This window comes from Cetorhinus maximus, chromosome 10 (assembly GCF_964194155.1).
Source record: "Cetorhinus maximus chromosome 10, sCetMax3.hap1.1, whole genome shotgun sequence".
Lineage (NCBI taxonomy): Eukaryota > Metazoa > Chordata > Chondrichthyes > Lamniformes > Cetorhinidae > Cetorhinus > Cetorhinus maximus.
The window spans coordinates 52,676,655-52,820,833 of NC_135888.1; the positions used below are offsets into that span (position 1 = coordinate 52,676,655).

At 46.0% G+C, this 144,179-nt stretch overlaps 1 protein-coding gene across 1 annotated transcript; it reads left to right on the forward strand.

Moving 5' to 3' along the window:
• The first annotated feature begins 57,638 nt into the window (after positions 1-57,638).
• Positions 57,639-120,401, forward strand: ssbp1 (single-stranded DNA binding protein 1). The gene is made up of 7 exons (XM_078550491.1): positions 57,639-57,783; positions 76,212-76,256; positions 97,165-97,225; positions 103,498-103,638; positions 114,639-114,726; positions 115,916-116,004; positions 120,158-120,401. The coding sequence occupies exons 2-7, from the start codon at positions 76,233-76,235 to the stop codon at positions 120,199-120,201; spliced, it is 447 nt and encodes a 148-aa protein (XP_078406617.1). The 5' UTR covers positions 57,639-57,783; positions 76,212-76,232; the 3' UTR covers positions 120,202-120,401.
• The last annotated feature ends 23,778 nt before the right edge of the window (positions 120,402-144,179 follow it).

Here is a 144,179-nt window from a genome sequence, read left to right on the forward strand (position 1 = left end):
ATATAAATGTCTCTATTTCTAACACTCTTCTCATTTCCAGCTATTCATCATGGATGTGAACCTACAATTTCTAGATTTCTCCTTGATCAGCAAAACGAGACCTCCCTATCGATCAAATTCACAGTTCCCAACAAGTTTTTAGACTCAGCACATTTGCAGATTCTCCACGTTAACCGCAACTTCAAATTCCCCATATCATTCAATTTCAGTAAACCTAACTCTTTCTATCTATCAAACTCTCAATTTCTAGCAAATGGTCAGTTTCTGGCATTTTTGCCATGTGCAGATATTTCTCATTTCCGATATTTGGAAGAACTCCCATTTCTATTCAATTCGCGCTTGTAGCATCCGCTCTTCGCTGAATGTACCAATTTCTCAATTTCCATCAGTTTCCCTATCTCTACTAATTTCTACTCTTCGTTTGCATTAATCTCACTATTTCTCATCATATCCACATTTCCAATGACTCCTCATTCATCTCAACCTGAAATACCTCTAGTTCTGTCATTATCAGCAAACTTAGTTCTCTGTAGCTGTCAAATTCTCAATTTTCCGCAGCATGCCATATTCAGCACATTTCCATATTCTCCGCATTCAACGCAACTTCAATTTCTCCATATCCATCAAATCCTGCAACGGTGGCTCTCCGTGCCTCGTGAAATGTCAATTTCAAGCAATTGATCAACTTCTTCCATTTTCTCAATCTGCAGATAATTCTCAATCCCCATATATATATGATCTTCCAATTGCATGAAATTCGCTGCTTGTAGCATCTGCGCCATTCTCTGAATGTACAAGTTTCTCCATTTCCATCAGTCTCACTATCTCCACTAATTTCCACTGCCTATCGACATAAATGTCTCAATTTCTAACACACTCCTCATTTCGAGCAATTCGTCATTGACCTCAACCTACAATTTCTAACTTTCCCCTTTATCAGCAAAAGAGTTGTCTCTTTCTATCCAATTCTCAATTCCCAGCAATTTCTTAGGTTGAGCACATTTGCACATTCTCTTCATTAACCGCAATTTCAATTTCTCTAAATCATACAATTTGAGCAAACCGAGCTCGCTTTACCTATCAAGCTGCCAATTTCTGGCAATTGATCAAATTCCAGCATTTTCGCTATCTTCACAAACTTCTCATTTACAATATTTGGAAAAACTATCGTTTCCATGAAATTCGCAGCTTGTAGCATCTGCTTCTTCTCCGAATGTACAAATTTCTCAATTACCATCAGTTTCCCTACCTCTACTGATTTCTACTGACCCTTTGCATTAATCTCTCTATTTCTAATAATATCCACATTTCCTCTTTCATCTCAAACTGAAATTCCTCAAGTTTGCTCTTTATCACCAAACATAGTTCTCTGCATCTGTCAAATACGGAATTTCCAGCAGTATGTCATTATCAGCACATTTCCAGCTTCTCCACATTCAATGCACCTTCAACTTTTCCATACGCTCCACGTTCGGCAAAGCTGGCGCTCTGTGTCACTCGAAAGGTCAATTTCAATCAATTGATCAAGTTCTTGGATTTTCTCTATCAGCAGAGATTTCCCATTCCCCATGATGGCAAAATCTTCCATTTTCACGAAATTGGCTTTTAGCATCATCTGCTCATTCAGGAATTGCACAAGTTTCTCCATTTTAATCAATTTCTCCACCTGCAATAATTTCTGCTGCCGACCTGCGTTAGTGCCTCTAGTCCTAACAATCCACACATTTTCAAATGTTCATTCTTTGACTAAGTCTTCAGTTACGTCTTATCTATAATTTTCAAGAAATCAGTTTCTCTATATCCATCAAGTATTCAGTTTCTTGCAATTAATCGAATTCTGCACATTTGGAGCTTCTCTGCATTAACCACACCTTCAATTTCTCCATAACTTTGAATTGAAGCAAACCTGGCTCTCTGTATCTAGCAAAATATCAGTTTCTACTAATTGATCAGATTCTAGCATTTTCTCTATCTGCAGATATTTGTCAATCCCCAAATTTGTATATTTTCCCATTTGCATGACATTCGCTGCTTATACCTTCTGCTATATAAGGTTTTCCATTTCCTTTAATGTCGCAATCTCCACTAATGTCTGCTGCCTATCTATATAAATGTCTCTATTTCTAACACTCTTCTCATTTCCAGCTATTCATCATGGATGTGAACCTACAATTTCTCGATTTCCCCTTGATCAGCATAACTAGACCTCCCTATCGATTAAATTCTCAGTTCCCAACAAGTTCTTAGACTGAGCACATTTGCAGATTCTCCACATTAACTGCAACTTCAAACTCCCCATATCATTCAATTTCAGTAAACCTAACTCTTTCTATCTATCAAACTCTCAATTTCTAGCAATTGGTCAGTTTCTGGCATTTTTGCCATGTGCAGATATTTCTCGTTTCCGATATTTGGAAGAACTCCCATTTCGATTAAATTCGCGCTGGTAGCATCCGCTCTTCCCTGAATGTACCAATTACTCAATTTCCATCAGTTTCTCTATCTCTACTAATTTCTACTCTTCGTTTGCATTAATCTCTCTATTTCTCATCATATCCACATTTCCAATGACTCCTCATTCATCTCAACCTGAAATTCCTCTAGTTCTGTCATTATCAGCAAACTTAGTTCTCTGTATCTGTCAAATTCTCAATTTTCCGCAGCATGCCATATTCAGCACATTTCCATATTCTCCGCATTCAACGCAACTTCAATTTCTCCATATCCATCAAATCCTGCAACGGTGGCTCTCCGTGCCTCGTGAAATGTCAATTTCAATCAATTGATCAACGTCTTCCATTTTCTCAATCTGCAGATAATTCTCAATCCCCATATATATATGATCTTCCAATTGCATGAAATTCGCTGCTTGTAGCATCTGCGCCATTCTCTGAATGTACAAGTTTCTCCATTTCCATCAGTCTCACTATCTCCACTAATTTCCACTGCCTATCGACATAAATGTCTCAATTTCTAACACACTCCTCATTTCGAGCAATTCGTCATTGACCTCAACCTACAATTTCTAACTTTCCCCTTTATCAGCAAAAGAGTTGTCTCTTTCTATCCAATTCTCAATTCCCAGCAATTTCTTAGGTTGAGCACATTTGCACATTCTCTTCATTAACCGCAATTTCAATTTCTCTAAAACATACAATTTGAGCAAACCGAGCTCGCTTTACCTATCAAACTGCCAATTTCTGGCAATTGATCAAATTCCAGCATTTTCGCTATCTGCACAAACTTCTCATTTACAATATTTGGAAAAACTATCGTTTCCATGAAATTCACAGCTTGTAGCAACTGCTTCTTCTCCGAATGTACAAATTTCTCAATTACCATCAGTTTCCCTACCTCTACTTATTTCTACTGACCCTTTGCATTAATCTCCCTATTTCAAATAATATCCACATTTCCTCTTTCATCTCAAACTGAAATTCCTCAAGTTCGCTCTTTATCAGCAAACATAGTTCTCTGCATCTGTCAAATACGGAATTTCCAGCAGTATGTCATTTTCAGCACATTTCCAGCTTCTCCACATTCAATGCACCTTCAACTTTTCCATACGCTCCACGTTCGGCAAAGCTGGCGCTCTGTGTCACTCGAAAGGTCAATTTCAATCAATTGATCAAGTTCTTGGATTTTCTCTATCAGCAGAGATTTCCCATTCCCCATGATGGCAAAATCTTCCATTTTCACGAAATTGGCTTTTAGCATCATCTGCTCATTCAGGAATTGCACAAGTTTCTCCATTTTAATCAATTTCTCCACCTGCAATAATTTCTGCTGCCGACCTGCGTTAGTGCCTCTAGTCCTAACAATCCACACATTTTCAAATGTTCATTCTTTGACTAAGTCTTCAGTTACGTCTTATCTATAATTTTCAAGAAATCAGTTTCTCTATATCCATCAAGTATTCAGTTTCTTGCAATTAATCGAATTCTGCACATTTGGAGCTTCTCTGCATTAACCACACCTTCAATTTCTCCATAACTTTGAATTGAAGCAAACCTGGCTCTCTGTATCTAGCAAAATATCAGTTTCTACTAATTGATCAGATTCTAGCATTTTCTCTATCTGCAGATATTTGTCAATCCCCAAATTTGTATATTTTCCCATTTGCATGACATTCGCTGCTTATACCTTCTGCTATATAAGGTTTTCCATTTCCTTTAATGTCGCAATCTCCACTAATGTCTGCTGCCTATCTATATAAATGTCTCTATTTCTAACACTCTTCTCATTTCCAGCTATTCATCATGGATGTGAACCTACAATTTCTCGATTTCCCCTTGATCAGCATAACTAGACCTCCCTATCGATTAAATTCTCAGTTCCCAACAAGTTCTTAGACTGAGCACATTTGCAGATTCTCCACATTAACTGCAACTTCAAACTCCCCATATCATTCAATTTCAGTAAACCTAACTCTTTCTATCTATCAAACTCTCAATTTCTAGCAATTGGTCAGTTTCTGGCATTTTTGCCATGTGCAGATATTTCTCGTTTCCGATATTTGGAAGAACTCCCATTTCGATTAAATTCGCGCTGGTAGCATCCGCTCTTCCCTGAATGTACCAATTACTCAATTTCCATCAGTTTCTCTATCTCTACTAATTTCTACTCTTCGTTTGCATTAATCTCTCTATTTCTCATCATATCCACATTTCCAATGACTCCTCATTCATCTCAACCTGAAATTCCTCTAGTTCTGTCATTATCAGCAAACTTAGTTCTCTGTATCTGTCAAATTCTCAATTTTCCGCAGCATGCCATATTCAGCACATTTCCATATTCTCCGCATTCAACGCAACTTCAATTTCTCCATATCCATCAAATCCTGCAACGGTGGCTCTCCGTGCCTCGTGAAATGTCAATTTCAATCAATTGATCAACGTCTTCCATTTTCTCAATCTGCAGATAATTCTCAATCCCCATATATATATGATCTTCCAATTGCATGAAATTCGCTGCTTGTAGCATCTGCGCCATTCTCTGAATGTACAAGTTTCTCCATTTCCATCAGTCTCACTATCTCCACTAATTTCCACTGCCTATCGACATAAATGTCTCAATTTCTAACACACTCCTCATTTCGAGCAATTCGTCATTGACCTCAACCTACAATTTCTAACTTTCCCCTTTATCAGCAAAAGAGTTGTCTCTTTCTATCCAATTCTCAATTCCCAGCAATTTCTTAGGTTGAGCACATTTGCACATTCTCTTCATTAACCGCAATTTCAATTTCTCTAAAACATACAATTTGAGCAAACCGAGCTCGCTTTACCTATCAAACTGCCAATTTCTGGCAATTGATCAAATTCCAGCATTTTCGCTATCTGCACAAACTTCTCATTTACAATATTTGGAAAAACTATCGTTTCCATGAAATTCACAGCTTGTAGCAACTGCTTCTTCTCCGAATGTACAAATTTCTCAATTACCATCAGTTTCCCTACCTCTACTTATTTCTACTGACCCTTTGCATTAATCTCCCTATTTCAAATAATATCCACATTTCCTCTTTCATCTCAAACTGAAATTCCTCAAGTTCGCTCTTTATCAGCAAACATAGTTCTCTGCATCTGTCAAATACGGAATTTCCAGCAGTATGTCATTTTCAGCACATTTCCAGCTTCTCCACATTCAATGCAACTTCAACTTTTCCATACGCTCCACGTTCGGCAAAGCTGGCGCTCTGTGTCACTCGAAAGGTCAATTTCAATCAATTGATCAAGTTCTTGGATTTTCTCTATCAGCAGAGATTTCCCATTCCCCATGATGGCAAAATCTTCCATTTTCACGAAATTGGCTTTTGGCATCATCTGCTCATTCAGGAATTGCACAAGTTTCTCCATTTTAATCAATTTCTCCATCTGCAATAATTTCTGCTGTCGACCTGCGTTAGTGCCTCTAGTTCTAACAATCCACACATTTTCAAATGTTCATTCTTTGACTAAGTCTTCAGTTACGTCTTATCTATAATTTTCAAGAAATCAGTTTCTCTATATCCATCAAGTATTCAGTATCTTGCAATTAATCAAATTCCGCACATTTGGAGCTTCTCTGCATTAACCACACCTTCAATTTCTCCATAACTTTGAATTGAAGTAAACCTGGCTCTCTGTATCGAGCAAAATATCAGGTTCTACTAATTGATCAGATTCTAGCATTTTCTCTATCTGCAGATATTTGTCAATCCCCAAATTTGTATATTTTCCCATTTGCATGACATTCGCTGCTTATACCTTCTGCTGTATAAGGTTTTCCATTTCCGTTAATGTCGCAATCTCCACTAATGTCTGCTGCCTATCTATATAAATGTCTCTATTTCTAACACTCTTCTCATTTCCAGCTATTCATCATGGATGTGAACCTACAATTTCTAGATTTCTCCTTGATCAGCAAAACGAGACCTCCCTATCGATCAAATTCACAGTTCCCAACAAGTTTTTAGACTCAGCACATTTGCAGATTCTCCACGTTAACCGCAACTTCAAATTCCCCATATCATTCAATTTCAGTAAACCTAACTCTTTCTATCTATCAAACTCTCAATTTCTAGCAAATGGTCAGTTTCTGGCATTTTTGCCATGTGCAGATATTTCTCATTTCCGATATTTGGAAGAACTCCCATTTCTATTCAATTCGCGCTTGTAGCATCCGCTCTTCGCTGAATGTACCAATTTCTCAATTTCCATCAGTTTCCCTATCTCTACTAATTTCTACTCTTCGTTTGCATTAATCTCACTATTTCTCATCATATCCACATTTCCAATGACTCCTCATTCATCTCAACCTGAAATACCTCTAGTTCTGTCATTATCAGCAAACTTAGTTCTCTGTAGCTGTCAAATTCTCAATTTTCCGCAGCATGCCATATTCAGCACATTTCCATATTCTCCGCATTCAACGCAACTTCAATTTCTCCATATCCATCAAATCCTGCAACGGTGGCTCTCCGTGCCTTGTGAAATGTCAATTTCAAGCAATTGATCAACTTCTTCCATTTTCTCAATCTGCAGATAATTCTCAATCCCCATATATATATGATCTTCCAATTGCATGAAATTCGCTGCTTGTAGCATCTGCGCCATTCTCTGAATGTACAAGTTTCTCCATTTCCATCAGTCTCACTATCTCCACTAATTTCCACTGCCTATCGACATAAATGTCTCAATTTCGAACACACTCCTCATTTCGAGCAATTCGTCATTGACCTCAACCTACAATTTCTAACTTTCCCCTTTATCAGCAAAAGAGTTGTCTCTTTCTATCCAATTCTCAATTCCCAGCAATTTCTTAGGTTGAGCACATTTGCACATTCTCTTCATTAACCGCAATTTCAATTTCTCTAAATCATACAATTTGAGCAAACCGAGCTCGCTTTACCTATCAAGCTGCCAATTTCTGGCAATTGATCAAATTCCAGCATTTTCGCTATCTTCACAAACTTCTCATTTACAATATTTGGAAAAACTATCGTTTCCATGAAATTCGCAGCTTGTAGCATCTGCTTCTTCTCCGAATGTACAAATTTCTCAATTACCATCAGTTTCCCTACCTCTACTGATTTCTACTGACCCTTTGCATTAATCTCTCTATTTCTAATAATATCCACATTTCCTCTTTCATCTCAAACTGAAATTCCTCAAGTTTGCTCTTTATCACCAAACATAGTTCTCTGCATCTGTCAAATACGGAATTTCCAGCAGTATGTCATTATCAGCACATTTCCAGCTTCTCCACATTCAATGCACCTTCAACTTTTCCATACGCTCCACGTTCGGCAAAGCTGGCGCTCTGTGTCACTCGAAAGGTCAATTTCAATCAATTGATCAAGTTCTTGGATTTTCTCTATCAGCAGAGATTTCCCATTCCCCATGATGGCAAAATCTTCCATTTTCACGAAATTGGCTTTTGGCATCATCTGCTCATTCAGGAATTGCACAAGTTTCTCCATTTTAATCAATTTCTCCACCTGCAATAATTTCTGCTGCCGACCTGCGTTAGTGCCTCTAGTCCTAACAATCCACACATTTTCAAATGTTCATTCTTTGACTAAGTCTTCAGTTACGTCTTATCTATAATTTTCAAGAAATCAGTTTCTCTATATCCATCAAGTATTCAGTTTCTTGCAATTAATCGAATTCTGCACATTTGGAGCTTCTCTGCATTAACCACACCTTCAATTTCTCCTTAACTTTGAATTGAAGCAAACCTGGCTCTCTGTATCTAGCAAAATATCAGTTTCTACTAATTGATCAGATTCTAGCATTTTCTCTATCTGCAGATATTTGTCAATCCCCAAATTTGTATATTTTCCCATTTGCATGACATTCGCTGCTTATACCTTCTGCTATATAAGGTTTTCCATTTCCTTTAATGTCGCAATCTCCACTAATGTCTGCTGCCTATCTATATAAATGTCTCTATTTCTAACACTCTTCTCATTTCCAGCTATTCATCATGGATGTGAACCTACAATTTCTCGATTTCCCCTTGATCAGCATAACTAGACCTCCCTATCGATTAAATTCTCAGTTCCCAACAAGTTCTTAGACTGAGCACATTTGCAGATTCTCCACATTAACTGCAACTTCAAACTCCCCATATCATTCAATTTCAGTAAACCTAACTCTTTCTATCTATCAAACTCTCAATTTCTAGCAATTGGTCAGTTTCTGGCATTTTTGCCATGTGCAGATATTTCTCATTTCCGATATTTGGAAGAACTCCCATTTCGATTAAATTCGCGCTGGTAGCATCCGCTCTTCCCTGAATGTACCAATTACTCAATTTCCATCAGTTTCTCTATCTCTACTAATTTCTACTCTTCGTTTGCATTAATCTCTCTATTTCTCATCATATCCACATTTCCAATGACTCCTCATTCATCTCAACCTGAAATTCCTCTAGTTCTGTCATTATCAGCAAACTTAGTTCTCTGTATCTGTCAAATTCTCAATTTTCCGCAGCATGCCATATTCAGCACATTTCCATATTCTCCGCATTCAACGCAACTTCAATTTCTCCATATCCATCAAATTCTGCAACGGTGGCTCTCCGTGCCTCGTGAAATGTCAATTTCAATCAATTGATCAACGTCTTCCATTTTCTCAATCTGCAGATAATTCTCAATCCCCATATATATATGATCTTCCAATTGCATGAAATTCGCTGCTTGTAGCGTCTGCGCCATTCTCTGAATGTACAAGTTTCTCCATTTCCATCAGTCTCACTATCTCCACTAATTTCCACTGCCTATCGACATAAATGTCTCAATTTCTAACACACTCCTCATTTCGAGCAATTCGTCATTGACCTCAACCTACAATTTCTAACTTTCCCCTTTATCAGCAAAAGAGTTGTCTCTTTCTATCCAATTCTCAATTCCCAGCAATTTCTTAGGTTGAGCACATTTGCACATTCTCTTCATTAACCGCAATTTCAATTTCTCTAAAACATACAATTTGAGCAAACCGAGCTCGCTTTACCTATCAAACTGCCAATTTCTGGCAATTGATCAAATTCCAGCATTTTCGCTATCTGCACAAACTTCTCATTTACAATATTTGGAAAAACTATCGTTTCCATGAAATTCACAGCTTGTAGCAACTGCTTCTTCTCCGAATGTACAAATTTCTCAATTACCATCAGTTTCCCTACCTCTACTTATTTCTACTGACCCTTTGCATTAATCTCCCTATTTCTAATATTATCCACATTTCCTCTTTCATCTCAAACTGAAATTCCTCAAGTTCGCTCTTTATCAGCAAACATAGTTCTCTGCATCTGTCAAATACGGAATTTCCAGCAGTATGTCATTTTCAGCACATTTCCAGCTTCTCCACATTCAATGCAACTTCAACTTTTCCATACGCTCCACGTTCGGCAAAGCTGGCGCTCTGTGTCACTCGAAAGGTCAATTTCAATCAATTGATCAAGTTCTTGGATTTTCTCTATCAGCAGAGATTTCCCATTCCCCATGATGGCAAAATCTTCCATTTTCACGAAATTGGCTTTTGGCATCATCTGCTCATTCAGGAATTGCACAAGTTTCTCCATTTTAATCAATTTCTCCATCTGCAATAATTTCTGCTGTCGACCTGCGTTAGTGCCTCTAGTTCTAACAATCCACACATTTTCAAATGTTCATTCTTTGACTAAGTCTTCAGTTACGTCTTATCTATAATTTTCAAGAAATCAGTTTCTCTATATCCATCAAGTATTCAGTATCTTGCAATTAATCAAATTCTGCACATTTGGAGCTTCTCTGCATTAACCACACCTTCAATTTCTCCATAACTTTGAATTGAAGTAAACCTGGCTCTCTGTATCGAGCAAAATATCAGGTTCTACTAATTGATCAGATTCTAGCATTTTCTCTATCTGCAGATATTTGTCAATCCCCAAATTTGTATATTTTCCCATTTGCATGACATTCGCTGCTTATACCTTCTGCTGTATAAGGTTTTCCATTTCCGTTAATGTCGCAATCTCCACTAATGTCTGCTGCCTATCTATATAAATGTCTCTATTTCTAACACTCTTCTCATTTCCAGCTATTCATCATGGATGTGAACCTACAATTTCTAGATTTCTCCTTGATCAGCAAAACGAGACCTCCCTATCGATTAAATTCACAGTTCCCAACAAGTTTTTAGACTCAGCACATTTGCAGACTCTCCACGTTAACCGCAACTTCAAATTCCCCATATCATTCAATTTCAGTAAACTTAACTCTTTCTATCTATCAAACTCTCAATTTCTAGCAATTGGTCAGTTTCTGGCATTTTTGCCATGTGCAGATATTTCTCATTTCCGATATTTGGAAGAACTCCCATTTCTATTAAATTCGCGCTTGTAGCATCCGCTCTTCGCTGAATGTACCAATTTCTCAATTTCCATCAGTTTCCCTATCTCTACTAATTTCTACTCTTCGTTTGCATTAATCTCGCTATTTCTCATCATATCCACATTTCCAATGACTCCTCATTCATCTCAACCTGAAATACCTCTAGTTCTGTCATTATCAGCAAACTTAGTTCTCTGTAGCTGTCAAATTCTCAATTTTCCGCAGCATGCCATATTCAGCACATTTCCATATTCTCCGCATTCAACGCAACTTCAATTTCTCCATATCCATCAAATCCTGCAACGGTGGCTCTCCGTGCCTCGTGAAATGTCAATTTCAAGCAATTGATCAACTTCTTCCATTTTCTCAATCTGCAGATAATTCTCAATCCCCATATATGTATGATCTTCCAATTGCATGAAATTCGCTGCTTGTAGCGTCTGCGCCATTCTCTGAATGTACAAGTTTCTCCATTTCCATCAGTCTCACTATCTCCACTAATTTCCACTGCCTATCGACATAAATGTCTCAATTTCTAACACACTCCTCATTTCGAGCAATTCGTCATTGACCTCAACCTACAATTTCTAACTTTCCCCTTTATCAGCAAAAGAGTTGTCTCTTTCTATCCAATTCTCAATTTCCAGCAATTTCTTAGGTTGAGCACATTTGCACATTCTCTTCATTAACCGCAATTTCAATTTCTCTAAATCATACAATTTGAGCAAACCGAGCTCGCTTTACCTGTCAAGCTGCCAATTTCTGGCAATTGATCAAATTCCAGCATTTTCGCTATCTTCACAAACTTCTCATTTACAATATTTGGAAAAACTATCGTTTCCATGAAATTCGCAGCTTGTAGCATCTGCTTCTTCTCCGAATGTACAAATTTCTCAATTACCATCAGTTTCCCTACCTCTACTGATTTCTACTGACCCTTTGCATTAATCTCTCTATTTCTAATAATATCCACATTTCCTCTTTCATCTCAAACTGAAATTCCTCAAGTTCGCTCTTTATCACCAAACATAGTTCTCTGCATCTGTCAAATACGGAATTTCCAGCAGTATGTCATTATCAGCACATTTCCACCTTCTCCACATTCAATGCACCTTCAACTTTTCCATACGCTCCACGTTCGGCAAAGCTGGCGCTCTGTGTCACTCGAAAGGTCAATTTCAATCAATTGATCAAGTTCTTGGATTTTCTCTATCAGCAGAGATTTCCCATTCCCCATGATGGCAAAATCTTCCATTTTCACGAAATTGGCTTTTGGCATCATCTGCTCATTCAGGAATTGCACAAGTTTCTCCATTTTAATCAATTTCTCCACCTGCAATAATTTCTGCTGCCGACCTGCGTTAGTGCCTCTAGTCCTAACAATCCACACATTTTCAAATGTTCATTCTTTGACTAAGTCTTCAGTTACGTCTTATCTATAATTTTCAAGAAATCAGTTTCTCTATATCCATCAAGTATTCAGTTTCTTGCAATTAATCGAATTCTGCACATTTGGAGCTTCTCTGCATTAACCACACCTTCAATTTCTCCATAACTTTGAATTGAAGCAAACCTGGCTCTCTGTATCTAGCAAAATATCAGTTTCTACTAATTGATCAGATTCTAGCATTTTCTCTATCTGCAGATATTTGTCAATCCCCAAATTTGTATATTTTCCCATTTGCATGACATTCGCTGCTTATACCTTCTGCTATATAAGGTTTTCCATTTCCTTTAATGTCGCAATCTCCACTAATGTCTGCTGCCTATCTATATAAATGTCTCTATTTCTAACACTCTTCTCATTTCCAGCTATTCATCATGGATGTGAACCTACAATTTCTCGATTTCCCCTTGATCAGCATAACTAGACCTCCCTATCGATTAAATTCTCAGTTCCCAACAAGTTCTTAGACTGAGCACATTTGCAGATTCTCCACATTAACTGCAACTTCAAACTCCCCATATCATTCAATTTCAGTAAACCTAACTCTTTCTATCTATCAAACTCTCAATTTCTAGCAATTGGTCAGTTTCTGGCATTTTTGCCATGTGCAGATATTTCTCATTTCCGATATTTGGAAGAACTCCCATTTCGATTAAATTCGCGCTGGTAGCATCCGCTCTTCCCTGAATGTACCAATTACTCAATTTCCATCAGTTTCTCTATCTCTACTAATTTCTACTCTTCGTTTGCATTAATCTCTCTATTTCTCATCATATCCACATTTCCAATGACTCCTCATTCATCTCAACCTGAAATTCCTCTAGTTCTGTCATTATCAGCAAACTTAGTTCTCTGTATCTGTCAAATTCTCAATTTTCCGCAGCATGCCATATTCAGCACATTTCCATATTCTCCGCATTCAACGCAACTTCAATTTCTCCATATCCATCAAATTCTGCAACGGTGGCTCTCCGTGCCTCGTGAAATGTCAATTTCAATCAATTGATCAACGTCTTCCATTTTCTCAATCTGCAGATAATTCTCAATCCCCATATATATATGATCTTCCAATTGCATGAAATTCGCTGCTTGTAGCGTCTGCGCCATTCTCTGAATGTACAAGTTTCTCCATTTCCATCAGTCTCACTATCTCCACTAATTTCCACTGCCTATCGACATAAATGTCTCAATTTCTAACACACTCCTCATTTCGAGCAATTCGTCATTGACCTCAACCTACAATTTCTAACTTTCCCCTTTATCAGCAAAAGAGTTGTCTCTTTCTATCCAATTCTCAATTCCCAGAAATTTCTTAGATTGAGCTCATTTGCACATTCTCTTCATTAACCGCAATTTCAATTTCTCTAAATCATACAATTTGAGCAAACCGAGCTCGCTTTACCTATCAAACTGTCAATTTCTGGCAATTGATCAAATTCCAGCATTTTCGCTAACTGCAGAAACTTCTCATTTACAGTATTTGGAAAAACTATCGTTTCCATGAAATTCGCTGCTTGTAGCATCTGCTTCTTCTCCGAATGTACAAATTTCTCAATTACCATCAGTTTCCCTACCTCTAATGATTTCTGCTGACCCTTTGCATTAATCTCTCTATTTCTAATAATATCCACATTTCCTCTTTCATCTCAAACTGAAATTCCTCAAGTTCGCTCTTTTTCAGCAAACATAGTTCTCTGCATCTGTCAAATACGGAATTTCCAGCAGTATGTCATTATCAGCACATTTCCAGCTTCTCCGCATTCAATGCACCTTCAACTTTTCCATACCCTCCACGTTCGGCAAAGCTGGCGCTCTGTGCCACCCGAAAGGTCAATTTCAATCAATTGATCAAGTTCTTGGATTTTCTCTATCAGCAGAGATTTCCCATTCCCCATGATGGCAAAATCTTCCATTTTCACGAAATTGGCTTTTGGCATCATCTGCTCATTCAGGAATTGCACAAGTTTCTCCATTTTAATCAATTTCTCCATCTGCAATAATTTCTGCTGTCGACCTGCGTTAGTTCCTCTAGTTCTCGCAATCCACACATTTTCAAATGTTCATTCTTCGACTAAGTCTTCAGTTACGTCATTTCTATAATTTTCAAGAAATCAGTTTCTCTATATCCATCAAGTATTCAGTTTCTTGTAATTAATCGAATTCTGCACATTTGGAGCTTCTCTGCATTAACCACACCTTCAATTTCTCCATAACTTTGAATTGAAGCAAACCTGGCTCTCTGTATCTAGCAAAATATCAGTTTCTACTAATTGATCAGATTCTAGCATTTTCTCTATCTGCAGATATTTGTCAATCCCCAAATTTGTATATTTTCCCATTTGCATGACATTCGCTGCTTATGCCTTCTGCTTTACAAGGTTTTCCATTTCCGTTAATGTCGCAACCTCCATTAATTTCTGCTGCCTATCTATATAAATGTCTCTATATCTTACACTCTTCTCATTTCCAGCTATTCATCATGGATGTGAACCTACAATTTCTCAATTACCCCTTGATCAGCAAAACTAGTCCTCCCTATCGATTAAATTCTCAATTCCCAACAATTTCTTAGGCTCAGCACATTTGCAGATTCTCCACGTTAACCGCAACTTCAAATTCCCCATATCATTCAATTTCAGTAAACCTAACTCTTTCTATCTATCAAACTCTCAATTTCTAGCAATTGGTCAATTTCTGGCATTTTTGCCATATGCAGATATTTCTCATTTCCGATATTTGGAAGAACTCCCATTTCTATGAAATTCGCTGCTTGTAGCACCCGCTCATCCCTGAATGTACCAATTTCTCAATTTCCATCAGTTTCTCTATCTCTACTAATTTCTACTGTTCCTTTGCATTAATCTCTCTATTTCTCATCATATCCACATTTCCAATGACTCCTCATTCATCTCAACCTGAAATTCCTCAAGTTCTCTCATTATTAGCAAACTTAGTTCTCCGTACCTGTCAAATTCTCAATTTTCAGCACATTTCCAGATTCTCCGCATTCAACGCAACTTCAATTTCTCCATATCCATCAAATTCTGCAATGGTTGGTCCCCGTGCCTCGTGAAATTGCAATTTCAAGCAATTGATCAACTTCTTCCATTTTCTCAAACTGCAGATACTTCTCAATCCCCAGATATGTATGATCTGCCATTTGCATGAAATTCGCTGCTTGTAGCTTCTGCGCCATTCTCTGAATGTACAAGTTTCACCATTTCCATCAGTCTCAATATCTCCACTAATTTCCACTGCCTATCGACATAAATGTCTCTATTGCTAACACTCTCCTCATTTCGAGCTATTCGTCATTGACCTCAACCTACAATTTCTCAATTTCCCCTTTATCAGCAAAAGTAATTGTCTCTTTCTATCAAATTCTCAATTCCCAGCAATTTCTTACATTGAGCACATTTGCACATTCTCCTCACTAACCGCAATTTCAATTTCTCCAAATCATACAATTTCAGCAAACCGAGCTCGCTTTACCTATCAAACTGTCAATTTCTGGCAATTGATCAAATTCCAGCATTTTCGCTATCTGCAGATACTTCTCATTTCCAATATTTGGAAAAACTATCGTTTCCATGAAATTCGCTGCTTTTAGCACCTGCTCCTTCACCGAATGTACAAATATTTCAATTACCATCAGTTTCCCTACCTCTACTAATATCTACTGTCCCTTTGCACTAATCTCTCGATTTCTAATAATATCCACATTTCCTCTTTCATCTCAAACTGAAATTCCTCAAATTCGCTCTTTATCAGCAAACGTAGTTCTCTGCATCTGTCAAATACGGAATTTCCAGCAGTATGTCATTATCAGCACATTTCCAGCTTCTCCGCATTCAATGCAACTTCACTTTCTCCATACCCTCCAAGTTCGGCAAAGCTGGCTCTCTGTGCTACCCGAAAGGGCAATTTCAATCAATTGATCATGTTCTTGGATTTTCTCTATCAGCAGAGATTTCCCATTCCCCATGATGGCAAAATCTTCCATTTTCACGAAATTGGCTTTTGGCATCATCTGCTCATTCAGGAATTGCACAAGTTTCTCCATTTTAATCAATTTCTCCATCTGCAATAATTTCTGCTGTCGACCTGTGTTAGTGCCTCTAGTTCTAACAATCCACACATTTTCAAATGTTCATTCTTTGACTAAGTCTTCAGTTACGTCTTATCTATAATTTTCAAGAAATCAGTTTCTCTATATCCATCAAGTATTCAGTTTCTTGCAATTAATCGAATTCTGCACATTTGAAGCTTCTCTGCATTAACCACACCTTCAATTTCTCCATAACTTTGAATTGAGGCAAACCTGGCTCTCTGTATCTAGCAAAATATCAGTTTCTTCTAATTGATCAGATTCTAGCATTTTCTCTATCTGCAGATATTTGTCAACCCCCAAATTTGTATAATTTCCCATTTGCATGAAATTTGCTGCTTATAGCTTCTGCTCCTTCCCTGACTATACAACATTCTCAATTTCCGTGAATGTCGCAATCTCCATTAATTTCTGCTGCCTATCTACATAAATGTCTCTATTTCTAACACTCTTCTCATTTGCAACTATTCATCATGGATGTGAACCCACAATTTCTCAATTTCCCCTTTATCAGCAAAACTAGTCCTCTCTATCAATCAAATTCTCAATTTCCAACAAGTTCTTAGACTGAGTACATTTGCAGATTCTCCACGTTAACCGCAACCTCAAATTCCCCATATCATTCAATTTCAGCAAACCTAACTCTTTCTATCTATCAAACTATCAATTTCTAGCAATTGGTCCATTTTTGGCATTTTCGTTTTGTGCAGATATTTCTCATTTCCAATATTTGGAAGAACTCCCACTTGTATGAAATTCGCTGCTTGTAGTATCTACTCTTTACCTGAATGTACCAATTTCTCAATTTCCATCAGTTTCTCGATCTCTACTAATTTCTACTGGCCCTTTGCATTAATCTCTCTATTTCTCATCATACCCACATTTCCAACGACTCCTCATTCATCTCAACCTGAAATTCCTCAAGTTCTCTCATTATCAGCAAACATAGTTCTCTGTATCTGTCAAATTGTTAATTTTAGGCAGTATGTCATATTCAAAGCATTTCCAGATTCTCCGCATTCAACGCATCTTCAATTTCTCCATATCCATCAAATTCTGCAACGCTGGCTCTCCGTGCCTCGTGAAATGTCAATTTGAAGCAATTGATCAACGACTTGCAATTTCTCAATCTGCAGATACTTCTCATTTCCAATATTTGTGAAAACTATCGTTTCCATGAAATTCTCTGCTTGCAGCATCTGCTCCTGCTCCGAATGTACAAATTTCTCAATTTCCATCAATTTCCCTACATCTACTAATTTCTACTGTCCCTTTGCATTACTCTCTCTATTTCTAATAATATCCATATTTCCTCTTTCATCTGAAACTGAAATTCCTCAAGTTCTCTCATTATCAGCAAACATAGTTCTCTGTCTCTTTCAAATTCTCAATTTTCAGCAGTATGTCATATTCAGCACATTTCCACATTCTCCGCATTCAATGCAACTTCAATTTCTCCATATCCATCAAATTCTGCAACGCTGGATCTCCGTGCCTCGTGAAATGTCCATTACAAGCAATTGATCAACTTCTTGCATTTTCTCAATCTGCAGATACTTCTCAATCCCCATAGATGTATGATCTGCCCTTTGCATGAAATTCGCTGCTTGTAGCTTCTGCGCCTTTCTCAGAATGTACAAGTTTCTCCATTTCCATCAATCTCACTATCTCCACTAATTTCCACTGCCTATCGACATAAATGTCTCTATTTCTAACACTCTCCTCATTTCCATCGATTCTTCCTTGACCTCAACCTACAATTTCTCAATTTCCCCTTTATCAGCAAAAGTAGTTGTCTCTTTCTATCAAATTCTCAATTCCTAGCAATTTCTTAGATTGAACACTTTTGCACATTCTCCTCATTAACCAGAACTTCAATTTCTGCAAATCATTGAATTATAGCAAACCGAGCTCTCTTTACCTATCAAACTGTCAATTTCTGGCAATTGATCAAATTCCAGTATTTTCGCTATCTTCAGATATTTCTTATTTCCGATATTTGGAAGAACTCCCATTTCTATTAAACTCGCGCTTGTAGCATCCGCTCTTCCATGAATGTACCAATTTCTCAATTTCCATCAGTTTCTCTATTTCTACAAATTTCTACTGTTCCTTTGCATTAATCTCTCTATTTCTAATAATATCAACAGACCCTCTTTCATCTCAAACTGAAATTCCTCAAGTTCTCTCATTATCAGCAAAGATAGTTCTCTGCACCTTTCAAATACTGAATTTTCAGCAGCATGTCATATTCAGCACATTTCCAGCTTCTCCGCATTCAATGCAACTTCAATTTCTCCTTATCCTCCAAATTCTGCAAAGCCGTGCGCCACGCAAAATGTCACTTTCAAACAATTGATCAAGTTGTTACATTTCCTCTCTCAGCAGACATTTCCCATTCCCCATGTTTGCAAAATCTCCCATTTTCAATAGATTCGCTGAATTTAAGTAAACCCGGCGCTCTGAATCTAGCAACATATCAATTTCAAGCAATTGATCAAATTATGGCATTTTCTCTATCTGCAGATATTTCTCATTCCCCATATTTGCAAAATCTCCCATTTTCATAAAATTTGCTGCTTGAAGTTTCTGCTCCTTCCAGGAATGTTAAACATTCTCAATTTCCATCAGCATCACTATCTCCATTAATTTCTAATGCCTATCTGCATAAATGACCCTATTTCTAACAATCTCCTCATTCCCAGCTACTCCTCATTAACCTGAACCTACAATTTCTCAGTTTCCCCTTTATCAGCACAACTATTTTTCTCTATCTATCAAATTCTCAATTTCCAGCAATTTCTCAGATGGAGCACATTTGCAGATTCTCTTCATTAACCGCAAATTCAAATTTCCCATATCATTGAATATCAGCAAACCTAGCTCTCTGTATCTATCAAACTGTCAGTCTCTGGCAATTGATCAAATTGCAGCATTTTCGCTATCTGCAGATATTTCTCATTTCCAATATTTGGAAAAACTCGCGTTTGCATGAAATTCGCTGCTTATATCATCTGCTCCTTCTCCGAATGTACAAATGTCTGAATTTCCATCAGTTTCTCTATCTCTACAATTTTCTATGGTTCCTTTGCATTAATCTCTCTAATTCTAATAATATCCACATTTCCTCTTTCATCTCAAACTGAAATTCCTCAAGTTCTCTCTTGATCAGCAAAGATAGTTCTCTGCACCTGTCAAATACTGAATTTTCAGCAGCATGTCATATTCAGCACATTTCCAGCTTCTCCACGTTCAATGCAACTTCAATTTCTCCATATCCTCCAAATTCTGCAAAGCTGTGTGCCATGCAAAATGTCAATTTCAAACCATTGATCAACTTCTTGCATTTTCTCTATCAGTGGATATTTCCCATTCCCCATGTTTGCAAAATCTTCCATTTTCACAAAATTCTCTGTTAGCATCATCCGCTCATTCACAGACTGCACAAGTTTCTCCATTTTAATCAATTACTCCATTCCAATAATTTCTACTGTCGGCCTGCATTAATGCCTCTATTTCCAACAATCTACATGTTTTCAAATGTTCATTGGTCGACTAAGCCTTCAATTACTTCATTTCTATATTTATCAAGAAATCAGTTTCTCTATATCCATCAAGTATTCAGTTTCTTGCAATTAATCGAATGCTGCACATTACCAGCTTCTCTGCATTAACCACACCTTCAATTTCTCCATAACTTTGAATTTAAGCAAACCTGGCTCTTTGAATCTAGCAAAATATCAGTTTCTACTAATTGATCAGATTCTAGCATTTTCTCCATCTGGAGATATTTCGCAATCCCGATATTTGTATAAACTCCCATTTGCATGAAATTCGTTGCTCACAGTTTCTGCGCCTTCTCTGAATGTACAAATGTCTGAATTTGCATCAGTTTCTCTATCTCTCCAAATTTCTACTGTACCTTTGCATTCAGCTCTCTATCTCTCATCATATCCACATTTCCAAGGACTCCTCATTCATCGCAACCTTAAATTCCTCAAGTTCTCTCATTATCGGCAAACTTAGTTCTCTGTATCTCTCACAATCAGAATTTTCAGCAGTATGTCATATTCAGCACATTTCCAGATTCTCCGCATTCAACAGAACTTCAATTTCTCCATATCCATCAAATTCTGCAATGCAGGCTCTCCGTGCCTCGTGAAATGTCAATTCAAACAATTGATCAACTTCCTGAATTTTCTCAATCTGCAGATACTTCTCAATCCCCATATATGCATGATCTGCCATTTGCATGAAATTTGCTGCTTGTAGCTTCTGCGCCTTCTCTGAATGTACAAGTTTCTCCATGTCCATCAATCTCACTATCTCCACTGATTTCCACTGCCTATCGACATAAATGTCTCTATTTCTAACACACTCCTCATTTCCAGCTATTTGTCATTGACCTCAACCTACAATTTCTCAATTTCCCCATTATCAGCAAAAGTAGTTCTCTTTATCTATCAAATTCTCAATTCCTAGCAATTTCTCAGATTGAGCGCATTTGCAGATTCTCCTCATTAACCACAACTTCAATTTCTCCAAATCATTCAATTTGAGCAAACCTAGCTCTCTGAATCTATCAAACTGTCAATTTCTGGCAATTGATCAAATTGAGGCATTTTCACTATCTTCAGATATTTCTCATTTCCAATATTTTGAAAAACTCCCGTTTCCATGAAATTCGCTGCTGTAGCATCTGCTCCTTCTCCGAATGTACAAATGTCTGAATTTCCATCAGTTTCTCTATCTCTCCAAATTTCTACTGTTCCTTTGCATTCATTTCTCTATTTCTCATCATATCCATAATTCCAACGACTCCTCATTCATCTCAAACTGAAATTCCTCAAGTTCTCTCATTATCTGCAAACTTCGTTCTCTGTATCTGTCAGAATCTCAGTTTTCAGCAGTGTGTCATATTCTGCACATTTCCAGCTTCTCCGCATTCAATGCAACTTCAATTTCTCCAAACCCTTCAGATTCTGCAAAACTGGCACTCCATGCCTCGCAAAATGTCAATTTTTAACAATTGATTGAGTTGTTACATTTCCTCTCTCAGCAGACATTTCCCATTCCCCATGTTTGCAAAATCTCTCATTTTGAGTAGATTCGCTGAATTTAAGTAAACCTGCATCTAGCAAAATATCAATTTCTAGCAATTGATCAAATTATGGCATTTTCTCTATCTGCAGATATTTCTCATTCCCCATATTTGCAAAATCTCGCATTTGCATGAAATTCGCTGCTTTGAGCTTTTGCTCCTTCGAGGAATGTTAAACATTCTCAATTTCCATCAGCCTCGCTATCTCCATTAATTTCTAATGCCTATCTGCATAAATGTCTCTATTTCTAACAATCTCCTCATTCCCAGCTACGCCTCATTAACCTGAACCTTCAGTTTCTCAGTTTCCCCTTTATCAGCATAACTAGTTCTTTATATCCATCAAATTCTCAATTCCCAGCAATTTCTCAGATGGAGCACATTTACAGATTCTCCGCATTAAGCGCAAATTCAAATTTTCCATATCATTGAATTTCAGCAAACCTGGCTCTTTCTATCTATCAAACTATCAATTTCTTGCAATTGATCAAATTCTGGCATTTTTTGTATCTACAGATATTTCTCATTTCCAATATTTGGAAAAACTCCCATTTCTATGAAATTCGCTGCTTGTAGCATCTGCTCATTCTCCGAATGTACAAATTTCTCAATTTCCAACCGTTTCCCTACCTCGACTAATTCTATGGTCCCTTTGCATAAATTTAGTCTATTTCTAATAATATCCACATTACCTCATTCATCTCAAACTGAAATTCTTCAAATCCTCTCTTTATCAGAAAACATAGTTCTCTGCATCTGTCAAATTCTCCATTTCCAGCAATATGTCATATTCAGCATATTTCCAAATTCTCCGCATTCAATGCAACTTCAATTTCTCCATACCTTCCAAATTCTGCAAAGCTGGCTCTCTGTGCCACGCGAAATGTCAATTTCAAACAATTGATCCACTTCTTGCATTTTCTCTCTCAGCAGATATTTCCCAATCCCCATCTTTGCAAAATCTCCCATTTTCACGAAATGCGCTGTTAGCATCATCTGCTCATTCACGGCCTGCACAAGTTTCTCCACTTTAATCAATTTCTCCATCTCTAATAATTTCTACTGTCGACCTGCATTAATGCCTCTATTTCTAACAATCTGCACATTTTCAAATGTTCATTGTTCGACTAAGCCTTCAATTACTTCATTTTTATATTTGACAAGAAATCAATTTCTCTATATCCATCCAGTATTCAGTTTCTTGCAATTAATCTCTATCTGCAGATATTTCTCAATCCCCATATTTGTATAATCTCCCATTTGCATGAAATTCGCTGCTTACAGCTTCTGCTTCTTCTCTGACTATACAAGGTTCTCCATATCCGTCAATTTTGCAATCTCCATTAATTTCTACTGCCTATCTCCATAAATGTATCTATTTCTAACACTCTCCTCATTTCCAGCTATTCGTCATGGATCTGAAGCTACAATTTCTCAATTTCCCCTTTATCAGCAAAACTAGTCCTTTCTTTCGATCAAATTCTCAATACCCAACAATTTCTTCGACTGCGCACATTTGCAGATTCTCCATGTTAACGGCAACTTCAAATTCCCCATATCATTCAATTTCAGCAAACCTAACTCTTTCTGTCTATCAAGCTAACAATTTCTAGTAATTGATCAGTTTCTGGCATTTTCGCTATGTGCAGATATTTCTCATTTCCGATATTTGGAAGAACTCCCATTTCTATGAAATTCGCTGCTTGTAGCATCTGCTCCTTCCCGAATGTACAAATTTCTCAATTTCCATCAGTTTCTCTATCTCCACTAATTTCTACTGTCCCTTTGCTTTAATCTCTCTATCTCTCATCATATCCACATTTCCAAGGACTCCTCATTCATCTCAACCTTAAATTCCAGAAGTTCTCTCATTATCAGCTAACTTAGTTTTCTGTATCTGTCACATTCTCAATTTTCAGCAGTATATCATATTCAGCACATGTCCAGCTTCCCTGCATGCAGCGCAACTTCAATTTCTCCATATACTTCAAAAACTGTCAATTTCTGACAATTGATCAAATTGCGGCAGTTTTGGTACCTGCAGGAATTTCTCATTTCCAATATTTGGAAAAACTCCCGTTTTCATGAAATTCGTTGCTTGTAGCATCTGCTCCTTCTCCGAATGTACAAATGTCTGAATTTCCATCAGTTTCTCTATCTATACAAATTTCTACTGTTCCTTTGCATTAATCTCTCTATTTCTCATCATATCTACATTTCCAACGAATCCTCATTCATCTCAAACTGAAATTCCTCTAGTTCTCTCATTATCAGCAAACTTTGTTCTCTGTATCTGTCAGAGTCTCAATTTTCAGCAGTGTGTCATATTCAGCACATTTCCAGCTTCTCCGCATTCAACGCAACTTCAATTTCTCCATATCCTTCAAACTCTGCAAAATTGGCTCTCCATTCCTCGTGAAATGTCAATTTCAAACAATTGATCAAGTTGTTGCATTTCCTCTCCCAGCAGACATTTCCCATTCCCCATGTTTGCAAAATCTCCCATTTTCACTGGATTCGCTGAATTTAAGCAAACCTGGCTCTCTGTATCTAGCAAAATATCAATTTCTAGCAATTGATCAAATTATGGCATTTTCTCTATCTGAAGATATTTCTCATTCCCCATATTTTCAAAATCTCCCATTTGCATGAAATTCGATGCTTGGAGCTTTGGCTCCTTCTAGACCCTCACTCAATCGGACTCTCATTCACTGAGACATTCCCTCACTCAGACCCTCACTCAGACCCTCAGTCACTCGGACCTCCACTGACTCGGACCCTCACTCACTCAGACCCTCACTCACTTGGAACCTCACTCACTCGGGCCCTCACTCACTCGGGCCCTCACTCACTCAGAGACCCACACTCACTCAGTCCCTCATTTACTCAGACCCTCACTCACCCAGACCCTCACGCAGAGATTCTCAGTCACTCAGGGACCCTCACACACCCTCAATCACTCAGACCCTCACACACTCAGAGACACTCACTCACTCAGCGCCTCAGTCACTCAGAGACCATCACTCAGACCCTCACAAACTCAGAGATGCTGACCCAGACTCTTGGCAAACTCTGATACTTAGATCCTCACACACTCAGACCCACGCTCACTCTGATACGCTCAATCAGACCCCCACTCAGTCAGACCTTCACTCACTCAGAGACACCCACTCAGACCCTCACTCAGTTAGACCCTCACTCACTCAGACACTCACTCACTGAGACACTCACTCACTGAGACACTCACTCACACAGAGAGCGTTAGTCGGACCCTCACTCAGACACTCACTCACTGAGACACTCACTCACTGAGACCGTCACTCACTCAGACCCTCACTCAGATCCTAATTCACTCAGAGACCGTCACTCACTCAGGCACCCACATTCAGAACCAAAATCAGACCCACACTCACTCAGAGATACTCACACAGACCCTCACTCACTCAGAGACCCTCACTCAGACCCTCACTCCATCAGAAACCGTCACTCACTCAGACACTCACTCACTCAGAGACCCTCACTCACTCAGACCCTCACACACTCAGACCCGCACTCACTCTGATACGCTCAATTAAACCCTCACTCACTCAGACCCTCACTCATTCAGAGACCCGCAATCAGACCCACGCTCACTCAGACCCTCACTCACTCAGACACTCACTCACTGAGACCCTCACTCACTTGGACCCTCCCTCAATCGGACCCTCACTCACTGAGACCCTCACTCACTCGGACTCTCACTCACTTGCAACCCCACTCACTCAGACCCACACTAACTTGTCCCTCACACAGATCTTCACTCACTCAGACCATCAGTCACTCAGAGACCATCACACACTAAGACCCTCACTCACTCAGAGATCCTTACTCACTTATACCCTCACTCACTCAGACCTTCATTTACCCAGACCCTCACTCACTCAGAGATCCTCACTCATATCGTAACTCACTCAGACCCTCACTCGCACAGACACTAACACAGAGACCCTCACCCTCACTCACACAGACCCTCACTCACTCAGAGACACTCACTCTCTCAGAGACCAACAAACATAGACACTCACTCACTCAGAGAGCCTCACTCAGACCCTCACTAACTCAGAGACACTCACCCAGACCCTCACAAACTCTGATACTTATTCAGACCCTCACGCACTCAGACCCTCACACACTCAGACCCACACTCACTCTGATACACTCAATTAGAACCTCACTCAGTCAGACCCTCACGCACTCAGAGACCCTCACTCAGACCCATAATCATGCAGGCCCTCACTCACTCAGACACTCACTCACTGAGACACTCACTCATTGTGACCCTCATTCACAGAGACCCTCACTCACTCAGACCCTCACTCACTCAGACCCTCACTCACTCAGAGAACCTTACTCACTCAAATCCTCACTCACTCAGACATTCATTTACCCAGACCCTCAGTCACTCAGAGACCCTCACTCAGATCATCACTCACTCAGACCCTCACACAGAGACCCTCACCCTCACTTACACAGCCCCTCACTCAGTCAGAGACCCTCACTCTCTGAGACCCTCACAGACAGACACTCACTCACTTAGAGAGCCTCACTCAGACCCTCACTACCTCTGATACTTACACAGACCCTCACACACTCTGACCCTCACTCACTCAGAGACCCTCACTCAGACCCTCACTAACTCAGAGACACTCTCCCAGATGCTCGCAGACTTTGATACTTACTCAGACCCTCACACTCTCAGACCCACACTCACTCATCCCTCAAACAGGCCCTCACTCACTCAGACACACTCACTCATCCCTCACACAGACCTTCACTCACTCAGACCATCAGTCACTCAGAGACCATCACACAAAAAGACCCTCACTCGCTCAGAGACCCTTACTCACTCATACCCTTACTCAATCAGACCTTCATTTACCCAGACCCTCACTCACTCAAAGACCCTCACTAGTTTTGTAACTCACTCAGACCCTCACTCACTCAGGCACTCACACAGACACCCTCACCCTCACTCACTCAGACCCTCACTAACTCAGACCCTCACTCACTCAGAGAACCTTACTCACTCAAATCCTCACTCACTCAGACATTCATTTACCCAGACCCTCAGTCACTCAGAGACCCTCACTCAGATCATCACTCACTCAGACCCTCACACAGAGAACCTCACCCTCACTTACACAGCCCCTCACTCAGTCAGAGACCCTCACTCTCTCAGAGACCCTCACAGACAGACAATCACTCACTCAGGGAGCCTCAATCATGTGCTCACTAACTCAGAGACACTCACCCAGACCCTCACCAACTCTGATACTTATTCAGACCCTCACGCACTTAGACCCACACTCACTCTGATATGCTCAATTACACCCTCACTCACTCAGACCCTCACTCACTCAGAGACCCTCACTCAGACCCACACTCACTCAGACCCTCACTCACTCAGACACTCACTCACTCAGACACTCACCAACTCAGAGACACACACCCAGACCCTCGCAAGCTATGATACTTACTCAGACCCTCACGCACTTAGACCCACACTCACTCTGATACGCTCAATTACACCCTCACTCACTCAGACCCTCACTCACTCATAGACCCTCACTCAGACCCACACTCGCTCAGACCCTCACTCACTCAGACACTCACCCACTGAGACACTCACTCACTGAGACCATCATTCACACAGACCCTCACTCACTCAGACCCGCAGTTCTGAGGCCGTCACTCATTCAGACCCTCACTCACTCAGACCCTCACTCACTCAGACCCTCACTAACTCAGAGACACTTACCCAGACCCTCGCAAATTATGATACTTACTCAGACCCTCACACACTCAGAATCACACTCACTCTGATATGCTCAATTAGACCCTCACTCACTCAGACACTCACTCAATCAGATACCCTCACTCAGAACCACACTCACTCAGACCCTCACTCACTCAGACCCTCACTCACTCAGACACTCACACAGAGACCCTCACCCTCACTCACACAGCCCCTCACTCACTCTGAGACCCTCAGTCTCTCAGAGACCCACACACATAGACACTCACTCACTCAGAGACCCTCACTCAGACCCTCACTAACTCAGAGATACTCACACAGACCCTCGCAAACTATGATACTTACACAGACCCTCACACACTCAGACCCACACTCACCCTGATATGCTCAATTAGACCCTCACTCACTCAGATCCTCACTCATGTAGAGACCCTCACTCAGACCCACTCTCACTCAGACTATCACTCACTCAGACACTCACTTACTGAGACAATCACTCACTGAGACCCTCATTCACACAGACCTTCATTCACTCAGGTCATCACTCACTCAGACCCTCACTCACTCAGACCATCAGTCACTCAGAGACCAAAACATACAAAGAACCTCACTCAGAGACCCTTACTCACTGATACCCTCACTCACTCAGACCTTCATTTACCCAGACCCTCACTCACTCAGAGACCCTCACTCAGATCATCACTCACTGAGTCCCTCACTCACTCAGACACTCACACAGAGTCCCTCACCCTCACTCACACAGCCCCTCACTCACTCAGAGACCCTCACTCACTCAGAGACCCTCATTCAGACCCACACTCACTCAGACCCTCACTCACTCAGACACTCACTCACTGAGACAATCACTCACTGAGACCATCGTTCACACAGATCCTCACTCACTCAGACCCACAGTTCTGAGGCCGTCACTAATTCAGACCCTCACTCACTCAGACCCCCACTCACTCAGACCCTCACTAACTCAGAGACACTTACCCAGACCCTCGCAAACAAATGATACTTACTCAGACCCTCACACACTCAGACTCACACTCACTCTGATATGCTCAATTAGACCCTCACTCACTCTGACACTCACTCACTGAGACCTTCTTTCACACAGACCCTCACTCACTCAGACCCTCACTCACTGAGGCCATCACTCATTCAGTCCCTCACTCACACAGACCTTCACTCACTCAGACCCTCACTCACTCAGACCCTCACTCACTCAGACACTCACACAGAGAACCTCACCCTCACTCACACAGAGACCCTCACACTCACTCACACATCCCCTCACTCACTCGGAGACCCTCACACATAGACACTCACTCACTCAGAGAGCCTCACTCAGACCCTCAGTCACTCAGACCCTTACTAACTCAGAGATACTCACCCAGACCCTCGCAAACTATGATACTTACACAGACACTCACACACTCAGACCTACACCCATCCTGATATGCTCAATTAGACCCTCACTCACTCAGATCCTCACTCACATAGAGACCCTCACTCAGACCCACTCTCACTCAGACACTCACTTACTGAGACACTCACTCACTGAGACCCTCAGTCACACAGACCTTCCCTCACTCAGACCCTCACTCACTCAGACCTTCATTTACCCAGACCCTCACTCACTCAGAGACCCTCACTCAGACCATCAGTCACTCAGAGACCATCACATACTAAGAACCTCACTCACTCAGAGACCCTCACTCACTGATACCCTCACTCACTCCGACCGTCATTTACCCAGACCCTCACTCACTCAGAGACCCTCACTCAGATCGTCACTCACTGAGTCCCTCACTCACTCAGACACTCACACAGAGTCCCTCACTCTGACTCAGACAGCCCCTCATTCACTCAGAGACCCTCACTCTCTCAGAGACACTCACACATAGGCACTCACTCATTCAGAGAGCCTCACTCAGGCCCTCACTAACTCAGAGATACTCACCCAGACCCTCGCAAACTATGATACTTACACAGACCCTCACACACTCAGACCCACACTCACTTAGAGAACCTCACTCAAACCCACTCTCACTCAGACCCTCACTCACTCAGACACTCACTTACTGAGACACTCACTCACTGAGACCCTCATTCACACAGACCCTCACTCTCTCAGACCCACACTCACTCACACCCGCACTCAGAGGCCATCACTCATTCAGACCCACACTCACCCAGACTCTTACTCACTCAGACCCTCACTAACTCAGAGACATTCACCCAGACCCTCGCAAGCTATGATACTTACTCAGACCCTCACACACTCAGACCCACACTCAATCTGGTACGCTCAATTAGACCCTCACTCACTCAGAGGCCCTCACTCAGACCCACACTCACTCAGACCATCACTCACTGAGGCCATCACTCATTTATTCCCTCACTCACTCAGACCCTCACTCACTCAGACCCTCACTCACTCAGACACTCACACAGAGACCCTCACCCTCACTCACACAGCCCCTCACTCACTCAGAGACCCTCACTCTCTCAGAGACCCTCACACATAGACACTCACTCACTCAGAGACCCTCACTCAGACCCTCAATAACTCAGAGATACTCACACAGACTGAGACACTCACTCACTGAGACCCTCATTCACACAGACCCTCAATCTCTCAGACCCGCTCTCAGAGGCCATCACTCATTCAGACCCACACTCACTCAGACTCTCACTCACTCGGACCCTCACTAACTCAGAGACACTCACCCCGACCCTCACAAACAAATGATACTTACTCAGACCCTCACACACTCGGAACCACACTCACTCTGATACGCTCAATTAGACCCTCACTTACTCAGACGCTCACTCACTCAGAGACACTCACTCAGTCCCACACTCACTCAGACCCTCACTCACTCAGACACTCACTCACTGAGACCCTCTTTCATACAGACCCTCACTCAGACCCTCACTCACTGAGGCAATCACTCATTCAGTCCCTCAGTCACTCAGACCCTCACTCACTGAGGCCCTCACTCACTTGGACCCTCACTCCACCAGACGCTCACTCAATCAGACCCTCATTCACTGAGACATTCACTCACTCGGACACTCACTCACAGACCCTCACTCACTCAGACCTCCACTGACTCGAACTCTCACTCACTCAGACCCTCTCTCACTCAGACACTCACTCACTCAGAGACCCTCACTCAGACCCTCACTCACTAAGACCCTCACACACGCAGAAAGCCTCACTCAGACCCTCACTCACTCAGAGACCCTCATTCACTCAGACCCTCACACACTGAGTGACCCTCGCAAACTATGATACTTACTCAGACCCTCACGCACTCAGACTCACACTCACTCTGATATGCTCAATTAGACCCTCAATCACTCAGATACTTACTCAATCAGAGACCCTCACTCAGACCCACACTCACTCAGACCCTCACTCACCCAGTCCCTCACTCACTGAGACCCTCTTTCACACAGACCCTCACTCACTCAGACCTCACTCACTCAGACCCTCACTCACTGAGGCCATCACTAATTTAGTCCCTCACTCACTCAGACCCTCACTCACTCAGACCCTCATTCACTCAGACCCTCACTCACTCTGACACTCCCACAGAGACCCTCACCCTCACTCACACATCCCCTCACTCACTCAGAGATCCTCACTCTCTCAGAGACCCTCACACATAGACACTCACTCACTCAGAGAGCCTCACTCAGACCCTCACTCACTCAGACCCTCACTAACTCAGAGATACTCACCCAGACCCTCGCAAACTATGATACTTACACAGACCCTCACACACTCAGACCCACACTCACCCTGATACGCTCAATTAGACCCTCACTCACTCAGATTCTCACTCACTGAGACCCTCATTCACACAGACCCTCACTCATTCAGACCCACACTCACTCAGACTCTCACTCACTCAGACCCTCTCTCAGACCCTCACTCACTAAGACCCTCACACACGCAGAAAGCCTCACTCAGACCCTCACTCACTCAGAGACCCTCACTCACTGAGAGATCCTCACTCAGACTCTCACAGACTCAGAGACACTCACTCAGACCCTCACTCACTCAGAGACCCTCATTCACTCAGACCCTCACACACTGAGTGACCCTCACTCAGACCCTCACTCCTCAGGCACTCCCTTGCAACCTCTGATACTTACTCAGACCCTCACACACTCAGACCCACACTCAATCTGGTACGCTCAATTAGACCCTCACTCACTCAGAGACCCTCACTCAGACCCACACTCACTCAGACCATTACTCACTGAGGCCGTCACTCATTTAGTCCCTCACTCAGACCCTCAGTCACTCAGACCCTCACTCACTCAGACCCTCACTCAGTCAGACACTCACACAGAGACCCTCACCCTCACTCACACAGCCCCTCACTCACTCAGAGACCCTCACTCTCTCAGAGACCCTCACACATAGACACTCACTCACTCAGAGAGCCTCACTCAGACCCTCACTCACTCAGACCCTCACTAACTCAGAGATACACACCCAGACCCTCACAAACTATGACACTTACACAGACCCTCACACACTCAGACCCACACTCACCCTGATACGCTCAATTAGACCCTCACTCATGCAGATTCTCACTCATTTAGAGACCCTCACTCAGACCGTCACTCACTCAGACAGTCACTTACTGAGACACTCACTCACTGAGACCCTCATTCACACAGACCCTCACTCTCTCAGACCCTCACTCACTCAGACCCGCTCTCAGAGGCCGTCACTCATTCAGACCCACACTCACTCAGACTCTCACTCACTCAGACCCTCACTAACTCAGAGACACTCACCCCGACCCTCACAAACAAATGATACTTACTCAGACCCTCACTCACTCAGACCTCCACTGACTCAAACCCTCACTCACTTAGACCCTCTCTCACTCAGACACTCACTCACTCAGAGACCCTCACTCAGACCCTCACTCACTAAGACCCTCACACACGCAGAAAGCCTCACTCAGACCCTCACTCACTCAGAGACCCTCACTCACTGAGAGATCCTCACTCAGACCCTCACAAACTCAGAGACACTCACTCAGACCCTCACTCACTCAGAGACACTCATTCACTCAGACCCTCACACACTGAGTGACCCTCACTCAGACCCTCACTCCTCAGGCACTCCCTTGCAAACTCTGATACTTACTCAGACCCTCACACACTCAGACCCACGCTCACTCTCATAAGCTCAATCAGACCCTCACTCACTCAGACCTTCACTCACTCAGACCCTCACTCACTCAGACCTTCACTCACTCAGACCCTCACTCACTCAGACACTCACTCACTGAGACACTCACTCACTGAGACTCTCACTCACACAGACCCCCACTCAGATCCTCACTCACTCAGACCCTCACTCACTGAGGCCATCACTCATTCAGTCCCTCACTCACTCAGACCCTCACTAACTCAGACCCTCACTCACTCAGACATTCACAAAGAGACCCTCACCCTCACTCACACAGAGACCCTCACCCTCAATCACACAGAGACCCTCTCCCTCACTCACACAGCCCCTCACTCACTTAGAGACCCTCACTCTCTCAGAGACCCTCACACATAGACACTCACTCACTCACTCAGAGAGCCTCTCTCAGACCCTCACTCACTCAGACCCTCACTAACTCAGAGATACACACCCAGACCCTCACAAACTATGATACTTACACAGACCCTCACACACTCAGACCCACACTCACCCTGATACGCTCAATTAGACCCTCCCTCACTCAGATCCTCGTTCACTTAGAGACCCTCACTCAGACCCACTCTCACTCAGACTATCGCTCACTCAGACACTGACTTACTGAGACACTCATTCACTGAGACCCTCATTCACACAGACCCTCACTCTCTCAGACCCTCACTCACTCAGACCCGCACTCAGAGGCCATCACTCATTCAGACCCACACTCACTCAGACTCTCACTCACTCAGACCGTCACTAACTCAGAGACACTCACCCAGACCCTCGCAAACTATGATACTTACTCAGACCCTCACGCACTCAGACTCACACTCACTCTGATATGCTCAATTAGACCCTCAATCATTCAGATACTTACTCAATCAGAGACCCTCACTCAGACCCACACTCACTCAGACCCTCACTCACCCAGTCCCTCACTCACTGAGACCCTCTTTCACACAGACCCTCACTCACTCAGACCTCACTCACTCAGACCCACACTCACTGAGGCCATCACTCATTTAGTCCCTCACTCACTCAGACCCTCACTCACTCAGTCCCTCATTCACTCAGACCCTCACTCACTCTGACACTCCCACAGAGACCCTCACCCTCACTCACACATCCCCTCACTCACTCAGAGACCCTCACTCTCTCAGAGACCCTCACACATAGACACTCACTCACTCAGAGAGCCTCACTCAGACCCTCACTCACTCAGACCCTCACTAACTCAGAGATACTCACCCAGACCCTCGCAAACTATGATACTTACACAGACCCTCACACATTCAGACCCACACTCACCCTGATACGCTCAATTAGACCCTCACTCACTCAGATTCTCACTCACTTAGAGACCCTCACTCAGACCCACACTCACTCAGACACTCACTTACTGAGACACTCACTCACTGAGACCCTCATTCACACAGACCCTCACTCATTCAGACCCACACTCACTCAGACTCTCACTCACTCAGACCCTCACTAACTCAGAGACACTCACCCCGACCCTCACAAACAAATGATACTTACTCAGACCCTCACACACTCAGAACCACACTCACTCTGATACGCTCAGTTAGAAGCTCACTCAGACCCTCACTAACTCAGAGATACTCACCCAGACCCTCGCAAACTATGATACTTACACAGACCCTCACACACTCAGACCCACACACACCCTGATACGCTCAATTAGACCCTCACTCACTCAGATTCTCACTCACTTAGAGACCCTCACTCAGACCCACACTCAGACACTCACTTACTCAGACACTCACTCACTGAGACCCTCATTCACACAGACCCTCACTCATTCAGACCTACATTCACTCAGACTCTCACTCACTCAGACCCTCACTAACTCAGAGACACTCACCCCGACCCTCACAAACAAATGATATTTACTCAGACCCACACTCACTCAGACCCTCACTCACTCAGACACTCACTCACTGAGACCCTCTTTCGTACAGACCCTCACTCAGACCCTCACTAACTCAGACCTTCACTCACTGAGGCAATCACTCATTCAGTCCCTCACTCACTCAGGCCCTCACTCACTCAGGCCCTAACTCACTTGGACCCTCAGTCCACCAGATGCTCACTCAATTGGACCCTCATTCACTGAGACATTCACTCACTCAGACATTCACTCACTCAGACCCTCACTCACTCAGACCCTCACTCACTCAGACCTCCACTGACTCGAACCCTCACTCACTCAGACCCAAACTCACTAAGACCCTCACTCACGCAGAAAACCTTACTCAGACCCTCACTCACTCAGAGAGCCTCACTCAGACCCTCATAAACTCAGAGACACTCACTCAGATCCTCACTCACTCAGAGACCCTCATTCACTCAGACCCTCATATACTGAGTGACCCTCACTCAGACCCTCACTCCTCAGGCACTCCCTTGCAAACTCTGATACTTACTCAGACCCTCATACACTCAGACCTTCACTCACTCAGAGACACTCAATCAGACCCTCACTCATTCAGACCCTCACTCACTCAGACACTCACTCACTGAGACACTAACTCACTGAGACCCTCATTCACACAGACCCTCACTCATTCAGACCCACAGTTCTGCGGACATCACTCATTGAGACCCTCACTCACTCAGACCCTCACTCAGACCCTCACTAACTCAGAGACACTTACCCAGACCCTCGCAAACTATACTTACTCAGACCTTCTCACACTCAGACCCACACTCACTCTGATATGCTCAATTAGGCCCTCACTCACTCAGACACTCACTCACTCAGAGACCCTCACTCAGACCCACACTCACTCAGACCCTCACTCACTCAGACACTCAATCACTGAGACCCTCTTTCACACAGACCCTCACTCACTCAGACCCTCATTCACTGAGGCAATTACTCATTCAGTCCCTTTCTCACACAGACCCTCACTCACGCAGACCCTCACTCACTCGGACCCTCACTCACTCTGACCTTTACTCACTCAGACCCTCTCTCACTCAGACCCTCTCTCACTCAGACCCTCTCTCACTCAGACCCTCACTCACTCAGTCCCACACTCAGTCAGACCTTCACTCACTCAGAGTCCCACACTCACTCAGTCCCTCACTCACTCAGACCCTCAATCACCCAGACCCTCATGGAGAGACACTCAGTCACTCAGGGACCCTCACTCACACCCTCACTCAATCAGACCCTCACTCACTCAGAGACCCTCAGTCACTCAGACCCTCACTCACTCAGAGACCCTCACTCAGACCCTTTCAAACTCAGAGATACTCACTCAGACCCTCACTCACTCAGAGACCCTCATTCACTCAGACCCTCACTCAGACCCTCACTCACTCAGATTCTCACACACTGAGTGACCCTTACTCAGACCCTCACTCCTCAGACACTCCCTTGCAAACTGATACTTACTCAGGCCCTCACACACTCAGACCCATGCTCACTCTCATACGCTCAATCAGACCCTCACTCACTCAGACCATCACTCACTCAGAGACACTCAATCAGACCCTCACTCATTCAGACCCTCACTCACTCAGACACTCACTCACTGAGACCCTCACTCACTGAGACCCTCACTCACACAGACCCTCACTCACACAGACCCTCACTCAGAGACCATCAGTCGGACCCTCACTCAGACACTCACTTACTGAGTCCGTCACTCACTCAGACCCTCAATCAGATCCTCACTCACTCAGAGGCCCTCACTCAGACCCTCACTCAGAGACCCTCACTTACTTAGGCACCCACACTCAGAACCACAATCAGACCCACACTCACTCAGAGATACTCACTCAGACCCTTACTCACTCAGAGACCTTCACTCAGACCCTCACACCATCAAAAACATTCACTCACTCGGATCCTCACCCTCAGAGACCCTCATTCTCTCAGAGACCCTCACTCAGACCCTCACTCACTCAGACCCTCACTCACTCAGACACTCACTCACTGGGACACTCACTCACTGAGACCCACACTCACACAGACGCTCACTCACTCAGACCCTCACTCACTCAGACCCTCACTCATTGGGGCCGTCACTCATTCCGACCCTCACTCACTGAGACCCTCACTTACTGAGACCCTCACTCACTCATACCCTCACTCACTTGGAATCCCACTCACTCGGACCCTCACTCAAACCCTGACACTCAGACCCTCACACAGACTTTCAGTCAGAGACCAGCACTCACTCAGAGATGCTCAATCAGACACTCCACTCAGAGACCCTCACTCTCTCAGAGACCCTCTCTCATAGACACTCACTCTCTCAGAGAGCCTCACTCAGACCCTCACTCACTCAGACCTTCATTTACCCAGACCCTAACTCATTCAGAGACCCTCACTCAGATCGTCACTCACTCAGACCCTCTCTCACTCAGACCCCCTCACTCAGATCCTCACTCATTAATTCCCTCACTTACTGGGACCCTCACTCAGACCCTCACTAAGTCAGAGACACTCACACAGACCCTCACAAACTCTGATACTCTCACTCAGATCCTCACTCACTCAGACCCACACTCACTCTGATACGCTCAATCAGACCCTCACTCACTCAGAGACCGTCACTCAGACTCTCACTCACTCAAAGCCTTACTCATCCAAACACTCAGTCAATGAGACACTCACTCACTGAGACCCTCACTCAAACAGAACCTCACTCACTCAGACCCTCTCTCACTCAGACACTCACTCACTCAGACACTCACTCACTGAGACCCTCACCCATTCACACCCTCACTCCCTTGGACCCTCCCTCAATCGGACCCTCACTCACTTAGACCCTCACTCACTCAGACCTTCAGTCACTCAGACCCTCACTCACTTGGAACCCCACTCATTCGGACCCTCACTCACTCGTCCCTAACACAGACCCTCACTAACTCAGAACATCAGTTACTCAGAGACCCTCACACACTAAGACCCTCACTCACTCAGACCCTCACTCACTCAGAGAATCTCACTCAGACCCGCACTCAGAGACCCTCTCTAACTCAGAGACCCTCACGCATAGACACTCACTCACAGACCCTCACTAACCCAGAGACCCTCTCTATCTCTGACCGTCACTCACTCCAATACTCACTCAGTCACTCTGATACTCTCACTCAGACCCTCACTCACTCAGGCCCTCACTCACTCAGAGACCCTCACTCAGACCCTCACTCACTCAGACCCTCACTCAGACACTCACTCAGTGAGACACTCACTCAGTGAGACATTCACTCACTGAGACCCTCACTAACACAGACCCTCACTCACTCAGACACTCATCTCACTGAGACCATCACTCATTCAAATCCTCACTCAGAGACCTTCCCTCACTTGGACCCTCACTCCACCGGACCCTCACTCAATCGGACCCTAATTCACTGAGACATTCACTCAATTGGACCCTCACTCATTCAGAACCTCCCTCACTCAGACCATCACTCACTCAGACTCTCACTCAATCAGACCTTCACTAACTCAGAGACCCTCACTCACTCAGTCCCTCACTCACCCAGACCCTCACGCAGAGACACTCATTCACTCAGGGACCCTCACTCACACCCTCATGGACTCAGACACTCACTCACTCAGAGACTCTCACTCAGAGACCCGCACTCACTCAGAGATCCTCAATCAGACCCCCATTCAGAGACCCTCACTCTCTCAGAGAGATTCACTCATACACACTCTCTCACTCAGAGAGCCTCACTCAGACCCTCACTCACTCAGAGACCTTCACTCACTCAGAGATACCCACCCAGACCCTCACAAACTCTGATACTCACTCAGGCCCTCACACACTCAGACCCCCACACTCAGACCCTCACTCACTCAGACCCTCACTCACTCAGACACTCACTCACTCAGACATTCGGCCACTGAGACCCACACTCACCCAGACGCTCACTCACTCAGACCCTCACTACTCAGAACGTCACTCATTGGGGCTGTCACTCATTCAGACCCTCAATCACTGAGACTATCGCTCAATCGGACACTCACTCACTGATACCCTCACTCACTCGGACCCTCATGCACTCATCCCCTCACTCAAATAGAATCCCACTCACTCGGACCCTCACTCATACAGACACTCACTCACTGAGTCACTCACTCACCGAGACACTCACTCATTGAGACCCTCACTCACACAGACCCTCACTCACACAGACCTTCACTCTCTCAGACCCTCACTCACTCAGACACTCATCTCACTGAGACCATCATTCATTCAGGCCCTCACTCACTGAGACCTTCACTCACTTGGACCCTCACTCCACCGGACCCTCACTCAATCAGACCCTCATTCACTGAGACATTCACTCAATCAGACAACCACTCACTCACACCCTGACTCACTCAGACCCTCACACAGATCTTCAGTCAGAGACCCGCACTTACTCAAAGATCCTCAATCAGACACCCAGTGAGAGACCCTCACTCTCTCAGAAACCCTCACTCATAGACACTCACTCACTCAGAGATCCTCACGCACTCAGACCCTCACTCACTCAGAGAACCTATTCAGACCCTCACTATCTCTGATCCTCGCAAACTCTGAAACTTACTCAGACCCTCACACACTCAGGCCCACACTCACTCTATGCTCAATCAGACCCTCAATCACTCAGACCCTCACTCACTTAGAGACACTCACTCAGACCCTCAATCACTCAGACACTCACTCACTGAGACACTCACTCATGGAAACCCTCACACACAGATCCTCACCCTCTCAGACCCTCACTCTCTCAGACCTTCACTCACTGAGGCCGTCACTCATTCAGACCCTCACTCACTCTGACAACCTCACTCAGACCCTCACTTACTCAGAGACCCACACCCAGATCCTCACTCATGCAGACCCTCACACAGACCTTCACTCACTCAGACCATCAGTCACTCAGAGACCATCACACACTAAGACCCTCACTTACTCAGAGACCCTCATGCAGATCGTCACTTACTCAGACCCTCACTCACTCAGACACTCACACAGAGACCCCCACCCTCACTCACACAGCCCCTCACTCACTCAGAGACCCTCACTCTCTCAGAGACCCTCACACATAGACACTCTGTCACTCAGAGAGCCTCACTCAGACCCTCACTAACTCAGAGGCTCTCACCCAGACCCTCGCAAACTCTGATACTTACTCAGACCCTCACACACTCAGAACCACACTCACTCTGATATGCTCAATTAGACCCTAACTCACTCAGACACACACTCACTCAGAGACCCTCACTCAGATCCACTATCACTCAGACCCTCACTCACTCAGACACTCACTCAGAGACACTCACTCACTGAGACCCTCATTCACACAGACCCTCACTCACTCAGACCCTCACTCACTCAGACCCACACTCACTGAGGCTGGCACTCATTCAGACCCTCACTCACTGAGACCCTTACGCATCTGGACCCTCCCTCAATCGGACCCTCACTCACTGAGACCCTCACTCACTGAGACCCTCACTCACTCAGACCCTCACTCACTCAGACCCTCACTCACTTGGACCATCACTCACTCATCCCTCACACAGACCCTCACTCACAGAGACTATCAATCACTCAGAGACCATCACACACTTGGAACCACACTCACTTGGAACATCACTCACTCATCCCTTACACAGACCCTCACTCACAAAGACTATTAATCACTCAGAGACCATCATACACTAAGACCCTCCCTCACTCAGACCCTCACACATCCAGAACCTCACTCAGAGACCCTCACTCAGAGATCCGCACTCACTCAGAGATCCTCAATCAGACCCTCACTCAGAGACCCTCACTCACTCAGAGACCCTCACCCATAGACACACACTCACTCAGAGAGCCTCACTCGGACCCTCACTCACTCAGACCCTCACTCACTCAGATACCTTCACTCAGACCCTCACTCACTCAGACCCACACTCACTTTTATATGTTCAATCAGAACCTCACTGACTCAGACCCTCACTCACTCAGACACGCACTCACTGAGACCCTCACTCACTCAGACCTTCACTCACTCAGACCCTCACTCACTCAGACCCTCACTCACTTGGAACCCCACTCATTCAGACCCTCATTCACTCGTACTCTCACTAACTCATCCCTCACACAGACACTCACTAACTCAGACCATCTTTCACTCAGAGACTTTCACACACTAAGAACCTCACTCATTCAGACCCTCACTCACTCATCCCTCACACAGACCCTCACTTACTCAGACCATCAGTCACTGAGGCCGTCACTTATTCAGACCCTCACTTACTGAGACCCTTACCCATCTGGACCCTCCCTCAATCGGACCCTCACTCAATGAGACCCTCACTCACTCAGACCCTCACTCACTTGGAACCCCACTCACTTGGACCATCACTCACTCATCCCTCACTCACAGAGACTATCAGTCACTCAGAAACCATCACACACTAAGACCCTCCCTCACTCAGACCCTCACTCAGCCAGAAGCTCACTCAGAGACCCTCACTCAGAGAGTCACACTCACTCAGAGATCCTCAATCAGACCCCCACTCAGAGACCCTCACTCACAGAGACCCTGACTCATAGAAACACATTCAGTCAGAGAGCCTCACTCAGACCCTCACTCACTCAGACACTCACTCACTCAGAAACACTCACTCAGACCCTCACAAACTGTGATACTTACTCAGACCCTCACGCACTCAGACCCACACTCAATTTCATATGCTCAATCAGACCCTCACTGACTCAGACCCTCACTCAATCACTGAGACCCTCACTCACTCAGACCCTCACTCACTTGGAACCCCACTCATTCGGACCCTCACTCACTCGTACCCTCACTCACTCATCCCTCACACAGACACTCACTAACTCAGACCATCTTTCACTCAGAGACACACACACTAAGAACCTCACTCACTCAGACCCTCACTCAATCGAACCTCACACAGACCCTCACTAACTCAGACCATCAGTCACTCATAGACCCTCACACACTAAGACCCTCAGTCACTCAGGGACCCTCACTCATACACTCACTCACTCAGACCCTCACTCACTCAGAGACTCTCACTCAGACCCTCACTCAGAGACCCTCACTAACTCAGAGACCCTCACTCCTAGACACTCACTCACAGACCCTCACTAACCCAGAGACCCTCACTTTCTCTGACCGTCACTCACTCCAGTACTCACTCAGTCCCTCACTCACTCAGACACTCACTCACTGAGACCATCACTCACTGAGGCCGTCACTCATTCAGACTCTCACTCACACTGACAACCTCACTCAGACCCTCACTTACTCAGAAACCCACACCCAGACCCTCACTCACGCAGAAGCTCACACAGACCTTCACTCACTCAGACCATCAGTCACTCAGAGACCATCAGACACTAAGACCCTCACTTAATCAGAGACCCTCACACAGATCGTCACTTACTCAGACCCTCAATCATTTAGACACTCACCCAGAGACCCCCACCCTCACTCACGCAGCCCCTCACTCACTCAGAGACCCTCACTCTCTCAGAGACCCTCACACATAAGCACTCACTCACCCAGAGAGCCTCACTCAGACCCTCACACACTCAGACCCTCACTCACTCAGACCCTCACTCACACAGACCCTCACTCACTGAGGCCGTCACTTATTCAGACCCTCACTCTCTGAGACCCTTACTCATCTGGACCCTCCCTCAATCGGACCCTCAGTCACTGAGACACTCACTCAACCAGACACTCATTCACTTAGAACCCCACTCACTCAGACCATCACTCACTCATCCCTCACACAGACCCTCACTCACAGAGACCATCAGTCACTCAGAGACCATCACACACTAAGACCCTCACTCACTCAGACCCTCACTCACCCAGAACCTCAGTCAGAGACCCTCACTAAGAGACCCTCACTCAGAGATCCTCAATCAGTCCCCCACTCAGAGACCCTCACTCAGGGACCCTCACTCATAGACACACACTCACTCAGAGACCTTCACTCAGACCCTCACTAACTCAAAGACACTCATCCAGACCCTCACAAACTCTGATAATTACTCAGACCCACACTCACTCAGACCCACACTCACTTTCATATGATCAATCAGACCCTCAGTGGCTCAGACCCTCACTGGCTCAGACCCTCACCCACTGAGACACTCACTCACTGAGACCCTCACTCACACAGACCCTCACTCACACAGGCCCTCACTCACACAGACCCTCACTCACTCAGTCACTCACTCACTGAGGCCATCAATCATTTACACCCTCAATCACTGAGACCCTCACTCACTGAGACCCGCACTCACTCAGACCCGCACTCACTCAGACCCGCACTCACTCAGACCCACACTCACTCAGACCTGCACTCACTCAGACCCGCACTCACTGAGGCTGGCACTCATTCAGACCCTCACTCACTCATCCCTCACACAGACCCTCACTCACTCAGACCATCAGTCACTCAGAGACCCTCACACATATATTCACTCTCTCATTCACTCTGAGACCCTCACTCAGTGACCCGTACTCACTCGGCACTCACTTACTGAGACACTCACTCACACAGATCCTCACTCACGCAGACCCTCACTCACACAGACCCTCACTCACGCAGACCCTCACTCACTCAGACCCTCACTCACTGAGGCCGTCACTTATTCAGACCCTCACTCACTGAGACCCTTACTCATCTGGACCCTCCCTCAATCTGACCCTCACTCACTGAGACACTCACTCACTCAGACCCTCACTCACTTGGAACCCCACTCACTCATACCATTACTCACTCATCCCTCACACAGACCCTCACACTCAGAGACCATCAGTCACTCGGAGATCATCACACACTAAGACCCTTCCTCACTCAGACCCTCACTCACCCAGAACCTCACTCAGAGACACTCAGAGACCCTCACTCAGAGATCCTCAATCAGTCCCCTACTCAGAGACCCTCACTCACACAGTGATCCTCAGTCATAGACAAACTCACTCAGAGAGCCTCACTTAGACCCTCACTCACTCAGAACCTCACTCACTCAGAGACCTTCACTCAGACCCTCACTAACTCAGAGACACTCACCCAGACCCTCACAAACTCTGATACTTACTCAGAACCACACTCACTTTCATATGCTCAATCAGACCCTCACTGGCTCAGACCCTCACTGACTCAGACCGTCACTCACTGAGACACTCACTCACTGAGAGCCTCACTCACACAGACCCTCACTCACACAGATCCTCACTCACACAGTCCCTCACTCACACAGACCCTTACTCACTCAGACACTCACTCACTGAGGCCATCAATCATTTACACCCTCACTCACTGAGACCCTCACTCACTGAGACCCTCACTCACTCAGACCCGCACTCACTCAGACCCGCACTCTTTCAGACCCTCACTCACTCATCCCTCACACAGACCCTCAGTCACTCAGACCATCAGTCACTCAGAGACCCTAACACATATATTCACTCTCTCACTCACTCAGAGACCCTCACTCAGAGACCTGCACTCACTCGGACACTCACTTACTGAGACACTCACTCACTGGGACCCTCACTTACACAGACCCTCACTCACGCAGACCCTCACTCATGCAGACCCTCACTCACTCAGACCCTTACTCACTGAGGCCGTCACTTATTCAGAACCTCACTTACTGAGACTCTTACTCATCTGGACCCTTCCTCAATCGGACCCTCACTCACTGAGACACTCACCCACTCAGACCCTCACTCACTTGGAACCCCACTCACTCAGACCATCATTCACTCATCCCTCACACAGACCCTCACTCACAGAGACCATCAGTCACTCAGAGACCATCACACACTAAGACCCTCCCTCACTCAGATACTCACTCACCCAGAAACTCAGTCAGAGACCCTCACTGAGAGCCACACTCACTCTGAGATACTCATTCAGACCACCACTCAGAGACCCTCACTCACTCAGAGACCCTCACTCATAGACACACGCTCACTCAGAGAACCTCACTCAGTCCCTCACTCACTCAGAGACCTTCACTCAGACAATCACTAATCAGAGACCTTCACTCAGACCCTCACTAACTCAGAGACACTCACCCAGACCCTCACAAACTCTGATACTTACTCAGATCCACACTCACTCAGACCCACACTCACTTTCATATGCTCAATCAGACCCTCACTGGCTCAGACCCTCACTGACTCAGACCCTCACTCACTGAGACACTCACTCACTGAGACACTCACTCACACAGATCCTCACTCACACAGACCCTCACTCACTCAGACATTCACTAACTGAGGCCATCAATCATTTACACCCTCAATCACTAAGACCCTCATTCACTGAGACCCACAATCAATGAGACCCGCACTCACTCAGACCTGCACTCATTCAGACCCGCTCTCACTCAGACCCGCACTCACTCAGACCCGCACTCACTCAGACCCGCACTCACTGAGGCTGGCACTCATTCAGACCCTCACTCACTCGTCCCTCACACAGACCCTCACTCACTCAGACCATCAGTCACTCAGAGACCCTCACACATATATTCACTCTCTCACTCACACTGAGACCCTCACTTAGAGACCCACACTCACTCGGACACTCACTTACTGAGACACTAACTCACACAGACTCTCACTCACGCAGACCCTCACTCACGCAGACCCTCACTCACGCAGACCCTCACTCACTGAGGCCGTCACTTATTCAGACCCTCACTCACTGAGACCCTTACTCATCTGGACCCTCACTCACACAGACCCTCCCCACACAGACCCTCACTCACTCAGACACTCACTCACTGAGACCATCAATCATTTACATCCTCACTCACTCAGACCCTCACTCACTCAGACCCGTACTCACTCAGACCCACACTCACTCAGACCTGCACTCACTGAGGCTGGCACTCATTCAGCACCTCGCTCACTCGTCCTTCACACAGAGCCTCACTCACTCAGACCATCAGTCACTCAGAGACCCTCACACATATATTCACTCTCTCACTCACTCAGAGATCCTCACTCAGAGACCTGCACTCACTCGGACACTCACTTACAGAGACACTCACACACTGGGACCCTCACTCACTCAGCCCATCACTCACTGAGGCCGTTACTTATTCAGACCCTCACTCACTGAGACCCTTACTCATCTGGACCCTCCCTCAATTGGACCCTCACTCACTGAGACACTCACTCAGTCAGACACTCACTCACTTGGAACCCCACTCACTTATCTCTCACACAGACCCTCACTCATAGAGACCATCAGTCACTCAGAGACCATCACATACTAAGACCCTCCCTCACTCAGACCCTCACTCACCCCGAACGTCACTCAGAGACCCTCACTCAGAGATCCTCAATCAGTCCCCCACTCAGAGACCCTCACTCACTCAGAGAACCTCACTCATAGACACACGTTCACTCAGAGAGCCTCACTCAGTCCCTCACTCACTCAGAGACCTTCACTCAGACAATCACTAATCAGGGACCTTCACTCAGACCCTCACTAACTCAGAGACACTCACCCAGACCCTCACAAACTCTGATACTTACTCAGACCCACACTCATTCAGACCCACACTCACTTTCACATGCTCAATCAGACCCTCACTGGCTCAGACCCTCACTCACACAGACCCTCACTCACACAGACCCTCACACACAGACCCTTACTCACTCAGACACTCACTCACTGAGGCCATCAATCATTTACATCCTCAATCACTGAGACACTCACTCACTCAGACCCTCACTCAATGAGACCTGCACTCACTCAGACCCGCACTCACTCAGACCCGCACTCACTCAGACCCGCACTTACTCAGACCCACACTCACTGAGGCTGGCATTCATTCAGACCCTCACTCACTCATCCCTCACACAGACCCTCACTCACTCAGACCATCAGTCACTCAGAGACCCTCACACATATATTCACTCTCTCACTCACTCTGAGACCCTCACTCAGAGACCCGCACTCACTCGGACACTCACTTACCGAGACACTAACTCACACAGACCCTAACTCACGCAGACCCTCACTCACGTAGACCCTCACTCATGCAGACCCTCACTCACGCAGACCCTCACTCACTGAGGCTGTCACTTATTCAGACCCTCACTCACTGAGACCCTTACTCATCTGGACCCTACCTCAATCAGACCCTCAGTCACTGAGACACTCACTCACTCAGACCCTCACTCACTTGGAACCCCACAAACTCAGATCATCACTCACACATCCCTCACACAGACCCTCACTCACAGAGACCATCAGTCACTCAGAGACCATCACACACTAAGACCCTCACTCACTCAGACCCTCACTCACCCAGAACCTTACTCAGAGACCCTCACTCAGAGACCCTCAATCAATCCCCTACTCAGAGACCCTCACTCACTTAGAGACCCTCACTCATAGACACACACTCACTCAGGGTCTCACTCAGACCCTCACTCACTCAGACCCTCACTCACTCAGACACCTTCACTCAGACCCTCACTAACTCAGAGACACTCACCCAGACCCTCACAAACTCTGATATTTACTCAGACCCACACTCACTCAGACCTACATTCATTTTCATATGCTCAATCAGACCCTCACTGGCTCAGACCCTCACTGACTCAGACCCTCACTCACTGAGACCCTCACTCACACAGACCCTCACTCACTCAGACACTCACTCACTGAGGCCATCAATCATTTACACCCTCACTCACTGAGACCCTCACTCACTCAGACCCGCACTCACTCAGACACGCGCTCACTCAGACACGCGCTCACTCAGTACCGCACTCACTCACACCCGCACTCACTGAGGCTGGCACTCATTCAGCCCCTCACTCATTCGTCCCTCACACAGACCCTCACTCACAGAGACCATCAGTCACTCAGAGACCATCACACACTAAGACCCTACCTCACTCAGATGCTCACTCACCCAGAACCTCACTCAGAGAGCCTCGCTCACTCAGAGACCCTCACTCATAGACACGCACTCACTCAGAGAGCGTCACTCAGATCCTCAATCACTCAGACCCTCACTCACTCAGAGACCTTCACTCAGACCCTCACTAACTCAGAGACACTCATCCAGACCCTCACAAACTCTGATACTTACTCAGACCCACACTCACTCAGACCCACACTCACTTTCATATGCTCAATCAGATCCTCACTGGCTCAGACCCTCACTGGCTCAGACCCTCACTCACTGAGACACTCACTCACTGAGACCCTCACTCACACAGACCCTCACTCACACAGACTCTCACTCACTCAGACACTCACTCACTGAGGCCATCAATCATTTACACCCTCACTCACTCAGACTCTCACTCACTTGGAACCCCACTCACTCTGACCCTCACTCACTCCTCCCTCACACAGACCCTCACTCACTCAGACCATCAGTCACCCAGAGAGCATCATACACTAAGACCCTCACTCACTCAAAGACCCTCAGACATTCAGGGACCCTCACTCATACACTCACTCACTCACTCTGAGACCCTCACTCCGAGGCCCGCACTCACTCTGAGATCCTCAATCAGACCCACACTCAGAGACCATCACTCACTCAGAGACCTTCATTCACAGACATTCACTCACTCAGAGAACCTCATTCAGAGACCCTCACTCCCTCAGAGACTCTCACTCAGAGAACTTCACTAACTCAGACACCCTCACTCATAGACCCTCACTGACACACAGACCCTCACTCAGCCCCTCACTCTCTCAGAGACACACACACTCAGACACTAACTCACTCAAAGACCCACACTAAGACCCTAAATTCCTCAGAGACCCACACCTAGACCCTCACTCTCTCAGACCCACAATCACTTGGACCCCACTCACTCGGACCCTCACTCACTCTGACCCTCACTCACTCGGATCCTCATTCAGACCCTCGCTCACTCAGACCCTCAGTCAAGCAGAGACTCACTCACTAAGACCCTCACTCATTCACTCAGGCCCCTTCACTCAGACCCTGACTCACTCATAACCTCACTCACTCAGACCCTCACTCAGACGCTCACTGTTCCAGCAACCATCACTCACTCAGACCCTCACTCACTCTGATACTCACCCAGATCTTCACTCACTCAGACCCACACTCACTCTGATACTCTCACTCAGACCCTCACTCACTAAGACCCTCACTCACTCAGAGACCCTTACTCAGACCCTCACTGAATCTGGCCCTCACTCACTCAGACACTCACTCACTGAAACACTCACTCATGCACAACCTCAGTCACTCAGACACACACTCACTAAGACTGACACTCATTCAGACCCTCACACACTGAGACCCTCGCTCACTTGGACCTTCCCTCAATCGGACCCTCACTCACTCGGACCTTCACTCAAGCGGACCCTCACTCAGTCCTTCACTCACTCAGGCCCTCACTCACTCAGAGACCCTAACTCAGAGTCCCTCATTCGCTCAGAGTCCATCACTCACTCAGACCCTCACTCACTCTGACAACCTCACTCAGATCCTCACTTACTCAGAGACCCACACCCAGACGCTCAATCACTCTGACCCTCACTCACTCAGAGGCCCTCAGTCAGACCTTCATTCAGACATTCATTCGCTGATACCCTCACTCACTCAGACCCTCACACACTCAGACCCTCACTCACTCTGACAACCTCACTCAGACCCTCACTCACTCAGAGGCCCTCATCCAGATCCTCACTCACTCAGAGACCCTCTGCCAGATTCTCACTCACTTAGACCCTCACTCAATCAGACACTCACTCAGTGAGACATTCACTCACTGAGACCCTCACTAACACAGACCCTCACTCACTCTGATGCTCTCACTCAGACCCTCACTCACTCAGACCCTCACTCACTCAGAAACCCTCACTCAGACCCTCACTCACTCAGACCCTCACTCACTCAGATGCTCACTCACTGAGACACTCACTCACTGAGGCCCTCACTCACACAGCCTATCACTCACTCAGACCCTCACTCACTCAGACCCTCATTCACTCAGACCCTCATTCACTCAGACACTCATCTCACTGAGACCCTTGCTCACTTGGACCCTCACTCAATCGGACCCTCATTCACTGAGACATTCACTCACTCGGACTCTCACTCACTCAGACCTTCACTCACTTGCACCTCCACTGAACCAGACCCTCACTCACTCAGACCCTCACTCAATCAGACCCTCACTCAGAGACACTCAATCACTTAGGGACCCTCACTCACATCCTCACTCACTCAGAGACCCACACTCAATCAGACCTTCACTCACACAGAGACCATCACACACTAAGACCCTCACTCACTCAGACCCTCACTCACACAAAACCTCACTCAGAGACCCTCAGTCACTCAGGGACCCTCAGTCATACACTGACTCACTCAAAGAACCTCACTCAGAGACACACACTCACTCAGAGACCCTCACCCATAGTCACTCACTCACTCAGAGAGCTTTACTCAGACCCTCACTCACTCAGAGACCCTCACTCACTCAGACCCTCACTAACTCAGAGACACTCACCCAGACCCTCACAAACTCTGATACTTACTCTGACCCTCACTCACTCAGACGCTCACTCACTCAGACAATCACTCCCTCAGACACTCACTCACTGAGACCCTCACTCACTTGGACCCTCCCTCAATTGGACCCTTACTCACTGAGACCTTCACTCACTCCGTCCCTCTCTCCCTCAGACACTCACTCACTTAGAACCCCACTCACTCAGATCCTCGCTCACTCATCCCTTACACAGACCCTCAATCACTCAGACCATCAGTCACCCAAAGACCATCACACATTAAGACCCTCACTCACTCAGACACTCACTCACCCAGAACCGCACTCAGAGACCCTCACTAACTCAGAGACCCTCACTCATAGACCCACACTGACTCACAGAACTTCACTCAGCCCGTCACTCTCTCAGAGACACTCACACACTTAGACACTCACTCACTCAGAGAACCTCACTAAGACCTTAAATTAGTCAGAGACCCACACCTAGACCCTCACTCTCTCAGACCCACACTCACTCAGACGCCACTCACTCAGACCCTCACTCAGACACTCACTCACTCAGACCCTCAGTCAAGCAGAGACTCACTCACTAAGTCCCTCATTCACTCAGAGCCTGACTCACTCATAACCTCACTCACACAGACCCTCACTCTTCCAGCGACCATCACTCACTCTGACCCTCACTCTGATACTCTCTCAGATCCTCACTCACTCAGACCCACACTCACTCTGATACTCTCACTCAGACCCTCACTCAATCAGGCCCTCAATCACTCAGACACTCACTCACTGAGACCATCACTCATTCAGACCATCACTCACTGAGACCCTCACTCACTTGGACCTTCCCTCAATCGGACCCTCACTCACTCAGACCTTCACTCAATCGGACCCTTACTCAGAACTTCACTCACTCAGACCCTCAGTAACTCAGAGACCCTCACTCACTAAGACCCTCACTCACTCAGAGACCCTCACTTGCTCAGAGTCCGTCACTCACTCAGACCCTCACTCACTCTGACAACCTCACTCAGACCCTCACTTACTCAGAGACCCACACCCAGACCCTCACTCCCTCAGACCCTCACTCACTCAGAGGCACTCACTTAGACCTTCATTCAGACATTCACTCACTGACACCCTCACTCACTCATATCCTCACTCACTCAGAGACTGTCACTCACTCAGGCCCTCACTCACTCTGACAACCTCACTCAGACCCTCACCCAGGTCCTCACTCACTCAGAGACCTTCACTCAGCCCCTCACTCAGACACTCACTCACTGAGACCATTGCTCATTCAGAGCCTCATACAGACCCTCACTCACTCAGAGGCCCTCAAAAGACCCTCACTCAGAGACCCTCACTCACTCAGACCTTCACTCAATTGGACCCTTACTCAGAACTTCACTCACTCAGACCCTCAGTAACTCAGAGACCCTCACTCACTAAGACCCTCACTCACTCAGAGACCCTCACTCAGAGACACTCACTTGCTCAGAGTCCGTCACTCACTCAGACCCTCACTCACTCTGACAACCTCACTCAGACCCTCACTTACTCAGAGACCCACACCCAGACCCTCACTCCCTCAGACCCTCACTCACTCAGAGGCCCTCAAAAGACCCTCACTCAGAGACCCTCACTCACTCAGGCACCCACACTCAGAACCACAACCAGACCCTCACTCACTCAGAGACCCTCACTCAGACCCTCAGTCACTCAGAGACCCTCACTCAGACACACACTCAGTGAGACATTCACCAACTGAGACCCTCACTAACACAGACCCTCAATCACTCAGACCCTCACTCACTCAGACCCTCACTCATTCTGATACTTTCACTCAGACTCTCACTCACTCAGACCCTCACTCACTCAGAGCCCCTCACTCAGACCATCACTCACTCAGACACTCACTCACTCAGACACTCACTCACTCAGACACTCACTCACTCAGACACTCACTCAGTGAGACATTCACTCACTGAGACCCTCACTCCCTGAGACCCTCACTCACTCAGACCCTCACTCACTGAGACTCTCACTCACTTGGACCCTCACTCCACCAGAACCTCACTCACCCACACCCTCACTCACTCAGACACTTACTCACTGAGGCCATCACTTATTGAGGCCCTCACTCACTGAGACCCTCACTCGCTTGGACCCTCCCTCAATTGCACCATCACTCACTCAGACCCTCACTCACTCAGACCCTCAATCACTCAGACCCTCACTCACTCATCTCTCACACAGACCCTCACTCCCTCAGACCATCAGTCACCCAGAGACCATCACACACTAAGACACTCGCTCACTCAGACCCTCACTCACCCAGAAACTCACTCAGAGACCCTCAGTCACTCAGGGACCCTCACTCATACACACACTCACTCACTCAGAGACCCTCACTCAGAGACCCGCTCACTCAGAGATCCTCAATCAGACCCCCACTTAGAGACCCTCACTCACTCAGACACCCTCACTCATACACCCTCACTCACTCAGAGACCCTCACAAACTCTGATACTTACTCAGACCCTCACTCACTCAGACAATCACTCACTAAGACACTCACTCACTGAGACCCTCACTCACTTGGACCCTCACTCTCTTGGACCCTTACTCACTGAGACCTTCACACACTCTTTCCCTCTCTCACTCACACCCTCACTCACTTGGAACCCCACTCACTCGGTTCCTCACTGACTCATCCCTCACACAGACCCTCACTCACTCAGACCATCAGTCACCCAGAGACCATCACACACTAAGACCCTCACTCATTCAGACCCTCACTCACCCAGAACCTCACTCAGAGACCCTCAGTCACTCAGGGACCCTCACTCATACACTCACTCAGACCCTCACTCACTCAAAGACTCTCATTCAGAGACGCTCACTAACTCAGAGACCCTCACTCATAGACTCTCACTGACTCACAGACCCTCACTCAGCCCCTCACTCTCTCAGAGACACACACACTCAGACACTCACTCATTCAGAGATCCTCACTAAGACCTTAAATTACTCAGAGACCCACACCCAGACCCTCACTATCTCAGACACACACTCACTCGGACCCACACTCACTCGGACCCTCACTCATACACTCACTCAGACCATCAGTCAAGCATAGACTCACTCACTAATTCCCTCACTCACTCAGGCCCCCTCACTCAGACCCTGACTCACTCATAACCTCAATCAGTCAAACCCTCACTCTTCCAGCGACCATCACTCACTCAGACCCTCACTCTGATATTCTCTCAGATCCTCACTCACTCAGACCCACACTCACTCTGATACTCTCACTCAGACCCTCATTCAATCAGGCCCTCAATCACTCAGACACTCACTGAATGAGACCTTCATTCACGCAGAACCTCACTCACTCAGACCCTCACTCACTTGGAACCCAGTCACACGGGACCCTCACTCACTCGGACCCTCACTCACTCATCCCTCACACAGTCCCTCACTAATTCAGCGCATCAGTCACTCAGAGACCCTCACATACTAAGACCCTCACTCATTCAGACCCTCACTCAACCAGAACCTCACTCAGAGACCCTCAGTCACTCAGGGACCCTCACACATACACTCACTGACTCAGACCCTCACCCACTCAGAGACCCTCACTCACTCAGACTCTCACACACTGAGTGACCCTCACTCCTCAGACACTCACTGACTGAGACCCTCACTCATTCAGAGACCCCACTCACTCATACCCTCACTCACTCAGACCTTCATTTATTCAGACTCTCACTCACTCAGAGACCCTCACTCAGACCATCACTCACTCAGACCCTCACTCACTCTGACACTCACGCAGAGACGCTCACAATCACTCACACCGCCCCTCACTCACTCAGACCCCCTCACTCAGACCCTCACTGACTAATATCCTCACTCACTCAGACCCTCACTAACTCAGAGACACTCACCCAGACCTCACAAACTCTAATACTCTCACTCAGACCCTCACTCACTCAGACCCTCACTCACTCGGACCCACGCTCACTTGGACCCTCCCTCACTTGGACCCTCCCTCACTTGGACGCTCCCTCACTCGGACCCTCACTCACTTGGAACCCCACTTACTCAGGACCCTCAGTCACTGTGACCCTCACTCACTCATTGCTCACACAGACCCTGACTAACTCAGATCATCAGTCACTCAGAGAGCCTCACACACTAAGACCCTCACTCACTCAGATCCTCACTCACCCAGAACCTCACTCAGAGACCCTCAGTCACTCAGGGACCCTCACCCATACATTCACTCACTCAGACACTCACTCACTCAGAGACCCTCACTCAGATCCTCACACACTGAGTGACCCTCACTCCTCAGACACTCACTGACTGAGACCCTCACTCACTCAGAGGCACTTACTCACTCATACTCTCACTCACTCAGACCTTCATTTACTCAGACACTCGCTCAGAGACCCTCACTCAGACCATCACTCACTCAGACCCTCACTCACTCAGACACTCACAAAGAGACCCTCACCCTCACTCACACAGCCCCTCACTCAGACCCTCACTAACTCAGAGACACTCACCCAGACCCTCACAAACACTCAGACCCTCACTCACTCAGACAGTGACCCACACCCTCACTCACACAACACCTCACTCACTCAGACCCCCTCACTCAGGCCCTCACTCGCTTGGACCCTCACTCAGACCCTCACTAACTCAGAGGCACTCACCCAGACCCTCAAAAACTCTGATACTCTCACTCAGACCCTCACTAACTAGGAACCCCACTCACTAGGAAACTCACTCACACAGACCCTCACTCACTCGGACCCTCACACACTCGTCCCTCACACAGACCCTCACTAACTCAGACCATCAGTCACTCAGAGACCCTCACACACTAAGACCCTCAATCACTCAGACCCTCACTCACCCAGAACCTCACTCAGAGACCCTCACTCACAGAAAGACCCTCACTCACTCAGAGACCCTTACTCACTCAGACCTTCATTTACTCAGACCCTCACTCACTCAGAAACCCTCACACAGACCGTCACTCAGTCAGACACTCACACAGAGATGCTCACCATCACTCACAGCCCCTCACTCACTCAGAGACCCTCATTCAGAGACCCTCGCTCACTCAGAGATCCTCAATCAGGCCCCCACTCAGAGACCCTCACACACGCAGAGACCCTCACACATAGACACTCACTCACTCAGAGAGCCTCAGTCAGCCCCTCACTCAGAGTGAGTGAGGGTCTGAGTGAGGGTCTGAGTGAGAGTATCAGAGTGCATGAGGGTCTGAGTGAGGGTCTGCGTGAGTGAGGTCTGAGTGAGTGAGGGACTGAGTGAGGGTGTCTGAGTGAGTGAGGGTCTGAGTGAGTGGGGGTCTGAGTGAGTGAGGGTCTTAGTGAAGGTCTCAGAGTGAGGGAGGGTGTGAGTCAGTGAGGGTCTCTGAATGAGTTAGGGTCTGAGTGAGTGAGGGTCTCAGTGAGTGAGTGAGGTTCTGAGTGAGGGTCTCTGTGTGAGGGTCTGAGTGAGGTTCTCTGAGTGAGTGAGTTTTTTTGAGTGAGGGTCTCTGAGTGAGTGAGGGTCTAAGTGAGGGTCTCTGTGTGAGGGTCTGAGTGAGGTTCTCTGAGTGAGTGAGTTTTTTTGAGTGAGGGTCTCTGAGTGAGTGAGGGTCTAAGTGAGGGTCTCTGAGTGAGGGTCTAGGTGAGTCTGGGTATGATTGAATCAGGGTCTGAGTGAGTGTCACTGAGCGAGTGAGGGTCTGAGTGAGAATGTCAGAGTGCGTGAGGGTCTGAGTGAGTGAGGGCCTCTGTGTGAGTGACGGTCTGAGTGAGTGAGGGTCTCTGGGTGAGTGAGGGTCTGAGTGAGTGAGGGTCTGCGTGAGTGAGGTCTGAGTGAGTGAGGAGGTCTGAGTGAGTGAGGAGGTCTGAGTGAGTGAGTTTTTTGAGTGAGGGTCTCTGAGTGAGTGAGGGTCTAAGTGAGGATCTCTGAGTGAGGGTATGATTGAATCAGGGTCTGAGTGTCACTGAGCGAGTGAGGGTCTGAGTGAGTGAGGGTCTGAGTGAGTGGGGGTCCGACTGAGTGAGGGTCCGAGTGAGTGAGGGTCCGAGTGAGTGAGGTTCCGAGTGAGGGCCCGATTGAGTGAGGGCCCGATTTAGTGAGGGTCCAAGTGAGTGAGGGTCTGAATGAGTGAGGGTCTCAGTGAGTGAGGGTCTGAGTGAGTGAGCGTCTGAGTGAGTGAGTTTCTGAGTGAGTGAGGGTCTGAGTGAGAGTATCAGGGTGAGTGAGGGTCTGAGTGAGTGAGGGTCTGAGTGAGAGTATCAGAGTGATGATCTCTGGGTGTGTGAGTGTCTGAGTGAGGTGGTCTGAATTAGTGAGGGGCTGAGTGAGTGTGGGTGAGGGTCACTGAGTGAGTGTCTGAGTGAGTGAGGTCTGAGTAAGTGAGGTCTGAGTGAGTGTGGGTGAGGGTCACTGAGTGAGTGTCTGAGTGAGTGAGGTCTGAGTAAGTGAGGTTTGAGTGAAGGTCCGAGTGAGTGAGAATCTCAGTGAGTGGGGGTCCTGAGTGAGTGAGGGTCAGAGTGAAGGTCTCTGAGTGACGGAGGGTGTGAGCGAGTGAGGGTCTCTGAGTGAGTGAGGGTCTGAATGAGTGAGGGTCTGAGTTAGTGAGGATCTTCTGATCCGCTGGGGGCGAATAGGCTCCAACAATCTGATAGCCAGCAAGGACCCTCTCCCAGCCCCGTCCTCCTCCGGCCCTCTCCAGGCCCCGCCCTCCTCCGACCCAATTCAGGCCCCGCCCTCCTAGGGCCACCACCAGCCCCCGCCCTCCTCCGGCCCTCACCCGGCCCCATCTTCCTCTGGCCCACTCCAGGCCTCGCCCTCTTCCGTCCCACTCCCGGCCCCGCCCTCCTCCGTCCCACTCCCGGCCCCGCCCTCCTCCGTCCCACTCCCGGCCCCGCCCTCCTCCGTCCCACTCCCGGCCCCGCCCTCCTCCGTCCCACTCCCGGCCCCGCCCTCCTCCGTCCCACTCCCGGCCCTGACCTCCTACGTCCCACTCCCGGCCCCGCCCTCCTCCAGTCCACTCCAGGCCCCGCCCTCCTCCGGCCCACTCCAGGCCCCGCCCTCCTCCGGCCCACTCCAGGCCCCGCCCTCCTCCGGCCCACTCCAGGCCCCGCCCTCCTCCGGCACACTCCAGGCCCCGCCCTCCTTCGGCCCACACCAGGCCCCGCCCTCCTCCGGCCCTCACTCTGCCGCGCCCTCCACCGGTCCACTCCAGGCCCCGCCCTCCTCCGGCCCACTCCAGACCCCGCCCTCCTCCGGCCCACTCCAGATCCAGCCCTCCTCCGTCACACTCCAGGTCCCGCCCTCCTTCGTCCCACTCCAGGTCCCGCCCTCTTCCGTCCCACTCCCTGCCCCGCCCTCCTCCGTCCCTCTCCCGACCCCGCCCTCCTCCGTCCCACACTCTGCCGCGCCCTATCTTGGTCCTCCCCCGGCCCTCTCTCAGTATCTAGACACACGTATACACATATAGACTTGGAGAGGTTTCTTTAGATTCATGTTAATATATTTACCGATAACCGGAAATACATCCAAATCTCGGAGCTGAAAAAAAGGAAGTCACGCTCTTTCACATCCGTTTCCGGTTCAGGGAGGAAAGGCGCTAAAAGGGAGCGGGTGAGAGACTGAGAATTAATAATAATTATGGATATAGATATAAATAAACTGCAACTGAATGAGTGTGAGAGGCTGATGTACTGTAACTGTAACACGCTGACAGTGAGTGTGAGAGGCTGATGTACTGTAACTGTAACACACTGACAGTGAGTGTGAGAGACTGGTGTACTGTAACTGTAACACTGACAGTGAGTGTGAGAGACTGATGTACTGTAACTGTAACACACTGACAGTGAGTGTGCGAGACTGATGTACTGTAAGTGTAACACACTGACAGTGAGTGTGCGACACTGATGTACTGTAACTGTAACACACTGACAGTGAGTGTGCGAGACTGATGTACTGTAACTGTAACACTGACAGTGAGTGTGAGAGACTGGTGTACTGTAACTGTAACACACTGACAGTGAGTGTGCGAGACTGATGTACTGTAACTGTAACACACTGACAGTGAGTGTGAGAGACTGATGTACTGTAACTGTAACACACTGACAGTGAGTGTGAGAGACTGATGTACTGTAACTAACACACTGACAGTGAGTGTGCGAGACTGATGTACTGTAACTGTAACACACTGACAGTGAGTGTGTGAGACTGATGTACTGTAAGTGTAACACACTGACAGTGAGTGTGAGAGGCTGATGTACTGTAACTGTAACACTGACAGTGAGTGTGAGAGGCTGATGTACTGTAAGTGTAACACACTGACAGTGAGTGTGAGAGGCTGATGTACTGTAACTGTAACACTGACAGTGAGTGTGAGAGGCTGATGTACTGTAAGTGTAACACACTGACAGTGAGTGTGAGAGGCTGATGTACTGTAACTGTAACACACTGACAGTGAGTGTGCGAGACTGATGTACTGTAACTGTAACACACTGACAGTGAGTGTGAGAGGCTGATGTACTGTAACTGTAACACACTGACAGTGAGTGTGAGAGGCTGATGTACTGTAACTAACACACTGACAGTGAGTGTGCGAGACTGATGTACTGTAACTGTAACACACTGACAGTGAGTGTGAGAGACTGATGTACTGTAACTGTAACACACTGACAGTGAGTGTGAGAGGCTGATGTACTGTAACTGTAACACACTGACAGTGAGTGTGAGAGGCTGATGTACTGTAACTGTAACACACTGACAGTGAGTGTGAGAGGCTGATGTACTGTAACTGTAACACTGACAGTGAGTGTGCGAGACTGATGTACTGTAACTGTAACACACTGACAGTGAGTGTGAGAGACTGATGTACTGTAACTGTAACACTGACAGTGAGTGTGAGAGACTGATGTACTGTAACTGTAACACACTGACAGTGAGTGTGAGAGACTGATGTACTGTAACTGTAACACACTGACAGTGAGTGTGAGAGACTGATGTACTGTAACTGTAACACTGACAGTGAGTGTGAGAGACTGATGTACTGTAACTGTAACACACTGACAGTGAGTGTGAGAGACTGATGTACTGTAACTGTAACACTGACAGTGAGTGTGAGAGACTGATGTACTGTAACTGTAACACACTGACAGTGAGTGTGAGAGACTGATGTACTGTAACTGTAACACTGACAGTGAATGTGAGAGGCTGATGTACTGTAACACTGACAGTGAGTGTGAGAGACTGATATACTGTAACTGTAACACACTGACAGTGAGTGTGCGAGACTGATGTACTGTAACTGTAACACTGACAGTGAGTGTGAGAGGCTGATGTACTGTAACTGTAACACTGACAGTGAGTGTGCAAGACTGATGTACTGTAACTGTAACACACTGACAGTGAGTGTGAGAGACTGATGTACTGTAACTGTAACACACTGACAGTGAGTGTGAGAGACTGATGTACTGTAACTGTAACACTGACAGTGAGTGTGAGAGGCTGATGTACTGTAACTGTAACACTGACAGTGAGTGTGCGAGACTGATGTGCTGTAACTGTAACACTGACAGTGAGTGTGCGAGACTGATGTACTGTAACTGTAACACTGACAGTGAGTGTGAGAGACTGATGTACTGTAACTGTAACACACTGACAGTGAGTGTGCGAGACTGATGTACTGTAACTGTAACACACTGAGTGAGTGTGAGAGGCTGATGTACTGTAACTGTAACACACTGACAGTGAGTGTGCGACACTGATGTACTGTAACTGTAACACACTGACAGTGAGTGTGAGAGACTGATGTACTGTAAGTGTAACACACTGACAGTGAGTGTGAGAGGCTGATGTACTGTAACTGTAACACACTGACAGTGAGTGTGAGAGGCTGATGTACTGTAACTGTAACACACTGACAGTGAGTGAGAGGCTGATGTACTGTAACTGTAACACACTGACAGTGAGTGTGAGAGACTGGTGTACTGTAACTGTAACACTGACAGTGAGTGTGAGAGGCTGATGTACTGTAACTGTAACACGCTGACAGTGAGTGTGAGAGACTGATGTACTGTAACTGTAACACACTGACAGTGAGTGTGAGAGGCTGATGTACTGTAAGTGTAACACACTGACAGTGAGTGTGAGAGGCTGATGTACTGTAACTGTGACACACTGACAGTGTGTGTGAGAGGCTGATGTACTGTAACTGTAACACACTGACAGTGAGTGTGAGAGACTGGTGTACTGTAACTGTAACACTGACAGTGAGTGTGAGAGACTGATGTACTGTAACTGTAACACACTGACAGTGAGTGTGAGAGACTGGTGTACTGTAACTGTAACACTGACAGTGAGTGTGAGAGGCTGATGTACTGTAACTGTAACACACTGACAGTGAGTGTGAGAGACTGGTGTACTGTAACTGTAACACTGACAGTGAGTGTGAGAGACTGATGTACTGTAACTGTAACACACTGACAGTGAGTGTGAGAGACTGATGTACTGTAACTAACACACTGACAGTGAGTGTGAGACTGATGTACTGTAACTGTAACACACTGACAGTGAGTGTGAGACTGATGTACTGTAACTGTAACACACTGACAGTGAGTGTGAGAGACTGATGTACTGTAACTGTAACACACTGACAGTGAGTGTGAGAGGCTGATGTACTGTAACTGTAACACACTGACAGTGAGTGTGAGAGACTGATGTACTGTAACTGTAACACTGACAGTGAGTGTGAGAGACTGATGTACTGTAACTGTAACACACTGACAGTGAGTGTGAGAGACTGATGTACTGTAACTGTAACACACTGACAGTGAGTGTGCGAGACTGATGTACTGTAACTGTAACACTGACAGTGAGTGTGAGAGGCTGATGTACTGTAACACTGACAGTGAGTGTGAGAGACTGATATACTGTAACTGTAACACACTGACAGTGAGTGTGCGAGACTGATGTACTGTAACTGTAACACTGACAGTGAGTGTGAGAGGCTGATGTACTGTAACTGTAACACTGACAGTGAGTGTGCGAGACTGATGTACTGTAACTGTAACACACTGACAGTGAGTGTCAGAGACTGATGTACTGTAACTGTAACACACTGACAGTGAGTGTGAGAGACTGATGTACTGTAACTGTAACACTGACAGTGAGTGTGAGGGGCTGATGTACTGTAACTGTAACACTGACAGTGAGTGTGCGAGACTGATGTACTGTAACTGTAACACTGACAGTGAGTGTGCGAGACTGATGTATTGTAACTGTAACACTGACAGTGAGTGTGAGAGACTGATGTACTGTAACTGTAACACACTGACAGTGAGTGTGCGAGACTGATGTACTGTAACTGTAACACTGACAGTGAGTGTGAGAGGCTGATGTACTGTAACTGTAACACACTGACAGTGAGTGTGCGACACTGATGTACTGTAACTGTAACACACTGACAGTGAGTGTGAGAGACTGATGTACTGTAAGTGTAACACACTGACAGTGAGTGTGAGAGGCTGATGTACTGTTACTGTAACACACTGACAGTGAGTGTGAGAGGCTGATGTACTGTAACTGTAACACACTGACAGTGAGTGTGAGAGGCTGATGTACTGTAACTGTAACACACTGACAGTGAGTGTGCGACACTGATGTACTGTAACTGTAACACACTGACAGTGAGTGTGAGAGACTGATGTACTGTAAGTGTAACACACTGACAGTGAGTGTGAGAGGCTGATGTACTGTTACTGTAACACACTGACAGTGAGTGTGAGAGGCTGATGTACTGTAACTGTAACACACTGACAGTGAGTGTGAGAGGCTGATGTACTGTAACTGTAACACACTGACATTGAGTGTGAGAGACTGGTGTACTGTAACTGTAACACTGACAGTGAGTGTGAGAGGCTGATGTACTGTAAGTGTAACACGCTGACAGTGAGTGTGAGAGACTGATGTACTGTAACTGTAACACACTGACAGTGAGTGTGAGAGGCTGATGTACTGTAAGTGTAACACACTGACAGTGAGTGTGAGAGGCTGATGTACTGTAACTGTAACACACTGACAGTGAGTGTGAGAGGCTGATGTACTGTAACTGTAACACACTGACAGTGAGTGTGAGAGGCTGATGTACTGTAACTGTAACACACTGACAGTGAGTGTGAGAGGCTGATGTACTGTAACTGTAACACACTGACAGTGAGTGTGAGAGACTGGTGTACTGTAACTGTAACACTGACAGTGAGTGTGAGAGGCTGATGTACTGTAACTGTAACACGCTGACAGTGAGTGTGAGAGACTGATGTACTGTAACTGTAACACACTGACAGTGAGTGTGAGAGGCTGATGTACTGTAAGTGTAACACACTGACAGTGAGTGTGAGAGGCTGATGTACTGTAACTGTGACACACTGACAGTGTGTGTGAGAGGCTGATGTACTGTAACTGTAACACACTGACAGTGAGTGTGAGAGACTGGTGTACTGTAACTGTAACACTGACAGTGAGTGTGAGAGACTGATGTACTGTAACTGTAACACACTGACAGTGAGTGTGAGAGACTGGTGTACTGTAACTGTAACACTGACAGTGAGTGTGAGAGGCTGATGTACTGTAACTGTAACACACTGACAGTGAGTGTGAGAGACTGGTGTACTGTAACTGTAACACTGACAGTGAGTGTGAGAGACTGATGTACTGTAACTGTAACACACTGACAGTGAGTGTGAGAGACTGATGTACTGTAACTAACACACTGACAGTGAGTGTGAGACTGATGTACTGTAACTGTAACACACTGACAGTGAGTGTGAGACTGATGTACTGTAACTGTAACACACTGACAGTGAGTGTGAGAGACTGATGTACTGTAACTGTAACACACTGACAGTGAGTGTGAGAGGCTGATGTACTGTAACTGTAACACACTGACAGTGAGTGTGAGAGACTGATGTACTGTAACTGTAACACTGACAGTGAGTGTGAGAGACTGATGTACTGTAACTGTAACACACTGACAGTGAGTGTGAGAGACTGATGTACTGTAACTGTAACACACTGACAGTGAGTGTGCGAGACTGATGTACTGTAACTGTAACACTGACAGTGAGTGTGAGAGGCTGATGTACTGTAACACTGACAGTGAGTGTGAGAGACTGATATACTGTAACTGTAACACACTGACAGTGAGTGTGCGAGACTGATGTACTGTAACTGTAACACTGACAGTGAGTGTGAGAGGCTGATGTACTGTAACTGTAACACTGACAGTGAGTGTGCGAGACTGATGTACTGTAACTGTAACACACTGACAGTGAGTGTCAGAGACTGATGTACTGTAACTGTAACACACTGACTGAGTGTGAGAGACTGATGTACTGTAACTGTAACACTGACAGTGAGTGTGAGGGGCTGATGTACTGTAACTGTAACACTGACAGTGAGTGTGCGAGACTGATGTACTGTAACTGTAACACTGACAGTGAGTGTGCGAGACTGATGTATTGTAACTGTAACACTGACAGTGAGTGTGAGAGACTGATGTACTGTAACTGTAACACACTGACAGTGAGTGTGCGAGACTGATGTACTGTAACTGTAACACACTGACAGTGAGTGTGAGAGGCTGATGTACTGTAACTGTAACACACTGACAGTGAGTGTGCGACACTGATGTACTGTAACTGTAACACACTGACAGTGAGTGTGAGAGACTGATGTACTGTAAGTGTAACACACTGACAGTGAGTGTGAGAGGCTGATGTACTGTTACTGTAACACACTGACAGTGAGTGTGAGAGGCTGATGTACTGTAACTGTAACACACTGACAGTGAGTGTGAGAGGCTGATGTACTGTAACTGTAACACACTGACAGTGAGTGTGCGACACTGATGTACTGTAACTGTAACACACTGACAGTGAGTGTGAGAGACTGATGTACTGTAAGTGTAACACACTGACAGTGAGTGTGAGAGGCTGATGTACTGTTACTGTAACACACTGACAGTGAGTGTGAGAGGCTGATGTACTGTAACTGTAACACACTGACAGTGAGTGTGAGAGGCTGATGTACTGTAACTGTAACACACTGACATTGAGTGTGAGAGACTGGTGTACTGTAACTGTAACACTGACAGTGAGTGTGAGAGGCTGATGTACTGTAAGTGTAACACGCTGACAGTGAGTGTGAGAGACTGATGTACTGTAACTGTAACACACTGACAGTGAGTGTGAGAGGCTGATGTACTGTAAGTGTAACACACTGACAGTGAGTGTGAGAGGCTGATGTACTGTAACTGTAACACACTGACAGTGAGTGTGAGAGACTGGTGTACTGTAACTGTAACACTGACAGTGAGTGTGAGAGGCTGATGTACTGTAACTGTAACACACTGACAGTGAGTGTGAGAGACTGGTGTACTGTAACTGTAACACTGACAGTGAGTGTGAGAGGCTGATGTACTGTAACTGTAACACACTGACAGTGAGTGTGAGAGACTGGTGTACTGTAACTGTAACACTGACAGTGAGTGTGAGAGACTGATGTACTGTAACTGTAACACACTGACAGTGAGTGTGAGAGACTGATGTACTGTAACTAACACACTGACAGTGAGTGTGAGACTGATGTACTGTAACTGTAACACACTGACAGTGAGTGTGAGACTGATGCACTGTAACTGTAACACACTGACAGTGAGTGTGAGAGACTGATGTACTGTAACTGTAACACACTGACAGTGAGTGTGAGAGGCTGATGTACTGTAACTGTAACACACTGACAGAGAGTGTGAGAGACTGATGTACTGTAACTGTAACACTGACAGTGAGTGTGAGAGACTGATGTACTGTAACTGTAACACACTGACAGTGAGTGTGAGAGACTGATGTACTGTAACTGTAACACACTGACAGTGAGTGTGAGAGACTGATGTACTGTAACAGTAACACACTGACAGTGAGTGTGAGAGACTGATGTACTGTAACGGTAACACTGACAGTGAGTGTGAGAGACTGATGTACTGTAACTGTAACACTGACAGTGAGTGTGAGAGACTGATGTACTGTAACTGTAACACTGACAGTGAGTGTGAGAGGCTGATGTACTGTAAGTGTAACACTGACAGTGAGTGTGAGAGACTGATGTACTGTAACTGTAACACTGACAGTGAGTGTGAGAGGCTGATGTACTGTAACTGTAACACTGACAGTGAGTGTTAGAGGATGATGTACTGTAACTGTAACACACTGACAGTGAGTGTGAGAGACTGATGTACTGTAACTGTAACACACTGACAGTGAGTGTGAGACTGGTGTACTGTAACTGTAACACACTGACAGTGAGTGTGAGAGACTGATGTACTGTAACTGTAACACTGACAGTGAGTGTGAGAGACTGATGTACTGTAACTGTAACACACTGACAGTGAGTGTGCGACACTGATGTACTGTAACTGTAACACACTGACAGTGAGTGTGAGAGACTGATGTACTGTAAGTGTAACACACTGACAGTGAGTGTGAGAGGCTGATGTACTGTTACTGTAACACACTGACAGTGAGTGTGAGAGGCTGATGTACTGTAACTGTAACACACTGACAGTGAGTGTGAGAGGCTGATGTACTGTAACTGTAACACACTGACAGTGAGTGTGCGACACTGATGTACTGTAACTGTAACACACTGACAGTGAGTGTGAGAGACTGATGTACTGTAAGTGTAACACACTGACAGTGAGTGTGAGAGGCTGATGTACTGTTACTGTAACACACTGACAGTGAGTGTGAGAGGCTGATGTACTGTAACTGTAACACACTGACAGTGAGTGTGAGAGGCTGATGTACTGTAACTGTAACACACTGACATTGAGTGTGAGAGACTGGTGTACTGTAACTGTAACACTGACAGTGAGTGTGAGAGGCTGATGTACTGTAAGTGTAACACGCTGACAGTGAGTGTGAGAGACTGATGTACTGTAACTGTAACACACTGACAGTGAGTGTGAGAGGCTGATGTACTGTAAGTGTAACACACTGACAGTGAGTGTGAGAGGCTGATGTACTGTAACTGTAACACACTGACAGTGAGTGTGAGAGACTGGTGTACTGTAACTGTAACACTGACAGTGAGTGTGAGAGGCTGATGTACTGTAACTGTAACACACTGACAGTGAGTGTGAGAGACTGGTGTACTGTAACTGTAACACTGACAGTGAGTGTGAGAGGCTGATGTACTGTAACTGTAACACACTGACAGTGAGTGTGAGAGACTGGTGTACTGTAACTGTAACACTGACAGTGAGTGTGAGAGACTGATGTACTGTAACTGTAACACACTGACAGTGAGTGTGAGAGACTGATGTACTGTAACTAACACACTGACAGTGAGTGTGAGACTGATGTACTGTAACTGTAACACACTGACAGTGAGTGTGAGACTGATGCACTGTAACTGTAACACACTGACAGTGAGTGTGAGAGACTGATGTACTGTAACTGTAACACACTGACAGTGAGTGTGAGAGGCTGATGTACTGTAACTGTAACACACTGACAGTGAGTGTGAGAGACTGATGTACTGTAACTGTAACACTGACAGTGAGTGTGAGAGACTGATGTACTGTAACTGTAACACTGACAGTGAGTGTGAGAGGCTGATGTACTGTAACTGTAACACTGACAGTGAGTGTTAGAGGATGATGTACTGTAACTGTAACACACTGACAGTGAGTGTGAGAGACTGATGTACTGTAACTGTAACACACTGACAGTGAGTGTGAGACTGGTGTACTGTAACTGTAACACACTGACAGTGAGTGTGAGAGACTGATGTACTGTAACTGTAACACTGACAGTGAGTGTGAGAGACTGATGTACTGTAACTGTAACACACTGACAGTGAGTGTGAGAGACTGATGTACTGTAACTGTAACACACTGACAGTGAGTGTGAGAGACTGATGTACTGTAACTGTAACAGTGACAGTGAGTGTGAGAGGCTGATGTACTGTAACTGTAACACTGACAGTGAGTGTGAGAGACTGATGTACTGTAACTGTAACACTGACAGTGAGTGTGTGAGACTGATGTACTGTAACTGTAACACTGACAGTGAGTGTGAGAGGCTGATGTACTGTAACTGTAACACTGACAGTGAGTGTGAGAGACTGATGTACTGTAACTGTAACACTGACAGTGAGTGTGTGAGACTGATGTACTGTAACTGTAACACTGACAGTGAGTGTGAGAGACTGATGTACTGTAACTGTAACACACACACTGAGTGTGAGACTGATGTATTGTAACTGTAACACACTGACAGTGTGTGCGAGACTGATGTACTGTAACTGTAACACAGACAGTGAGTGTGAGAGACTGATGTACTGTAACTGTAACACTGACAGTGAGTGTGAGAGACTGATGTACTGTAACTGTAACACTGACAGTGAATGTGTGAGACTGATGTACTGTAACTGTAACACTGACAGTGAGTGTGAGAGGCTGATGTACTGTAACTGTAACACACTGACAGTGAGTGTGAGACTGGTGTACTGTAACTGTAACACACTGACAGTGAGTGTGAGAGACTGATGTACTGTAACTGTAACACTGACAGTGAGTGTGAGAGACTGATGTACTGTAATTGTAACACACTGACAGTGAGTGTGAGAGACTGATGTACTGTAACTGTAACACACTGACAGTGAGTGTGAGAGACTGATGTACTGTAACTGTAACACACTGACAGTGCGTGTGAGAGACTGATGTACTGTAACTGTAACACTGACAGTGAGTGTGAGAGACTGATGTACTGTAACTGTAACACACTGACAGTGAGTGTGAGACTGGTGTACTGTAACTGTAACACTGACAGTGAGTGTGAGAGACTGATGTACTGTAACTGTAACACACTGACAGTGAGTGTGAGAGACTGATGTACTGTAACTGTAACACACTGACAGTGAGTGTGAGAGGCTGATGTACTGTAACTGTAACACACTGACAGTGAGTGTGAGAGACTGATGTACTGTAACTGTAACACACTGACAGTGAGTGTGAGAGACTGATGTACTGTAACTGTAACACTGACAGTGAGTGTGAGAGGCTGATGTACTGTAACTGTAACACACTGACAGTGAGTGTGAGACTGGTGTACTGTAACTGTAACACACTGACAGTGAGTGTGAGAGACTGATGTACTGTAACTGTAACACTGACAGTGAGTGTGAGAGACTGATGTACTGTAACTGTAACACACTGACAGTGAGTGTGAGAGGCTGATGTACTGTAACTGTAACACACTGACAGTGAGTGTGAGACACTGATGTACTGTAACTGTAACACACTGACAGTGAGTGTGAGAGGCTAATATACTGTAACTGTAACACTGACAGTGAGTGTGAGAGACTGATGTACTGTAACTGTAACACTGACAGTGAGTGTGAGAGACTGATGTACTGTAACTGTAACACTGACAGTGAGTGTGAGAGACTGATGTACTGTAACTGTAACACACTGACAGTGAGTGTGCGAGACTGATGTACTGTAACTGTAACACACCGACAGTGAGTGTGAGAGACTGATGTACTGTAACTGTAACACTGACAGTGAGTGTGAGAGACTGATGTACTGTAACTGTAACACACTGACAGTGAGTGTGAGACTGATGTACTGTAACTGTAACACTGACAGTGCGTGTGAGACTGATGTACTGTAACTGTAACACACTGACAGTGAGTGTGAGAGGCTGATGTACTGTAAGTGTAACACTGACAGTGAGTGTGAGAGACTGATGTACTGTAACTAACACACTGACAGTGAGTGTGAGAGGCTGATGTACTGTAACTGTAACACACTGACAGTGAGTGTGAGAGACTGATGTACTGTAACTGTAACACACTGACAGTGAGTGTGAGAGGCTGATGTACTGTTACTGTAATACACTGACAGTGAGTTTGAGAGACTGATGTACTGTAACTGTAACACTGACAGTGAGTGTGAGAGACTGATGTAGTGTATCTGTAACACACTGACAGTGAGTGTGAGAGACTGATGTACTGTAACTGTAACACTGACAGTGAGTGTGAGAGACTGATGTACTGTAACTGTAACACACTGACAGTGAGTGTGAGAGGCCGATGTACTGTAACTGTAACACACTGACAGTGAGTGTGAGAGCCTGATGTACTGTAACTGGAACACTGACTGTGAGTGTGAGAGACTGATGTACTGTAACTGTAACACACTGACAGTGAGTGTGAGAGGCTTATGTACTGTAACTGTAACACACTGACAGCGAGTGTGAGACACTGATGTACTGTAACTGGTACACTGACAGTGAGTGTGAGTGACTGATGTACTGTAACTAACACTGACAGTGAGTGTGAGAGACAGATGTACTGTAACTAACACTGACAGTGAGTGTGAGACTGATGTACTGTAACTGTAACACTGACAGTGAGTGTGAGAGACTGATGTACTGTAACTGTAACACTGACAGTGAGTGTGAGAGACAGATGTACTATAACTGTAACACTGACAGTGAGTGTGAGAGACTGGTGTACTGTAACTGTAACACACAGACAGTGAGTGTGAGAGACTGATGTACTGTAACTGTAACACACTGACACTGAGTGTGAGACTGATGTACTGTAACTGTAACACACTGACACTGAGTGTGAGACTGGTGTACTGTAACTGTAACACACTGACAGTGAGTGTGAGAGACTGTTGTACTGTAACTGTAACACTGAGGTTGAGTGTGAGAGACTGATGTACTGTAACTGTAACACACTGACAGTGAGTGTGAGAGACTGATGTACTGTAACTGTAACACACTGACAGTGAGTGTGAGACTGATGTACTGTAACTGTAACACACTGACAGTGAGTGTGAGAGACTGATGTACTGTAACTGTAACACACTGACAGTGAGTGTGAGACTAATGCACTGTTACTGTAACACACTGACAGTGAGTGTGAGAGACTGATGTATTGTAACTGTAACACACTGACTGTGAGTGTGAGACTGATGTGCTGTAACTGTAACACACTGACAGTGAGTGTGAGAAACTGATGTACTGTAACTGTAACACTGACGGTGAGTGTGAGAGACTGGTGTACTGTAACTGTAACACACTGACAGTGAGTGTGAGAGACAGATGTACTGGAACTGTAACACACTGACAGTGAGTGTGAGACTGATGTACTGTAACTGTAACACACTGACAGTGAGTGTGAGAGACTGATGTATTGTAACTGTAACACACTGACAGTGAGTGTGAGAGACTGATGTACTGTTACTGTAACACTGACAGTAAGTGTGAGAGACAGATGTACTGTAACTGTAACACACTGAAAGTGAGTGTGAGAGACTGATGTACTGTAACTGTAACACACTGACAGTGTGACAGACTGATGTACTGTAACTGTAACACACTGACAGTGTGTGAGACTGATGTACTGTAACTGTAACACACTGACAGTGAGTGTGAGACTGATGTACTGTAACTGTTAAACTGACAGTGAGTGTGAGAGACTGATGTACTGTAACTCGCTGACAGTGAGTGTGAGAGACAGATGTACTGTAACTGTAACACACTGACAGTGAGTGTGAGAGACGGATGTACTGTAACTAACACGCTGACAGTGAGTGAGAGAGACTGATGTACTGTAACGGTAACACATTGAAAGTGAGTGTGAGAGACAGATGTACTGTAACTGTAACACTGACAATGAGTGTGAGAGACTGATGTACTGTAGCTGTAACACTGACAGAGTGTGAGAGACTGATGGCAGTTACTGTAACACAGTGACAGTGAGTGTGTCAGACTTATTTACTGTAAATGTAACACACTGACAGTGAGTGTGTGAGACTGATGTAGTGTAACTGTAACACACTAACTGTGAGGGTGAGAGCCTGATGTACTGTAACTGTAACTCACTGTCAGTAAGCTTGTCAGACTGACGTGCGTTAACTGTAACACACTGATAGTGAGTTTGAGAGACTGATGTACTGTAACTGTAACACTGACAGTAAGTGTGCGAGAATGATGTACTGTTACTGTAACACTGACTGTGAGGGTGAGAGCCTGATGTACTGTAACTGGAACACACTGACAGTGAGTGTGTCAGACTCATGTACTGTAACTGTAAGAGACTGACAGTGAATGAGGGAGACTGATCTACTGTAACTGTTTCCCCTTGTCAGTCAGTATGAGAGGCAGATGAACTGTAACTATAACACACTGACAGTGAGTGTGAGAGACTGGTGTGCTGTAACTAACACGCTGACAGTGAGTGTGAGAGACTGATGTACTGTAACTGTAACACACTGACAGTGAGTGTGAGACTGATGTACTGTAACTGTAACACACTGACACTGAGTGTGAGACTGGTGTACTGTAACTGTAACACACTGACAGTGAGTGTGAGAAACTGATGTACTGTAACTGTAACACTGACAGTGAGTGTGAGAGACTGGTGTACTGTAACTGTAACACACTGACAGTGAGTGTGAGAGACTGATGTATTGTAACTGTAACACACTGACAGTGAGTGTGAGACTGATGTACTGTAACTGTAACACACTGACAGTGAGTGTGAGAGACTGATGTACTGTAACTGTAACACACTGACAGTGAGTGTGAGACTGATGTACTGTAACTGTAACACACTGACAGTGAGTGTGAGAGACTGATGTATTGTAACTGTAACACACTGACTGTGAGTGTGAGACTGATCTACTGTAACTGTAACACACTGACAGTGAGTGTGAGACTGATGTACTGTAACTGTTACACTGACAGTGAGTGTGAGAGACTGATGTACTGTAACTGTAACACTGACAGTGAGTGTGAGAGACTGATGTACTGTAACTGTAACACACTGACAGTGAGTGTGAGAGACTGATGTACTGTAACTGTAACACACTGACAGTGAGTGTGAGACTGATGTACTGTAACTGTCACACACTGACAGTGAGTGTGAGACTGATGTACTGTAACTGTAACACTGACAGTGAGTGTGAGAGACTGATGTACTGTAACTCGCTGACAGTGAGTGTGAGAGACAGATGTACTGTAACTGTAACACACTGACAGTGAGTGTGAGAGACGGATGTACTGTTACTAACACGCTGACAGTGAGTGTGAATGCCTGATTTACTGTTACTGTAACACTGACAGTGTGTGAGAGGCTGATGTACTGTAACTGTAACACTGACAGTGAGTGAGAGAGATTGATGTACTGTAACGGTAACACATTGAAAGTGAGTGTGAGAGACAGATGTACTGTAACTGTAACACTGACAATGAGTGTGAGAGACTGATGTACTGTAGCTGTAACACTGACAGTGAGTGTGATAGACTGATGGCAGTTACTGTAACACAGTGACAGTGAGTGTGTCAGACTTATTTACTGTAAATGTAACACACTGACAGTGAGTGTGTGAGACTGATGTAGTGTAACTGTAACACACTGACAGGGAGTGTGAGAGACTGGTGTACTGTAACTGTAACTCACTGTCAGTAAGCTTGTCAGACTGACGTGCGTTAACTGTAACACACTGATAGTGAGTTTGAGAGACTGATGTACTGTAACTGTAACACTGACAGTAAGTGTGCGAGAATGATGTACTGTTACTGTAACACACTGACTGTGAGGGTGAGAGCCTGATGTACTGTAACTGGAACACACTGACAGTGAGTGTGTCAGACTCATGTACTGTAACTGTAAGAGACTGACAGTGAATGAGGGAGACTGATCTACTGTAACTGTTTCCCCTTGTCAGTCAGTATGAGAGGCAGATGAACTGTAACTATAACACACTGACAGTGAGTTGGAGAGACTGGCGTACTGTAACTGTAACACTCTGGCAGTGAGTGTGAGAGACTGGTGTACTGTAACTGTAACACTCTGGCAGTAAGTGTGAGAGACTGGTGTACTGTAACTGTAACACTCTGGCAGTGAGTGTGAGAGACTGGTGTACTGTAACTGTAATACAATCACAGTGAGCGTGAGAGACTGATGTACAGCAACTGTAACACACTGACAGGGAGTGTCAGAGACTGGTGTACTGTAACTGTAACACACTGACAGTGAGTTGGAGAGACTGGTGTACTGTAACTGTAACACTCTGGCAGTGAGTGTGAGAGACTGATGTACTGTAACTGTAATACAAACACAGTGAGCGTGAGAGACTGATGTACAGCAACTGTAACACACTGACAGGGAGTGTGATAGACTGGTGTACTGTAACTGTAACTCACTGACAGTGAGCGTGTCAGACTGATATGCGTTAACTGTAACATACTGACAGTGAGTTTGAGAGACTGATGTACTGTAACTGTAACACACTGACAGTGAGTGTGAGAGACTGATGTACTGTAACTGGAACACACTGACAATGAGTGTGTCAGACTGATGTACTGTAACTGTAAGAGACTGACAGTGAATGAGGGAGACTGAGCTACTGTAACTGTTTCACCTTGTCAGTCAGTTTGAGAGAAAGATGAATTGTAAATATAACACACTGACAGTGATTTGGAGAGGCTGGTGTACTGTAACTGTAATTCTCTGACAATGAGTGTGAGAGACTGGTGTACTGTAACTGTAATACAATCAGAGTGAGCGTGAGACTGATGTACAGCAACTGTAACACACTGACAGTGAGCGTGTCAGACTGATGTGCGTTAACTGTAACGCACTGACAGTGAGTTTGAGAGACTGATGTACTGTAACTGTAACACTGACAGTGAGTGTGAGAGACTGATGTACTGTAACTGTAACACACTGACGGTGAGTGAGAGACTTTACTGTAACTAAGACACTAACAGTGAGTGTGAGAGACTGATGTACTGCAACTGTAACACTGACAGTAAGTGTGAGAGACTGATGGACTGTTACTGTAGCACAGTGACTGTGAGTATGTCAGGCTTATTTACTGTAAATGTAACACACTGACAGTGAGTGTGCGAGAATGATGTACTGTTACTGTAACACCCTGACTGAGGGTGAGAGCCTGATGTACTGTAACTGTAACACACTGACAGTGAGCATGAGAGACTGATGTACTATTACTGTATCACACTGACAGTGAGTGTGAGAGACTGATATACTGTAACTGTAACACACTGACTGAGTGTGAGACTGATGTACTGTATCTGTAACACATTGACAGTGAGTGTGCGAGACTGATGTACTGTAACTGTAACACTGACAGTGAGTGTGAGAGACAGATGTACTGTAACTGTAACACTGACAGAGTGTGAGACTGATGTACTGTAACTGTAACACTGACTGAGTGTGAGAGAGTGATGTACTGTAACTGTAACACTGACTGAGTGTGAGAGACTGATGTACTGTAACTGTAACACACTGAAAGAGAGTGTGAGAGACTGATGTACTGGAACTGTAACATGCTGGTGGTGAGTGTGAGAGACTGATATACTGTAACTAACACACTGACAGTGATTGTGAGAGACTGATGTACTGTAACTGTAACACATTGACAGTGAGTGTGCGAGACTGATGTACTGTAACTGTAACACTAACCGTGAGTGTGAGAGACTGATGTACTGTAACTCACTGACAGTGAGTGTGAGAGACTGATGCACTGTAACTAACACACTGACAATGAATGTCAGAAACTGATGTACTGTAACTGTTAAAAACTAACAGTTAGTGTGTCAGCCTGATGTACTGTAACTGTATGAGCCTGACAGTGAGTGAGGGAGACTGATCTACTGTAACTGTTTCACCCTGTCAGTCAGTTTGAGAGACAGATGAACTGTAACTAAAACACACTGACAGTGAGTGTTAGAGACTGATGTACTGTAACTGTAAGACACTGACAGTATGTATGAGAGACTGATGTATTGTAACTGTAACATGCTGTCAGTGAGTGTGAGAGACTGATGTACTACAACTGTAACACACTGACAGGGAGTGTGAGACACTGATGTACTGTAACTGTAACACACTGATAGCGTGAGAGACTGATGTACTTTAATTGTAATACACTGACAGTGAGTGAGGGTCTGATGTGCTGTAACTGTAACACACTGTCAGTGAGCGTGTCAGACTGATGGACTGTAACTGTAGCACACTGACAGTGAGCGTGTCAGACTGATGGACTGTAACTGTAACACACTGACAGTGAGTGTGTCAGACTGATGTTCTGTAAATATAATACACTGACAGTGAGTATGAGAGACTGATGTACTGTAACAGACTGACAGTGATTGTGAGAGACTGATGTACTGTAACTGTAACACACTGATAGTGAGTATGAGAGGCTGATGTAGTGTAACTAACACACTGTCAGTGAGGATGGGAGACTGATGTACTGTAATTGTAATACACTGACAGTGATTGTGACAGACTGATATACTGTAACAGAAAATACTGACAGAGTGTGAGAGACTGATGTACTGTAACAGTAACACACTGACAGTGAGTGTGAGACTGATGCACTATAGCGGTAACACATCAACTCTGTTTGATTGATTGTACTGTAACACACTGATAGTGTTTGTGTCAGACTGACATACTGTTACCGTAACACCTGTAACACTGACAGTGTGTGTCAGACCGATGTACTGTAACTGTATCACACTGACATTGAGTGTTTCAGAATGATGTGATGTAACTTTAACTCACTGACAATGTGTGTCAGAATGATGTATTGTAGCTGGAACACACAATGTGTGTGAGGGACTGAGATACTGTAACACACTGAAATTGTGTCAGCCTGTCCCTTAACTGTAACACTGTTGCAGGGAATATGTTGTACTAATGTGATGTAACAGTAACTGCGTGTCACTTTGATGCCCTATAACTGTAACACACTGACAATGAGTGTCAAGCTGTTATTCCGTAACTGTAAAAGACTGACAGTGAGTCCGTCTGTGTCTGTGTGCCCGTGTGTGTGTTTGAGTGTCTGGTGCGTGTGCGTTTGTGTGAGACTTCTCCACTGTAACCATCTGTGACACACTGCAGCATGTTAACAGTGTGCTTTTCCTTAAATCCCTTTTCAGGAACGAATTGTGCACCAAACGATGTTGCGAGGGCCGATCTTCCAAGTGAGTTTGCTGTTTAAATAATTTGTTCCTGCTGACACTATTTTGTTCTGGACCTTTGACTCTTCTTGCTTGTTTGTGTCTCAACCACTTTGTCAGATGATGTGACAGAGATGGTTGATGAGGGGAATGCATTTGATGTGCTGAATGTTGATTTTCAAAATGTGCTTGTTGAAGTGCAGCATAATTGGCTTGCCAAAAAAAGTTGAAGCTCTTGAACAAGTAGGACAGTGGCTGCATGGATCCAAAGCTGGCTGAGTGACAGGAAAAAGATACAGTGAACAGTCCTTATCTGGACTGAAGGAAGTATATTGCGGGGTTCCCCAGGGGTCAGTGTTAGGATCCACTGATTTTCTTGATTCTGTAGGAATGACCTAGATTTGTATGTACAGGACACGATTTCAAAAGCTGGAAGTCTTGTGAATTGTGAGGCGATTGAGAAAAACATCCCAGCTGTGGCATATGGGAAACCATTTTTATGCAGAGAGAGGTTCAGATCTGAAATGTACTGAAAATGTGGTGGAAGCAGATTCATTTGTGGCTTTCAAAAAGGAATTGGAACAGCACTTAAAGAGAAAGCAATTTGCAGGGACAACAGGGAAAGGTCAGGCGAGTGCAACTAGCTGAGTTGCTCTTGCAGAGAACCAGCATGAACATGATTGGAAGAATGGCCTCCTTTTACAGAAATACAGAACTACAGAATCATCATTCTCTCATATCTGTATGCTTGGGTCACGTCCTGCCAGTGAAACCTCCTGGACCTGGACATAGGGACAGGAGTGAACCATGAAGTCCATTGAGCCTATTCCACCATTCAATGAGATCAGAGCAGAGCTGAGAGCTAATTCCATCCACCCACCTTTGCCCATATCTCTTAATACCTTTGGTTAACAAAATCAATCTCCATTTGAAAATCAGCAATTGATTGAGCATCAATTACCATTGATGAATAGAAACTGTGTGTGGAGATGTGATTCCTAATTTCACTGCCAAAAGATATTTTGCAAATTTTGATCAAAACGTAACCCTCTAAATTCCAGGAAATGCTACCTTAGTTTGTTTCATTTCTCCTTTTAATCTAACCCTCAGAGTCCAGATCTCTTCGTGTCTGTACCTGTCTGACAGGCCTGCATCTGTTACTTTGACTAATTGGGTCTGAATCTGTTCGGTCCGGACCCAAACAAACGGGTGAATATCAGTCAGACTGTGTCTCGACGGGCCAGTTGGACTGACTGTTTGACTGTGGCCTGGTTAGTTGTGTTCTTGCTACGTTGATTGTGTTGTTAAGGTTAAGGATAAACAGGTGAAGGGTATTGGCCCCAGGTCCCGAAACCTTTCGCTTGGAGCACCACCCATCTCCTTTACTTGGGGGGGCCTATCTTAGTCCTGGCCAGTGATCTGGCAAGAGTTGAAGGCCAAAGTCAGCACTCATCTCGGGAGCTGGAGAGAATTGCTCCAAGTGCAGCCCTGCAGGGGGCGAGTGTTGGTCATAAGCCAACTGCAGTGTTGTGGTGCCGGCTGGTCACTTTGACCCCTCCCCTGGACTTTGTCATAAAAATACAGAAGAGGCTCAGTGACTTCTTCTGGGACAAAAGGACGCACTGGATCGCTGCTGATGTTCTGTATCTCCCGCTTAGGGAGGGCAGGGAGTCACTGGGTGCCTTCACACCCAAGTGGCAACTTTCCGCCTCCAGACCCTGCAGCGATACCTTTATGTTGAGCCCCTCCCTCCCCGATGGTGTGCCCTGGTGACGTATTTCTTCACCTATGACCTGCAGCTCCAAAGGCTGAGGGGTCTCAGTGCCTCCCTTAAGGAGTTGCCTGTCTTTTACCAGGACCTGAAAAAAGTCTGGAACCTGGTTGCCTCATGCCGGAGCTCTTCCCCATTAGGAGTAGCAGCTATCATCCAGGAGCTGCTGCTCAGGAATCTGCACGTCCACCAATACGGATTCCAATGGCTGGTGGAAGAGAAGAGAACTCTGGGGTGACCAGAGTTGGGGACGTGCTGGATGATGCCCCAAGAACATGTGGGTCACACGTCTGTTGATATCCAGCTCACAGCCAATGCCACCCACAGTCTTAAAACCGTGGTGCTGGGTCCCCACTACACTCAAGGCGTCATGGCTGCTCAAGCGTATGATGAACTCCTGTCTGAGCTGACTCCATTTGTACAGAATTTCACATTGTCCCCATGTCCCGAAACCTCCCTCTGGAACCTCAGCCCCACAATTTGAGCCGTCTTGCGGAAAATCCCTCTGTGCCTCTTCATTCTGCACAGACGTGTTTCCTGTGCAGGCTGCTGCTGTACACCATTCACTTCCTCGCCCTCATTAACCATCCGGACACACCATGGCGTTCCGTCCTGCCATCCAGAAGTGGCAGGGGCCCCTAGTGGAGGGCTGTATTTGTGGGAATCCTCCTTTCCCCATTAGGAATTTGGCATGGCGGGTGTTGCATGCAGCAGTCCCATTCTGTGAATGATGAGGTGGTTCATGGACTCCCGGCTGCCTATTTTGTGCAGCCTTGAGGAGTACATGTGTATATAGACTCTTTGAGGTTGCAGCCCCTTTTTCATTATTTGAGGGGGATGCTCCTCACATTTTGGCTGCATTTCTGTCCCACACTTCTAATCTTTGGCCACCCAGTGCAGTGGGAGGCAGACAGGCTGAAAGGCCGTCTTGTTCGCCTGTTCCTGGGTCTGGCCGTGGTGGCCATGAACAGGTCCAGGCAGTGGGTCTTGGAGGGGGTCACAAAAGCACAAGAAATTAGGGGCAGGTGTTGACCATACAGCCCATCGAGTCTGCTCCACCATTCAGTGCGACCATGGCTGATCTCAGGCTTCAACTCCATTTCTCTCTCTCATTCCCCATGTCCCTCAATTCCATGAGAGATCAAAAATTTGTCTATTCCAGCCTCATATATTCAGCGAAAGAGCATCCACAGCCTTCTAGGGGAGAGAATTCCAACAATTCACAACCCTTTGAGAGGGGTCATTCGGCCCCTCTTCCACAGCTACGTTTACGCCTGTGTGTCCCTGGAGGAGTATGAGGTGTCTGCTTGAGTGCTTCCACAGCCAGTGGGTAGCTCAGGGGCTGGAGGGCATCATCAGCCCCCGAAACATTAAATTAAACTTATTGAAGCAAGTTAAAATAAAGTTTTGTCTTTTTGTTACAGTGCCCCTTTAAGGGGCTATTAACTTGTTTATATGGTTTGCTCAGAAGAGTATGAAAAGAATTGTTGGCACATTTGGTTGGTTGGTAGTTAGGAGGCAGAACCTGTGCTGCTGCATTCTGTGGATAACCCTGCTTTCAAGAATAGCATTTGTGTCTAGATTCATACTTCACCATCTGGCTTGGGATGCGTTTTTTAAAAGTCTGACTGTTTGGGCCTGGAGTGGTCAGTCTGACTGTTTGGGCCTGGAGTGGTCAGTCTGACTGTTTGGGCCTGGAGCGGTCAGTCTGACTGTTTGGGCCTGGAGCGGTCAGTCTGACTGTTTGGGCCTGGAGCGGTCAGTCTGACTGTTTGTTTGTGTCTGGACCGGTCAGCCTGACTCTTTGTGTCCTGACTGGTCAGTCTGACTGTGTCTGAACCGAAACAAAAACAGAAAATACTGGAAAAAACTCAGCAGGTCTAGCAGCATCAATGGAGAGAGAAACAGAGTTAATGTTTCGAGTCCGTATGACTCTGTCAGAGCTAAAGAGAAGTAGAAATGTGATGAATTTTATACTGCTTAAGGTGGGGGGGGCGGTGAAGCAAGAAAGAAAGAGGGCAAAGGAGAGCTTGACAGATGCCATGGACGCAAGACAAAGGGAGTGTTAATGTTAGTTTTAAAGATTAAAGAAGGTGCTAATCGTGGCATAAAGGTAAGAGCAGAATGTGCTAATAGCAGAACAAGGGTCAATACTCTGTGAAAGCACAACATAGAAACAAGAGCCAGATGGTCCTGTGGTGGTGGGGCAGGGGGTGGGTGGTGATAAAGGATAAAAAAAAGTAAATGAAAAGCAAAAATTGATAATGGGTTAAAAAAAAGGGGAAAAGACAGAGGAGAGAATTCATGATCTGAAGTTGTTGAACTCAATATTCAGTCCGGAAGGCTGTAAAGTACCTAGTCGGAAGATGAAATGCTGTTCCTCCAGTTTACGTTGAGCTTCACTGGAACATTGCAGCAGGCCAAGGACGGACATGTAGGCATGAGAACAGGGTGGTGTGTTGAAATGGCAAGCGACAGGGAGGCCTGGGTCATGCTTGCGGACAGACCGAAAGTGTTCCGCAAAGCAGTCACCAGTCTGTGCTTCGTCTCCCCAATGTCAGTCTGACTGTTTGTGTCTGGAGTGGTCAGTCTGACCGTATGAGTTCACACTGGGTCAGCCTGGCTGCTTGTTTACGTTTGAACTGGGTCAGCCTGGTTGCTTGTTTGTCATTGGACTGGGTCAGCCTGGCTGCTTGTTTACGATTGGACTGGGTCAGCCTGGCTGCTTGTTTACGATTCGACTTGGTCAGCCTGGCTGCTTGTTTACGATTGGACTGGGTCAGTCTGGTTGCTTGTTTGTGATTGGACTGAGTCAGCCTGGCTGCTTGTTTACAATTAGACTTGGTCAGCCTGGCTGCTTGTTTGTGATTGGACTAGGTCAGCCTGGTTGCTTGTTTGTGATTCGACTGGGTCAGTCTGGCTCCTTGTTTATGATTGGACTGGGTCAGTCTGGCTGCTTGTTTGTAATTGGACCGGGTCAGTCTGGCTGCTTGTTTACGATTGGACTGGGTCAGCCTGGTTGGTTGTTTGCGATTGGACTGGGTCAGCTTGGTCGCTTGTTTACAATTGGACTGGGTCAGTCTGGTTGCTAGTTTCTGATTGAACTGGGTCAGCCCGGTTGCTTGTTTACGATTGGACTGGGCCAGCCTAGTTGCTTGTTTGCGATTGGACTGGGTCAGCCGGGCTGCTTGTTTACTATTGGACAGGGTCAGCCTGTTGCTGGTTAGCGATTGGACTGGGTCAGCCTTGCTGCTTGTTTATGATTGGCCTGGGTCAGTCTGATTGCTTGATTGTGATTGGACTGTGTCAGCCTGGCTGCTTGTTTACATTTGGACTGGGTCAGCCTGGCTGCTTGTTTGTGATTGGACTAGGTCAGCCTGGTTGCTTGTTTGTGATTCGACATGGTCTGTCTGGCTGCTTGTTTAAGATTGGACTGGGTTAGTCTGGCTGCTTGTTTACAATTGGACTGGGTCAGTCTGTGTGGTTGTTTTTGATTGGACTAAGTCAGCCTGGTTGCTTGTTTACGATTGGACCGGGTCATTCTGGCTGCTTGTTTGTGATTGGACTGGGTCAGTCTGGTTGCTTGTTAGCGATTGGACTGGGTCAGCCTGGCTGCTTGTTCATGATTGGACTGGGTCAGCCTGGCTGCTTGTTTATGATTGGACTGGGTCAGTCTGGTTGCTTGTTTGTGATTGGACTAGGTCAGCCTGGTTGCTTATTTGTGATTGGACTGGGTCAGTCTGGCTGCTTGTTTATGATTGGACTGGGTCAGCCTGGTTGTTTGTTTGCGATAGGACTGGGTCAGCATGGTTGCATGTTTACGATTGGACTGGGTCAGTCTGGTTGCTTGTTTACGATTGGATTGAGTCAGTCTGGCTGCTTGTTTGCGATTGGTCTGGGTCAGCCTGGTTGCTTGTTTGTGATTGGACTGGGTCAGCCTGGTTGCTTGTTTGTGATTCGACTGGGTCAGTCTGGCTCCTTGTTTATGATTGGACTGGGACAGTCTGGCTGCTTGTTTGGGATTGGACCGGGTCAGTCTGGTTACTTGTTTGCGATTGGACTCGGTCGGACTGGCTGCTTGTTTGCTATTGGACTGGGCCAGTCCGGTTGCTTGTTTGTGATTGAACTGGGTCAGTCTGGTTGCTTGTTTGTGATTGGACTAGGTCAGCCTGGTTGCTTGTTTGTGATTGGACTGGGTCAGCATGGTTGCTTGTTTGCGATTGGACTAGGTAAGCATGGTTGCTTGTTTACGTTGGACTGGGTCACTCTGGTTGTTTGTTTGTGATTGGACTGGATCTGTCTGGTTGCTTGTTAGCGATTGGACTGGGTCAGCCTGGTTGCTTGTTTGCGATTGCACTGGGTCAGTCTGGTTGCATGTTTGTGATTGGACTGGGTCAGCCTGGTTGCTTGCTTACGATTGGACTGGGTCAGTCTGGCTGCTTGTTTATCATTGGACTGGGTCAGCATGGTTGCTTGTTTATATTGGACTGGGTCAACCTGGCTGCTTGTTTGCGATTGGACTGGGTTAGTCTGGCTGCTTGTTTGCGATTGGACTCGGTCAGTCTGGTTGCTTGTTTACGATTGGACTGGGTCAACCTGGCTGCTTGTTTGCGTTTGGACTGGGTCAGCCAGGTTGCTTGTTTACGATTGGACTGGGTCAGTCTGGTTGCTAGTTTCTGATTGGACTGGGTCCGCCTGGTTGCTTGTTTGCGATTGGACAGGGTCAGTTGACTGCTTGTTTGCGATTGGATTGGTTGAGCCTGGCTGCTTGTTTGCGATTGGACTGTGTCAGCCTGGTTGCTTGTCTGTGATTGGACTGGGTCAACCTGGTTGCATGTTTACAATTGGACTGGGTCAGTCTTGTTGCTTGTTTGCGATTGGAATGGGTCAGCATGGTTGCTTGTTTGCGATTGGACTGGGTCAGCATGGTTGCTTGTTTGTGATTGGACTGGGTCACTCTGGTTGGTTGTTAGTGATTGGACTGGGTCAGTCTGGTTGCTTTTTAGCGATTGGACTGGGCCAGCCTGGTTGCTTGTTTACGATTGGACTGGGTCAGCATGGTTGCCTGTTTGTGATTGCACTGGCTCCGTCTGGTTGCTTGTTTACGATTGGACTGGGTCAGCCTGGAGGCTTGTTAGCGATTGGACTGGGTCAGCCTAGTTGCTTGTTTGCGATTGGACTGGGTCAGTCTGGTTGCTTGTTTACGATTGGACTGGGTTAGCCTGGCTGCTTGTTTGTGATTGGACTTGGTCAGTCAGGTTGCTTGTTTGCGATTGGACTGGGTCAGCCTTGTTGCTTGTTTACGATTGGACTGTGTCAGTCTGGTTTTTTGTTAGCGGTTGGACATGGTCAGCCTGGTTGCTTGTTTGCCATTGGACTGGGTGAGTCTGGCTGCTTGTTTGCGATTGGACTGTGTCAGTTGGCTGCTTTTTTGCGATTGGACTGGGTGAGCATCGCTGCTTGTTTACGATTCGACTTGGTCAGCCTGGCTGCTTGTTAGCGATTGGACTGGGTCAGCCTAGTTGCTTGTTTGTGATTGGACTGGGTCACTCTGGTTGGTTGTTAGCGATTGGACTGGGTCAGTCTGGTTGATTTTTAGCGATTGGACTGGGCCAGTCTGGTTGATGGTTTACGATTGGACTGTGTCAGCCTGGTTGCTTGTCTGTGATTGGACTGGGTCAACCTGGTTGCATGTTTACAATTGGACTGGGTCAGTCTTGTTGCTTGTTTGCGATTGGAATGGGTCAGCATGGTTGCTTGTTTGCGATTGGACTTAGTCAGTCTGGTTGCTTGTTTGCGATTGGACTGTGTTAGCCTGGCTGCTTGATTGTGATTGGACTCGGTCAGTCAGGTTGCTTGATTATCATTGGACATGGGTCAGTCTGGCTGCTTGTTTGCGATTGGACTGGGTCAACCTGGCTGCTTGTTTGCGATTGGACTGGGTCAGCCTTGTTGCTTGTTTACGATTGGGCTGTGTCAGTCTGATTTCTTGTTAGCGGTTGGACTTGGTCAGCCTGGTTGCTCGTTTATAATTGGGCTTGGTCAGGCTGGCTGCTTGTTTGCCATTGGACTGGGTGAGCCTCGCTGCTTGTTTGCGATTGGACTGGGTCAGCCTGGTTGCTTGTTTGTGATTGGACTGGGTCAGTCTGGTTGCTTGTTTGTGATTCGACTGAATCAGTCTGGCTCCTTGTTTACGATTGGACTGGGTCAGTCTGGCTGCTTGTTTGCGATTGGACTCGGTCGTACTGGCTGCTTGTTTGCGATTGGACTGTGTCAGCCTGGTTGCTTGTTTGTGATTGGATTCGGTCAGTCTGGTTGCTTTTTTGCGATTGGACTAGGTAAGCATGGTTGCTTGTTTACATTGGACTGGGTCACTCTGGTTGTTTGTTTGTGATTGGACTGGATCTGTCTGGTTGCTTGTTAGCGATTGGACTGGGTCAGCCTGGTTGCTTGTTTATGATTGCACTGGTTCAGTCTGGTTGCTTATTTGTGATTGGACTGGATCAGCCTGGTTACTTGTTTACGATTGGACTAGGTCAGCATTATTGCTTGTTTACATTGGTCTGGGTCACTCTGGTTGGTTGTTTGTGATTGGACTGAGTTAGTCTGGCTGCTTGTTTGCAATTGGACTCGGTGTGTCTGGTTGCTTGTTTGCATTTGGACTGGGTCGGCCAGGTTGCTTGTTTACGATTGGGCTGGGTCAGTCTGGGTGCTTGTTTACGATTGGACTGGGTCATTCTGGGTGCTTGTTTACGATTGGACATGGTCAGTCTGGCTGCTTTTTTATCATTGGACTGGGTCAGCATGGTTGCTTGTTTATATTGGACTGGGTCAACCTGGCTGCTTGTTTGCGATTGGACTGTGTCAGCCTGGTTGCTTGTTTACGATTGGACTGGGTCAGCCTGGTTGCTTGTTTGTGATTGGACTGGGTCAGCCTGGTTGCATGTTTACGATAGGACTGGGTTAGTCTGGCTGCTTGTTTGCGATTGGACTCGGTCAGTCTGGTTGCTTGTTTACGATTGGACTGGGTCAACCTGGCTGCTTGTTTGCGATTGGACTGGGTCAGCCAGGTTGCTTGTTTACGATTGGACTGGGTCAGTCTGGTTGCTAGTTTCTGATTGGACTGGGTCCGCCTGGTTGCTTGTTTGCGATTGGACAGGGTCAGTTGGCTGCTTGTTTGCGATTGGACTGGTTGAGCCTGGCTGCTTGTTTGCGATTGGACTGTGTCAGCCTGGTTGCTTGTTTACCATTGTACTGGGTCAACCTGGTTGCATGTTTACAATTGGACTGGGTCAGTCTTGTTGCTTGTTTATGATTGGACTGAGTCCGTCTGGCTGCTTGTTTGCGATTGGTCTGGGTCAGCCTGGTTGCTTGTTTGTGATTGGACTGGGTCACTCTGGTTGGTTGTTAGCGATTGGACTGGGTCAGTCTGGTTGATTTTTAGCGATTGGACTGGGCCAGTCTGGTTGATGGTTTACGATTGGACTGGGTCAGTCTGGTTGCCTGTCTGTGATTGGACTGGCTCAGTCTGGCTGCTTGTTTGCGATTGGTCTGGGTCAGCCTGGTTGCTTATTTGTGATTGGACTGGGTCTGCCTGGTTGCTTGTTTGCGATTGGACTAGCTCATTATGGTTGCTTGTTTACATTGGACTGGGTCACTCTGGTTGTTTGTTTGTGATTGGACTGAGTCAGTCTGGTTGCTTGATTGTGATTGGACTGTGTCAGCCTGGCTGCTTGTTTACGTTTGGACTGGGTCAGCCTGGCTGCTTGTTTGTGATTGGACTAGGTCAGCCTGGTTGCTTGTTTGTGATTCGACTGGGTCTGTCTGGCTGCTTGTTTACGATTGGACTGGGTTAGTCTGGCTGCTTGTTTGTGATTGGACTAGGTCAGCCTGGCTGCATGTTTGTGATTGGACTGGGTCAGACTGGTTGATTGTTTACGATTGGACTGGGTCAGTCTGGTTGCTAGTTTCTGATTGGACTGGGTCCGCCTGGTTGCTTGTTTGCGATTGGACTGGGTCAGTTGACTGCTTGTTTGCGATTGGATTGGTTGAGCCTGGCTGCTTGTTTGCGATTGGACTGTGTCAGCCTGGTTGCTTGTCTGTGATTGGACTGGGTCAACCTGGTTGCATGTTTACAATTGGACTGGGTCAGTCTTGTTGCTTGTTTGCGATTGGAATGGGTCAGCATGGTTGCTTGTTTGCGATTGGACTGGGTCAGTTGACTGCTTGTTTGCGATTGGATTGGTTGAGCCTGGCTGCTTGTTTGCGATTGGACTGTGTCAGCCTGGTTGCTTGTCTGTGATTGGACTGGGTCAACCTGGTTGCATGTTTACAATTGGACTGGGTCAGTCTTGTTGCTTGTTTGCGATTGGAATGGGTCAGCATGGTTGCTTGTTTGCGATTGGACTGGGTCAGCATGGTTGCTTGTTTGTGATTGGACTGGGTCACTCTGGTTGGTTGTTAGTGATTGGACTGGGTCAGTCTGGTTGCTTTTTAGCGATTGGACTGGGCCAGCCTGGTTGCTTGTTTACGATTGGACTGGGTCAGCATGGTTGCCTGTTTGTGATTGCACTGGCACCGTCTGGTTGCTTGTTTACGATTGGACTGGGTCAGCCTGGAGGCTTGTTAGCGATTGGACTGGGTCAGCCTAGTTGCTTGTTTGCGATTGGACTGGGTCAGTCTGGTTGCTTGTTTACGATTGGACTGGGTTAGCCTGGCTGCTTGTTTGTGATTGGACTTGGTCAGTCAGGTTGCTTGATGGCGATTGGACTGGGTCAGCCTTGTTGCTTGTTTACGATTGGACTGTGTCAGTCTGGTTTTTTGTTAGCGGTTGGACATGGTCAGCCTGGTTGCTTGTTTGCCATTGGACTGGGTGAGTCTGGCTGCTTGTTTGCGATTGGACTGTGTCAGTTGGCTGCTTTTTTGCGATTGGACTGGGTGAGCATCGCTGCTTGTTTACGATTCGACTTGGTCAGCCTGGCTGCTTGTTAGCGATTGGACTGGGTCAGCCTAGTTGCTTGTTTGCGATTGGACTGGGTCAGTCTGGTTGCTTGTTTGCGATTGGACTGTGTTAGCCTGGCTGCTTGTTTGTGATTGGACTCGGTCAGTGAGGTTGCTTGATTATCATTGGACATGGGTCAGTCTGGCTGCTTGTTTGCGATTGGACTGGGTCAACCTGGCTGCTTGTTTGCGATTGGACTGGGTCAGCCTTGTTGCTTGTTTACGATTGGACTGTGTCAGTCTGATTTCTTGTTAGCGGTTGGACTTGGTCAGCCTGGTTGCTTGTTTATAATTGGGCTTGGTCATGCTGGCTGCTTGTTTGCCATTGGACTGGGTGAGCCTCGCTGCTTGTTTGCGATTGATCTGGGTCAGCCTGGTTTCTGGTTTACGTTTGTACTCGGTCAACCTGGTTGCTTGTTTACGATTGGACTGGGCCAGCCTAGTTGCTTGTTCGCGATTGGACTGGGTCAGCTTGGCTACTTGTTTGCGATTGGACTGGGTCAGCCTGGTTGCTTGTTTGTGATTGGACTGGGTCAGCCTGGTTGCTTGTTTGTGATTCGACTGAGTCAGCCTGGCTCCTTGTTTACGATTGGACTGGGTCAGCCTGGCTGCTTGTTTGTGATTGGACCGGGTCAGTCTGGTTACTTGTTTGCGATTGGACCCGGTCGTACTGGCTGCTTGTTTGCGATTGGACTGTGTCAGCCTGGTTGCTTGTTTGTGATTGGACTGGGTCAGTCTGGTTGCTTGTTTGCGATTGGACTAGGTAAGCATGGTTGCTTGTTTACATTGGACTGGGTCACTCTGGTTGTTTGTTTGTGATTGGACTGGATCTGTCTGGTTGCTTGTTAGCGATTGGACTGGGTCAGCCTTGTTGCTTGTTTACGATTGGACTGTGTCAGTCTGGTTTTTTGTTAGCGGTTGGACATGGTCAGCCTGGTTGCTTGTTTGCCATTGGACTGGGTGAGTCTGGCTGCTTGTTTGCGATTGGACTGTGTCAGTTGGCTGCTTTTTTGCGATTGGACTGGGTGAGCATCGCTGCTTGTTTGCGATTGATCTGGGTCAGCCTGGTTTCTGGTTTACGTTTGTACTCGGTCAACCTGGTTGCTTGTTTACGATTGGACTGGGCCAGCCTAGTTGCTTGTGCGCGATTGGACTGGGTCAGCTTGGCTGCTTGTTTGCGATTGGACTGGATGAGTCTGGCTGCTTGTTTGCGATTGGGCTGGTTCAGCATGGTTGCTTGTTTACGATTGGACTGGCTCAGTCTGGTTGCTTGTTTACGATTGGACTGGGTCAGTCTGGTGCTTTTTTGCGATTGGATTGGTTCAGCCTGGTTACTTGTTCACGATTGGACTTGGTCGGTCTGGCTGCTTGTTTGCGATTGGACTGGGTCAGTCTGGTTGATTGTTTACGATTGGACTGGGTCAGCATGGTTGCCTGTTTGCGATTGGATTGGGTCAGCGTGGTTGCTGGTTTGCGATTGGACTGGGTCAGCATGGTTGCTTGTTTGCGATTGGACTGGGTCAGTCGGGTTGGTTGTTTATGATTGGACTGTGTCAGCCTGGTTGCTTTTTTGCGATTGAAATGGGTCAGCATGGTTGCTTGTTTGTGATTGGACTGGGTCAGCATGGTTGCTTGTTTACATTGGACTGGGTCAGCATGGTTGCTTGTTTGTGATTGGACTGGGTCACTCTGGTTGGTTGTTAGCGATTGGACTGTGTCAGTCTGGTTGATTTTTAGCGATTGGACTGGGCCAGTCTGGTTGATTGTTTACGATTGGACTGGGTCATTCTGGTTGCCTATCTGTGATTGGACTGGCTCAGTCTGGTTGCTTGTTTACGATTGGACTGGTTCAGCCTGGATGCTTGTTAGCGATTGGACTGGGTCAGCCTAGTTGCTTGTTTGCGATTGGACTGGGTCAGTCTGGTTGCTTGTTTGCGATTGGACTGTGTTAGCCTGGCTGCTTGTTTGTGATTGGACTCGGTCAGTCAGGTTGCTTGATTATCATTGGACGTGGGTCAGTCTGGCTGCTTGTTTGCGATTGGACTGGGTCAACCTGGCTGCTTGTTTGCGATTGGACTGGGTCAGCCTTGTTGCTTGTTTACGATTGGACTGTGTCAGTCTGATTTCTTGTTAGCGGTTGGACTTGGTCAGCCTGGTTGCTTGTTGTTTGATTGGGCTTGGTCAGGCTGGCTGCTCGTTTGCCATTGGACTGGGTGAGCCTCGCTGCTTGTTTGCGATTGATCTGGGTCAGCCTGGTTTCTGGTTTACGTTTGTACTCGGTCAACCTGGTTGCTTGTTTACGATTGGACTGGGCCAGCCTAGTTGCTTGTTCGCGATTGGACTGGGTCAGCTTGGCTGCTTGTTTGCGATTGAACTGGGTCAGCCTGGTTGCTTGTTTGTGATTGGACTGGGTCAGCCTGGTTGCTTGTTTGTGATTCGACTGAGTCAATCTGGCTCCTTGTTTACGATTGGACTGGGTCAGCCTGGCTGCTTGTTTGTGATTGGACCGGGTCAGTCTGGTTACTTGTTTGCGATTGGACTCGGTCGTACTGGCTGCTTGTTTGCGATTGGACTGTGTCAGCCTGGTTGCTTGTTTGTGATTGGACTGGGTCAGTCTGGTTGCTTGTTTGCGATTGGACTAGGTAAGCATGGTTGCTTGTTTACATTGGACTGGGTCACTCTGGTTATTTGTTTGTGATTGGACTGGATCTGTCTAGTTGCTTGTTAGCGATTGGACTGGGTCAGCCTGGTTGCTTGTTTATGATTGCACTGGTTCAGTCTGGTTGCTTATTTGTGATTGGACTGGATCAGCCTGGTTGCTTGGTTACGATTGGACTAGGTCAGCATTGTTGCTTGTTTACATTGGTCTGGGTCACTCTGGTTGGTTGTTTGTGATTGGACTGGGGTAGTCTGGCTGCTTGTTTGCAATTGGACTCGGTCTGTCTGGTTGCTTGTTTTTTATTTGGACTGGGTCAGCCAGGTTGCTTGTTTACGATTGGGCTGGGTCAGTCTGGGTGTTTGTTTACGATTGGACTGGGTCATTCTGGGTGCTTGTTTACGATTGGACATGGTCAGTCTGGCTGCTTGTTTATCATTGGACTGGGTCAGCATGGTTGCTTGTTTATTTTGGACTGGGTCAACCTGGCTGCTTGTTTGCGATTGGACTGTGTCAGCCTGGTTGCTTGTTTACGATTGGACTGGGTCAGCCTGGTTGCTTGTTTGTGATTGGACTGGGTCAGCCTGGTTGCATGTTTACGATAGGACTGGGTTAGTCTGGCTGCTTGTTTGCGATTGGACTCGGTCAGTCTGGTTGCTTGTTTACGATTGGACTGGGTCAACCTGGCTGCTTGTTTGCGATTGGACTGGGTCAGCCAGGTTGCTTGTTTACGATTGGACTGGGTCAGTCTGGTTGCTAGTTTCTGATTGGACTGGGTCCGCCTGGTTGCTTGTTTGCGATTGGACAGGGTCAGTTGGCTGCTTGTTTGCGATTGGACTGGTTGAGCCTGGCTGCTTGTTTGCGATTGGACTGTGTCAGCCTGGTTGCTTGTTTGTGATTGGACTGGGTCAACCTGGTTGCATGTTTACAATTGGACTGGGTCAGTCTTGTTGCTTGTTTGCGATTGGAATGGGTCAGCATGGTTGCTTGTTTGCGATTGGACTGGGTCAGCATGGTTGCTTGTTTGTGATTGGACTGGGTTACCCTGGTTGGTTGTTAGCGATTGGACTGGGTCAGTCTGGTTGCTTTTTAGAGATTGGACTGGGCCAGCCTGGTTGCTTGTTTACGATTGGTTGGGTCAGCATGGTTGCCTGTTTGTGATTGGACTGGCGCCGTCTGGTTGCTTGTTTACGATTGGACTGGGTCAGCCTGGATGCTTGTTAGCGATTGGACTGGGTCAGCCTAGTTGCTTGTTTGCGATTGGACTGGGTCAGTCTGGTTGCTTGTTTACGATTGGACTGGGTTAGCCTGGCTGCTTGTTTGTGATTGGACTTGGTCAGTCAGGTTGCTTGTTTGCGATTGGACTGGGTCAGCCTTGCTGCTTGTTTACGATTGGACTGTGTCAGTCTGGTTTTTTGTTAGCGGTTGGACATGGTCAGCCTGGTTGCTTGTTTGCCATTGGACTGGGTGAGTCTGGCTGCTTGTTTACGATTGGACTGGGTCAGTCTGGTGCTTTTTTGCGATTGGATTGGTTCAGTCTGGTTACTTGTTTACGATTGGACTTGGTCGGTCTGGCTGCTTGTTTGCGATTGGACTGGGTCAGTCTGGTTGATTGTTTACGATTGGACTGGGTCAGCATGGTTGCTTGTTTGCGATTGGAATGGGTCAGCATGGTTGCTGGTTTGCGATTGGACTGGGTCAGCATGGTTGCTTGTTTGCGATTGGACTGGGTTAGCCTGGCTGCTTGTTTGTGATTGGACTCGGTCAGTCAGGTTGCTTGATTATCATTGGACATGGGTCAGTCTGGCTGCTTGTTTGCGATTGGACTGGGTCAGCCTTGTTGCTTGTTTACGATTGGACTGTGTCAGCCTGATTTCTTGTTAGCGGTTGGACTAGGTCAGCCTGGTTGCTTATTTGTGATTGGACTGGATCAGCCTGCTTGCTTGTTTATGATTGGACTAGGTCAGCATTGTTGCTTGTTTACATTGGTTTGGGTCACTCTGGTTGGTTGTTTGTGATTGGACTGGGTTAGTCTGGCTGCTTGTTTGCAATTGGACTCGGTGTGTCTGGTTGCTTGTTTACATTTGGACTGGGTCAGCGAGGTTGCTTGTTTACAATTGGGCTGGGTCAGTCTGGGTGCTTGTTTACGATTGGACTGGGTCATTCTGGATGCTTGTTTACTATTGGACATGGTCAGTCTGGCTGCTTGTTTATCATTGGACTGGGTCAGCATGGTTGCTTGTTTATATTGGACTGTGTCAACCTGGCTGCTTGTTTGCGATTGGACTGGATCAGCCTGGTTGCTTGTTTACGATTGGACTGGGTCAGCCTGGTTGCTTGTTTGTGATTGGACTGGGTCAACCTGGTTGCTTGTTTACGATAGGACTGGGTTAGTCTGGCTGCTTGTTTGCGATTGGACTCGGTCAGTCTGGTTGCTTGTTTACGATTGGACTGGGTCAACCTGGCTGCTTGTTTGCGATTGAACTGGGTCAGTCTGGTTGCTAGTTTCTGATTGGACTGGGTCCGCCTGGTTGCTTGTTTGCGATTGGACTGGGTCAACCTGGCTGCTTGTTTACGATTGGACTGGGTCAGTCTGGTTGCTAGTTTCTGATTGGACTGGGTCCGCCTGGTTGCTTGTTTGCGATTGGATAGGGTCAGTTGGCTGCTTGTTTGCGATTGGACTGGTTGAGCCTGGCTGCTTGTTTGCGATTGGACTGTGTCAGCCTGGATGCTTGTTTGTGATTGGACTGGGTCAACCTGGTTGCATGTTTACAATTGGACTGGGTCAGTCTTGTTGCTTGTTTGCGATTGGAATGGGTCAGCATGGTTGCTTGTTTGCGATTTGACTGGGTCAGCATGGTTGCTTGTTTGTGATTGGACTGGGTCACTCTGGTTGGTTGTTAGCGATTGGACTGGGTCAGTCTGGTTGCTTTTTAGCGATTGGACTGGGCCAGCCTGGTTGCTTGTTTACGATTGGACTGGGTCAGCATGGTTGCCTGTTTGTGATTTGACTGGCTCCGTCTGGTTGCTTGTTTACGATTGGACTGGGTCAGCCTGGATGCTTGTTAGCGATTGGACTTGGCCATCCTAGTTGCTTGTTTGCGATTGGACTGGGTCAGTCTGGTTGCTTGTTTACGATTGGACTGGGTTAGCCTGGCTGCTTCTTTGTGACTGGACTTGGTCAGTGAGGTTGCTTGTTTGCGATTGGACTGGGTCAGCCTTGTTGCTTGTTTACGATTGGACTGTGTCAGTCTGGTTTCTTGTTAGCGGTTGGACATGGTCAGCCTGGTTGCTTGTTTGCCATTGGACTGGGTGAGTCTGGCTGCTTGTTTGCGATTGGACTGTGTCAGTTGGCTGCTTTTTTGCGATTGGACTGGGTGAGCATCGCTGCTTGTTTGCGATTGATCTGGGTCAGCCTGGTTTCTGGTTTACGTTTGTACTCGGTCAACCTGGTTGATTGTTTACGATTGGACTGGGCCAGCCTAGTTGCTTGTGCGCGATTGGACTGGGTCAGCTTGGCTGCTTGTTTGCGATTGGACTGGATGAGCCTGGCTGCTTGTTTGCGATTGGGCTGGTTCAGCATGGTTGCTTGTTTACGATTGGACTGGCTCAGTCTGGTTGCTTGTTTACGATTGGACTGGGTCAGTCTGGTGCTTGTTTGCGATTGGATTGGTTCAGTCTGGTTACTTGTTTACGATTGGACTTGGTCGGTCTGGCTGCTTGTTTGCGATTGGACTGGGTCAGTCTGGTTGATTGTTTACGATTGGACTGGGTCAGCATGGTTGCTTGTTTGCGATTGGAATGGGTCAGCATGGTTGCTGGTTTGCGATTGGACTGGGTCAGCATGGTTGCTTGTTTGCGATTGGACTCGGTCAGTCTGGTTGGTTGTTTATGATTGGACTGGGTCAGCCTGGTTGCTTTTTTGCGATTGAAATGGGTCAGCATGGTTGCTTGTTTGCGATTGGACTGGGTCAGCATGGTTGCTTGTTTACATTGGACTGGGTCAGCATGGTTGCTTGTTTGTGATTGGACTGGGTCACTCTGGTTGGTTGTTAGCGATTGGACTGTGTCAGTCTGGTTGATTTTTAGCGATTGGACTGGGCCAGTCTGGTTGATTGTTTACGATTATACTGGGTCAGTCTGGTTGCCTGTCTGTGTTTGGACTGGCTGAGTCTGGTTGCTTGTTTACGATTGGACTGGTTCAGCCTGGATGCTTGTTAGCGATTGGACTGGGTCAGCCTAGTTGCTTGTTTGTGATTGGACTGTGTCACTCTGGTTGGTTGTTAGCGATTGGACTGGGTCAGTCTGGTTGATTTTTAGCGATTGGACTGGGCCAGTCTGGTTGATGGTTTACGATTGGACTGGGTCAGTCTGGTTGCCTGTCTGTGATTGGACTGGGTCAACCTGGTTGCTTGTTTACGATTGGACTGGTTCAGCCTGGATGCTTGTTAGCGATTGGACTGGGTCAGCCTAGTTGCTTGTTTGCGATTGTACTGGGTCAGTCTGGTTGCTTGTTTGCGATTGGACTGTGTTAGCCTGGCTGCTTGTTTTTGATTGGACTCGGTCAGTCAGGTAGCTTGATTATCATTGGACATGGGTCAGTCTGGCTGCTTGTTTGCGATTGGACTGGGTCAACCTGGCTGCTTGTTTGCGATTGGACATGGTCAGCCTTGTTGCTTGTTTACGATTGGGCTGTGTCAGTCTGATTTCTTGTTAGCGGTTGGACTTGGTCAGCTTGGCTGCTTGTTTTCGATTGGACTGGTTCAGCATGGTTGCTTGTTTACGATTGGACTGGCTCAGTCTGGTGCTTGTTTGCGATTGGATTGGTTCAGCCTGGTTACTTGTTTACGATTGGACTTGGTCGGTCTGGCTGCTTGTTTGCGATTGGAATGGGTCAGCATGGTTGCTGGTTTGCGATTGGACTTGGTCAGCATGGTTGCTTGTTTGCGATTGGACTGGGTCTGTCTGGTTGGTTGTTTATGATTGGACTGGGTCAGCCTGGTTGCTTTTTTGCGATTGAAATGGGTCAGCATGGTTGCTTGTTTGCAATTGGACTGGGTCAGCATGGTTGCTTGTTTACATTGGACTGGGTCAGCATGGTTGCTTGTTTGTGATTGGACTGGGTCACTCTGGATGGTTGTTAGCGATTGGACTGGGTCAGTCTGGTTGATTGTTTATGATTGGACTGGGTCAGTCTGGTTGCCTGTCTGTGATTGGACTGGCTCAGTCTGGTTTCTTGTTTACGATTGGACTGGTTCAGCCTGGATGCTTGTTAGCAGTTGGACTGGGTCAGCCTAGTTGCTTGTTTGCGATTGGACTGTGTTAGCCTGGCTGCTTGTTTGTGATTGGACTCGGTCAGTGAGGTTGCTTGATTATCATTGGACATGGGTCAGTCTGGCTGCTTGTTTGCAATTGGACTGGGTCAACCTGGCTGCTTGTTTGCGATTGGACTGGGTCAGCCTTGTTGCTTGTTTACGATTGGGCTGTGTCAGTCTGATTTCTTGTTAGCGGTTGGACTTGGTCAGCCTGGTTGCTTGTTTGTGATTCGACTGAGTCAGTCTGGCTCCTTGTTTAGGATTGGACTGGGTCAGTCTGGCTGCTTGTTTGCGATTGGACTCGGTCGTACTGGCTGCTTGTTTGCGATTGGACTGTGTCAGCCTGGTTGCTTGTTTGTGATTGGACTGGGTCAGTCTGGTTGCTTGTTTGCGATTGGACTAGGTAAGCATGGTTGCTTGTTTACATTGGACTGGGTCACTCTGGTTGTTTGTTTGTGATTGGACTGGATCTGTCTGGTTGCTCGTTAGCGATTGGACTGGGTCAGCCTGGTTGCTTGTTTATGATTGCACTGGTTCAGTGTGGTTGCTTATTTGTGATTGGACTGCATCAGCCTGGTTGCTTGTTTACGATTGGACTGGTTCAGCCTGGATGCTTCTTAGCGATTGGACCGGGTCAGCCTAGTTGCTTGTTTGCGATTGGACTGGGTCAGTCTGGTTGCTTGTTTGCGATTGGACTGTGTTAGCCTGGCTGCTTGTTTGTGATTGGACTCGGTCAGTGAGGTTGCTTGATTATCATTGGACATGGGTCAGTCTGGCTGCTTGTTTGCGATTGGACTGGGTCAGCCTTTTTGCTTGTTTACGATTGGACTGTGTCAGTCTGATTTCTTGTTAGCGGTTGGACTTGGTCAGCCTGCTTGCTTGTTTATGATTGGACTTGGTCAGGCTGGCTGCTTGTTTGCCATTGGACTGGGTGAGTCTGGCTGCTTGTTTGCGATTGGACGGGGTCAGTCTGGCTGCTTGTTTGCGATTGGACTGTGTCAGTTTGCTGCTTGTTTGCGATTGGACTGGGTGAGCCTCGCTGCTTGTTTGCGATTGATCTTGGTCAGCCTGGTTTCTGGTTTACGTTTGTACACGGTCAACCTGGTTGCTTGTGTACGATTGGACTGGGTCAGTCTGGCTGCTTCTTTGCGATTGGACTGAGTCAGCCTGGCTGCATATTTACAATTGGACTGGGTCAGCCTCGCTGCTTGTTTGTGATTTTACTTGGTCTGCCTGGCTGCTGTTTACGATTGGATTGGGTCAGCTTGGCTGCTATTTTGTGATTGGACTAGGTCAGCCTGGTTGCTTGTTTGTGACTGGACTGGGTCAGCCTGGCTGCTTGTTTGTGATTGGACTAGGTCAACCTGGTTGCTTGTTTGTGATTGGACTTGGTCAGCCTGGTTGCTTGTTTGTGATTGGACTGCGTCAGTCTGGCTGCTTGTTTGTGATTGGTCTAGGTCAGCCCTGTTGCTTGTTTGCGATTGGGCTGGGTCAGCCTGGCTGCTTGTTTGTAATTGGACTAGGTCTGCCTGGTTGCTTGTTTGTGATTGGACTGGGTCAGTCTGGCTGCTTGTTTACAATTGGACTGGGTCAGTCTGGCTGCTTGTTTGTGATTGGACTGGGTCAGCATGGTTGCTTGTTTACATTGGACTGGGTCACTCTGGGTGGTTGTTTGTGATTGGACTGGGTCTGTCTGTTTGCTTGTTTACATTGGACTGGGTCTCTTTGGTTGGTTGTTTGTGATTGGACTGGGTCTGTCTGGTTGCTTGTTAGCGATTGGACTGGGTCAGCCTGGTTGCTTGCTTGCGATTGGACTGGATCAGCCTGGTTGCTTGTTTACGATTGGACTGGGTCAGCCTGGTTGCTTGTTTACGATTGGACTGGGTCAATCTGGCTGCTTGTTTGCGATTGGACTGAGTCAGCCTGGTGGCTTGTTTACGATTGGACTGGGTCAATCTGGCTGCTTGTTAGCGATTGGACTGGATCAGCCTGGTTGCTTATTTACGATTGGACTGGGTCAATCTGGCTGTTTGTTTGCGATTGTACTGGGTGAGTATGGCTGTTTGTTTGCGATTGGACTGGGTCAGTTGGCTGCTTATTTGTGATTGGACCGGGTGAGTCTGGCAGCTTGTTTGTGTTTGGACCTTTGCGATTTCATTTTAAATAATAGTTCTGTTGATATTCCTTCAGGTAATCCATCAGCTAGTGAGACATCGAGTCACTGATGCCTCCTCACTCATACTGGAGAGATGTGAGTACACTCATTCACTGTCTTTCATAGATTTTTATTGTTAGTCCACAATGACTGGTCAACTTCTACCTTTCTGTGTTAGACTTCTCTGGATGAGGATCGGTCTCCTCCCCCTTCCTCCCTCCGCTTTCCTCCGCCTTCTTCCCTCCGCTCTCTTCCGACTGCCTTCATCTCCCTCCCTCCGCTCTCCTCCGTCTCCCTATCTCCGCTCTCCTCCGTCTCCCTCTCTCCGCACTCCTCCGGCTCCCTCTCTCCGTTCTCCTCCGTCTGCCACCCTCCGCTCTCCTCCGTCTGCCATCATTCGCTCTCCTCCGTCTCCCTCTCTCCGCACTCCTCCGTCTGCCTCCCTTCGCTCTCCTCCGTCTGCCTCCCTTCGCTCTCCTCCGTCTGCCTCCCTTCGCTCTCCTCCGTCTGCCTCTCTTCGCTCTCCTCCGTCTGCCTCCCTTCGCTCTCCTCCGTCTGCCTCCCTTCGCTCTCCTCTGTCTGCCTCCCTTCGCTCTCCTCCGTCTGCCTCCCTTCGCTTTCCTCCGTCTCCCTCTCTCTGCTCTCCTCCATCTTCTCTCCGCTCTCTCTGCCGCCCTTTCTCCACCGTCTTACGTCCCACTCACTCAGCTCTTCTCCGTCCCCCTCTTTCCACTCTGCTCCTTCTCCCTCTCTCCGGTCTCCTCCATCCCATTCTCTCCACTCTCCTCCACCCATTATCCCCTGTCCCTCTCTTTTCTACCCTCCTTCCCTCTCTCTCCACTCTCCTCCGTCTACCCCTTTCTGCTCTCCTCCATCTCCCTCTCCATTCTGCTCCTCCTTCCTCTCTCGTCTCTCGACTGTCCCCCTCTCTCTCTGCTCTCCTCCATCCCTCCCAGTCCACTCTTCTCCAGCCAGCTCCCTCTGCTCTTCCCCAACCTGCTCCCTCCACTCTTCATCTTTCCCCCCCTCTCTTGGCTGTCCTCCACTCTCCTCTCTGCCTTCCTCTCTCTGCTCACCCTGTCCCCCTCTCTCCCTTCTTCTCTGTCTCCCTCTCGCCCCCTCTCTGCTCTCCTCCGCCCCTATAATGACACAGCTGATGGTAAGGGCTGAGTTGTTCAAATCCCAGAGGGCAACTTGAAACAACTGTCATAATCCATTTTTGCTGTTTGTACGTTTCGAGATGCAGGCTTTGAATTTAGTAGTAATAAGACCACCGAGCCTCAAGAGGGTTTATATATAATACTAAGTTAAACATTTATTAATACAAGAAAAATTGTAAGCACATACATATGTCTACAAAATTACCACTATAATAACTACAAAGATCCTCTAATTAATCTGACTTTCAGTTACACTACCATTAATGCAACAATAAAACTCATAGATTTAAAAAGACCCCAGGCAAAGCACATTTGACTGTACGAATTCAAAATGAGGTTTCTTGGAAGTTGGTTTCTTGCAGACACAGTTGAAGGCTTACAGGCTGGTTAGATCTTAAATGCCTCTACCTTACACACACAAACTCCTTTCTGTTTATACCTAACTTTTCCTTTGAACGTAAATTTTTCATGGTATCACGAGGCTTTTCTTCACACCTTCGAACAATAACATTTTCATCCCACTAATTTTATTAGTAATATAAACACATTGCTTGGTGTCCCTCAGCTAGGAGCAAGATTTTACCCATTCTTTTGAATGGTTTACTCAACAAATATAAATGTACCCCCTTAACACCTGTGTTTCTGAACTTCCCCATGTTTATCTAATTAGCATTTCAAACCTACTTCTTTCTATACATCAAAGCACCCAGACTAGCTGGCTCACACACAGACACACACATAGGCACAGACACCACTAAAGTCTATTTTAAAAAATAATTTCCAGTAACATTATAGATGTTAATCTCTTCATGACATCCCCTTCCTTCTCGAAAAATGAACCACCATAATTCTAAAAGATGACTTCATTTCTTTCATTAACCCATCTTACACTATCTCCTATGCTTAACTATATACTTACACTATTACATAACCAGATGCATGCATTAGCATAATATATATACAAATCCTTGGTATCAACAGAAATCATTCCAGTCCAGTGTCCTGGTTCTAAAATGTCCAATTTTCCCTTAAAGCTTCAAACTCTTGATAACGCATCTGCAAACAGATTCTGTCATCCAGCGACATGTATTATCCGTAGATTAAATGGTTGTAATAATAAACTCCACTCCTTACACTTTTGGCTTGAAATTTGTCCAGAAACGTGAAATGATTGCGGTCTGTATAAAAACATTGTTTCTGATGAATTGTTTGCCACATAGATTTCAAAATGCTGCAACGCTAACACTAAACCCAATGTCTCCTTTTCAATTGTTCAATATCTTCTCTGTTGTACATTCAGCTCCCGTGAAAAGTACCCTATTAGTTTTTCAATTCCAGTGTCACCTTCTTGTAACAGTACGGCCCCAATGCCTATATCTCTTGCGTCAACGGCCAACTTAAATTGCTTGGTGTAATTGGGTACGGCCGAAACTGGTGTTGTAGTTAATACAGTTTTCAAATTGTCAAATGCCTTCTGACACTCCAGTGCCCATTGAAACTTCTTGTTCTTTTTTAATAGTTCAGCCAATGGAGCAACCACTTGGCTAAAATTTTGTACAAATTTCCAGTAAAACCCATTCATACCCAGAAACCTCAAAACTTCTCATTTTGTTGTAGGCACTGGGAAATCCACGATAGCCTTGACTTTCACATCTCTTGGAGCCAATGGTATGGCCTAGAGACGTAAATTGCGCTTTTGCAAATTCACTTTTAGCCAAGTTCATCACCAAATTAGCTCCTTGTAATCGACTAAATAATTCTTCCAGATGTTGGAAATGCTCATCCCACGTCTGACTGAAAACTATCAAGTCATCATTATAAACAGCGCAATTGATAAGACTTGCAATAACTTTGTTTGTCAGTCTTTGAAATGACATAGGTGCATTCTTAATACCGAATGGCATGGCTTTAAACTGAGATGGTGCATTTGTCGTCACAGAAGCCGATATCTCCTTTGCTCTCTCCGATAATGGTACTTGCCAATACCCTTTTAGCAAATCACCCTTTGTGATAAATTTTGATTGTCCCATTTTCTCAATACAGTCCTCCAACTGTGGTATAGGATATGAATCTGCTTTTGTCACCGCATTCACCTTTCAATAGTCCACACACAATCTTTGTGCTCCTCCGGTTTCGGTACCAGTACAATAGGCGAACTCCAGTTACGACAACTGGACTTAATGATATCATTTTGAGGCATGAAATCAATTTCTTTCTGTACTTGTGATAACTTTTCTGGATTTAATCTATAAGGATGTTGCCTTATTGAAGATGAAACTTGTACAGAGACACCTCCACTCTCTGTTTCTCTCTCTCCACTCTCCACCATTTCCCTCTCTCCACTCTCCTCCATCTCCTCTCTCCGCTCTCCTCCATCTCCCTCTCATCTGATTGCTCACGGTGTTACCATGGAGAATGCACCAGGGAATTATTGCCCCCTCACTTTTGTTTAATTTAAAAAGTGGTGCAATGTCTGACATATTCTTTTTGCATGAAAATGTGCAGCTCTGAGCAAGCATAAGTGAGCCACATTCTGAGTGCTGACTGATCATCTTAAATTGGTTGTTAGTGTAATCCTTAGCACACTCCAGATTGTTCAGCAAGTGCTGTCCAATCGCAGGATCACATCTAACGTTAGAGATTATGTTCTGGGTTTTGCAAGCATGCATTGGTTGAGTATGGTCAGTGCTTTATTGTGAACCTCCGAAGGGACACGCTGTTTGATACGATAGGCCGCATGCCCCAACGGCTGGCATATGTACCTGGCATCGCACTGATATTCATATACCACATTACTCATTTAAGAGGTAGGCAGAACATCCCTTTGACTTGACAGCAGTATCCTGTTAGTGGAAAATACAATCGTGTTGCTGCTGCATTGCAGCACCCTCCACCTCGAGCGATCAGAGTCGACTTGCCAACCACTCAATGCCCTATTCTCATGCAGTAAAAATTGTTGCTCCCTTTGAAATTTGGCATTCTTGCATCTGAGAGTGTGAGATGAAAAGCTTTGACAGCATGATAAATTTTTGAGATGCCTTACCCTTCCAGGGTGATGCAAGGCAAACTTGCCACTTTTCAGGCCTGAAATTAATGACCTGGGGCCTGTTCATGAGTTTGTGTGATATACAGTGCAAAATGATCTGACCAAGGTAGTCATTATCCTGCAGGATGTCTTTGATGTGCCCTATTTCAGCATCAAGCTTGCATGGTGAGCAAATGGCTCGGGCCCTATTTACGAGGTTGCTGATAAGACCAATCATATAGTGTGTGGAACTGTAAGAGTTTCAACGCATATATTGACCAGTAAAGGTAGGCTTGCGGTACACCGTGGTAGAGAACCCATTGGTGGATTTCTCAACCAGCACATTGAGTAAAGGGAGCTGTTAGACTGCACCATCTCAAAGATAAATTTGAGCATGAGATGGAGCACATTAAGGTGCGGAAGGAAATTCTTATATCTGTAGCTACAGATTCAAAAATAACAAACGTATCATTTATGTATTGGAAACATGCAAGGAGTGGGAGATTGGGATCATTCCATCAAAAATGTGTTTCCCGACTAAAATGTTAGCAAGAGCTGGGCCTAGAGGGGATCTCATGGCAACACCATCTATTTGGGCATAGAGAGTGATATTAAAGCTGAACTCAACTGTGTGAGTTGCTAAGATCATAAGTTCAGTGAATACAGATTCATAACTTGGCAGCGCATCTAGATCACCATGATATAGTGATGTGATGCAAAAGTCTATGGTTTCCTTTTTTTATTCATTTACGGGATGAGAGTGTTTCTGGCCGGGCCAGCATTTATTGCCCATCCCTAATTGCCCTTGAGTAGGTGGTGGTGAGCTGCTTTCTTGAGCCACTACAGTCCATATGGTGTAGATGCACCCACTGGGCTGTTAGGAAGGGAGTTCCAGGATTTTGACCCAGCGACAATGAAGAAACGGCGATATATTTCCAAGTCAGGATGGTGAGTGACTTGGAGGGGAACTTCCAGGTGGTGGTGTTCCCATCTATCTGCTGCCCTTGTCCTTCTAGCTGGTAGTGGTCGTGGGTGTGGAAGGTGTTGTCTAAGGAGACTTGGTGAGTTTCTACAGTGCATCTTGTAGATAGTACACACTGCTGCTACTGTGAGCTGGTGGTGGAGGGAGTGAATATTTGTGGATGTGGTGCCAATCAAGTGGGGCTGTTTTGTCCTGGATGGTGTCGAGCTTCTTGAGTGTTGTGGGAGCAACACTCATCCAGGCAAGTGGGGAGTATTCCATCACACTCCTGACTTGTGCCTTGTGGATGGTAGACAGGCATTGGGGAGTCAGGAGGTGGGTTACTCATCGCAGGATTCCTAGCCTCTGACCTGCTCTTGTAGCCACAGTATTTATATGGCTAGTCCAGTTCAGTTTACGGTCAATGCCCCCAGGATGTTGAGAGTGGGGAATTCAGTGATTGTAATGCCATTGAATGTCAAGGGACGATGGTTAGATTCTCTCTTGTTGGAGATGGTCATTGCCTGGCACTTGTGTGGCGTGAATGTTACTTGCCACTTGTCACTTATCACAGCCCAAGCCTGGATATTGTCCAGGTCTTGCTGCATTGGGACATGGACTGCTTCAGTATCTGAGGAGGTCGGGACATTGAGCAGTGTGAGCAGGGTCCAGGCACGAAAACATTGACCAGTGACCAGGGCCTGGGAATGGGGACATTGACCAGTGACCAGGGCCCGGGCATGGGGACATTGACTACTGTGAGCAGTGTCTGGGCATGGGGACATTGACCATTGACTAGTGTGAGCAGGGTCTGGGCATGGGGACATTGACCATTGACCAGTGTGAGCAGGGTCTGGGCATGGGGACATTGACTAGTGTGAGCAGGGCCTGGTCATGGGGACATTGACCAGTGTGGGCAGGGTCCGGGCACGGGGACATTGACCTGTGTGGGCAGGGTCCGGGCACGGGGACATTGACCTATGTGGGCAGGGTCCGGGCACGGGGACATTGACCTGTGTGGGCAGGGTCTGGGCATGGGCACATTGACCTGTGTGGGCAGGATCCGTCCATGTGGATTTTGACACTGCAGTGTGTGTGAACTTGTTCCTGCGTGTTGAAAGGCATTTTCACTTCACTCCATGGTGCTCCTTTGCCAAATGTTTTCTGCTAGGATTTGGCATTGCCTGCTGCTGACATTTTCCTTGTGTTTCTTCCTTTGCAGCCCTGAACCGGGTGCAGCTGCTCGGCCGTGTTGGGCAGGACCCTGTGATGCGACAGGTCGATGGGAAGAATCCTGTTACAATATTCTCTTTGGCAACCAATGAGATGTGGCGATCAGGAGACAGTGATACCTTCGCATCAGGTAGTGATGCTCAATGTTAAAACCTTTACAGTCCCCTCGGAATAAAAACAGAATTACCTGGAAAAACTCAGCAGGTCTGGCAGCATCGGCGGAGAAGAAAAGAGTTGACGTTTCGAGTCCTCATGACCCTTCAGCAGAACTTTTCTTCTCCGCCGATGACTGCTGAAGGGTCATGAGGACTCGAAACGTCAACTCTTTTCTTCTCTGCCGATGCAGCCAGACCTGCTGAGTTTTTCCAGGTAATTCTGTTTTTGTTTTGGATTTCCAGCATCCGCAGTAGTTTTTTGTTTTTAACCCTCGGAATAATGTCTGCTGACAGCCTGAGTGATGTGTATTTTTTCATTTGTTCCTTGGATGTGAGTATCTGTAGGGCTGAAACTGGCAGCCAACCCAGCATTTAAAAAAAACATTAATGAGGATTTTAAGAAGGCAAATGACTTGAATATTACACTGCCCACGCCATCATACAGTTAGCATGCATACATGGGTGAGTATGCTCTGAAATGAAGAAGCAGGGCGGATGGGGGTACCTCCTTCAGTGCCTAGGATGTGGGGGGTGCACGCCGGCGGCACACACACCCCCCTGCCCCTCCCTAGGATGATACCCAGCTTTCTGTCTTTCCACCTGACATCGTTGCTCTCTTCTTCCTGGGCCTAGCTGCTGTCCTAGCCGTGCCCATTGCTGATGGGACTGCTAGAGCTGCTGGCCAATCAAATCTTGAGAACGGGACATCCTCCCACTGAGGGGCAGAACTCTGTTTATTTCAGCCACCCACAGAGTGTTATAATTGCAGGACGGCCTTTTTTAAATAGGTCAGTTTGCGCTCCCCATCCTGTGAAATTCACCCCGAGGATGCTATTCCTCCTCTGTCGCTGGATCAAAATCCAGAACTCCCTCCCTAAGAGTACTGTGGGCATAACAAAAACAAAGTTTGCCAGCATCTGTGGAGAGAGAAACACAGTTAATGTCTCGAGTTGAATATGACCCTTATTTAGAACCCAAGTTATCCTGTCGAGACATGTGCCAGGATTTTTAAGATGGTCGGGTTTCCCTTCCTGCCATCTGAGGATTTGGCGAGGAACACCTCCCAGCCAATACTGCCTGCCCCGCAGCCATTTAACACTCCAACAAGCAGAGATCGGCAGGAGGCAGGACTTCCAGCCCCCACTCGAGAGGAAACTCCATCTTCAAGATCTGCCGGTCAATCTGTGCCAGAAGCTGCACTGGACAGGGCTGGGGCTCTTTTTTAATACCTGTTCATGGGATAGGGGCATCGCCAGCATTTATTGCCCACCCCTAACTGAGTGGCTTGCTAGGCCATTTCAGAGGGCATTTAAGTGTCAACCACATCAAACCAGGTAAGGACGGCAGATTTCCTTCCCTAAAGGACATTAGTGAACCAGATGGGTTTTTACGACAATCGACACTGGTTTCATGGTCATCATTAGACTTTTAATTCCAGATTCTTTATTGAATTCAAATGTCATCATCTGATTTGAACCTGGGTCCCCAGAGCATTACTCTGGGTCTCTGGATTACTGGTCTAGTGACAATACCACTATGGAAATGCCTCCCCCAGCAAGCAGTCCCCAGAGTCTAAGACCTGGGAGTCCAGGACCAAGTAAGTATTGGGGGTTTCAGGGTAGGGAGGGCAGGTGAGGCCCAGGAGGGAGTGCAGAGGGGTTGGGGGTGTTGGTGGAGAGGCCAGGTGGGAGGGAGGACCTGCAGGGCCCAATACTTTTGGGGGGCTGGGTGCCCAATGTTAAAAAGAGGGTACTGATGGAGGCACCCATCCCCCCCTATCCTGCCCAAGGCCTGAACAGGGCCACTTTTTGGGCCTCCCCACTGTCTGAAAATTGAGGGTGGGTGGGAAACAGCCCTGAAGTGGGCAATAATTGGTCACTTAAGGGCCTCAACAGGGGCAAGGGCAGGCAGGCAAGCCTTGGTCTCGCCCGTCCCAGAGAGGTCAGGGTGGGCAGAAACGTGATGGGAAGGCCACCCGAGGAATTTTACAGCCACCATTGTGCCCGTGGAAGAGAATATCAGAGGTGTCATGTAGGGCTGGATGACTTTCACCAGTGTTGCCTACGTAAAATTCTGGGCATCACACAATGAAGAACTGCGACAGAGAAATGGACATTGTGATGGAGAGGCGACCAAGACTGGCAGGACACAGATTTCACCTCCCAGACAGGGCAATACGGGACAGGACAGGACACCATGAGGCCAAGAAAGAGGACGTGCCAGGCAAAGGAGACCTGGTGAAGTACATTTAAGGAGGACCTTCAAGAGCAGAACAGGACAGCCCCTGGGCTGGAGTGAAAGAGCTGGCGATGGACAGGTACCGGCGACAGAGTCTTGCTGCCCATTGACCTGCATGGGGCCAGAAGGACAGTGTCACAAGCTTGAGCACAGCGTTTCAGAGCTTGAGCAGCAGCTGGAGTCACTGAGGTGCATCTGGAAGGCAGAGAACCATGTGGATAGCATAATCAGCGAGGTGGTCACACCGCAAGTTAGGGGCAAGCAGGCAGATAGGGAATGGGTGACCGTCAGGCAGTCTAAGAAAAACAGGCAGGTAGTGCAGGAGCCCCCAGATGCCCCACTCACTAACCGGTTTTCCACTCTGGCTATCAGTGAGGGCGATAGATCCTTGGAGGAGTGTAACAAGAACCAAGCCCGTGGCACCACGGGTGGCCCAGCTGTACAGGAGGGGAGGAAGAAGAAGGACTGATAGGGGATTCTTTATTTAAAGGAACAGACAGGAGTTTCTGCAGCCATCAACGTGACTCCAGGATGGTTTGTTGCCTCCCTGGTGTCAAGGTCAACAATGTCACAGCACAGCTGCAGGTCATTCTTGTGGGGGAGGGTGAACAGCCAGAGGTCATGGCCCACACTGGTACTAATGACATAGGTAGGAAGGGGGATGTGGTCCTGCAATCGGAACTTAGGGAGCTAGGTAGAAAATTAGCAAGCAGGACGTCTAAAGTAGTAATCTCCGGATTACTCCCAGTGCCACGTGCAAGTGAGTAGTGGAATAGGAGGTTAAGACAGATGAATGCATGGCTGGAAAGATGGTGCAGGAGGGAGGGCTTTAGATTCCTGGGACACTGGAACTTACTCTGGGGGAGATGGCACCTGTACAAGCCAGACGGGTTGCATCTAAACAGAGCCGGGACTGAGTTCCTTGAGGTGGTTGTGCTAGTGATACTGGGGAGGATTTAAACTAACTCAGCAGGGTTATGGGAACCAGGAGAGGATATTAAAAAGTAATACCAGGGTGCATGGAATACTGGGAGAGGCAGATAGCACTAAAATGGAGAATAGTAAGTTAATAGATGGAGTTGGAGTAAGGGTGCAAGTAATGAAGTCTAAATCAGGGTTACACTGCGTGTTTGTGAATGCACAGAGTATAGTTAATAAAATTAGGGTGTTACAGGCACAGATTGCCTTGTGTGATTATGATGTTGTGGCGATAATGGAGACCTGGCTTAAGGAAGGGCAGATATGGGTGTTAAATCTTCCTGGTTACAAAGTGTTCAGAAAAGATAGGAAAGGGAAAACAGGAGGAGGGGTGGTGTTTTTGGTTAAGGAGAGTATTGCAGTACTGGAGAAAGAAGATGTGTCAGAGGATTCAAGGACAGAATCGATTTGGCTGGAGCTAAGGAATAAGAAGGGTGAAATTACATTTCTCGGTGTAATATATAGACCACCAGCTAGTGGGAAGGATATAGAGGGACAAATGTACAAGGAAATTACAGAGAGGTGTAAACATCATAGAGTAGTTATAAAGGGGGACTTTAATTACCTGTATATAGACTGTTATAATGATAGTGTAAGGGGTAGTGAGGAATAAACGTTCCAAGATTGTGCTCAGGAGAATTTCCTACAGCAGTATGTGTCCAGTTCAACAAGAAAGGTGGCACTGCTAGACCTGGTTCTTGGGAATGAGGTGGGCCAAGTAGATCAAGTGACAGTGGGGAAACAGTTAGGGGACAGTGATTATTGTATCATTAGGTTTGGGATGATGATGGAAAAGGATATTGGTCAATCCAGCATAAGAATAATCAACTGGCAGAGAGCGGACTTCAATGGGGCAAGGACGGAGCTGGGCCGGATAGACTGGAACCAAAGGTTGGCATGAAAAACAGTAGCTGAACAATGGGCTACCTTCAAAGAGGAGATGGTTTGGGCACAGTCAAGGTATGTTCCCTCAAAAGGGAAGGGTAGGACAAACTAAACAATCAAGTCAGAGAGCATACAGCTGCATTAAGCTTCAAGGGAGTAAGGCAAGGCTGGATGGCCTCTACTTTAATGCCAGGAGTATTACAGGTAAAACGGATGAGTTAAGGGTGAGGATTGACACGTGGAATTGTGATATAGTAGCCATCACTGAGACGTGGTTGAGGGAAGGGCAGGATTGGCAGCTCAACATTTCGGGATATAGAATCTTCAGGCGAGACAGGGAAGCGAGTAAAAGAGGAGGAGGCGTTGCATTATTAGTTAAGGAGTCAGTTACTGCAGTAAGGAGAGATGATATCTTGGAGGGGGCATCGAATGAAGCTTTGTGGGTGGAGCTTAGGAATAAAAAAGGGGCAGCCACATTGTTAGGTGTTTATTATAGACCCCCAGATAGTCAGCGGGAAATTGAGGAGCAAATACATGCACAATTTGTGGAGGTGTGTAAAAACAATAACAATAGGATAATTATATTAGGTGATTTCAACTTTCCCAACATTAATTTGGATAGACATAGTGTTAAGGGCTTGGATGGAGTGGATTTCTTGAAATGTGTACAGGAGAACTTTTTAGGTCAATATGTAGAGGGTCCAACAAGGGACGGCGCAGTGCTGGACCTAATTCTGGGGAATGAAGCCGGACAGGTGGCTGAAGTGGTGGTGGACGAGCATTTTAGCGATAGCAACCACAACATGGTACAGTTTAAGTTTGTTATGGACAAAGAAATCGACAAGTTGTAAAAAACTGTTTTGGACTGGGGGAGAGTGGATTTTAATAAAATAAGGCAGGATCTGGCCAAGGTAGACTGCGAACAGTTACTTGTGGGGAAATCTACAGAGGAACAGTGGGGGGTGTTCAAAAGGAAATAGGGAGGGTATAGGCTCAACATGTTCCCTCTAGGGTGATAGGAAGGAGTAGCAAGCCCAGAGAACCATGGATGACCAGAGGTATTCAGGTTACGATGAGAAGGAAAAGAGAGGCTTTTAGCAGGTACAAGGAATGCAGATCAGTGGAGGCATTAGTGGAGTACAGAAAGTGCAGGATGGAGCTTAAGAATGCAATTAGGAGAGCAAAGAGGGGATATGAGAAAGCTCTGGCTGGTAAAAGTAGGGAAAATCCCAAGATATTCTATAAGTATATCAATGGGAAGAGGATAACCAGGGAAAGAGTAGGACCCATAAGGGACCAAGGGGGGAATCTATGGGTGGAGCCAGAGGACATCGCTAGAGTGTTGAATGAATACTTCACATCCGTCTTCACCCAGGAGAATGAGGATGAAGGTATTGAACTCGGGGAGAGAGACTGCAACGTTCTTAAGCAAATTAATATAGGGGGTGACAAGGTATTGAAGGTGTTGGCAGGCTTAAAAGTGGACAAATCTCCAGGTCCGGATGATTTGTGTCCCAGACTGCTGAGGGAGGCAAGGGAGGAGATCGCAGGGGCTCTGACCAAAATTTTTAATTTCTCTCTGGCCACGGGGGAGGTGCCAGAGGACTGGAGAACAGCTAATGTAGTTCTGCTATTTAAGAAGGGTTGTAGAGATAAGCCAGGGAACTACAGGCCAGTGAGTCTCACATCAGTGGTGGGGAAGCTATTGGAGAAAGTTCTGAAGGAGAGTATCTATCTCCACTTGGAGAGGCAAGGTTTGATCAGGGATAGTCAGCATGGCTTTGTCAGAGGGAGGTCATGCCTAACAAATTTGATTAAATTTTTTGAGGAGGTGACCAGGTGTGTAGATGAGGGTAGTGCAGTTGATGTTGTCAATATGGATTTCAGCAAAGCCTTTGACAAGGTCCCACATGGGAGACTTATAAAGAAAGCAAATGCACATTGTATACAAGGTAATTTGATCAGATGTAGGAGACAGAGGGTGATGACAGAAGAATGCTTTAGTGACTGGAAGCCAGCGTCCAGTGGCGCACCACAGGAATCTGTTCTCGGTCCCCTATTATTCGTCATTTATATAAACGACATAAATGACTCTGTGGGGGGTAGGATTAGTAATTTTGCGAATGACACAAAGATTGGCCGGGTGGCTAACAGTGAGGTTGAGTGTCTTGGGCTACAGGAAGATATAGACGGGATGGTCAAATGGGCAGATAAGTGGCAGATGGAATTTAACCCTGAAAAGTGTGAGCTGATACACTTTGGATGGAGTAATTTGACAAGAAAGTATTCAATGAATGGCATGGCACTAGGAAGTTCTGAGGAGCAAAGGGACCTTGGCGTGTGTGTCCATAGACCTCTGAAGGCGAAGGGGCATGTTAGTGGGGTGGTGAAAAAGGCATATGAGACACCTGCCTTTATCAATCGAGGCAAAGATTACAAAAGTAGGGAGATCATGTTGGAATTGTATAGAACCTTGGTGAGGCCACAGCTGGAGTACTGTGTGCAGTTCTGGCCGCCACATTATAGGAAGGATGTGATTGCACTGGAGGGGGTGCAGAGGAGATTCATCAGGATGTTGCCTGGGATGAAACATTTAAGTTATGAAGTGAGGTTGGATAGACTTGGGTTGTTTTCGTTGGAGCAGAGAAGACTGAGGGGGAACCTGATCGAGGATAGGGAGCAGCTGTTCCGCTTAGTTGAAGGGTCAGTCACGAGGGGACACAGGTTCAAGGTGAGGGGCAGGAGGTTTACGGGGGATGTGAGGAAAACCTATTTTACCCAGAGGGTGGTGACGGCCTGGAATGCGCTGCCTGGGAGGGTGGTGGAGGCGGGTTGCCTCACATCCTTTAAAAAGTACCTGGATGAGCAGTTGGCACATCATAACATTCAAGACTATGGGCCAAGTGCTGGTAAATGGGATTAGGTAGGTAGGTCAGGTGTTTCTCACATGTCAGTGCAGACTCGATGGGCTGAAGGGCCTCTTCTGCACTTTGTGATTCTGTGATTCTATGTGGGGGACGTGTTTTAAAGTTTTAAAACCTTTATTTAAAAGTTTAACACTGAAACAAATCTCCTTGAGGCACCTCTGTGCCTCAGGGAGATCACTGCACTCTTTTGGGTGAAAGAGCACAGGGAACCACTCAGGGAATTCCCCCCCCGCCGGCCGCCCACACAACGCTTCCGAGCGAGCATCACACTGGGCAGGCCTTAATTGGCCCGCCCACGTAAAATGGCGGCACGCACCCGTTCAGGGGTGCTGATCGGGTTCACGCTCGCAAGGTTCACAACCCCCCTGATGGGGGGAAATTTCAGCCCACTATTTCTTTTTAGTTCTGTTACGGCTGCGTGAGGAACCATAAAAATGTCTTCCCTCTCCTACCATTCCAGGTCTGACTGTAACAGGGTTTTTGTGAATCTGTAAAGATAAAGATCTGTTAAGTATTTTTACTCAATGTCTGTGCTTAACCATTTACGTGCTGATTGCAAAGAATCCAGTCTGCCAGGCATTCTTGAATTTTAAACATAAAGTTTTTATTGAGCTAAAAACCCACTCATATAAAGATATTTATAAAAGGTAAATCCCATGTCTGACCTTCGCAATACACGCACGCCTGCATGCAAACAAGTGCGCAAAAACTACAAGCTATACAGTAGGAAGTTACTTTTGGCCAAGTTTGAATTCAATGCTAAAAGCTAAAAAAATACAGATTTCACTGTTTGAGTCCTTTGCTAGTCAATGTGGTTGCAGCAGATCTTTCTATGGTGGTCATGAAAATTCACTGGAAGTGAAGCCCCTATAAACTGCAATTTCTGGAGACAGTCACTTTTTAAAACTGTAATCCCTCTTTTCCAAAAGTTGATTTTTTTCTCCTGAGGTTCTTTCTGATGGAAATGTTCTGTTTCTGTGCTAGATTTTAAACTGCAACAGAGTTGAACTTGGGAGAGAAGGGGATTGGGAGAGCATTACTGCCCCATTGGCAGGTTACTTTCCAGACTGCTGCTTAGCAGCTTGCATGTTGTAATAAAAGAGATTCATTATTGGTTATTCTAGTCACATGACCTCTCTCCCCAATGATTTCAGAAGGTATTTGCTTCACAGACCGTGACTATTGGTTTATGGCCAAGCTGATTAGTTTCTGTAGTGTTCCAGCCATTAATTCCTGAATGATTCATTATCCATCTTGATGAGATAGAAAGAACACCTTTCCATGGAACTATTATCATGGTATACTTACTGTCTTCACTTGAGAGGTTACCTTATAGAAATGCAAATGTGAGGTCCAGTACAGTTTCACTAAATCTTTTGAAGTAGTTCTTGACATCATCAGGTATGAAGTTCCACAGGAGGATGCCTGGGCACTTCTTAATTGCATTCCACATTGGTCAACATGTATTACCAAATGCCAGGTGCCTTGTGACAGCCATCTTAAGTCAGTGTCTTTGCTTGCTTTTTAAAAGTCCTTTTTAAACAGTTCAACATATGTTTGATCTACTTACAGAATTAAAGATTAATATCACACATGCACAAGTCACATCATCATGATATGATGCTTGTGATGTTATGACAGTCTGCTCCAATCTAACATGGAACTATTTCCTTCTCTGCCTAGTATTCTAATGTTATGCACCTTGCTCCTCTTTCCCACTTCTATATGTTGGTGCTAATCCCTCTGCCAATTTAGTTTAAACCCTCCCAAACCACAGGAGTGAATCGAGGCCATTGGTCCCAGTCCTGTTGAGTTGCACCCCATTACTTTAGGTTCCTCCTGCCCTAGAACTGGCTCCAAATCCCCAGGAGCCTGAAGCCCTCTTTCCTGCGCCTGCTTCAAGCCACACGTTGACGCTCCATACCTTTCTATTCTCACTAGCACGTGGCCCTGGGAGGAATCCAGAGATTACTGCCTTCAAGGTTCTATTTTTTAACTTTCACTGAGCTCCTGAGAATCTAACAGCAGCACCTCAATGCCTGCCTCCCCTATGTTATTGGCACCAATATGTACCACAGCTTCTGGCTCACTCCCTTCCCCCTGCAGAATGTTCTGCACCTTCTCCGTGATGTCTACCATATAGGACACACGGTCATGTTTACAGAAATGCCTGTCTGTTCCCCTGACCATGGGATCTCCTCAACAACTACATTTCTACACTTTGTTCCCTCCTGTACAGTCCCTTGTCCATGGTCTGGACTGTACTCCTTCAGGGTCTCGTCACTCGCAGCAGTCTCCAATGCTGAGTGCCAGTTTGAGATTGGCACATGCCCTGAAGACTTCTGTAGTACCTGCTCGTTCCTGCTCTTCCTGATGGCCACCAACCTACTATCCTGACCTCTCTCTGCCCATGGGGTGACCACTTCCTGGAACGTCTGTTCCAGGAAATTTTCATCCTCCCTGACACTCCACAGTGACTCCAGCTGCCCCCCCGCGTTTGAGCAGGAGCAGCAGGAGACACTTCATACACACATGGTTCCCAGCTGCCCACCAATGATGTAAAAGAAACCCTTGAGATTGAGAGGTGACCTTATTGAAACATATTAGATCCTGAGGGGACTTGACAGGGTGGATGCTTTAAGGATGTTTTCCCTTGTGGGAGGGACTAGAACTAGGGGACACAGTTTAAAAATAAGACAGAGATGAGAAAAAAATATTCTCCCAGAGGGTCGTGAGTCTTTGGAACTCTTCCTCAGAGAGTGGAGGAGGCAGGATCATCGAATATTTTTAAGGCAGAGGTAGATAGATTCTTGACTAACAAGGGAGTCAAAGGTTATCGGGGATGGGGGGATGTGGAGTTGAGATCACAATCAGATCAGCCATGATATTATTGAATGGCGGAGCAGGCTCGAGGGGCCAAATGGCCACCTCCTGCTCCTAATCGTATGTTCATATGTTCACGCTATTCCCTCTTTTAACAATCTAGCTAGTGCCCACTTTTTTGCCCAAGTGCTCTTTTATCCACCCGGCTCCGTTCTCTCTCTCTCGCTCTTCCTTGCTTTCTATTATAATCAGGCTCCACTCTCAGTCTCGCTCTTCCTCGCTCTCTTCTACCCTCCTGGCTCCACTCTCAGTCTCGCACTTTCTCGCCCTCTTTTGTCTCCAGCCTCCCCTCTTGGTCTCGCTCTTTCATCCTCCCGGCTCCGCTCTCACTCTTGCTCTTCCTTGCACTCTATCCTCCATGCTGCACTCTCACTTTTTCTCGTGCTCTTCTATCCTCCAGGCTCTGCTCTCAGCCTCAATCTTTCTCGCGCTCTTTTATCTTCTGTGATCCACTCTCAGTCTCGCCTTTTCTTGCGCTCTTTTAACTTCATGGCTCGCTCTCCTCCTCCCCCGACCCCCGGCTCCGCTCTCTGCTCTTGGCTCCGTTCTCCCAAAAGGGCAGATTTCAAACACTTATTCAGGTCAAATGTATTTTAAGTGTTTTTTTTTGCATGAAGTGAATGAGAGAGAGGAAGGTTTTATAGATGAGACGCAAACTTGAGAGTCACCAACAACTGCAGCCTGCAATTCTGATTTGTGGGGAAAACGTTTCCCTCATAAGCTCCCTTCGTTTCGGATTCATTGCTTCCCCATATCCCTACCCGTAACTGCCCTACTATTCCGTTCACTCCCTCCCATCACTACCATTCTCTCTTTTCCTTTGAACTACTCATTCTCCATTCTGCACTAAGACTGCTTTTTCCTCCCACGGATGGGCGATGAGAGGCCCAGGTCAGTTTTGTGGGACTAAACAAACAGCTCTGTCAAAGAGCCTGTGCATGATGAGACAGATACCATTATTCTCATCTCATTCGCACTATGAGCATCATCTTGGGCACTCTGTGATGTGTATCAGGCTGAACAATGAAGAATGATTTGGTAAAGTTGTTGCTAAATTATTGCAGGTGACATCAGCCAGAAGACAACATGGCATCGAATTTCCATATTCAGACCAGGCTTGAGGGATTTGGCGTATCAGTATGTGAAGAAGGGGTAAGTGAAGTCACATTATATTCACTCTCCTGAGCCGAGGTTGGATATCAGATGTTGGGAGATGTTCACTCTATTTCCATTTCACCATCAAAAATGAGTGGACAGAATTACAGAATGATTACATCACAGAAGAGGGCCATTCAACCCATCATGTCTGCGCTGGCTCCCTGAATGAGCATGTCACCTAGTGCCATTCCACCTCCTTCACCCCTAGCTCTGCACATTCTTCCTTTTGACATAATAACCCAATTCCCTCTGGAATGCCTCCATTGAAGCAGCTTCTACTGCACTCAGGCAGCGTATTCCAGATCCTAACCACTCGCTGCGTGAAAAAGCTTCTCTTCATGTCACTATTGCTTCTTTTGCCAATCACCTTAAATCTGTGCCTCTGATTCTCAATCCTTCACCCAGTGAAAACAGTTTCTCCCTATCTATTCTGTCCAAACCCCTCATTATTTCAAATGCCTCTATCAAATCTCTTCTCATCCTTCTCATCTAATAGGAAAACAGTCCTAACTTCTCCAATCTATCTTCATAACTGAAGTTCTTCGCCCCTGGAATCATTCTCATGAATCTTTTTTGCACTCTCTCCAATGCCTTCACATCCTTTTTAAAGTGTGATGCCGGAAATGGACGCAACACTCCAGTTGAGTTAAAAACATTGTTTTATCCAAGTTTAACATTCCGCGCCAATGATACAGCTCCCACTCTCTCCAGTACTGGTTCCAGTGCCCCATGAATCGAAACCCACTTTTCTTACACCAATCTTTGAGCCACTCATTTAACTTTCCAATCTTATTTACCCTAAGCCAATTTGCTCATGGCTTCGGTAATAATTCAGAGATTATTATCTTCGTGGTTCTGTTTTTTAATTTAGCCCCTAGCTACTCATATTCCCTTAATAGAAGCTCTTTCTTAGTCTTACCCATGTTGTTGGTGCTCACGTGGACCACAACTTTATCCTTTCCCAGCCACTCCCAGGTCCTCTCCAGCCCTGAGGAGGTGTTCTTACACCTGGCACTGGGCAGAGAACACAACCTTGGGGACTGAAGCTGAGGCACAGAACCTTGTGATGAATTTCCTTTCCTCTCAGAATGGAGCCCTGGGAATGCTTCTATCCCTGATTGTCTGCCGTGGATTTTCTGGTGCTGCTTCTGCTGGAATTATTTCTCACTCTTTTCCTGAGCAGGGCCAGAATTTATGTGGAGGGGAAACTAGACTATGGTGAATACGTGGATAAGAGCAACGTTCGAAGACAGGCAACTACTGTGGTGGCAGGTGAGCCCTTCCCAGTTACCCCTGACTTAAATCAGTCAAATAAAGAGAACTGAGGTTAGAAAGAGAATATATGAGGAAATATTAATGGGTAACATCAAAAGGAACACTAAGTTCTCCTTCCCTTGTCTTTTCTCCACAGTCCTGCAAATTTTTATCCTGCATCTCCAGTTCCCTCAAAGTTGTTATTGAATCTGCTTCTGCCACTACTCATCATGTCAGTCAGATCCCGACATGGACTCAATGGGCCAAACGGTCTCCTTCTATGCCGTACTGACTCTGTGTCACTATATGACACATACCATTTGAGGCAGCGAATCCCAAATCATGGCAACGAGCTGCAAAGAACAGAATCACAGAATGGTAACCGCATAGAAGGAGGCCATTCAGTCCATCATGTCTGCACCGGCTCTCTGAATGAGCAATTCACCTAGTGCCATTCCCCTGCCTTCTCCCTGTAGCCCTGCACATTCTTTCTTTTCACATAATTCCCTCTTGACTGCCTCCATTGAATCTGCTGCCCCCACACTGTCTGGCAGGGTATTCCAGATCGTAACCACTCGCTGCGTGAAAAAGTTTCTTCTCATGTCACTATTGCTTCTTTTGCGAATCACCTTAGATTTGTGCTTCTAATTCTCGATTCTTGCCCCAGTGGGAACAGTTTCTCCCTATCTACTCTGTCCAAACCTCTCATGATTTTGAACACCTCTATCAAATCTCCTCTCAACCTTCTCTTCTCATACGAAAAGTCCAAACTTTTCCAATCTATCTTCATAACTGAAGTTCCTCATCCCTGGAATCATTCTCATGAATCTTTTCTGCACTCTTAATGCCTTCATATATTTCCTAAAGTGTGACACCCAGAACTGGATGCAATACTCCAGTTGAGGCTGAACCAGTGTTCTATACAACCTTAACATAACTTCCTTGCTCTGTACCCCTATTAATAAAGCCCAGGATGCTTTATTAACCACCCTCTCAACCTGTCTTGCCACATTCAATGATCTAAGCAAATATAGGTCTCTCTGCCCTTCAGTTTATTTTATATTGCCTCTTCATGTTCTTCTTACCAAGGTGAATCACTTCCCACTTCTCTGCATTAAATTTCATCTGTCACTTGTCCTCTCATTCCACCAACTTGTCCAAGTTCTTTCTGAAGTTCTACACTATACTCCTCACTGTTTACAAAATTTCCAAATTTTGAAGTTGTGCCCTGTACACCACAGTCTAGGTCATTAATATATATCAGGAAGAGCAAGGGCCCCAACACTGACCCCTAGGAACTCCAAACTTTCCTCCAGCTGAAAAACATCTATTAATCATTACTCTCTGTTCCCTGTTACTCAGCCAATTTTGTATCCGTGTTGCTTCCCTTTTATTCCACGAGCTATAACTTTGATCACAAGTCTGTTGTGTGGAACTATATCAAATGTCTTTTGGAAATCCATGTACATCACATCAGCAGCATTACCCGCATCAAGTTAGTTAAAATTGTTTCCATAAGGTTCCCCACCACCAAGGTTAAATTGACTGTCCTGCTGTTACTGAACTTATCTTTACACCTTTTTTAAGTCCTCTGGCACCACCCTTGAGTTGAAGGATGACTGGAAAATTATGGCCAGCACCTCTGCAATTTCCACTCTCACTTCCCTCAGTATCCTCGGATGCATCTCATCCGGTCCTGGTGCCTAATCCACTTTAAATGCAGGCAGTCATAGAAGCATAGAAAATAGGAGCAGGAATAGGTCATTCAGCCCTTTTGAGCCTGCTCCACCATTCAATATGATCATGGCTGACCCTCTATCTCAACGCCGTACTCCTGCTCTCTCCCCATACCCCTTGATGCCTTTAGAGTCCAGAAATCTATCTATTCCTTCTTAAATATATTCAGTGACTTGGCCTCCACAGCCTTCTGTGGTACAGAATTCCACAGGTTCACAACCTCCGAATGATGAGGTTTCTCCTCATCTCACTCCTAAATGGCCTACCCCGTATCCTGAGACTGTCACCCCTTGTTCTAGACCCCCCCTGCCAGAGGAAGTATCATCCCTGCATCCAGTCTGTCCATCCCTGTAAGAATTTTATATGTTTTAATGAGATAAGAACATAAGAAATAGGAGCAGGAGTAGGCCATTTGGCTCCTCAAGCTTGCCCTGCCATTCAATAAGATCATGGCTGATCTGCCCCAGGCCCCAACTTCTCTTTCATGCCAGCTCCTCATAGCCCTCAACTCCCCGATATTTCAAAAATCTATCCGCCACCTCTTTAAATACTTTCAGTGATTCACAACTGTCAGAGAATTCCAGACATTCACTACCCTCTGAGAGAAGAAATTCCTTTGTATCTCAATTACAGAATAAGGGGACACTCCTTTGAAACTATGTCCCCTAGTTCGAGGCTCCCCCACTAGTGGAAACATCTTCTCAACATCTACTCTGTCAAGCCCCCCAGAATCTTGTACATTTCAATAAGATCACCCCTCATTCTTCTAAACTCTAATGAATAAAGGCCTAAACTGTTTAGCCGTTCTTGATAAGTCAACCTCTTCATCCCAGGAATCAGCCTAGTGAATCTCTTTTGAACTGCCTCCAATGCCAGTATATCCTTTCTTAAATACAGGGACCAAAACTGTACACAGTACTCCAGGTGCGGCCTCACTAACACCCTGTAGAGTTGTATCAAGACTTCCTTATTTTTAAACTCCAGCCCCCTAGCAATACAAGTCAAAAATCAATTTGCCTTCTTAATTACTTGCATGCTAACTTTTTATGTTTCATGCATAAGTACACCCAGATCCCACTGTGCATGAACTTTTTTGAAGTCTCTCTCCATTTAAATAATAGTCTGCCTTTTGATTCTTCCTACCAAAGTGCATGACCTCACACTTTCCTACATTAAACTCCAACTGCTAAGTTTTTGCCCACTCAACCTATCTATATCCCCTAGCAGATTCCTTATGCCCTCATCACTACATGCTCTCCCACCTATTTTCATATCGTCAGCAAATTTGGATACATTACACTCTGCTCCCTCCTCCAAGCCATTAATATACATAGTAAATAATTGAGGCCCTAGGATTGATCCTTGTGGCACTCCACTAGTTACGTCTTTCCAACCTGAAAAAGACCCATTAATCCTGACTCTCTGTCTCCTCTGAATCCTCAGTCCATGCTAATACATTACCCCCAATACCGTGAGCTCCTATCATGTACAATAACCTTTTATGTGGCATCTTATAGAATGCCTTCTGAAAATCCAAATACACTTCATCTACCGGTTCCCCTTTATCAACTCTGTTTGTTATACCCTCAAAGAACTCCAGCAAATCAAACATGATTTCCCTTTCACAAAACCATGTTGACTCTGTTTGATTGCGTTAAGCTTTTCTAAATGTCCTGCTATTTCTTCCTTAATAATGGACTCTAGCATTTTCCCAACAACAAATGTTAGGCTGATTGGCCTATAGTTTTGTTCTTTTGTCTCTCTTCCTTCTTGAACAGGGGTGTCACATTAGCAGTTTTCCAATCCACTGGGACCTTCCAGGAATCCAGTGAGTTCTGGAATATTTCCACCAATGCCTCCATTATCTCTGCAGCCACTTCCTTTAAAACCCTTGGATACAGGCCATCAGGTCCTGGCGACTTGACTGCCTTTAGTTCCATTAGTTTCTCAAATACTTTGTTCCTCGTGATAGAGACTGTTACAAGATCTTTCCTCCCATTAGCTCCTTCCTTATCTGATATCTTTGGGATGTTTATAGTGTCCTTGGTCAATATTACACTTAGTGTAATTGGTCACTTAAGGATCTCAATAGGCCTAAACATGGGCAGGCTCGTGGGCACGTTACCCAGCCCCAATATTATGGGAACAGGGTTGGGGGTTGGTGAAAAGGCAATGGCTAGCTACCTGACAAATTTTACATGACCCCCTTGCTGAAAACACGTAAACACTGTAAAATCCAGCTTATCATTCCGGAGATCCCCATGGAAGACTCGGCCATCTTGAAGATTGGGCTGTTAGGACTTGCACTTGAGACTGATCTAAGATAGGAAATAATCAGTTTAGAAAAGGCCTAAAATTCAAACAGTATTTTGGCATTTTACTATTCACCAAATTTTCCTGTTTCACTGATTTGTTGTTGTTTTTTCTTTTACAGATAATATAATATTTTTAAGTGACTCTATCAAAGAGAAGGTCTAGCCAGAGCCTCCTGTCACTGACTCCCCCGCCCCCCAGACCTGACCTTTAATTATTTTCTATCTCTCTGTTTATCACTGTCAATTGAACTCCAGCACTGGGGTGTATTGTTGTTACTTTCTCAATGGATCATGTGATTTTTGATATTTTGATTATTGTTCAGTGTGCTGAGATTGCAATAAAGCGATAGTTGATCACTTTAAGTGTGTCCTGTCCTGTCCTTCATTCACGTGCTGAGGTAATATCTGTGGATCAAGTTGTGGTTTACAGTTATGATTGTCAAAGAGACTAATGTGCTCTGTAGCTCAGCTTGGTGGTAACACTCTATTGTGTCACCTGAGCCTTGTTGCTAACTCTTGCCTCTGAGTAAGAAAGTTGTGCATTCAACTCTCACCTAAGAGACCTGAGCCCATATTTCTGGCTGGCAGTCCAATGCAGTGCTGAGTGCACTGTCAGAAGCGATGTTAAATTGAGGCCCTTTCTGCACTCTCTGGTGGACGTAAACAATCCTATGGTATCATTGGAAAATCATCAAGGGATTTCTCCAGAATGTGATGCCAGGTGGATAATTCAGCTGAGAACCAGGCTGAATATAAAAGGTTCAGAGCTGAAGTGAAAAAGCAAATAAGAGAAGCAAAGGGAGAGAATGAAAAGAGATTGGCAGCTAACATAAAAAGGAATTCCAAAGTCTTCTATAGGCACAGAAATAATAAAAGGATGGCAAAAAGTCCTGTGGGACCGATTAGAGACCAAAAAGGGGATTTATGCATGGTGGAAGGGGACATAGCTGAGGTATTAAATGAATACTTTGCATTTGTCTTTACCAAGGAAGAATTTGCTACCCAGGTCATGGTGAAAAAGGAGGTAATCTGGACACTTGAAGGGTTTAAAATTGATAAGGAGCAGGTATTGGACAAGTTGTCTGTATTTAACAAACACAAAAATGCTGTAAAATCTCAGCGGGTCTGACAGCATCTGTGGGGAGAAAGACAAAGTTAACGTTTCGAGTCTGTATGACTATTCTTCAGAACTAAAGAGAAGTAAAAATTTGGTGAAATATATATTGTTTAAGGTGGGGTGGAACAGGTGAAGCTGGATAGAAGGCCAATGATAGGTGGAGGCAAAGGAGAGATTGCAAAAGATGTCATAAATAGTGGTGATTCTGGCTAAAGGAGGTGCTAATGGTGACATTAAGGGTAGAAAGCAGGATGAGCAAGTGACAGATGGCCCTAGTGGGAGTGGGGTGGGGGGGGAGGGGATGGTGTGGGGCAGAAAAGATCAAGATAGGCTAAAAGGTGGGGATAAAACAATGAATGGGAATACATTTTTTAAAATAATAATAGAAATAGGTGGGAAAAATATATATACATAAAAATTAAAAAATAAATATTTGAAAAACGGGGATCAAAAAAGGGGGTGAGGATGGAGGAGAGAGTTCATGATCTGAAGTTGCAGAACTCAATATTAAGTCCAGAAGGCAGTAAAGTGCCTAATCGGAAGATGAGGTGCTGTTCCTCCAGTTTGTGTTGAGCTTCACTGGAACATTGCAGCAGGCCAAGGACGGACATGCGGGCATGAGAGCAGGGTGGCCTGGGTCATGCTTCCGGACAGACCGAAGGTGTTCCGCAAAGCGGTCACCCAGTCTGCGTTTGGTCTCTGCAATGTAGAGGAGAGCGCATTGGGAGCAGCGAATACAGTAGACTAAATTGAGGGAAGTGCAAGTGAAGTGCTGCTTCACTTGAAAGGCGTGTTTGGGCCCTCGGACAGTGAGGAGGGGGGGAAGTAAAGGGACAGGTGTTGCACTTACTGCAATTGCATGGGAAGGTGCCGAGGGAGGGGGTTGAGGTGTTGGGGGTGATGGAGGAGTGGACCAGGATGTCCCGGAGGGAATGGTACCTATGGAATGCTGATGGGAGGTGTGAAGGGAAGATGTGTTTGGTGCCATCATGCTGGAGTTGGCGGAAATGGCGGAGGATGATCCTTTGAACACGGAGGCTGGTGGGGTGAAAAGTGAGGACTAGGGGACCCTATCATGGTTGTGGGAGGGAGACGAAGGTGTGAGGGCAGAGGCATGAGAGATGGGTCAGATACAGTTGAGGGCCCTGTCAACCACAGTGTGGAGGAAACCCCGGTTAAGGAAGAAGGAAGACATATCAGTAGCACTGTTTTGGAAAGTGGTATCATCAGAACAGATGCAATGGAGGTGAAGGAACTGAGAGAATGGGATAGAGTCCTTACAGGAAGCAGGGTGTGAGGAGCTATAGTCGAGGTAGCTGTGGGAGTCGGTCGGCTTGTAATGAATATTGGTGGACAGTCTATCACCAGAAATTGAGACAAAGAGGTCAAGGAAGGGAAGGGAAGGGAAGTGTCGGAGATGGACCATATGAAGGTGATGGAGGGGTGGAAATTGGAAGCAGAATTGATTAATTTTTCCAGGCCCAGACGAGAGCATGAAGCAGCACTAAAACAGTCATCAATGTACCGGAGAAAGAGTTGTGGGAGGGGGCCTGAGTAGGACTAGAACAAGAAATGTTCCACATACCCCATAAAGAGACAGGCATAACTGGGGCCCATCTGGGTACCCATAGCCACACCTTTTATTTGGAGGAAGTGAGACAAGTTTAAGGAGAAATTGTTCAGTGAGAGAACAAGTTCAGCCAGCCGGAGGAGAGTGGTGGTGGATGGGGATTGTTCGGGCCTCTGTTCAAGGAAGAAGCGGAGAGCCGTCAGACCATCCCAGTGGGGGATGGAGGTGTAGAGGGATTGGACGTCCATGGTGAAGAGGAGGCAGTTGGGGCCAGGGAACTGGAAATTGTTGATATGACAAAGGGCATCAGAGGAATCATGGATATACATGGGAAGAGACTGGACAAGGTGAGAGAGAACGGAGTCAAGATAGGAAGAAATGAGTTCCGTGGGGCAGGAACAGGCTGAGACAATCGGTCTACCGCGACAGTCCTGTTTGTAGATTTTGGGGAGGAGGTAGAAGCAGGCCGTCCGAGGTTGGGAGACTATGAGGTTGGAAGCTGTGGAGGGAAGATCTCCAGAGAAGATGAGGTCAGTGACAGTCCTGGAAACAATGGCTTGATGTTCAGTGGTGGGATCATGGTCCAGGGGGAGGTAGGAGGAAGTGTCTGAGAGTTGGCGCTCAGCTTCTGCGAGGTAGAGGGTAAAATAAAGGGTACAATTCTAAAGGGGGTGCAGGATCAGAGGGACCTGGATGTATATGAGTATAAGTCATTAAAGGTGGCAGGACAAGTGGAGAGAGCAGTTAATAAAGCATACAGTATCCTAGGCTTTATTAATAGGGGCATAGAGTACAAAAGGTTATGTTGAACTTGTATAAATCACTAGTTCAGCCTCAGCTGGAGTATGGCATCCAGTTCTGCGTGCTGCATTTTAGGAAGGATGTGAAGGCATTAGATAGTGTCCAGAAAAGATTCATAAGAATGGTTTCATGGATGAGGAACTTCAGGTATGAAGATAGATTAGGGAAGTTAGGACTGTTTTCCTTGGAGAGGAGAATGTTGAGAGGAGATTTGATGGAAGTATTCAAAATCATGAGGGGCCTGGACAGAGTAGCTAGGGAGAAACTGTTCCCAATAGTGTAGGATCGAGAATCAGAGTGACAGATTTAAGGTGTTTGGCAAAAGAAGCAAAAGCAGTATGAGAAAAATTTTTCAAGTTGTATCTGGTTAGGGTCTGGACTGCACTGCCTGATAGTGTGGTGGAGACAGTTTGAATTGAAGCATTTGAAAGGGAATTAGACAATTATCTGAAAAGAAAGAATGTGCAGGGTTACGGGAAGAAGGCAGGAGAATGGAACTAAATGAATTGCTCGTTTGGAGAGCCAGTGTAGACACGATGGGAAGAATAGCCTCCTTCTGCAATGTAACAATTCTGTGATTCTGCTTTACTTATACATTCGAATTCGGAGCAGGAGTATGCTACTCGGCCCCTTGAGCAATAAGATCATGGCTGATCTGATAACCTGATAACCTTTCAACCCCTTGTTCATCAAGAATCTATCTAGCTCTGCCTTAAAAATATTCAAAGACTCTGCTTCCACCGCCTTTTGAGGAAGAGTATTCCAGAGACTCACCACCCTCTGAGAGGAAAAAATTCTCCTCATCTCTGTCTTAAATGAGCGACCCCTTATTTTTAAACAGTGACCCCTAGTTCTAGATTCTCCCACAAGAGGAAACATCCTCTCCACATCCACCGTGTCAAGACCCCTCAGGATCTTATATGTTTTCAATCAAATCGCCTCTTATTCTTCTAAATTCCAGTGGGTACAAACCTAACCTATCCAACCTTTCCTCATAAGGCAACCCACCCATTCCTGGCATTAGACTGGTAAACCTTCTCTGAACTGCTCCTAATGCATTTACATCTTTCTTTAAATAAGGAGACCAATACTGTACACAGTACTCCAGATGTAGGGCAGAATTTTCCCAGGATTGCACTAAGTGCGGTAGCAGGCGGGTAAAATGGCGTCCTACCCGCTGATGAAAATGGCAGGTTTTCACGTCATATCTTCCCGAGCCTGCCTCATTATATATTCACTCCCGTAAAACACGCCGTTTCCATGGCGGGTGGGCTCTCATTCGCCCGCCCGCCATCACCCCGCTGTTGCATCACGCCGACCGTCATCTTTAAAAGGCAGCCGCCAGCAAAGCACTCATCAGCACCATGGCCAGCAAAGGGAAAAAGACTGCAACCTCCCGCTTCAGCAACGGGTCCCCCGAGCAACTGCTGGATGCTGTGGAGATCCACCGAGATGTCCTGTACCACTCCTCTGGCCGCAGGATGGGCAGCAATGTCACCAATCCAGCTTGGGAGGCAGTGGCAGCAGTGGTCAGCGCCAACGCCCTGCAGAGGAGGACAGTCACCCAGTGCCACAAGAGGATGAATGATCTCCTCCATTCCGCCAGGGTAAGTCACTTTTTTCATCACCCCCAACTCACACACTCACAAACCCATCACACACCCACAGGGCCCTCACTCACTGCCAGTTCAAGGGACATCACCATCTTTCACACTCACCATCATTGTCCTCATTCCGTCATGGGACCACTCACCACTCACACAGGCAGGTATACTTACCATCTGGCCTGGCAGGCATCCTGATACACTCTTCCCTATCTCTATCCATGCAGGACAAACTGGCTCACAACTGGAGGGTAAGGTCACAGACGAGCAGAGGAATGCTGGAAGTCAAAGTTCTGACAGAATTTGAAAACAGAGCCATCCAGCTGGCCGGCGATGACTGGGACCGGTCCTGTGCTGACGGTGAGGTCAGCGCTAACGGTGGTGAAAGGCCAGCACTTGCCCCCAGACACCCCTCACCCCTCAGCAGTTGCCTCCGAGGCTGGCCAGCACTTAACAGCATAAGAACTAGGAGCAGGAGTAGGCAATTCAGCCCCTCGAGCCTGCCCCGCTATTCATTACGATCATGGCTGATCTCATTTTGGCCTCAGCTCCAATTTCCCGCCCTCTCCCCATAACCTTCCAACCCATTACTAATTAAAAATCTGTCAATCTCCTCCTTAAATTTATTCAGTGTCCTGGCATCCATTGCACTCTGAGGTAGTGAATTCCACAGATTCACCACATTTGAGAAAAATAATAATTCCTCCTCGACTCTGATTTAAATCTACCACTCCTTAGCCTAAAACTATGGCCTCTCATTCTAGAATGCCACTTGCCTCCAGACACCCCCGACCCCTCAGCAGTCGCCTGCCGGGCCAGGAATCAGTTGCCCCCACCCCCCGGGGTCCTTGAGGCCTGTAAACAGCAGTCGAGCTGTGGTGAATGCTGCTGTTCACTCACCTCAGTTCCCCAAAGGTGAATCTGCCAAGTGCACGTTGCCTGTGAGCTGTTGTGAAACATGTCGACGTGCTTTCCCGCCCATGTGGACGGATGATACGGGGGCTACCAAGCGCCTGGCGGGATGGCCTTTTAATTATATGCTAATGTATTACAATTAGCTCCCCACCAACCGATGGGGGGAAACGCGGCCTGAGTGGATGATTGCAACCTGCCTTCATGCCATAGTGAAGCAGGTCCCGCCATATTTTCTGCACACGCCACCTATCACGCCTATCATCACCAGTGGGTTCAGAAAATTCCACCCTTGGTCTCACCAATGTCCTGTATAACTGAAGCATAATGGCCCTACTTTTGTATTCAATGCCCGTCAAAATAAACAAGAATATTCTATTAGTTTTCCTAATTACCAGCTGTCCCTATATACTAACCTTTTATGATTCATGCAACAGGACACCCAGATCCCTCTGAATCTCAGAGCTCTGTAATCTCTCACGATTTAGATAACAAGCTTCTTTTTTATTCCTCCTGCCAAAATGGACGATTTCACATTTGTGCACATTATATTCCATTTGCCAGATCTTTGCCCACTCACTTAACCTATCTATGTCCCTTTGTGGCCTCCTTATGTCCTCTTCACAACTTAGTTTCCTTACCTATCTTTGTGTCATCAGTAAATTTACCAAACATACCTTCAGTCCCTTCATCCAAGTCATTTATATAAATTGTAAAAAGTTGAGGACCCAGCACTGATCCTATGGCACACCATTCGTCACATCCTGCCAACCAGAAAAAGACCCATTTATGTCTACTCTGTTTCTGTTAGCCAACAGAACATCTGCCTTCTATCCATGCCAATATTTTACCCCCCATACCATGAGCTTTTATTTTCTACAATACCCTTTGACGTGGCACTTTATCAAATGTCTTCTGGAAATCTAAATACCGTACATCCACCAGTTCCCCTTTGTCCACATCACATGTGATTCCTTTAAAGAACTCCGATAAATTCAATTGAACTCCAGTGAATTTTTCTAAGTGCCCTGCTATAACGTCTTTAATAATAGCTTTTAATATTTTCCCTGTGACGGATATTAAGCTAACTGGCCTGTTGTTTCCCACTTTCTATCTCCCTCGATCTTGAATAATGGAGTTACATTTACTATTTTCCAATCTAATGGAACCGACCCTGAAAGTAATGAATTTTGGAAAATTAAAATCAGTGCATCAACTATCTCACTCGTCACTCCTTTTAAGACCCTAGGATGAAGTCAATCAGGACCCAGGGATTTGTCAGCCCACAGCTCCAACAATTTGCTCAGTATCACTTCCCTGGTGATTGTAGTTTTCCTGAGTTCTTCATTTCCATTTCCTGATTTACAGCTATTTCAGGGTGTTACTTGTGTCCTCTATATTGAAGACAGATGCAAAATACTTATTTAATTCATCTGCCATCTCCTTACTTTCCATTATTAATTCCCCAGACTCACTCTCTTTAGGACCAACACTCACTTTGTTAACTCTCCTCATTTTAACTATCTATAGAAACTCTTACTCTCCATCTTTATATTTCTAGCTAGCATCTTGTACTTCTTTCAATTTAGTATATTGTTTTTGCACCTCACAACGTGGTCTCTATTTTGTGAAGATCAAACATTGACTGGGTTACTGCTATGTGGAACACCTCTGCTCAGTCTGTAAGCATGACCCCAAGCTTCCTGTCCCTTCTCCCTTATCATTTTAATTTCCACTTTGCTCTCACTCTGACCTTTCTGCCCTTGCTCTGCTGCAGTGTTCCAATGAATCTCAATGTAATCTCAATGAATCTTGAGGAAGAGCATCGCATAGAATTTTGATATGATTGCAGTGCAAAATGAGGCCATTTGGCCCATCTTGCTGTGCTCTCTGAAGAAGCAATTCACCGAGTGCTATACCCCCACCTTCACCCCATAGTCCTGCCCATCTTCCTTTACAAATAATAACCCAATTTCCACTTGAATGTTTCCATGGAACCTGCCTCCACCACACTCTCAGGCAGTGCTTTCCAGATCCTAACCACTCGCAGCCTGAAAAAGTCTTTCCTTTTGTCACCATCGTTTCTTTTGCCAATTATCTTAAATCTGACTCTCTGGTTCTCAATCCTTCCATCAATGGGATCAGTTTCGCCCTATCTATTTTGTCCAGACCCTTTATGATTTTGAATATCCCTATCAAATTTCCCCTCAACCTCCCCTTCTCCAAGGAAAACAGTCTGAGCTTCTATAATCTAGCTACATAACTGAAGTTACCCTTCCTTAGAACGATTCTCATGGATCTTTTCTGCACCTTCATCTTTTCACAGAATCACAGAAACACAGTGCAGAAGAGGCCCTTCGGCCTATTGATTCTGCACCAACATGTGAGAAACACCTGACCTACCTACCTAATCCCATTTACCAGCACTTGGCACGTCATAACATTCAAGGCTATGGGCCAAGTGCTCATCCAGGTACTTTTTAAAGGAGGTGAGGCAACCCACCTCCACCACCCTCCCAGGCAGTGCATTCCTGACCGTCACCACCCTCTGGGTAAAAAAGTTTTTCCTCATATTCCCCCTAAACCTCCTGCCCCTCACTTATGCCCCCTTGTGACTGACCCTCCAACTAAGGGGAACAGCTGCTCCCTATCCACGCTGTCCATGCCCCTCATAATCTTGTACACCTTGATCAGGTCACCCCTCAGTCTTCTCTGCTCCAATGAAAACAACCCAAGTATATCCAACCTCTCTTCACAACTTAAATGTTTCATCCCAGGCAACAACCTGGTGAATTTCCTCTGCACCCCCTCCAGTGCAATCACATCCTTCCTAGAATGAGGCGACCAGAACTGCACACAGTACTCCAGCTGTGGCCTCACCAAGGTTCTATACAACTCCAACATAACCTCCCTACTTCTGTAATCTATGCCTTGATTGATAAAGGCAAGTGTCCCATATGCCTTTTTCACCACCCCACTAACATGTCCCTCTGCCTTTAGAGATCTATGGACACACACGCCAAGGTCCCTTTGTTCCTCAGAACTTCCTAGTATCATGCCATTCATTGAATATTTCCTTGTCAAATTACTCCTTCCAAAGTGTATCAGCTCACACTTTTCAGGGTTAAATTTCATCTGCCACTTATCTGCCCATTTGACCATCCCATCTATATCTTCCTGTAGCCCAAGGCACTCAACCTCACTGTTAACCACCCAGCTCAGCACTTTCCAGCCTTCTGGGCTCAACATCGAGTTCAATAATTTTACATCATAACCTCTGCCTCCATGTTTTTTTTACTGGGTTGGTCTTGTCTCATTTCTTCCTTCATGTTAAGTTCAGGTGGTTGCCATGTTACCATTCCTGCCTCATCCACACACATCTTTTGTTTCTTTACCATACCCATTACCACTCCCTTTGGCTTTTGCACCATTAAATCTTTTGTTATTTAATCTCTCTTGTCCTCCACTCATTCACAGAGCTTTCCTTCTGTTCCTTCTGTCCTTTCCCTCCCTCCACTGTGTTACGACTGGGATGGGTGGAGTGTGCAATTTATCTAGCCCCACTCCTCCGCAGGTGACACTATTAGTTTAAAAATTAATTCAGTCAGCAAAATGGCCAATTATTTATCTTCATTACTGGTAGGCTGAGAATAAAAGAGACTTTAACTAGGCTTCTTTCAATAACTCAGAATGATTGATTTATTATAAAACAAAACTTAATATTTTTAAAACAAGTTGTACTTTGGAAGTATAACTATCTATCTTATAAAAATACCGCAACACACACTTTCACAAACAAACAAAAGACAATCAGATAGGGTCTCTGCAGGGATGGGTTTTGGAGGATAGGCTTTATAAAATAAAGAGCAAAGTCTGCAGAGTTTTGACGCTGTCAATCTGGAGCGTGTGTACTGGTGCCAGTAGATGTCTGGACATTCTCACCAACAGAGCTTCGGCATGGAGGAGAATATAGAGCTGGATCAGTTCTTCTTATCGCAGCTTTGCAGGTTTCCAAATGCAGACAAGTGATACCCAAATGAGGATTCCCCGGCTGCAGGTTGATAACTACATATGGAACTTCAGGCAAGGCATGGAAACAGCGAGTTAGGGCAGCCCCTTCTCAGCTTATTCCCGAAAACTGAGTTACTGAGTTCAAAACATGAGGATTTTTAAAAATTCATTCATGGGATGGGGGCATCACCAGCTTTTATTTCCCATCCCTAATTGCCCTGGGCTTGCTAGGCCATTTTAGAGGACACATAAGAGTCAACCACATTGCTGTGTGGGTCTGGATTCACATGTAGGCCAGACCAGGTAAGGATGGCAGATTTCCTTCCCTAAAGGACATTAGTGAACCAGATGGGTTTTTTTGACAATCGATTCATGGTCATCATTAAGCTTTTACTTCCAGGTTTTTATTGAATTCAAATTTCACCATCTGCCTTGGGATCTCGAACCCGGGTCCCCAGAGCATTACCCTGGGTCTCTGGATTACTAGTCCAGTGACAATACCACAGCCTCCTCCTGGCAGGTGATTTCCAGTGAGCCGCCAGCCTTTGCCTTTAAACCACTTTTTTCCACATCAATTCAAGTAATTGCAGTACAAACAAACAAACAGCTCTTCCCATTCCAGTACCATGCTGCTCAGGTGATTTCTTCCAAAAGACACACTTGCTGCCAGTCCAAAGGTGAACTTATGACCCTTTTTAAAAGATCCAGGTCAGCTCCCAGTGACCAGATGATGCAGTTTCCTTCCATATTTTAACATATGGGTCTTAACTCCAGCTTTAAGAAATGAAACACCATTTCCAAATGCACTTCATTACAAAGTGTACAGAGAAAGATATACACAACATATCAAACATGCACTCACACAGCCATTTATTCCTTCTCAGAGTCCATACAGTTTTCTCTGACTCTCTTGCTTTCCAGATAATTTTACAAAAACTACATTCTAAATAATGCATTAGCATTTATATTACCCATTCCAGCAATATGAACAATCTTTAAGTTATAATGTTATATTAGCAAGCTCCGGTAGAACAGTCTGTCATTCTGAGTTTAAAATTTTTCCGCAAAGGCCAAGGATTATGTTCAGTGCATACTAATGTATGATTACATCCATGACCGATATATACCTCAAACTGTTTAAGAGCCAGGAACAATCCCAGGGTTTTCTTTTCTATTGTAGAATATCTCTTTTGATGCTGATTTAATGTTTTAGAAAAGTACCCCACTCTATGGCCGACTCATCTTCTAGCAATAAGATTGCACCCACCCCCAAGTCACTAGCATCGATTGCCAGCTTAAAGGGTTTCGCAAAATTAGGGGTGCCTAATGCCAATTCAATAGTTAGAATTGCCTTCAGATTCTCAAAAATTGTCTGGTGTTGGGACGTGGCAGATGACGTGTGCCTGGTGGACCAAATCCACAAGGAAAACTTGGCCACACCATCAGAACGGTTTTGCAATTTGTATTTATTACAAGAAGATTTGAGCACTGAATTCAGAAGTAATGAGTCCATTATCAACTTCAGAGATTTTAAAAATTAAATTAAAACATTTATTAACAAAAGAAAAGAATTCAAACACATACATAATATTATAATTACTTAATATTATAACAAATCATAAAATTCCTAATTAACCTGACTCCCAATGACACACTCCCTTTAAGGCTACAGTCCAAAGTGGATTTTAAATTTAAATAAGCAATCCAGCAGGGTTACCACAGCACCCACTCGACAGTGGAATCCCAAAGGCTTTTAATGCAATGGTAGTTACTGGGAGCAGCACTTCTTCAGAGTGGCTCAAGGCTTTTCCCATTCTGCTTCACACTGTATACCTTTCCAGATTTTCCACAGCCACATCTCTACATAGCCTTTCATCCTTCTTTATATATGTTTCTCTTGCTTTAATGTGTAAAATCCCATTGTTCTCCATGTCTTTGGAATTTTACTTTTCCCATAATAGAAAAATATTCCATGTTGTCAATATGGCCATTTCCTTTTGAGAAAAGTAAACGTATTGCTTTGCCTCATTCATCTTGTTAGTTGTAAACAAAACAATCCCTTCACTTATCTAAAGATGCAACTTTCTTTCACCCCCTATCTGTGGAACCCTGATCCTCGCTTACCCACCTCCATTTTAAAAGTCTGCTTTACACCTAACCCTTTTGATAATTTCAATCTTGTAGTCTAGGTGTCTCTAGTCTAATTAAATCAGTCACACAGACAGGACCATCCACACTCACATTCATAAGCCTATAATAATATTCTGAAAAATATGATAGTTTCATGACACCTCCATCATTATGGTAAAATGACCTGTCATAATTTTCGCAACCCATCTCACATTGCTTACTATACTTATCTATATACACAAAGTACTACATTACCTGGTGCATGCATTAACATAATATATATACAAATCCTTTATCACAGAATCTCACAGTGCGGAAGAGGCCCTTCGGCCCATCGAGTCTGCACCTGACTCAGGTGAGAAACACCTGACCTACCTACCTAAACCCATTTACCAGCATTTGGTCCATAGCCTTGAATGTTATGACATACCAAGTGCTCATCCAGGTACTTTTTAAAGGATATCAACAGAGGTCATTTCAGTCCAATGTCTAAGTTTTAAATGTTCAATTTCCTTTGAGCATATTTTAGCGCGAATGGCATTACTTGGCATTGGTGTAGCCCATTCGGTGTGCTGAAAGCCAAAATCTCCTTAGCTCATCAAGTTAAAGGTACTTGCCAGTTTCCTTTCAAGAAATCTATCTTAGTAAAGAACGGGGCATTGCCAACCCTGTCAATACAATCGCCTAGATGAGGGATTGGGTAGGAATCCGTTTTTGTTACCGCATTAACCTTCCTGTGGTCTGTGCAGAATCTGGTTGACCCGTCAGGTTTCGGCACTAACCCTACTGGGGAACACAAACTGCTTTGACCAGGTGTTACAATCCCAGCTCTGGACAAGCCATATCCCAGGGTGGAACCTGGCTTGATAGATCCTAACTTTAACTTTTTGTTTGGAAACATGGAGGGCAGCTACTGAACAGAGCCACAGGTTCTTTTAACAAAAGAATAAACATTTATTAAACAAGAAGAAAATCTATATTCCACGAGACAGAAAGATTGAAGAGGTTTCAATACAAACACCAGTAAATGAGTCAATTTACACTACTCCACCCCAACTATACCATTTACAGATCAATAAAGATGTATAAAGATAACACAATTTACAATATCTATCTTAAACTCTAATATTCACGCTAAGTATGCAGTACAAGTAAACCAATAGGTAACCCAAAGCAGATGCCATGGATTTCTCTTCAATCACCCCTCACTGCCCCTCCAACCCCCAAGACACTTGTTCCACTGTGAGGCAACTGGTCTCACTGAAACCCTGTCGTTCTCACAAGGGTTTCCAATCTCCATGCTCAACCATCTCGCTTTGGAATTCTCTTCCAAATGGCACTTTCTCTTGGATGTCTTCAACAAGCATCCACCTCCAGGGTTACAACCTCTCCTTGCAAGATTCTCTGCCCCTGGATCTCCACGCATATTCAAGCTGCATCTTCCACACACACACTCTCAGATATTCTGCTGTGCCAAGCTGAACACCACTGCTCCAAAGGCCCACAGCAAGGAGTCACCAAATTTTCGGCTTCTCTCATGCCCACCTTGTTCAATGTTCTGGCATGTTCTGTGGAATGGCATTCTCTGCTAGGCCACCTGACCTTTTCCCACTATTTTCTTTTCCCAGCTAAATAAAAAGAAAAGAAGCAAACTGTGCAGGAACACAGGAGCAGTCTCGAGCTGAAGAAGCAAACATCCCAGTCATTGACAGATCCCAGTGACTGGAAGATCCCAGTGACTGACAGATACCAGTGACTGACAGATCCCAATGACTGACAGATACCAGTGACTGACAGATACCAGTGACTGGCATTCCCAGTAACTGACATTCTCAGCGGCTGACTCTCTCAGTAACTGACTCTCCCAGTTACTGACTGAGTGACTGACATTCCCAGTGCCTGACTTTCCCAATGACACACATACTGAGTGACTGACATTCTCAGTGCCTGACTTTCCCAATGACAGACATTCTGAGTGGCTGACATTTCCCGAGACTGACATTTCCAGTGACTGACATTCCCGGTAACTGACATTCTCAGAGAATGACATTCCTGGTGACTGACATTCACAGTGTTATCCATCCTCAGTGACTGACATTCTCATTGACTGACATTCTCAGTGACTGATATATCCCAGCGCGACATATCCCGCTGACCGATTCTCCCAGTGACTGACTCTCCCAGTGACTGACATTCCCAGTGACTGTCACTCGCAATGATTGACAGATCCCAGTGACTGACATACCCAATAACTGACATTCTCAGTGGCTGAATTTCAGTGACTGACTCTCCCAGTGATTGAAATTAAATGACTGACATTCCCAGTGCCTGACTTCCCCTATGAATGACATTCTGAGTGATTGACATTTCCAGAGACTGACATTCCCGGTGACTGACATTCCCAGAGAATGACATTCTTGGTGACTGACATTCCCAGTGTTATCTATTCCCAGTGACTGACATTCCTAGTGACTGACATTCTCAGTGACTGGCATTCTCAGTGACTGACTCTCCCAGTGACTGACATTCCCAGTGGCTGTCACTCCCAGTGACTGACAGATCCCAGTGACTGACAGACTGCAGTGATTGACATTCCCAATAACTGATATTCCCAGTTCCTGACTTTCCCAATGATTGACATTGTGAGTGACTGGCATATGCAGTGAATGACATTCTCGGTGACTGACATTCCCAATGTTATCCATTCCCAATGATTGACATTCACAGGGGCTGACATTCCCAGTGACAGACATTCCTGATGACTGGCATTTCTGGTGACAGACATACCCAATGATAGACATTCCTAATGACTGATATTCCCAGTGACTGACATTTCTGGTGACTGACATTCCTGGTGACAGACATTCCCAGTGACTGACATTCCTGTTGGCTGATATTCCCAATGACTGACACTTTCGGTGACTGACATTCTTGATGACTGACATCCCCAGTGACTGACATTCTCAATGGTTGATATTCCCAGTGACTGACATTCCCGATGACAGATATTCCTGATGACAGACATTCCTGATTACTGACATTCCCACTGACTGATATTCCCAGTGACTGACATTTCTGGTGACTGATATTCCTGGTGATAGACATTCCCAGTGACTGATATTCACAGTGAGTGACAATTCTGGTGACTGACTTTCCCAATGACTGCATTCCCAGTGACCGATGCTCCCAGTGACTGACATTCCTAGTGACTGACATTCTCAGTGACTGACACCCCCAATGGCTGACATTCCCAGTGACTGACACTCCCAACGACTGACACTCACAATGACTAGCACTCTCAATGACTGACATTCCCAGTGATTGACACTCTCAGTGATTGACACTCCCAGTGACTGACACTCCCAGTGACTGACACTCCCAGTGACTGACACTCCCAGTGACTGACACTCCCAGTGACTGGCACTACCAGTGACTGACATTCCCAGTGACTGGCACTACCAGTGACTGACATTCCCAGTGACTGACTCTCCCAGTGACTGACATTCTCAGTGACTGACTCTCCCAGTGACTGACATTCTCAGTGACTGACAGCCACTGTTGAGAGACCCTCAAGCTGAATGAATCTCAGGTTGCTGATTCTCCGTTTTACTCGTTTCCACTTCCCTTACCTTATTTTTCAGTTTATTGTGGCTTTTACTTTTTCTCAGTCTCTATATGTGTTGTTTAGCTATTTATTGTGACCCCATAGATATTATTGATGACAGATATTTTTCCCTTCGATTTGGAACTAATTACATTTGGTCCACACTCTCCTCGCTACTTTGCTCCTTTTCTGCACATCTTCCTTTCTATATCCCCATTCTTTCTCTTCCCTGTCTCTGTGACATTTCAGTTCTTCAATCTATTTTCTGAATTTTGTTCCATTGAAATTCAATCTCATTCTGCTCTTTAAGGTCTGACATTCTCATTACTTCAGCATTCCTTAGGAAGTCTTGTTGCTCTGAATCACAGAGTCACAGAATAATTGACCAAATTACTGAGCGCTGTTGTATTGCAATTGGAAAGGTTATGGCCCAGGTTCCCCAGAATTATACCAGGGCTGAAAACACAACATTTTGAGGATATAGATTGGGTTTGTATTCTATAGATTCAGGGCTGGCCTAATTTAGGTGTTTAAGGTGATTAAAGGATTAGATAGAAAGGAATAATTCCCCCAGTCAAGGAATCCAGGACAAGGGGATAAAACTTCACATTTGAGCCAGGGTGTTCAGAGATGATGTCAGGAACACTTCTTCACACAAATCATTCCCAAAACAGATGTTTGTTAGGTACAGGTATTTAATGTGTAACATGGGAAAATAAAGATCAGTCGTGATCTAAGTGAATGGTGAAACGGCTCGAGCTCAAGGGGTTGTCCTGATCCTGTTCCAATGCAGCAGACTGCATCTGCCTGATGAGGCTAAATGACCTCATCCTATTCCCGTGTTTCTTTCCAAGTTCTCCTTCCATTTTCCTAATCTCACAGCTACAGGAGCACTCAGTGCCCACACTGTACCATCTTCTACAATTAGAAGCAACATTGCAGGCACAGGTTATTAGGCCCATCCTGTCTGTGCTTGCGTTCATCCTCCATCAAATAGTATCCTAATCCCTACAGATGGTTCATCAATGCCGGTCTTGGGCAACATCCACATGTCATGATTGGTTTTGACAAACCCATATGCCTGCCTTGTTCCCATATCCCTTTAGCCCCATTTAATGTGTCCTCCTTGGATGGGGATCGATCCTTTTTCCAAACAGACAGCCTTGCCTCAGGCTAAATGCTGCTCGTCCTCTATATGTGTGTTTCAAAGTGAGAGAGAGACACACACTTGCTTATGTCTTGTTACAACTCTTCGGCCTGTATGGGGAGTATCCATCCTTCTTCACCTGAGACAGAATCAGCTTTGTTCACTTGGTGGCCAAGTCACTCCTGGTCTGAGAGCTGTGATCTTCACTGACCTTCAGTGTTATGCTAAGAAAATGGCAACTGGCCAAGTCTTACTGTTTTACACCAACAGTTAGCCCTCCTATCAGCTCCTCAGTGTTCAACAAGAATGAAATATCAATTTTTCCATGGGGCTTGGAGTTGATCAAATCAGTTGGCAGTTAAAACAGGAAATGATCAATGCACATTAATTGGATGGTGGAGCTAACAGATTATAGGATCAATAATACAAAAGCAAAATACTGTAGCTGCTGGAAATCTGAAATAAAAGCAGAAAATGCTGGAAATACTCAACAGGTCAGGCAGCGTCTGTGGAGAGAGAAATCAAGTTAATGTATCAGGTCAAGAATCTTTCTTTAGAACTTGAGTTAACCTGAACAAGAGGCAGATTTTTCCGATGGAGGGTTTCCCACCTCTACACTGGGGAACAATTCCCAACTGATGTAGGCTTCAGTGCAGCCATTTAAAGCTTTGTGGAAGAAGTCCCGCTTCAGAGAGCTGCCAGCCAGCTTGACTGACTGTTATCTCTGTAGTTCCAGCAGTGTCACTGGGAGCAGAGGCCATTTCTGAAACTACACCAAGCTCCACAGAACAAAGCGCTGGTTACCCATGATGCAGGTAAGGCCAGGCGGCTCATGCCAGGGACTGGACCTTGAGGGTGGGGATGGTGGGGGGAAGGGGGTTGCTGGATTAGAAAGGACTGAGAAAGGATCTGTCCTCTGAAGATCATCAAGTAGAATCAATGTGGGTGGAAATTAGAAATAGCAAATGTTGAAGAACACTGGTGGGAGTGGTTTATAGACCCCCTAACAGTTGTTGTACCATTGAGCAGACGATTAAACAAGAAGTTATTGGAGATTGAAACAAAGGAAATGCAATAATTATGGGGGACTTTAATCTTAATATAGACTGAGACAATCAAATTGGCAAGAGTGGCCTAGAAGATGAGTTTATAGAATGTTTCATGACAGTTTCTTGGAGCAATATATTTTGGAACCAATCATAATACCATTGAATTCTATGTCAAGTTTGAAATTGACATATTCCAATCGCAAGCAAGAGTTTAAAACTTAAACAAAACCAACTACATAGGTATGAGGGGTAAACTGGCTACGGTTAATTGGGTAAGTAGATTAAAAGGCATGGAGATAAATGAACAGTGGGAAACATTTAAAGAAAAAATTTAAATGTTCAAAATACATTCCATTGAAAAACAAAAGCTTGGCAAGAAAGACACATCTGTGGCTCACTCAGGAGGTTAACGATTATATTAGATTAAAAGAAGAGGCGTACAATGTTGCAAAGAACAGTAATGAGTCTGAAGATTGGGAGTATTTTACAAACCAGCAGAGGGCCACCAAAATGTTGATAAGAAGGAAAAGATACAATATGAGAGTAAACTAGCCAGAAATATAAAACAGATTGTAAGAGCTTTCATAAGAAGGAAGAGAGTAGCTCAAGTAAACTTTGGCTCCTTAGAAGCAGAGACAGGAGCAATTATGATGGGAAACAAGGAAATGACAGAACCATTGTTTTTATCCCCTAGGTTACCGTCTATTTCTGGTATGGAACTTGTATCTGTATTTATCCAGTCAGGAAATTCAGGAAATTAATATCAGCAGGGATCAAGTATTTGAGAAACTTAAGGGACTAAAAGCTGACAAAATCCAAGGACTTGATGGCCTACACCCTAGGGTTCTAAAAGAGATAGCTGCCCAGATAGTGGACGGGCTGCCTGTGATTTTCCAAAATTCCTTAGATTCAGGAACAATCCCATTAGATTGGATGTTGGAAAATTATACTCTGCTTTTCAAGAAAGGAGGGAGAGAGAAAATGGAACTGCAGGCCAGTTAGCCTAACATGAGTTATTGGGAAATTGCTGGAATCCATTATTAAAGAAGTCTTAACAATGCAGTTAGAAAAGCATAGTATGATTAGAACTAGTCAATCTGGTTTTACTAAAGGGAAATCCTGTTTGACACATTTATTGGAGTTTTTTGAGAATGTAACAGTAGGATAGATAAAGGTGACCCAGTAGATGTAATATACCTGGATTTCCAAAAGGCATTCATTAAGGTGCCACACTAAAGGTTAATGGACAGAATAAGGACTCATTAGTACAGATAGAGGATTGGTTAACGGATAGAAAGCAGAGAGTGGGCATAAATGGGGCTATTTCAAGTTGGCAGGCAGTTAATAGTAGAGTGCTGCAACGATCAGTGCCGGGGCCTCAGCTATTTACAAGCTATATTAATGACTTAGATGAAAAGACAGACAGCAATGTATCTAAGTTTGCTGATGACACCAAGCTAGGTGGGAAGGTAAGCTGTGGGGAGGACACAGAGAGGCTGCAAGAGATATAGCCATGTTAAGTGAGTGGGCAACAAGATGGCAGATGGAGTATAATGTGGGCAAGTGTGAAGTTCTGTGATAAAAATGAAAAAGCAGAATATTTTTTAAAAGGTGAGAAATTTGTAAGTGTTGATGTTCAAAGAGACTTGGGTGGCTTGTACAAGGAACACAGAAAGTTAGCATATAGGTGCAGCAAGTGATTAGGAAGGCAAATGGCCTGTTGGCCGTTAGTGCAAGGGGATTGGAATACAGGAATAGAGAAGTCTTGTTACAGCTGTACAGGGTTTTGGTGAGACCACATCTGTAATACTGTGCGCAGTATTGTCTCCATACCTCAGAAAGGATGGACCTGCATTGAAGATGGTACACTAGATTGGTCCCTGGGATGAGGGGGATGTCCTATGTTGAGAGGCTGAGTAAATTGAGCCTACATTCTTGGAGTTTAGAAGAATGAGAGGCAATCTCATTGAAACCTACAAGATTCCGAAGGGGTTTGATACAGTGGATACTGATACATTGTTTCTGCTGGTCAGAGAATCTAAATCACGGGGGCACAATCTCAGGAAAAGGGGCCGATCATTTAGGACTGAGATGAGGAGAAATTTCTTTGGTCAAAGGGCTGTGAATGTTTGGAGTTCTCTATCCCAGGTTGTGGATGCTCCATCATTGAATATATTTGAGGACGAGATAGACAGATTTTTGGTCTCTCAAGTGGATGAAGAGTCAGACAGGAAATACGTTGGAGACAGTGATCATTGCATCATAAGCAGGGAACAATTGAGAGTAAAAATAATTAACTGGAAGAAAGCCAACTTCAATGGGATAAGAATAGATCTGGGTGGAATAAATTGGAATTAAAGGTCGGCAGGAGAAACGGTAACATGTGCTATGGTGGAAGGGGTCATTAATAGTGCTATTAAGTTGCACTTACTCAGCAATAACCTGCTCACTGACGCCCAGTTTGGGTTCTGCCAGGGTTACTCAGCTTCTGAACTCATTACAGCCTTGGTTCAAACATGGACAAAAGAGCTGAATTCCTGAGGTGAGATGAGAGTGACTGCCCTTGACATCGAGGCCGCATTTGACTGAATGTGGCATCAAGGAGCCCTAGCAAAACTGGAGTCAATGGGAATCAGGGGGAAAATTCTCCACTAGCTGGAGTCATACCTAGCACAAAGGAAGATGGTTGCGGTTGTTAGAGGTCAGTCATCTCAGCTCCAGGACATCACTGCAGAAGTTCCTCAGGGTAGTGTCCTCGGCCCAACCATCTTCAGCTGCTTCATCAATGACCTTCCTTCCATCATAAGGTCAGAAGTGGGGATGTTCGCTGATGATTGCACAATGTTCAGCACCATTCATGACTCCTCAGATACTGAAGCAGTCCATGTCCAAATGCAGCAAGACCTGGACAATATCCAGGCTGACAAGTGGCAAGTAACATTCGTGCCACACAAGTGTCAGGCAATGACCATCGCCCACAAGAGAGGATCCAACCATCGCCCCTTGATGTTCAATGGCACTACCATCACTGAATCCCCAACTATCACCATCCTGGGTTACCACTGACCAGAAATTGAACTGGACTAGCCATATAAATACTGTGGCTACAAGAGCAGGTCAGAGGCTAGGAATTCTTCAGCGAATAACTCACCTCCTGACTCCCCAAAGCCTGTCCACTCTCTATTGACATGTGTGGTGAACTCCGCAGTTTGCAGGCTGACGTCTACACTGACTGTGGTTTCAAATCCTGTATTTCTTTGACAATCCCTAGCTGTCTTAGAAACCAAAACTCAATGTTTCTGGAAAAGGAGGTGCGCGGTGTGGGGGAGGGGGGACATGTCACCCTGAATTTCTGACTGTGATATCAGGCTTCTCAGTGACTTGAATGAATCAATTACACTTTCTGAATCTACTGCTAAGATTGAAGTTCCTACGACAGGCAGGGTTGGAAGATCCCAGAATAGGTTTCTGGAAAAGGAGGACACAAGGCACAAGTTAGGAGTGTTATGGAATACTCTCCATTTTCCTGGAGGAGTGCAGCTCTCACAACACTCAAGAAGCTCGACACCATCCAGGACAAAGCAGCTTGATTGGCACCACATCCACAAACATTCACTCCCTCCACCACCAACTCACAGTAGCAGCAGTGTGTACCATCTACAAGATGCACTGCAGGAATTCACCAAGACTCCTTAGACAGCACCTTCCAAACCCATGACCACTACCACTGCAGTCCATGTGGTGTAGGTACACCCACAGTGCTGTTAGGAAGGGAGTTCCAGGATTTTGACCCAGTGACAGTGAAGGAACGGAGATATATTTCCAAGTCAGGATGGTGTGTGAATTGGAGGGAAACTTCCAGGTGGTGGTGTTCCCAACTATCTGCTGCCCTCATCCTTCTAGATGGTAGTGGTCATGGGTTTGGAAGGTGCTGTCGAAGGATCCTTAGTGAGTTTCTGTAGTGCATCTTCGGATGGCAGTTGTGCATTATTCTGCCATTCACACCTCATCTGGACACATCTTTTGTTTCATCACTTGCCCCATTAGCACCCCCTTTGGCTATTCCCAAACACTCTATCATTATTTAATCTCTCCTGTCCTCTACCTACCCCACTTTTCCCAGTTCTGGTCATCGACCTGAAGCATTAACTCGGTTTCTCTCTCTACAGATACTGCCTGAGTATTTCCAGCATTTTCTGTTTTCAAATCAGGCAATTGGTGGTCATGAGGTAACAGCTTGTAGGAGGAAGCACAGGTGGATGGAAGTGACAAAGGCAACATTTTTCAGATTTAGTAAGAAATCAGTCAGAGTAGGAGATGAAGACCAAGCCTCAGGTTGATGGTTGACCAATATTCTAGAATATCCTATAGATTGTGAATTATTTCACTTTCCTGGTGTGGAATGGGAGAGCATGAGGTTTTGAACAATAGATGTCGCTGGAGTGTCTTCCTGACTGTAGCTGGTTACCTCAGGCTCCAACATACTACAAATCAAAGAGAATTTTGTCAAATATATGGGCAGGGGCAAGTTGAGGGACAATCAATAACTAAAGAAAACTCTGTCTTGAAGTATTGTGATTGGCTAGAGGAGTTGGCAGAGTTGTGTCTTGATGGGCATCGCACCATTTTGTGAGGCGGATAGGAGAGCCACACACGGCTCCAGAGTGGCATCAAAGTGGGTGCATTCCTGTTGTTGGGTCATATCCTCTGGAACATTTTCCAGGAAAGACTCTTTGTAACGGTCCTGCAAAACACAGAACATATTCATTACAAAACCAGCACACAGCATTAACAATGCGTCAGACAGGAAGACAGCAGTAAAACTATAATGGTGTCGTCAACAAAGATCTAGGAATACAGCTAATAATTATGATCAAAACTATCCAAGAACAGAGCTAATAGTTGTTACAAGATGTGCTTTTAAAAATAGACAATGATGAAATTGTTTCACAGTTTCACATTCCACCAAGTGAGAAGTAAGGCAGGCACTCAACCTCCTAAGGAACATGTGTGTGCAAGCGCACATATGTGTGTCTGTATGCGTGTCTGTGCATGTGTGTATGTGTGTGTGTGAGGGTGTTGGTGTGTCTGTATGTTTGCGTTTGTGTGAGGGTGGGTGTCCCCATGTGTGTGTCTCTGTGTGTCTGTGCGTATGTGCGTATGTGTGTCTGTGTGTACGAGCGTGTTTGTCTGTGTGTCTCTGTGTGTGTCTGTATGTCTCTGTGAGCCTAGACCAATGCATTTCATGTATGAATGATGGTCACGATTTGCTGAGTTTGTTTGTAGTTGAGGAAGTAGTTTTAATAAACTAATCTTGTCCCATGTTTAACCCCCCCAAAATTTCTCTAATTATTTACAGGTTCAAAGTATAAATAGCGGGGCTCCTGCAGCATTGGAAAAGTAAATTCACAAAAAACCAGCCAAACGTGGAGTGGGAGAATGGGGGAGACATTTCACTCCTCCTCACTTGGCCGTAACAACAGTGAACGAAACAATCTTGATTCTAGTTGGCTCCTTGATGGATTATTCCTTTGGGAGGGTGTTTTGCCATTTCAATTTTTCCCACCTTTTACCCCAATCTCACCGTTTAAATTCCCTGGCTCGAATCGCGGGTGGCTTCTAGCCCGAGCTACAGATGAATTAGCAAATTTTAACATCTGTTCCCACTGCCGATCGCTGACCCTGACCCTGTCCCTCACCCTGACCCTGCCCATCGTTGACCCTGACCCTATCCCTCACCCTGACCCTGCCCATCGCTGATGCTGACCCTGACCCTGTCCCTCACCCTGGCCCTGCCCATCGCTGACCCTGTCCCCCACCCTGACCCTGCCCATCGCTGTCCCTGACCCTGTCCCTCACCCTGACCCTGCCCATCGCTGACCCTGACCCTGTCCCTCACCCTGACCCTGACCCTGTCCCTCACCCTGCCCATCACTGACCCTGTCCCTCACCCTGGCCCTGCCGATCGCTGACCCTGACCCTGTCCCTCACCCTGACCCTGCTCATCGCTGACCCTGACCCTGTCCCTCACCCTGAACTTGACTCTGACCATCCCTGACTGTGACCCCAATCCTGAACCTCACCCTGCCTATCGCTGATCCTGCTCATATTGGATATTTCCTCAGCCCCCACACTCAGCACATTTCCCCGTACAGCCTCATCTCCCTCACTGTGGACATTTCTCTGTACAGCCTCA

Coding starts and splice junctions, on each gene's coding strand:
- ssbp1 (XM_078550491.1), top strand. CDS start 76,233: ATGTTGCGAGGGCCGATCTTCCAA. Junction 103,639..114,638: donor CAGTGATACCTTCGCATCAG/GTAGTGATGCTC, acceptor AAATTATTGCAG/GTGACATCAGCCAGAAGACA. Junction 114,727..115,915: donor TATCAGTATGTGAAGAAGGG/GTAAGTGAAGTC, acceptor TTTCCTGAGCAG/GGCCAGAATTTATGTGGAGG.